The 144,179-nt window shown below is 39.4% G+C and overlaps 3 protein-coding genes across 3 annotated transcripts; all 3 read left to right on the top strand.

Annotated features, from left to right (window-relative positions):
* Positions 1–25,582: 25,582 nt before the first annotated feature.
* On the top strand, positions 25,583–29,702 carry LOC110959633 (uncharacterized). The gene is made up of 3 exons (XM_022206574.2): positions 25,583–25,781; positions 27,485–27,760; positions 28,845–29,702. Exons 1-3 carry the CDS (start codon positions 25,589–25,591, stop codon positions 29,519–29,521), a joined length of 1,146 nt encoding a protein of 381 aa, XP_022062266.1. The 5' UTR covers positions 25,583–25,588; the 3' UTR covers positions 29,522–29,702.
* A 643-nt stretch (positions 29,703–30,345) lies between these two features.
* pex7 (peroxisomal biogenesis factor 7) lies at positions 30,346–106,664 on the top strand. The gene is made up of 11 exons (XM_022206565.2): positions 30,346–30,501; positions 31,993–32,137; positions 33,911–33,968; positions 34,403–34,553; positions 34,629–34,706; positions 34,798–34,906; positions 64,355–64,461; positions 65,521–65,634; positions 69,012–69,067; positions 87,950–88,049; positions 106,360–106,664. Exons 2-11 carry the CDS (start codon positions 32,026–32,028, stop codon positions 106,441–106,443), a joined length of 969 nt encoding a protein of 322 aa, XP_022062257.2. The 5' UTR covers positions 30,346–30,501; positions 31,993–32,025; the 3' UTR covers positions 106,444–106,664.
* Positions 106,665–114,343: 7,679 nt separating this feature from the next.
* LOC110959625 (solute carrier family 35 member D3) lies at positions 114,344–130,237 on the top strand. Its single transcript, XM_022206564.2, has 4 exons — positions 114,344–115,386; positions 118,526–118,736; positions 128,483–128,640; positions 128,754–130,237. Exons 1-4 carry the CDS (start codon positions 115,162–115,164, stop codon positions 129,495–129,497), a joined length of 1,338 nt encoding a protein of 445 aa, XP_022062256.1. The 5' UTR covers positions 114,344–115,161; the 3' UTR covers positions 129,498–130,237.
* Positions 130,238–144,179: the final 13,942 nt, after the last annotated feature.

The following is a 144,179-nucleotide window of genomic DNA, read 5'->3' as shown; positions in this document are numbered from 1 at the left end:
AGGAATACTTAAATAACTGGTCAAAGCCTCTGATATTAATGAAATGGAACATTGTTGCAGGACAAGAAGCTGCTGCCAGCGTTCCTACAACTTCATTTCTGTTCTGTGTGTGTGTGTGTGTGTGTGTGTGTGTGTGCGTATGTGTGTCACTATTGGTGATATCAGAGGTTTATTGGTGTCAGGGGTCATGCAGGACAAGCAGGGCCATCCTATAGCAGGAAACCCCGAGTGTCGAGGGAGGAATATCTGTGTGTGTGGAGGCTAATATCTCAGGGAACGCTGGGCCGGAGCACCAGCCGTGAGTCGGAAATCCTTCTGGAACAAGAGAACATGACTGGAAGCTGTGTGTGTGTGTGTGTGTGTGTGTGTGTGTGTGGAGAGAGAGAATGGGAGGAAGTGGTGTATTATTCTCAGTTAGACGGTGCTCACCGCCCGTCCGTCGCTACGACGCCTCGGACCTCACACCGCTCAACCCCTTGTTCCCACAGGATATATACCTCACACAAACACACACCACCCACACACACATCCAAAAATCCTTCCACTGTCACATTATGCTTATATTATACTTACATACAGTGCATAGTTGAATCAGATTAAGATATACTGGCAAGATAAAATTAAAACACTGACATTACAGAAATGTCGCAAAAAATATTTCTTTCATGAGATGCATGGGCTGAAAGTGAAGGACATCTTTTCAAAAATGGACTTCTTCAGGTTTGAAGTTCACTTTGGAAACATCAAATTTGATCTAATTAGACCATAAAAGCAAGGAAGTTAAAACTAATGAAATAACCATTCAAACAGAGCAGGCAGCTAAATAAAAACATTGAAGTCTGAGCAGGTAATTTCTGAACCCTGGTTCACATTCATGTCGTGTTTGTCAGTGAGAAAGCGTTGTAGCAGCTGATTAAACTCTATGTCCATGTCACCTAATTGCTCCATTTACATTTTAGGAGGAACTCTCAAACTCCTTGTGCTGCAGATAGTTGCTGTTTGTCGCCATGATCCATTTTAGGCTCAACTGTGCAAAGTTAAGTTTAAAATTTAAAAATAAGTGAATTGTAAGAGCCAACCAACATGTGACTATGTTCATGACTGCAGAAACCCAGCAGATATAAGATTATATAAATAAATTGCATACTTGCTTGGATGATATTTTGTCCTTTATGGATGGTTTGATTCCATTTATCATAGATGATAATAAGACGATTAATTCCTCTTGGTAACAAGGAATAACTAAGAAAACTAGTTTCTCAGTGAACACACACGTTAAATGATTGATGGTTGAGGATAAAGGTATTTTTATGAGCAGCTTCCTGTGACCTTCTTTGTTAGTGCAAACCGCAACACATCCTGTCCAGATAACATCGATGAAGCATCCCTGTCTCCTAATTCTGTTTATATACAGATAATCTGCAACAGCAGATATGTTTTCAGTGAATGTTTATGTTGATGATGTCTTCTGTGAGTTTTTGCAGAGTCCCATATTGATACTGAATGTATCAGTAAAATATTTACTGATGGGGAGTTCAGTTACAAGCAAGTCCAGCATTACGTCCAGCAATAACCAGCCTTTAGTTGCCTACTGCCACCTACCAGCTACGTACAACAAAATCCAGTCGTTGGTCCACCGTAATGTATATTTAGATTCAATACATTGTCACAGATGTCACGTCGTGTGACACAGTTTGCTGACTTTCATTGACTATTGGCTATTCACTGTTTAGTCGTCCTCAAGGACTGCTGAAATTCAAGGACGCTTCCAAAAATGATAAACTCTAAATTTGAGCGGTCTGGCATTACAAGCTCATTGGTTGCAACAGTTTTTAATTTGGTTCTGATTATATCTGACAAATGACTAACGACTCTAAGTGTTTCAAATGGCTTTAACAATAACATTTATAAACCAGAGGCATATCCCTTTACTTTTATATAGATATCTAAGTCTGATGTCAGTTCGAATGTTTGTTTCCTCTGGCTGCAAAAACTACCCCCTGCAGAACCTCTTCCATAGCTATTTTCTGGAGAGATTAAAGCACCAACTTCGGGCTGTGCATGGATCAGTGCTGATTGGTTAAACACGGAGAGAACAAGGTTGATTGAACTAAATTGGAGAAAGTGTCATTTTCTCTACATCTCATCTGTCCTTTTGAATTGCCATCTTTAGTTTAATACTCACCATACAGGCTAACATAGCAAAAATTCAATTCTTCTCTTCCCTGCATGTCCACAGAACTGAAGTTATGTCCAGTAAATGCTGTTTGCCATTTTTCTGGTCCATTAGGAGTTGACATTGTGATCGAAGCTGTTAGATCTTTGACCACAATGGGAAAGGAAAGGCTGACAGGGTCAAAAAGACAACAGTTGAGATCAGCTGTGGACGGCTGTAGCATCATTGCTAAATGAGACGTGAACTGCAATGTGAAGTATAAATAACCAATCTCAGCTCACATCATGACAACAGAATGACTTTCATATATTGGTCAAATAATGAGAGTTGTAGAGTGGCGGCATTTAATGTGAGGTTAGCATCAGTGCTTAACCAACAGGGAAGCTAACAAAAGTAGCTCTGTGCTACAGCTCTAAATACGGGCTTTATACCAGGAGATTGAGGATTTTTGCTGGAATGAAAAGGCTTTTTGACTGTCTGAAAAATCACACCAGCAGTAACACTACGAGTCTTCAACATAAAAACGTGTTATTGGCACCTGTAAAGGAGGTCAGTGTGTGTTTGTAGGTGAAGAGAAATTCATCACCAGGCTTTAATGCACTCCGACAGACTGCATGAATGTCTGTTGTTTCAGGATATAATAGTCTATTGTTGTGATGAAGGAAACCTGCACACACGTCCTCTGGGAGCGTCATACTACCAACCTGCAGGTGCAGCACTACTCCACTTCCTTCCTATCATCTGACCCACGTTTCCCATCAGGACTCAATGCAGAAGGAGGTGTGTGTGGTTTGTGTTATGACATTTAAATCGCCCTCAAAGTGTAAAAATCTGGAAGCAAAATCTGCCCCGATATAGGTAAAAACATTTTTAAAAATTTAAATCTCAAAATCCTTTTTCTGTTTTAATGAGCAGTTGATAATAAATAATAAATAATACTAAGAGTATTTGGAGGGTGACCAAGAGACAAACACTGCAGGTTATCCACATGTTGAGTCATTTTAACACACACTCAACCTCTGACCTTTCCTCCACCTCTCCTCTAAATAAAGGTTAAGTTAAACAGCAGTCGTCTTATCCAGAACTGATAGAGAAGGAGAGCTGTAACACTCTTGAGAACAATGGCTGAATAAAAGACCAGGAAATGATTCTTTCAGCTTACAGGACAGTGGAAAGTCTTCTAAAGAAACTTGTGCCGTTCAAAATAGCTGGAGATATTTCTCATTACTTTGCAAAGGGCACTTTACAGTTTCATACAAATTGGCAATGATACAAATTTGTCTTTTACTATGTTGCATGAATTTAATTAGGATGTTTCCCTTTTGAAAATCCCCTCAGGCTCACAGCTAAATGTTATATCAGTTCACATGAAACCTGTAAAACATGTGGGAATTCAGTGAAAGGAAACTAATGTTTATTCTAAGAAAGAAAATCTTTTTCAAAAGAATTATGCATTCATTGTCCAATAATTTCGTAGAAGTAAACAATTTGTATTTGTAAATCTAGTAGCACAAGTGTCTCGACCTAATCAACTTCAGTAAATTAATTAATCTAAATCAACTAAACTAAGAGAAGGCTTTAAGTTTCCTAAAATTTTCAGGCATATCTATCACTCATAACAATAAATTTTATATTATAGTGTTGTGTTTTACACTAGAGGTTTGATAAATAGTCTAATTCAGCCACATAAACATGATACCAGGCTGTTGTTGCCTTACTTTGAATTATTATTGTATTAGCAGACCCTGTCACCTCAGTGAACAACCCTTTATTTTATCAGAGGAGAAGGAGAACAGAGCAAATAAGAAGAGGAGTTCCCAGCAGTGAGCGAGGTGCGGGAGTGTTGGAGAGGCTTAAGGCTCTAATCTGCAAACACGTCAACACACACTTAGGAGCTCAGAGGAACCCTCAGAAATCTGCATTATATGTGAGAGAGATGTGAATGTTAAAAACCAGATTGAAAAATGCCTGTCATCAGCTTCACCACCTCCGCCACACCCTGGCATCATACATTCCTATAGTACCAAATGGGGACTCAGGTTACACAGAGGTTTAATGGGGTCGGACCGCCAGTCAGCATCAGTGAGAAACTCTCCTCCTCCCTACATCCATCTTCAACAATGCACAAAATTCTTAATTATTCAAACACTGAGAACAATCTGTTTTTACAACCCGGAGCTAGTTTAAGCTATAGGTAGAAAACATTCTACTTCATAACTGAATATGAATTAGTTTGATTTTCTGCTTAAACAACATATGTGTCGATCTTTGCTAAATACTATTTAGCAAAAGGACTAGCTGATATAACAGCTGTTACAGTACGATAGCTAACAAGCTCAAGTTAAACCGCTGAGCTGGTATGAAGAGAATAACAGAGAAACTGGAAGGTCACCATGGCCATCTACTTCAAGTAGTTGGAGTGAGGTTAAAGAAGGGGAAAAAGAGTGGCAGAAACAGCATGACAACAAGCAAGAGATCGCAAACAGTGGAGAAACTGGTGGGATTTTTCTCATCATGTGATTTACATCAATTATCTTCAATACTTTGGAGTCCAGTTTGAAATGGTTGTTTGAGTAACTTTACAGTATTAATTGTAACTTTATCACAAATGGACGTGGTAAACAGTGAGGATCTTTATTTTTGAGGTTAATGTTTTTATTTACAGTGTGATCAATTATCAAGGACAAAAATAAGAGAGAGAGAGAGAGAGAGAGAGAGAGAGAGAGAGAGAGAGGTGGTGTGGATTTCTTCCATTCTTTTCTTATCTCTCTCGCCCACAGTCGTCCTCCTTACTGATATGTTCAGTCTGGTTTTGACTTTATCAGGGCCAACACCCAGTCTGGAAATTCACACAGACTTAAGAGCTTTTATTAGGTCTTTATTTGCCTATAGGAGGGCCTCTGAGTGTGTGTTTCATACTGGCATCAGTTATTTTCTATCCTCATGAGCTGTAAGAGGAATAAAAGAGCAGCTGTGACATTTACTGCTTCTTACTGCCTGTTAGGACATAAATGTCTTTCATAGTCATTTATTTTAGTTGATTTGACATAACTTATGAATCTATGAGTCTTTTCTGTCCACATGTGACCTCTGTATTCTTTATTTTCTAGCCCAGTAATTCTGAAATGGGGTGTTTTTTATTCGAGGAGATATTTGGAAAACAGGAAAAGAAATATGACGAAATTGAAATTTTAATCAAGGAAATGTGCTCTTATGCTGAATCATCTGAACACTGCAGCAAGCCAGTTGAAAAGCAAAATAAATATGTAAACAAAACAACAAAACAATGCTGTAAAAGTGAGACTCAAACTGTAGAAAAAGCATGACAGGAATGGATAAACTGCTGTGAGTCCGTGTATTATAAGCAGCAGAAATATTTAAACTTCATGGATATATGGTTTAAATGGTCAAAGTAATGCATGAAATAGTAAGTTAAAGGCAAAGGGTAAATGGTTAATATTTTGATTATTTAAAAATGAGGTACACTAGCTATAGCTGACTAATGGATAAATGGTTGGAAAACCTCTTGTGATATATTAAATAGTTAACTGGTATACACGTCTCAAAGAAATTGATAAACTCTTGAAACAGAATGCTAATTTTAATTGATAACTGACTAAATGTGGAGCAACAGCGTATGTGTCCATGTACATCCTAGTTAGTTGAATAGTTTGCTGCGACCTGAGGAGGCACAAATGTGTCGAAATTATTCATATTCAATGCCAGAAATAATTTTCCCTGCCACTGTTTTCTCTGCCTAGTTTTACATTTAGAGTCCTTCTCCTTCTACTGGCCGTGGTTCTCTTGAGTCGTAACTAAAAAAAAGAAGCACAGTACCATGTTGTTCATCATCTTCACCACCTGTCATTGAAACAAAAATCCCCTCTCTTCATGTCAGTATGTGTGAGAGTCGATGTTTGCAGTGAGAGCGCCTGTGTTCTCTCAGACGCCCTGTTCAGCATTAGTCTCACCTTAGGACGCTCGAACACTTATATCAGATCGACACAACGCACACATTCCTACTACTTATATAAGAATGCACACACACACACACACACACGGTGTGGAGAATTTCATGAGTGGTCAGCAGCACCTTTGTCAGATAAATCAAGCTGATGAAACAAATCTGGAAAAACATTTCAGGGATTTTATGACACGAGTGTATTTAGGTTTAACACACTCATTTTTGTGTGTCGATCAGTGTGTGAGACATACACCGGACACTTTGATAGAAGTAGGAGTCAATAATAGTAATAATAATCTTCATTTATGGAGAACTTTTTCAAATCCACAGTGCAAAGTTCTTCACAAGTCCACTAAATTAAAGAGACAAAATTCCTAAAGTCATGAAGAAATTCAGATCAGTTCAAACAAAATTTAAACTCAAGTTGAATCAGGAAACGCTCTCCGGCAAAAGCATGCTTCATAAAAGAATTTCAAAGGTGTCACTGACTCAGCTGGCTTTGTATCTTCAGGCACATAACTCCAGAGCCTTGGGGACCTGACTGCAAAGCTGAGCTCTGGATATCTAGAGTCAATCGGTTTTTGGTTCTGGCAGGTAAAAAGGCTGTTGCAGTAATTCAGGAGTGATGAGATGAAATGATGTGTCTGTGTGAACTTTAAGATAGATTATATTTTTTTAAGTATTTCAAAGATGCTACAACCATGAAGGGCTACTTAAAACTTAGATTACTATCAAACCAGGTGGCAAGTTCCCCTGCAACAGGCGTGACATGATCCAGCAAACCAGCTGATGGTCAAATGTGTTTTCCTGCGAAGCAAAAACATGAATCTCAGCTGAAGGTACAGAAGCCAGGATGTCCTGATGTGGGACTCTTATTCTGTGGCATTAACTGCAGACTTTGATTTACATAGACATTACAAAACTATGTAATTTCATTTTGTGTAGGAAAGAAAACAACTATTGTTGCAGCTGGCTTACAAAGTTTGAATAATGAAGCTTTGTGCTTTCAAACAATGTGTAATTTGATTTAGAAATATGCACATAAAATTCAAAATACAGCAGCAGGATTTTCACACGGTGTGTATCAGAATTAATGACTGGTAAATATGTACATTTTTTTAAAAAACTGTCAGATCCCACCAGTTTTAACCAAAATGTGTGGATATGACTACCTTAAATGAGTGAGATGAGTCAGGTGTCTTCTGAAAACTAGGTTTATACACTGTGTGGGTCTTATCAATTTGACTGATAAGTACTTTATACTGAAAATACAGACAAGTACTTGGTGTTTCGTCATTGCTTACACTGGAGTCTGTGTGTTTCAAATACAAACAGATCCTGAACCAGAAGCATGAGTACTTCATTTTAATTTATTTATGTGTGTTAGTAAGTACACCTAAGACAAAATGGTTGAGTGAGCGCAAACCAAATTCTGAATGCATGTGATGCATACATAGCATGTGTCTGTCTGTTGTCTATTTTTGCAACTTTTGAGTACTTGACATTGCAAGAGGTCACTTTCAGTTTCAGTCCAGCAAGCAATTTGTTTCCTGAGTAGTACTTGAAATTTGGTTTGCTCATTTTCAAATGTTTCATATAACAGATAAGTAAGCCAGTTAAAAAGTAACTAAAATTTATTTATACAGCAGCTTTCACAGATAGAATCACAATGTGCTTTACAACTAAAATAAAACAAGGTAAAAGCAAAACCAATAGTGTGATATTGTGATATATAAGAGTTCACCCTTTCATCATCGTACCTGGTATGTCTATGCATTTGTTACACTATTGCTACACCGACAGTGTCTCATAATGAATGGAAAAGGCTGCATTTCCTCAGAAACACAATCAATTTTATTGCCAAGTAGGTTTTCACATACAAACAATTTGGTGTTTTGATGCATTACATTCACCAGGATGAAGTCAGTCCAAATAGGGTCTTGATTGACTCGCAGCATTTTCAGCAGTAGTGACAACATGGGAACGGAGCTGCAGACCTCAGACCAGCTCCTCGGTCTCCTGGTTCAGCTGCCTGCAGACATTCTCCTCCTGAAGAACGTGACCCGGCCCATTGTGGCCTCCCGACCCCACACGTTCCACTGATGGGGGCCGCAGTCTGTGTGTGCGTTTGTGTGTGTGTTGACATTTGTGGCACTTTCTAAAGACAGAAAGTGGGTGTGGGAAAGACCTGCTCGCCCATCTCAGACGGTCCACGACACACACTGTCACACACGGTCAGCTGATCCCCGACTCCCCCAACTCTCCCAGCACTTAGTGTGTCTTAGTGTGTATCTTAGTGTGTGTGTGTGTGTGTGTGTGTGTGTGTGTGTGTGTGTGTGTGTGTGTGTGTGTGTGTGTGTGTGTGTGTGTGTGTGTGTGTGTGTTGTATGAGAGCAGAGCTGCTGGGAAAGTCCCTCCAGCTTCAATAATTTTTTACTGCGACCAGAACTCAGATTCTCAGAAACATCATCCACCGCTACAACTTATGTTTTATATTAAAATTAGCATTCTTCATGGTAACTTAAGACAGCTCTTAACGTTTTGGCAGCTGCAGTCTGACTGAAGAGGGTACGATTAGAGCTATTTTAATTACAAATGGGTTGGGTAGTTGTGAAATCTATATGGGTTAAGTTACACTTGATTTAGATGAATGAATATGTACAGTAATATGCATATGTGTGTTCAGATTTCCAAATATAATGACAATATTTTAAATGATCAGATGGAGGCCCCCTGAACAAAGCAGCCCATGTGTGACAGCAAGAAGTGTTAACAAGGATGAAGAGGAGCGGGATGTGTTGTGTTGTGTTGTGTTGTGTTCGTGTTGTGTTTATGCAAAAAGTGGGGCAACTACATCATTCAAGTGGCCTCCAGCTGATGATATCTGTTGGTAAATGTTGTGTCCCCATCCCAGCTACAGCTACTCTAAGGAGGGGGATGGTGACACAAACAACACAAACTTGACATTTGGACTAATAGACACTAAAGATTTGATTTGCAAATAAATACAATGTAAATCCACTGAGGAATGATGACTCTTGTGCAATGTTTTCTTCTGTTACTTTTAGTACCACTGATTTCCTGTTTTCTTATAATACACATATAATGACAGTATATATAAAACTATGCACACCAGTTTTTGTGATCCTATGAATTAGTCCGTGTCATCATTTTGGCATTTGAAAACATCAATTTGGTTATGTAAGATGCCTCAAAAATTTGTGAAATGTCAACAACAGCTGGTATTTTTAATAGGAAATGTGAACACACCCGTACATCATTTTTAAGGACTAATAAATACAAATTTAGCTGGACCCATTCAGTCATTTCAGTCTGAAATGAACTGTAAACAGTTTTGCATGTGATCCCACCAACTTTCATGGCTGTGGGAGATACATTTCGGGAGATACTGAACACTTGAAATGGTTTCTTTGGTAAGCTGTTCTATTGAAGGTGAAAATACAAAGAATTCACAGGTCTGAAAACATAAGAAATTCAAAAAATGTTGCCAAATATTTTGCATTTAACTGCTAAAAAATCTCGGACTGTGGAGCAACACATCTATCTGCAATGACACAGACTTACCCTTTGATTGCAAACATATGAATTTGTTACATCACTGGGTCGTCCATATAAAAAGTATATCTCTGTAAAGAATGCAAATGAATGCTACTGAAGAGGGAATTAAGCAGCTCTTAGCATTAGCTGAGTCTGAACTTATTTGATTATTGTCTGTTTTACACTTTCCAGTTCCCAGTTTTTAGGGATTTTTCCTGTCCTTCCATGTAGTAGAGATATTTCACCAGTAAAACTTTTTATTAGTTTTTGATACTGGGAACACAGCCGCCTTAACTTCAACAAAGGAATGTCTGTACTTTGCTGCTGATGGGAAGAACGGCTAATGTTGGGAAATCTCATGAAAACTGCTTGGTCTTTAACATCATGGCTCTTTAACTTTGTGATACACTGAGTCTCTGAACATTTCTGATGACCTGAAAGACAGAAGAACCTCAGACATACTTTCAGGACATGGCATTTTTGTGAATGATGGTTGATAGCTTGTCTATTGCAAGAACATTTAAAGTTCGGTGGCTTTGGGTTGACCAGTGGTCGATCTGGGAAAAGGCCTCTGAGAAACACAAAAATGAGCTTTTACAGTACAAAAGTCCCATTTCTTCCTTTCCCATCAATTTCTATTTTTACAGATCACGAGAAGAGCTTTGATGGTGTTTAACACTCATAAAGTGAGTAAAGGGGACTTCTTTGTGGAAAACACTGTGCGTTTAAAGTGGATTAACATCTTGACCGATATAAGAAAGAAAGGAAGACTAAGAGAGTTTGAGGCAGAGAATGTGGTGGATGAAGGGAGAAAAGGATAATTGTGTGTTCCTGCAGTGAAAGATGTTATTCTTTGGTGCTGCTGAGAGGCGGTCATTGTTTAGCAGAGTTTACCAGTGGGACCGGTCATCAGAGATCACACATCTCGATAGTCGCCTTCAGACCTGATCTCCACAAGCTGCCGGAGGAGGCTTACCCAAGATTATCTCCTTGATTTACCACAAAACTGCTGAGATAACAGGGCCTTCTTATTTTTCACTTGTCACGTGTGAAATCTCAAAACATTGTAATCAGTATTGTAGAAAATTGCATCTCACCACTGTCTCCTGTTTAACTCTGATGCAGAAAATGGAATCCATAACATTAAAGCCGTTTTCTTGAAAAGAGGCATGTGATTTTTGCGATAAGATGCACTGAAACTGTGCAGAAGTTCTTGGAAAACTGATTTAGATTAGAAAACAAAGACTAAAGAAATTTATCCTCAAAGCCAGCTGCAACAGGTTTTCAGGTTTGTCAGTTCGGTTTACGAGAATACAAATTTGACCAAAGAAACAAATCCTCATGTTCGTGTTTTCGTTAAGGTGCAGCATGACTGAGACAAGAAGATTTCAATATGAGGTTCGAAGCAAAAATGATTGCAGAAACAAGCAAGAAAGAAATGAATTTCAAAAGCACACAACTGAAAAAGTCTGCTCCTTCCCCTCAGGTCCCTAAAACCACTCCTCCGTAACACATGAACGTATGCGATCTGACTAATCCAATAGAGCGTTGGGGAGGAAAAGAGTGCAGAGAAGAGTCTACTAGCTGATGAGCTACATCAACACGTTTGCAATAAATCCCATTAAAACAGATGAACACAGGAAAAGATGCCAAAAAACATTTTAACTACACAAGGCTGCAACTACAGGTATACATTAATGAAACCAGAGTAGGATGGAGACCACAAAGTGCACTTGCAGACTCACAAATACATAAATGAATGTGATCATCTGCCATGTTTAAAAGTGCATGATGTTGCAGATTTAAGTAGACTTGTAAGATGTGGCTAAATTCTAGCTGCAAATCTTCTGCCATCTGCTTGCTGAACAGGTAAGCAGACCATCCAGTCATCTCAGGTTGACCCAATGCAATGATTGGATGGGCTTTTTACAGGTCTGTGACAGTTAAAATTTGTTTTATTTTTATGATCAACACACATGATTTAGCTGTCAGAATGTAAGGAGACTTTCAGCAACCATAACATAAAAATGCTAACCTATCCTAATGCTACTGTGACTTTACAGCTTTACATTTTTTGTTGAACCCGTTCATGCAGTGCTGCCTGGTGTCGATGATTTCTTCACGTTTGAAACAGGCTGGCCATTAACCAAAACTAGGCAGTGTGTGCATATCAACACCTCAGTGCTTTTACAAGTCAACATGAAATTTGATATTCTAGAGGACAAGGGTCGTAATAATGTAAAATTTGAAGTTTTAAAATTCCTATTTGCCTTACAACACTTTATCGAGGCAGATCTCAAAGGGGAGGTATTTCTTCCCACTGTCCGCAAAAAATTCTCTCAAAGGGGAATCTTTGGATTTTTTGGTTTCTCTTGATAATAATGTATGATTAAATCTAGACAATATTATGGGAAGTTCTGCAAGATGTTCATATGTTGTGAATTGCCGCTATATAAACAGAACTGAACTGAATTTAATATTTTAAAAGGTTCACTGTAAGATAAACAAAAAAAATAAAAGAAATGGTTCATTCAATACCCTACATTTTTACTGGGATGAATAAGGCCATTTATACTTTTAAATGTATTGGTACAAGTGCCCTCTTTAATCTAAATCATGTTGGTCATGCAGCTTTTGTCATTTTTAATAATACATACATTACATATTTTATATAGATCTCATAAGGACTGATGTTAATATTCTTTTCCATACATCTCATTTTTTCTTCGTCTTTTTTCCAGAACTTTTGATGTCTCAGAAAAACCAAAGAGACTTGAAACTTGTTGTTTATTACCGCAAACAGAAACTGACAGTAAAGTTTAGGCCACCTTAACATGTCATAGTGTGTTCAGGTTCACAAAAAGGCAGCAAATATGCAATTCTTCATCTAAGAATCTCGGCTTTTGGAAACATTCCCACTGATTCAGACTTTGTGATGTGACTGGTGTGTTCTTCAGGTTGTCCTCGTCGGCATGCTCGTCCCCTCTCTGCTCCTCCATCACCCCCTCCCTGCCCATGTTCCCATGGTTTTCCCAGGCTAGCTCTCCCAGGGTGTTTGACCTGACTTTATGCCCCTCTCTGCCCTCTTTCTGCCCCTCTTGGTGCTTCCTGCCCCCTGCTGCAGCCACACAGGCTCTTATTGTAGCAGAGCCTACGCCTGTCACCACCCATCACACACAAACACACACAGTCACACACGAAATGTATGCACAGCGCCAAGACAAATGTGGGTACACGTACAATACTTCAACTAATGCAGATGCACACATGCATGATACAGACGCACATGCATACAGCAGGCAGACAAATGCAAAGACTGAAAGTTCATTTAATCAGGAACTAACTGCATGTTATTGTCATTCCTGGTTTCTTTGGAATAGATACTTATTGTGTTTGATTTTTTTTGGAATAAATGAATAAAAAATCAACAATAAAGTAACTGCTGAATGACTTAAGTTTTTGCTAAAAAAGTTACATTGTTGGGGTCTGGGAGACAAAAAATGTGAACCAGCGAAAGGAAGGAAGTTGTGACAATCACCAGCTGAGTCTTCATATTGCATCTATCAACATTCTACTTTATGAGGAACACCTGTACACCTTCTTATGCAAGCTGTGATCCAATCAGTCAATCATGTGGCAGCAGAGCAGATTCAGGTCTGGAGCTTCAGTTCATGTTCACATCAAATATCAGAATGAAGAACTGAGCTCAGGCTGGTTTTGGCATTTCTGGATTTTCAACACAATAGTCTCTAGAGCTACTTAAGATAATGCCAAACTAAAAGCATCCAGTGAGCGTTGGTTCTGCAGACAGAAACGCTTGTTGAGAAAGGTCGGAGGTCAGACTGGCTAGAGCTACACTGACTCTGATAAGCACACTTCACAGTTCTGTACCAACAATAATACTCTGAATGCCAGTCTGTCTGAGTGTTGTTGCTGACTATGTGCATCCCTTCATGCCGGCCTTCTTTAGGCTGGTCCCAGCAAGACGATGCACCAAGCCAGAAAACAAATGTCAAACTGGTTTCAGGGAAATGACTGAGTTCAGTGGACTTATGACTCCAGTACAACACCTTTGTGGCAGAACAGGACAATTCTGCAGAAGTGATGTGATGAATCATGGCGACATGGAGCAAAACCTCAGAGAAAGGTTTCCAGCATCCCATCGACAGTGAAAGGAAGCATGACTCAGTGGTGGCAAACACTTTGCCTGCAACAAACCAAACAAATGAGCGCACAGCAAGGCACAGCACAAGACGACCCTTCACCAGGAAATACCAATACACACAATGCAACTTTCAGACTTTAACATAAAATCAACTTTCCAAATGCTTTATGAGACTTCTTCTAAACTCAAAACCTACAACTTGTCCTCTCGATCCAATACCCACCAGCATCCTGCAGACCATCTTGCCCACAATCAAACCTGCAGTCACGCACATTGTCAACTCCTCCCTGGAAACTGGCATTTTACCTGCTACTTTTAAACAAGCTCGCGTCACCCCACTGCTCAAAAAGCCTCATCTCAACCCAACCCAGGTTGAAAACTACAGGTCAGTCTCACTTCTACCATTCCTGTCAAAAATACTAGAGCGCTCAGTATTTAACCAAGTCTCTGAACATCTGTGGAACAACCAACTTGACCCCTTTCAGTCAGGCTTCAGGTGCAACCACTCAACTGAGACGGCACTCCTATCAGTCACAGAATCTCTGCGGCTGGCGAGAGCTGCTGGTCAGTCCTCTGTCCTACTGCTGCTGGACTTGTCTGCTGCCTTTGACACCATGAACCATCAAATCCTCCTCTCCACACTCTCTGAGCTCGGCATCTCAGGTTCTGTCTTGTTGTGGTTCAAGTCCTACCTCACAGGCAGATCCTTTAGAGTGTCATGGCGAGGGGAGGTGTCAAGGTCACATGACCTATCAACAGGAGTCCCTCAGGGCTCAGTGCTTGGTCCCTTACTCTTCTCTCTGTACACCACCTCACTTGGTGCAGTGATCCGCTCCCATGGCTTCTCCTACCACTGTTATGCTGACGACACTCAGCTTTTCCTCTCTTTTCCACTTGACGACACAACAGTTTCAGTTCAGATATCAGCATGTCTGGCTGATATCTCCACATGGATGAAGGAACGGCACCTTCAGCTGAATCTGTCTAAGACTGAACTCATGGTCTTTCCAGCTTGTCCATCTGTTCAGCCTCAGATCAGTGTCCAACTTCACTCGAGCCTACTTGTGCCCACAAACTCAGCCAGAAACCTGGGTGTCATGATTGATGACCAGCTGACCTTTAAGGTTCACGTGGCCTCAGTTTCTCGATCTTGTCGTTATGCCCTCTACAACATCAGGAAGATCAGACCCTTCCTGACCCAACAGGCCACACAACTTCTGGTTCAGGCTCTTGTGATATCACACATTGACTACTGCAACTCTCTTCTGGCAGGTCTCCCTGCATGTACAGTCAAACCTCTACAGATGATCCTGAATGCGGCAGCACGTCTGGTCTTCAACCAGCCCAAAAGAGCTCATGTCACTCCCCTGTTCATCTCCCTTCACTGTCTTCCAGTTGCAGCCAGAATCAAATTCAAAACTCTCCTCCCGGCTTACAAAACATTTACAAGAACGGCCCCAGCCTACCTGGATTCCCTGATCCAGGTCTACTCCCCTTCCCGCCCACTTCGCTCTGACTGTGAGAGACGCCTGGTGCTTCCAGCCCAGCACGGCTCGCAATCTCTAGCCAGACTCTTCTCCTCTGTTGTTCCCAAATGGTGGAACAAACTACCAAACTCTGTGCATTCTGCTGAGTCCCTTTCTACTTTTAAGAGACAATTGAAGACTCAGTTGTTCAGAGAACACCTAGGCACTTAATCCGACTCCACCTTAGGGGTACAATAAGTCAGGTGGTCCAAAACCCAGCACTTATTTAGCACTGACAAAGTTGAAAAAAAAGGGGTGGGGGGGGGTGGTGGTGGGGGGTGGTAGTGGTGGTGGTTAGCAATTCTTCTGCAACTTGATGGCAACACCTTTGACCAATCGCACTTGAAGCACTTTTGCACTTACTACAGGTTTTTCCTGATATCTGAATTCTTGCTTGTGTTGTGCGTCGCTTTGGACAAAAGGGTCTGCTAAATGAAATTGTAGAATTGTAGAATATGCATTCAGTGCGTCTATGGAGAATACAACGTATGCAACATTGCTATGGAAATGCAGTTTGTAAGAGACTGAGTAACCAAAATAGAGGATAGGATGATATGACAGAAAAAAGTGAGATAGAAAATTCAGGCACATGGATGTCTTGTGTTATTAAGCACACACACTGAAGGTGACACGAGTGGCGTCCAGGTCATATGACATCCAGTATATTAACATGTACGTGTAGGCAATGGGTTACACGCTACATTCTTATTCTGCCCTTGTAAGATTAGCTTGGATTTGAACGATCAAGTACTTGTGTGCACGTTTAGACACGCACACGCAACATTAGAACTACAATGGCCTTTGCTCTGAACCACTTCCCTTTGTTGTTGGAGGCGATGGCCACAGCGATATGCCACACACACAAACACACACACTGCAGAGAGCACAGATATGGCTCAGCTCCTCCACCCATGTTTAACACTATCAAGATCAGGAAGCATTGCCGTGTTTCCCACCAACACACACTCACACACGCTTATACACACAAACACACACATCCTCGACAGTCTGCAGACACTGGTACACCCCCCACCCCCCCACCCCCTTCACACACACAGTCACACTCACACATGTATAAGATACATATACAAAGCAGGGACACACACCCTTCCTTCCCTTCGTGCCTCTGCGGTGACTGAAGGGGAAAACCAGCCAAACAGAGTCACACACTGTTTTCATGTTTTTATGCTGAACTGACTCAGCACACACACACACAAATGATCTAACACATGCACACCTGAGTCACAAACGGTTACACAAAGTATCCGACCTCTCATGAATCTCTGTGTAAAAGTAGTTGATACACATCTAACAGGTATTAATCATTTCGTTTGATCAATCAGCGACATTGAGCATCAATGACAGTCAGGATCGTGGCGTTCAAGCTCAAGGGCTGTTTGTCTCCACCACCTGCTCACTACAGAAAAGACTCTGCTAGCAAATGACTGGGTAGGGGAAGACTGCAGTTCCTGGTTCCGATATATTTTGGTGTCACTTATCCACTGGGAGAAGTTGTGGTGACCCGTCATCTGTCTTTATACAGAGTCTGTACATGTATCCTGGTAGCTGGTTCAAAATGCAACAGTGAGTCTCTTTTAGGACTAGACAAACTTCAGGATGGATTCTGTGAGGTTGCAGTTTAGTTTTGAACCCAATTGAGGAATATGGACGGGAGTATCGTAAAAAGGGCGATTTATTATTTTACAAAGGTTTCAAAAAGAACAGTGTGGAGTGACCAAGGTAGATCTGAGCTAGTAGCAGGGTAGCGAGGTGTACATGAAGATCTACACAGGAGAACACAAGTCAGGAAAGTAGGAATCTCAAAGCTACTAGAGGTAAAACACTTAATCAAAGAGGCAGAATGATCTGGCACCGTAGGGGAGGAAACATTTTCTGGAGGAGTTAATGATGTGGAATGAGCTACAGGTGTACAGACCTGTTCCACAGAAAGCATGGTAGAAGGAAAGTCCCTTTGTTGGTTGTTCTAGGTGTTGATTTCACTCTCTTGCAGACTCCCACATATGCGCAAGTGTATTTATACCACTTTTCAAGTCCTCAGAAGTCTATTTAGACGACTTCATTGCATACAAACACAGAAGGTCACATCTACATATTCCATGCATACACATTACTGCCACACTATTGCCCATGTAGCATAGTTAAGAAGGTGTTAGTGCTGACTTTCATGGACTTCGGAAGATGATGAAATTTAAATCACAAGGACCCTTGAGGACCTTCAGGTACTACAGACATGAAAAGTATAACTTCAAACCTATAAAAATCAAAAATGATTACTGATGCGTGTGGCATCTTAATGAAAACTGGCACAAGGATGGGAAGAATAGTACAAAATATAATGCTAAGCAAAAAGATTAGCCCAGTAGTTGAGTGGTTAGGGTTCATACCAAAAGGTGTTAGGATTATGGTGCCAATACCATCAGCAGTGCATGTCCTTTACTGCTTGTCACAGAAAACCTAAATTGGCCTTCAGTAGTACCACCGAAATTGACTTTAAGGCCAAGGAAACTTTCAATTCCTACCTATTAAGCCTCCCTAAATTAAATCACAGACCTGCAATTCTGAGGCCAAACCAAACAACCTTAAGCTCCATGGATAAGAACCACATTGAATAATTTGTATCTCTATCAACATGTCAGAGTGAAAAGTGAAATGTTCACTATCAAAATGTACTCAAAAAGGATCTATAAATTCTCATAGCAACTCTACCAGACTGGATGCAAAACAACTGAAGATGCATCCATTTGAGAAGTATACATATAGTATAAGACAGTATTTGTATTGACACTACCATCTATAATGTTTTCAGTTGTTGTTCATTCGAAAATACTTCTACTCTTTATTCCTTTCTCCGGAAATCATATAAAAAATCACTTCTCTGAAGAGGACAGTCTCCTACAATCTTCTCCTTTATTTGGCTTAGTCATTTTGACTTTGCTTTAGCTGAATCTGGGGTGTCACACTGTGCCAAACTGCATGAATCCTGCTCTGGATAATGAAATTTGGAGAAAAACAAGTTCAACGGCAGTGAATGAGCAATTCTCCAGTTCATTCTAGAACAATGAGCGAAGGAGGAGGAGGAGGGCCATCTGAAATACCACAGGAGAAGGAGGGAAGTCGGAGAAAAGGAGGAAGAGAGTGAAGGACCCGTAGAAAGAAAGACTGGCCGTCGAGTTGTGACTGCTGGTGATTTATTGGTAATTAATCAATAGAGAGAGAGAGAGAGAGAGAGAGAGAGAGAGGGAGAGCGGGGAGTCTGTGGAAGAGAAGTGAAGAGAGAGAGCTGTGAGTGAGAGCAGTGCAGGGATGTTGGAGCAACAGAATGTGAGGAAGCAGCGCACGACGGCTGGAGTGTGTGTGTGTGTGTGTGTTCATGTGTTGCTGTTGGTGTGTTTGTTGACTCAGGCGGCGAGCGGCACGACAGTGATTGTTTGGTTACAGTCCCTGAAGTCAGATTCTCAGGCTCAGAGCCCCGAAGAGCTTTAAATACACTTTGACTGACTGCTTCACTGAAATGACTGGTAAATAACTGGCTTTCTTACTGGATTACTGATCAGATTTTAATAGATGTGGTTAAATGGACATAAATATTATTATGATCAAGCTGAGTATTCTACATTTGTGTAAAGTTCATAAATGGATTCCAACTGGATCATGTCAAATAAACCTGTGCGTAAACATTGGATCCAGGTTTCTGAATGCTGCACCGTGCACTGCCACAGCCAAGTAAGGTAAAAGAAACATAAACTTCCATCCTTTATTATTGGAACACTGGGCTACCACAGGGGTCAACAAAACTGCACTTATCTGGTTTATAGCCAATCTGACTGAAACAGATTGGAAAATAACATTTGGTCAGAGTTGGCCACAGTTACTGAGGGAGTTCCTCAGGGATCAGTGTTGGGGCCACTTTTATCTATTCATTATCTTCATTAACCATCATTGTGGTTTTATTTCTACACCGATGACATCTAGCTTTACATCTGTACAAAGCCAGACGCCTACTTTCCCCTCCTCATCAGACGTTTTTAGCCTGTCAGCATTTGGATGTCAAAACTTTCTTAAAACTTCTTATTGACTCACTTTGCAAGTCCACTTCCACATAAGTCAAGTCCAGGTGTCATTATCACCACTTTTCTTTGGTATTATACGTAGGGTCTGCTTCACCTACTAAATATTTCCAATATTTGCCCATATTTCATAGGAGGAATGGCGGATACGTGGAACTTGTTTTCTTGTTTCCATCTATTATGATCCCTATTATGACCAAAACCAGGACAAACCTCAAAGTTTGGACACTTACTCACTGATTCCTGGTTGTTTAAAGCATACATTGTAGGTTGGGAATCTGGTAAAATAATGTGATTACAGACTGAATTACTTACTGGATGAATTGCTTTTGGAAAGCTTTTATAATACAAATGACCAAATGTGAAATAAATGTAGGAGATTCAGACACCTTAAATTTTTGCACCCTGTATTAAGCTGTAGATCGAAGAAACCTTCACTCAACAACTCAAAATGAAAACACACTTTCAGAATCTTTTGTACATTGTGAATCTAAATGTTGAGAATACAAAATCTGAAATCTGTCCTGATGTTTCATGACATTTCTGTTTTACTCTGCGTGCACATACACACTCTATCTCCCTCACACATGCACAGGCACATAGAGGTTGACATATCCACTGTAAACTGTCACCTGCCACATTCTCAGCGTTCCTGACCTTCCCTCCTGTTAATCTCTATGGGACAGTCATGTGGACACCTGACTGTGTGTGGGAGTGTGTGTTCTACCACTGGAGGTGTGTGTATCATGTGTGTATCATGTGCTTCATGTCCATTTTGATGTCTTTCATTAATTCTGGGGCCTGTATTATATAAGAGGATGTTTTATGCAAGCATAGCTGCTCCACACACACACACAAACAGTTGTGCGTGCTTGTGTGTGTGTGTGTGTGTGTGTGTGTGTGGATATGTGTGTGTGTGTGTAAATATGTTTGTATGCATCATCTTCAGTATGTCAGTCCTAGGACACTTTGTTGCAGAAAGGGGACTTTTGCCTGTTAACTTTGCTGATAATACTTTTGAATCCAGGACTTTCACTTGAAACTGTGGATCTTTAAAATGTTGAACTAAGAAAATCTTGTAAATTGAGAAAATAATGCAAAAAGAGAGCAACTGTGTGTGTGTCCAAACAGCAGGGAGGAATGTGTGCAATTCTATCTCTTGCGGCAACACTGACCCATTTCTCAGCCTCGTCTGGGATTGTGTCTGCATCGACACTGTGTGTGTCTGTGTTTGTGTGTATGGGCTTGTATAACATATGTTGTAGGTACATAAGCATGTTTGTAAAGTCACAGGTGTGAGGATTTGCCTCCTCTCTGTGGACCAAAAGCAAATTCCTGTTGGTAAAAGTACGACATTAATAGGAAAACTGGGTTCAGGGTTCAGAGTGAGTCTCCAGGGAATCAACGCAACACCAAACACAACTGTATGCGTTTGTGCGTCTGCTCTCACATCCTTGTCACCACATTTTCAGGACACTAAATCTACAAACACACATTTGTACTTCTGTCTTTGTGAGGACCATCTTTGACATACTAGTAAATTCTGGAGCCCCAAACTTGATTCTAACCAGAACCCTAAAGCCAGCCTGAGCTGTAAACATCCCTCTGAAAAGGTCAGTCTCACAGTCAAACTCAGTCCTTTGGAAATTATGTTTCCATGTAACTAAACTGCAACTCCAAGTATAAATTCAAGAAAATGCAATTTTGAATACAAAAGTGTTCTTCCTGCGCAATTGTAGAGCTGCTTTTTATTAGTTTAATAAGAGCTTTGATTTGCTGCACTTGACTTTTTACATTTGCTCTTTATCTGACTTGCAAAACATACTTTAAAATAATCCTTCTTTACATTTACTTCTTGTCTGTGTTTCCGGTTATGCACCAAGTCAAATTCCTTGAATGTAAAACTCTACTCGACAAAAACAAGGATTCTGATTTTGAATACGTTTTTTGTAATCATATCATGATCATACTCTGTCACCTACTTAAAAGAAAGAGAGATCGAGGAAACGAAGGAATAGAGGGGAAGAAAGTAAGAATGAAACACTACAAAGAGAGAAATGGGTGATACAAACAAAGAATAAACTTAGAAATAAAAACATGAAAGATTAAATAAAATAAGTTGAGGCGGGCAACTGCTTTTTATTTCCCTTTTCTAAACACAATAAGCTTTGGTGCTGATATCTGTATTGTTACTGGAGATACCAGTTTGAGCTTTACTTGTTATCACACATCACTAGTTGTCAGTGGATGCATTACTGATACCTTCATTAACCCTAGCCCTATCTCCAACTTGGGGGAAAAAATGATGACACTGAATCATAACGTCAGAGACTGTCTTGGTCAACATTACATTTCTCCTATAACACAGTTAATGATGCAAATTAGTTGGATATACGTGGAATTTCTGCAGATTTGATGATACTTCTCAGTGATTTACTTCCTTTTTGAATGCAAACAACTATCTATTTGTGCAGCTTTCAGTACATATTACAGCTCACAGGTTTGGTCAGTTGGCCTGTATGTTTGACTGACAGCTGTCCTGCCTCTCAATAACATGCTTTTGTTGCTTTTTTGTTGTTCCTCCTCTGCCCTGTGAGCACAAATTGTTGCTCAGTGATGTCTCTTACTCTACATCATGTGTTTGTGTTTTTAGAGATTTCCTGCTGCTGCCCAGTTTGCCTCTGTGACCCCTGGAGACTATTTTTAGACCCTTCATGACCTTTAACCCCTGACTGCTTTATTTAGGCTAGTGAACGGTCTGGGAAACTCGCAGGGATTTCCCCAACTTTGTGCCTGTACTTCAGTGTTCTGAGCACGTATTTTGATGGACATTTTCTATCAGTGCTAAGTGTGAGCTTCTCATGGGAAACTGATGCCGTCCCACGCGCACACATACAAATACTGAAGCTGTAATTCAGTTTCTGGGTGACTAAAATGATAAAACTAGCACAAAAATCCATCGCTGCTATCTAAAGCGAATAAAAAAAGGTGCATATTTCCACCTGTGTAGCCTCAGTAACAAACTCTCAGATGTTTAAATGAGAAACACTATGATATATTACAATATTATAATATTATATTTGTTTACATTAAATAAATATTATATTCAGCAGGTCAACATTGAATACACTAATATCTGTATGTAGCAACAGGGAAAACCTTCTCTTCACAAATGCAGACAATGAAATGAGAAAAAATACCGTTGAGTCTTTTTAAAATTAGATATTCAGACTTTTTAAAATTTTCAGTTTTGCAATGGACTTTTTCAAAGGACCTCAGTGAGAAATTTTCCCAAACATAATTTGAATAAATATGCACAGTCTAGAGTTTTGTGGGGGCAGTAAGCCATGCTTGCAATCTTTCAAAATGAAAGTAGGCAAAAAAAAAAAAATAAAATAAAGAAATGCAAGTGTATTATACAGAACTTATATCCTTGAATATGCAGTCCATGCATCCATTATCCATACACCCCTTAACCCTCATTAGGGTCACGGGGGAACTGGAGCCTATTCCAGCTGATACAGGATGAAGGCAGAAAACTCAGGGCTACATAGAGAGACAAACAATCACATTCATATCCACATCTATCCATCCATCCATCCAATATCCATCCAATATCTATACACCGCTTTATCCTCATTAGGGTCATGGGGTTGGTGCTGGAGCCTATCCCAGCTGACTTAGGGCGGAGGCAGGAGACACCCTGGACAGGTCGCCAGTCTGTCGCAATGCTACATATAAAGACAAACAATCACACTTGCATTCACACCTACCGGAAATTTAGAATTATTAATTAACCTCAGCTTGCTTTTGGAGTGGGAGGAAGCTGGAGAACCCAGAGAAAACCCACGCATGCACAAGGAGAGCATTCAAACTCCATGCAGAAAGACCCCATGCCTAGGCCAGGACACAAACTGGGGATCTTCTAGCTGCAAGGCAACAGTACTAACCACTGAGCCTGTGCAGCCCCCCTGAATATGAAGTAATCTTTAAATTTATAAAGTGATTCAATCCCCAGTAGCTCATCACTGACAGCATACAAGGAAATCCTGCACATGTCTGAACATCTTGACTCCCATGACGATAGATTAGATCTGGGTGCAGTTCAAGATTGTGGTTTGGAGAGATGTTGCCTCCTAGAGGCACACTGTCAGAGTTACAACAATGATGAAAATCTTTTCCATGTTGGCAGGTGAATTAAGCACAAAAGCATTTAGGAGGTTACAAATAACTGTGCTGCTCTGTGTGGATATAACACTGACTGATTCAGTGTAGCAGGGGTCCATGACTGGAGTAAAATAACATCCTGTTTTGAGTCTAGACCAATGCTCACAGCCACTCTGCATCGTTTTGCATCTCTAATGCATCTCTTTCCACCGAAAAGATGTCCTGCTGCTTCTTGTGTCTTTGCAGCTGCGAACAGAAGAGTTATGCAAATGTGCTGCAGCACTGAGCCACACCTCAGATGAAACAGCACAAGAATAAAAGCTCACAACTGCCCATCAGAGCTGAATATGTAAATAACAATGCCAGGCTGCAGACATGTCTGACACACACTGTCTCTTTGTATCTCCTGGATCTTTAAAGGATCTGTTTACCATGGTAACAGCAGGAGGACTCCGGTTTATCTGCAGAAATGGAAAAAAATAACTGAAATCTTTGGTCAGATTAAATAGGAGCACTGGGTGTGAATTGAATCCATTTGCCGAAAACTATTCTTTCACTTCAGTGCTTTTTTATGTACTAGCCTTGGAATATTGAGCTTTAAATATTGTAATAATTTTAGGAAAACAGCAGCTTGATTGAAATGCAATACAAAAGCCCTTTCCAGATAAGCTTTGTGTTCCATAGCTTATCTGGAAGGGGCCACTCAATGTGTCGACATCATGTCTGGATGAACTCCCCGCTCACTTTTCTATTAAAGTGGTGACAAAAATCTTACGATGTCAGACATATGTATCATTTACACGTCACCTTCACTGCGGCACAAGTCTGACATAGATGCAGTGTTTGTATGGATATGTACATAGAAACACTGGCTCTTTGAGTTGAGAAAAGGAATTTGGAATTAATAATGCTTTTTTCCACATTTCTGCACCACTATTGTGTTGTTTTTTTTTTCCTTTTGGAATAAACCTTACCAGAAGCTGAAGTTTAGTTTGTTGCCTGCAGCTGTTTTTAGGAGTCTTTCCTCAAAGTTTATTAAACACCTGCAGCATTAGACAGCAGTGTGATCCATATGAGGGTCTCTAATTCAAGAGAACTGTATGCATTTATGTACAACAGCAGTGATTTAATTCATTAGTCACAATTATAAGATATCCCAGACATGGGCACTGGAAGGATCACAATCAAGCAGCAAGACCCACTATCATGACTTGCTATTAATCCCACAGTTTCACAGTATATCAGATGCAGTTTAATCATTTGTAACAAGTTGAATCCTGAGCTCCATCACAGTTGTCTGGATAATATTTTTTAGGTTATTATTTTACTGTGCAAAAGTAGTAATTAGATTAGAATCACAGATTTTTCAGTAATTAAAGAATTCATAAATAACCTAGGTTGCCACTTATTTAGTCTTAAAAAACTTGCTATTAGTTTAGATTTAGGCTTAAGTTTAGTTTAGATTCAATAAACAAAAGACTAAATTTAAGCTAACAGCAAGTTTATCAAGTCTAATCACAACGATCCTTGCAAATATTAGACTTGATAAAAGTGCTATTAGTTTAGATTTATTCTTTTGTTTATTAGTGCATTATAGTGTGCTATATGTTACTTGATGTACTGTTCAGTGTCGCCAGTAAGACAAATGTTGCAAGGAGGAACAGTGTAAAAGTAAATGACAGCCTGTCATCAAGTGAAGCAGTAATGTTCTTTATCCCAATGAAAAGAGCTTCATTGAAACCATTTTTTAATCAATAAAATATATAAAATTAAAATAGTTTATTATCAGTGTGTCACATAGTATAGACAAATAACAACATAACATCAAATTTAATGTGACTTAATTTGAAATAAATGTTAAATATTTGTTTTAACCTATGCAAATAAGCGATGACGTGTCGGAACCGGATGTACCTTTTTTTCTTCGTTTTTTTTTTTTTTTTAATGTTCTCTCTCGTCTCCCTCCGCTCGCTCGAGCAGCCAGGCTCAGGAGTTTTCAGACCAAAAATGGAGTATAAACTAATCATGGCAGTCTCCGGCTTCCCGAGTCTCTACGACACAAACTCTCTGACCTACCGGGACCTGACTATGAGGAGCGACGCGTGGCGACAGGTCGCAGAGATCGTCGGGGTCCCTGGTGAGTACTGCAAGTTTTCCCCCGTTAAAAAACAAACAACCACAGCGGCGCCGCTAACGTGCCGTAATGCCTGTTTATAGCCCAAACCGACACACACCGAGTAGTTATACTGTGGGTGGAAAGAAAGGCTCCATAAAACCGTATTTTTTTATAATTTACATCAAAGAAAAAGATCAAAACAATACGCGTCCGTCCCTTATTATGCTCCGATGGTCTGTGGTTTTTTTGTGCCAAGCCCATTGGTTCCTGTTACAGACGTAAATCTTTAAAAGTCACACATTAAATCACAGGTCTTACTGCTGTCATAATATAGTATTAATATAGGAGTTAATAGATTGTAGTGAAAGTTACCTAAACAAGAAGAAGTAGTGTGTTTGTTTCAGCTTCTGATGGAAAAAACATATTTATTGTCACCCAATTCCACTGATGTCCTCTTATGTTATTCCAATTTTGCTTTTCCTACTAATCTAAAATCTACTTAAACTGACCCTTTAGATATAGATTTTAATTCATGGCCAAGTACCTCAGATGTAAATGATCTGTGTTTAAACGAGCGTTTTTAGTTTTATAAAGGGATTTAAAAATTTTCGTAAAACTATTTTTTGGAATAATTATGTTAGTTTTTATAAAATGATGGCCAAATCTATTAAGAATCTGGTGGATTTTATTGATTTTGATGGGTTTCTTTTTGTATGCTTACATGTCAAACAACCTTAAATCATAATAATAATATAATAAGACTCTTCTGACTATGAGATAGGATATGCGATTCACAAACACAACATAAAAGGGGGGAAAAAATGCACCGTGGTTGCAGAAATGCAAAGAAAATAACTGACAGTCTAAAGCGCATGAAATGAATAGGTGGCCGGTATTAAAGCACCAACAAAGGAAAGGGGACATTTACCAAAAAATGAATCTGCTAATTAAATTAGATTTTTTTTAAAAGCAAGAAAAACGCATATTTTTGTGTGAATATTTGATACATACGTACATAATCTACTGGAAAGTTCAAGCCTCCATAAAAATGGTGACAATCTTACACAAACTGCAGATTTTTTTGTCTGTTATGTATTCAGATTATTAGCAACCATCATTGACAATATTTTTACTGATATTTTTTCATTATTTAACCACTGAAACTGTGTGTGTCGATAAAGGCACATACCAAGTGTTCACAAGTCACAACCAGATGTCCTCGTTTGAATTCTATTTGAGTCATTGGTAATGTTTTATACAGTTTTGAGGCCTTGTTCAGTATGAAGCTGTGCGAAGGAACTCTGTGTTTTCTCAATAACTGATTAAAGTTGTATGATTTTCTGTCTTTTCTTCATTTACAAGTGGCAAAATTAAAGAATATCGTGAACGACTAATTTAAACTTTTATTCCACGTAAATTTACAAATTCTTGAAAGATAAAATGACCTGATCTGCTTCCCATTTTTGGCAGTACAAAAAACAGAAATAAATAAACACTGAATACATATGAAGGCTAGTTTTACTTTCACAGCTTAAAATAGAAAAATAAACTAGTGTGCCAGTTGTTTGAATAAAGGAACATGTCAGCCAGGATGACAGTGTGGCTCACTGATGTGTTTTTATTGGAGCTCAGAAGCACAAAGAATAAGATATACAAGACTTTGAACACAACAGAATGAGTTTTTTATGGGACAAATGACAAATAAATGTTCTGTCATTCACCAGAATCGGAGTGCAGAAGGAAGTGGAAGACGCTGAGAGACCAGCACAGGAGGGAAAGGCAGCGTGAGAAGGAGAGACGAGAAAGTGGAGTCGGGCTCTTCAACTACAGGCCGTGGAGATACTCGTCCATTTTGTCATTTTTAAATCCATTTATTGATGCCAGGGCTGCTGGCACCAACGGCTGGGCTCTGGACCCGCAGTCGTCTCAGATCCAGGTGTCTGAAATGGTGGGCTGCAGTACGACAACGGAGACGCGGAGCGACGACGACGAGACTTACGGTTTGTAACTGACGATGCAGAATGTGAGACTGATAGAGGCTGCTCACATTATGTTCTCCGTCACAGAACATAAAGGTTTTCAACTGATTTATAGCTTTAAGCAACAGAGAAACATGGCTGTAGTTAACCAAAGAAAATGTTTGTTGACTGAAATCATGATTGGCTCATCATAAGGACTATTGAGGAACTGTTTTGAGTGAATCTGCCATGTTTGTTGTGTGAGCTGTGATTAGTTTGCACTTGAAATTTTGTCTGGTTGTTTTAACTAAATGCAGCCACATCGATGACTTCTTTGACAAATAGGACCTTCTTCTTCTTTAATAAGTAGAACCTAGCGATTCAATTCAATTCTATTTATATAGCACCAATAACAGGTCAAATTGTCTCAAAACACTTTACAGGACCCATATGCCTGAACCCCCAGAGCAAGCCCAAAGGCGACAGTGACAAGAAAACCTCCTCTCAGTCTTTATTAGGTTGAGCAAGTTCAAAATTGTGAAAACACGGGGGTGTTCACGTGTAGTCTGTGACTTCCTGCTGCAAAAAATGTGAAACGAATCCTCAGAATCTAGCGATGCAGCGCTTCTCTCCTTAACAAAGTAACACCGCTGATTGTCTGACCAATGGGAATTTGGTCAGATGAGAGCAAATCGACCAACCAGTCAACTTGCAACCGCACAAAGAAAAGCATTAAAGCTCCACATCCAAATTTTTGCCAAATATTTCCTGATTATTTTTCTGTTGATGAACAAACAGCAGCCGGTCAACAGCTGGTCAGCAAAGGCAACTTAAATAATAATGATCAATATATTTGTTTCTCCAAAGTGATCAACAAAAACTCACCATTTTCTCACCTAATGTTAGGATTATAGCAGCTCCCCGTTCACTCCATCTCTGTTTAGTCATTATTTTTTGATGAAAAGCAAGAGTCATAGTTCTTGTTTCAAAATAGAACAGTTTATTTACTTCTAGTTTAATTTTTGTTGTTAAAAATGAGTTATCAACAGATATGTTTCTCATAATTTGACAGTTCTTGTGACGTCCTTTGTTACTGAGCATGTGATGGTTTTATCTGTGTTTTTAGGCTTCGCTGTAGCAGACGCCACAACAACATCATCATCATCGTCCTCAGACTTCATCCAGAGGAAGCGACTCTCTTCTACCAACTACGACGCCATCAGACTCAAAGAGGCGAAGATTGAGGCGAACTCGGGCGCTGCTGTTACAGAGGACGGCGTGCCAACACAACAGCACGCTAACATGAAGGAGCTGTTTGAGATGATGATGCAGTCAGTCACGTCTCTGGCCACAACTTTAGCACAGTCTTCCTCGCAGTCCTCTGATCAGACGATGCCTCCTGCGCAGTCCTCAGTGCTGCAGCCTGACGCGCAGACTCATCGCAGCCCGACATCCTGGGCCCCGTCCAGGCTGAACCAGCTGAAGACGGAGGAGCAGGAGGCCGAGGTGGACGAGCTGTTAGTCCAGAGTGACGATGACGAGGACTGTCGCCCAGTGTCTCCCAGGCCGACCCGGACCAAGAGGAAGAACACCGACGTTTTGCTGGAGGAGTTCCTGAGGAGGATGGAGGTCAGGGAGGCCCAGAGAGACCGCGACGTGGATCAGAGAGACGATGTTACGCTGTTTCTGCTGAGCTTGGCTCCTGCCATGAGGAGACTCACTGCAGAAAAGCAGTCGAGGGTCAGAACCAAGATGCAGCAGTTTCTGCATGAGGCTGAGTTTGGTGCTACAAGTTTTCAGTGATCCAGAAACATTTCATAGTATACATTTTTATAAATTCTGTGTGGATCGCATATTAAGAAGACTTGGATAACCTTTATTTCACTCCTGAGGAAGTTCATATATTTACATTTTTATAAACATGTAGCTGAATTTATCCTTCCGTGTTTCATGTGCTGTTTTTTAATAAAATCCTCTTGTCACAGTAAGTTGTACGTAAGTTACTTCACTTTTAAGTTTCAGTTGGTGCAGGTCAAACCACAATAAAGCAAAAAGCAGGAATTTTGATGATTTTTTGTTCCAATGTAAAGAAATGTTTTATCTTCTAGAAATGTTGCCTTCATAATATTTCTTTACTTTTTTTTAGAACTTACAATTAGTAAATAAAACCCTTTGTGCAAATATGAAAACACCGATAGCATATATTTGCAGAGCTAGAAGATGGAACATTAAAAAGAAAAAATGATGTACAAAAGTTTGGCCACTCTTGAACCTGTTCAATTGTATAGAGCCATAAAACAAGTCAAGAGTTTCTATTATGAATTAAGAACTAATTAAAATATGAAACATATATAGAACAATTTAAGTTGTAAGGCATTTTCCCCGTTATTCTTTATAAATAGAATGCTAAACTAACAATTTGGCGAAATACAGTTTTATGTGATTCATCTTTAGGCACATCTGAGAAAATATTCCAAAACTGTAGACTCCTAAAAATGCTTTTTTTCTTCCCTGAGCAGGTCAGGTGTTGTTTTTATTTCGGAGAAACGTCGCCATCTGGCGCCATCTTGTGAGATCACAAGTAAAACCAATTACATCCGGGTTCCTGAGTCACATGACAAAAACACGGAAGTGGGTCCAGTTGTGAAGTAACAGTGGACTCAGTGGACAGCATGAGCAGAAAAGAAGAAGAAATATCGCGTTTTATGGATTTATGAAACGTTTGCTTTCTCTTTTAACGCCTCGACGTGACGCTGAAATATCAGACTAGTCGTATTTTATCAGTGAGTAAAGTGTCAAAACAGTGTTACCTCGTTTTTTTCTTAGTTTTTCTCTGCTACTGTGCTCATTTGGTCGTTTTCCGAGTTATACATTTATTTTAATAATAGTGTATTCACTATTGTAATTTTCAAATATCTTAAAGACTCCTAGATTTGTCGGTAAATTAATATATAAAGCTTTCTGTGTGAATGTTGAGAACATGCTTGTCCAGTATTCAGCACATTTTGAGCCATAGGAGGGTAAATATTGTATTTTAAAAACATCTAATGGAACTTAAATGACAGAACCGAGCAACAGTGTTCTATATTGTTGTGAGAAGTTATTTGCATTCGTGAAAAGACACATAAAAAGGCAGCCCTGACTTCACCAGACCAAATCCAAATCAAAAACCACAACACTTAGACCTGGACTAGAATATCAGTGAGGGTATAACAATTCAAGTTACTCCTACGACAGACCTTGTCAGACCGTGTTCAGATCAAAACTAACAAACTCACATTTGTTGGTTGAGGGCCACATTGTTCCAGAAAAGCAGACTCCTTTTTAAACCTTGTATTTATGAAAAGACAAAAAAAAGATGACTTCACTTTTGTCACATTTGAACCACATCAGACCATGTTTAGACCAGAAACCATTGAGAAATGAGAAAAAAAGTCTCTTTTAGCAGTCATTTCACTTTTTTCTAGAGTAAATTGCATGAGATCAGATCCAATCCAAAATCTACTACACTTTAACTTGTCAAATCTCCAAGAAAAGATTTGCAAAATACTTATTCTGTTTGTGAAAACACACAAAAAAAGAAATGATTTCAGTGCTTTTATCCCAGGACAGATTAAGACGTGTCGAATCTCTATTAAATTAGTAGGCAATGGTTAGAAAACTAAAGTCTAACTTAAATATTGTCATGTTTTGGTCACTGAAGGTACAATCCATCCCACAGTGACATATTAGGCAACGACAGTAATCCCAACCTATTTTTTTTTAAACCTGAATGTGAATAATCTGCAGTCTTTCACCCTCATTTTCTCAAAATGTGTCCCTTTTCAGAATAATGATAATATAAGGTGAAACTGAGTTTAGTTTTGTTACAAAAAGCCTCTGCGGCAACTTTATAACTGGAAATCTACTTATTCATTGTGATAACTAAATCCTAGTAGTGCATTCAGGAGTTCCTTTTTAAAACTCCTTGGAAAGCAGCAAATGGGGCTCTATATTAATGAAAAAAATAACAGTTTTTTTTAATGAAGTTTTGACTTAATATCAAACATTTAAACTTAAGGTTGTCTAGCAACTCTCTCTTGTGTTGTTCTCAGCCCACACAGCACAGCTGTAGATTTATAAAGTATAGCTAGTGGCTTATCTGTGTGAAATGATTCCCTGTGACTTTATTACTCGAATGCCTCGGAGAAATAAATTAGCTTTGCAGTCAATTTCACTGGAAGAAAAGAGCCAAGATTTTTTCACCCTCTTTTCTAATCATTTGTTCTCCTCAGCTGGTGGCCCAGCAGGGCTGCAGTTAGCTGCTGATGATGACGAAGGTGTTTCGCAGTCCGGCCCGTCACGGCTACGCTGTGGAAGTGTCTCCATTCATCCCCAACAGAGTGGCCTGCACTGCCTCCCAGTACTATGGAATAGCTGGTCAGTACAGTACGGTGATCACAGGTCCGATGTATAGTGTAGGACGTTCTCAACAACAAATGTTCTGATGATGCTTCCATATAGACATAGATGGATTAAATGAGACTCCCCAAACACTTCAAATCAGTTTCATTACTGATGCTGATTTACACTCAACAAAAATATAAACGCAACACTTTTGTTTTTGCTCCCATTTTTTATGAGATGAACTCAAAGATGTAAAACTTTTTCCACATACACAATATCACCATTTCTCTCAAATATTGTTCACAAATCTGTCTAAATCTGTGATAGTGAGCACTTCTCCTTTGCTGAGATGATCCATCCCACCTCACAGGTGTGCCATATCAAGATGCTGATTAGACACCATGATTAGTGCACAGGTGTGCCTTAGACTGCCCACAATAAAAGGCCACTCTGAAAAGTGCAGGGTTTTTTTTTTTGGGGGGGGGGGGGGGGGGGGGGGGGGGATGGGATGGGATGGGATGGGATGGGATGGGATGGGGTCCCACTCCTCTTCAGTGGCTGTGCGAAGTTGCTGGATGTGGGCGGGAACTGGTACACGCTGTCGTATACGCAGATCCAGAGCATCCCAAACATGCTCAATGGGTGACATGTCCGAGTATGCTGGCCATGCAAGAACTGGGACGTTTTCAGCTTTTTTTTGGGGGGGGGGGGGTCCATTCCTATATTTTTGAGTGTAAGTGGGAACAAGTCAGTTAATCGGTTAACTCTTTGAATCCCATTCAGTTTGCATCTTTGCTCTTGTCGCTTTCTTATTCACTCTGGGTTCATTTTTCACTGCAGTATAAATTCCTGGCCCTCTATTGAAACAACAACCCTAACTAGACGTACAGAGATCTCAAACCTGTGCTCTGTGCCGTACGACACAGGATTAATGCCATAAATAAAAAAAGAAAGTCATACGTCTTTGATTATTTCTTTAAGGAAAAAAAAATGCAATCAACGTGCAACATTTTTGTGTTACCAATATCAGAGATTTTACTGAATTTTTTTTTACAACCTATACAAGCATTACAGCGTTTTCCACACTACTTGGCACATCAACTCTAGAGCGATATTTCACCATGAATGTATCTGCCACCAATTTACTGGCATTTTGTCCTGTGAACCATTTTTAAACAATTCTACATTTTGTTTTATTGTGAAAATCTTTCCAATTTGTTTCTGTACCTCTGTCTCTGATCTGCTCCGTGTAAGCGCAGCCTGCAGTTCAGCTGAAGTCCTTGAATTTTTGTCATTCGACTGCTAGTTACACGCAGAATTGTTTTTTTATGGAACTTACAGAAAAGGTTTGTTGTGGCAAATTTTAAGTGAGGCATGTTGAATAGCAGTATTTCAATGAAATTCTTAAATGTGGTTAATTTTCCACACAGAACTACGTATAACACGTGATTAGCTTGAAGGCTGTTAAGTTAAAAATCTGAAGAATTTTCCAGTTTTACATTTTCTGGTTCTGATAAACGGTGCAATTTTGGCGATTTTTGTAAAGCTCACATAACATTACAGAGGTCCTGAATGATGACAGCTGTGATTGGTTCTGGGCAATGTAAAGTCTGTTTTGTTTTGGTTGTAATCATGTGTGACAGTGAGCGTCTTATTAGACAAAATTTTGTTTAATCTGAAAAGAATTTAGGACAAGGAGCGCTGAAATCGTTTTCAGCACCAAACCTCATTTATCACGTGTTGGTGAAACATTTTTGGCGAAAACGATAAACTGACTTTACCAAAGCAACCTCTTTGGTTTTGTAGGTTGTGGCACACTGTTGGTCCTGGATGAGACAGAGACTGGGGTTGCTTTAGTGAGAAGGTAAATTTTTTTTCCCTCTTGTTCTGTCTTCATTACTTTGTCTCATTGTCTCTCTCTGGCAGCTTTCACTGTGTGTACTTCAATATGTTGTTTTTTGATTGTAGTTTTCCATTTCTTCCGGGTGATGCTTTTAAGTGAACATTTTGCACATTTACAGCTTATGTGAGAGAGCCTAAATGTTTATTAAATCAACACAAAACAATTTACAAGCAAAACAGATCTGGGCAAATACAATAGCAAGTCATTGTAAACTAAATAGTAAAAATTAAATTAAAAAAAAAAAGGCCAGAAGTCTCTGCTGCAAAGCCAGACTTGGGGCCCGAGGCCACCTTTTTCCTGCCACTGGTGCAGCTGCAGCATCTTTTATGTGATTATTTTTAAGTGTTTCTGTGTTTGTGAGTGGATGTAGTGACACAGGTGTGTGTTTGTGTCAGCTGGGAGTGGAGTGACGGTCTGTTCGATGTGACGTGGAGCGAAGCTAATGAACATGTCCTGGTGGCCGGCGGAGGAGACGGCAGCCTGCAGCTGTGGGACACAAACAATCCGAGCGCCCCGCTAAGGGTGGCCAAAGAACACACACAGGAGGTATAACGCACACACTCATGCACTTATTTATTTCTTTGCTGGGGATGGTGTGTTTACTGTAACCCGTGTGTGAAGGTGTACGCTGTGGACTGGAGTCAGACCAGAGGGGAGAACCTCATCGTCTCTGGATCGTGGGATCAAACTGCTAAAGTGGTGAGATTTGTTTTTATTCTCTTTTGTTGTTTCTGTTTCTTTTCTGTCTGCTAACAGTATTGTGTGTTTGTTTGTTTTTTTCCCCTTTCAGTGGGATCCTGCTCTCAGCCGATCACTGACGACACTCAGAGGTCATGAAGGGGTCATCTACAGCACCATCTGGTCTCCCCACATCCCAGGATGCTTTGCGTCTGCCTCAGGTGAGAACACATGAGCGGGAATAAATAAACAACTAGATTCAGAGGAATACACTGTACGATGGCTGATATCATTTCTGGTTGTGTGTTATGATATGAATGATCTGTAGCTTGATCAGCACCATCAAAAACTCTCAGTATTTGAGTTTTTAGTGTTTAATTTTTAGATTTAATTGGTTTAGATTTGTTTAAGACCTGCTTGATCAGTCTCATGCAGCTGCTGTGCTCCCATCACAAGGTGGCGCTGTTGCAGTGTTATTGTGTTGTGCGTGAGTTGCTGGTTTGCATTCATTTCAGATCTCTGTTTGCCCCGGTATGCTTGGTTTCAGCTTTTATTACTTGAAGTACAGGTTCAGTTCCACAAAAAAAAAAAACATTTTGATTTTATTTTCTGAGGAGGCAGATAAAAATGAAGCTTCCTGTGAAGGACGGATGTTTTACAACAAGAATCAGTTGCCCGTATGAGCACTGAAGCAGGTTTAGTTCACTGTAATTATTCCTGCGGTTTATAGCAGCCATTAAATGATCTTCTCTTAATGTGCTTTCAGTGTAAGTGATAAGGGACCTGATCTACAGCCTTCACTCTGTGCAAATGTTTAACTGAAGCTCACACAAGGCTGCATGTAAAAAAATGTCTGAAATTGACTTGATCTCTTCCAAAGTTTTTTTTTTTTGCCTTTTTAGTGCAAAATCTTCTCTGTTTTGTTATTAACCCTCCACTGCACATCTTCAAAGAAACTCAGAGGGAAACTTCCCCTTACACATAAATGTAGAAGATACGGACTGAGGATTTTTTCCGTCATCAGGAGGAACAATTGCTGCAAGTCAAACCTGTGTCAGTACTTATATGGACGCCTGACTGTTGTTTTAAGACAAATGGCGAAACTATTATTTCATCCGAACCCGAAGCTTTCACTTCAGAATTGTTTTACAAATTGAATAAATTCCACCTTCACATCCATTGTGTATTATGTAGGGAAACCAGGCTCAGTATTTAAATGGAGAAGACACCATAAACAGTCACAATAACATACAGTCAAGCCCGAAATTATTCATTCCTCTAGAAAATTTTAACTTAAAGCTACTTTTAAATGTAAATAAAAGCTGAGAAATTATTTTTTCCACAATGATGCCTCTTGTATATCTTCTTAGCTTTTGGGAAACGCCTGTCATTTCTAGTAAAAAACAAACAAACTTCTGGTGGAATAAAAGTAACTTTAAGTCAAAATTTGCATATAAAAATTGCAATAATTTTGGGCTTGACTGTACATTCATTTATGTAACATATTGTAAAGGAGCCTCTTTGCGAGGGATTTGCATTACAGTTTAATATAATTTTCAAAGTGGAAACAGTATATTAAACACACTATGTAAATTCCCAACATTTTGTTATATTTATATCTGCACATGTGAGGAAATGCGTGCGTGCATTATTCATGCACTTGCAATGATGGGGTTGTGGTGACCTAATAAGGGCTTTTTGGCCATTTAGTTTGATGTTACTACTGTAGAGTGGACACAGACCACAAATCAATCAGGTCAGATGTGTCAGTCCTCATTATATACTTCATTACAAATTACAGCTCTATGCTGTTCATTGGGAACCTGGACTAGTTGACTTTACTTAGTAAATGTAATTAAAATGAATCTGTTGAAATCTGTTTCATCAAATTAACAATAGATTGAAAGTAACAATCTTAAGTTCAGTATATTTTTTTAAAGAGCTATTAAACTCAGCATTTTAAATTAATAGAACTTATTTTTTTGTTTCATGTTTTTGTTCTTTTCTTCAAAATGAAACCTTATTTTCAGTAATTTTTACAGTTTGCCAGTAAAGACCTATTTTAGTACATGTATGAATAATTGTGAAAAGGTTTAAAAGCAAATTGAGCCGCGTTTGTCTAATTAACATAGAAAAAAATTCAACAGAGAAGAAAATGGAAGTGTTTTTGAGTGTCAACAACTTATCCGCCGCCAAACAAAAGATTTCTGCAGTCAAGCCGTGAAGAAAACATGATGTTTGTTTACTTTGTCTTGAAATAAACCCGAATCTTGCACAGATAAGTTCAGAAAATCAAAGCTGACAACATGCTGCAGTGATGATTAGATGGTGAGGTTCTGGATGGAAGAAAAACAGCTTTAGTCTGATCAAGTCAAAGACATTGGTGAAAACAATGATGCCTTTAGTGGTTTTACAAATATTCTGTAATCCGTAACATTAATATTAGCTGTTTTGGGAGAAACAAATTCCTGATTAGCACTGAGCTGGAGATGTGCAGTGTGTTGAGTAAATGTGTTGTGCTACTGACTCCAGAAATCTACATAAACTTGACGTAACGGACATACACACGTGGACAAAATTGTTGGTACCCCTCAGTTAAAGAAGGAAAAACCCACAATTCTCACTGAAATCACTTGAAACTCACAAAAGTAACAATAAATAAAAATTTATTGAAAATTAAATAATCAAAATCAGCCATCACTTTTGAATTGTTGATTAACATAATTATTTAAAAAAACAAACTAATGAAATAGGGCTGGACAAAAATGATGGTAACCATAACTTAATATTTTGTTGCACAACCTTTTGAGGCAATCACTGCAATTAAACGATTTCTGTATTTGTCAATGAGCGTTCTGCAGCTGTCAACAGGTATTTTGGCCCACTCCTCATGAGCAAACAGCTCCAGTTGTCTCAGGTTTGATGGGTGTCTTCTCCAAATGGCATGTTTCAGCTCCTTCCACATATGTTCAATGGGATTCAGATCTGGGCTCATAGAAGGCCACTTTAGAATAGTCCAACGCTTTTCTCTCAGCCATTCTTGGGTGTTTTTGGCTGTGTGTTTTGGATCGTTGTCCTGTTGGAAGACCCATGACCTGCGACTGAGACCAAGCTTTCTGACACTAGGCAGCACATTTCTCTCCAGAATGCCTTGATAGCCTTCAGATTTCATCGTACCTTGCACACTTTCAAGACACCCTGTGCCAGATGCAGCAAAGCAGCCCCAAAACATTACTGAGCCTCCTCCATGTTTCACCGTAGGGACAGTGTTCTTTTCTTCGTATGCTTGGTTTTTGAGTCTATGAACATAGAGTTGATGTGCCTTACCAAAAAGCTCCAGTTTGGTCTCATCTGTCCAAAGGACATTCTCCCAGAAGCTTTGTGGCTTGTCAACATGCATTTTTGCAAATTCCAGTCTGGCTTTTTTATGAGTTTTTTTCAGCAGTGGTGTCCTCCTTGGTCGTCTCCCATGAAGTCCACTTTGGCTCAAACAACGACGAATGGTGCGATCTGACACTGATGTACCTTGGCCTTGGAGTTCACCTTTAATTTCTTTGGAGGTTGCTCTGGGCTCTTTGGATACAATTCCAACGATCCGTCTCTTCAATTTGTCATCAATTTTCCTCTTGCGTTCACGTCCAGGGAGGTTGGCTACTGTCCCGTGGGACTTGAACTTCTGAATAATATGAGCCACTGTTGTCACAGGAACTTCAAGCTGTTTAGAGATGGTCTTATAGCCTTTACCTTTAAGATGTTTGTCTATAATTTTTTTTCGGATGTCCTGGGACAATTCTCTCCTTCGCTTTCTGTTGTCCATGTTCAGTGTGGTGCACACCTTTTCACCAAACAGCAGGGTGACTACTTGTCTCCCTTTAAATAGGCAGACTGACTGATTATGAGTTTGGAAACACCTGTGATGTCAATTAAATGATACACCTGAGTTAATCATGTCACTCTGGTCAAATAGTTTTCAATCTTTTATAGAGGTACCATCATTTTTGTCCAGGCCTGTTTCATTAGTTTGTTTTTTTAAATAATTATGTTAATCAACAATTCAAAAGTAATGGCTGTTTTTGATTATTTAATTTTCAATAAATTTTTATTTATTGTTACTTTTGTGAGTTTCAAGTGATTTCAGTGAGAATTGTGGGTTTTTCCTTCTTTAACTGAGGGGTACCAACAATTTTGTCCACGTGTGTAAATCCAGCGCTCCTTAAGTTGACATTTCGGTTTTCAAAATAGTTCTCATCTATGACGCCAGACTTGACTGTAAAGACGGTGTAGCAGCACCTTGGTAATAAGATCATAGTAAAGAAGTGTTCCTCCTCTGCTCTCACTCTATTAAGGAAGAGTTTTAGAAATCGGCTTCATTCACAAGACAATTAAGTCAGTGAATTTTTGCCCAGAGGGAGAGCTCGGATTATCTTATCCGTTTGTGTGGGAGCGTATTTTAACTTTATCAGAGGGGTGGAGCCGCGCTGGTGATGGATGCGCGCTTCGTCAGAGCTGCTGATCAGATTGTGGACCAGCTGGAATCAAATCTGCTGCAGCTGCTTTCAGCTCAGGATCAGTTTGTGAAGCGCACTCAAACAAGTTGGCTAATGAGTTTGGCTTAATTGGTTTGCGAGAGTGAGCGGAAATCTCTGATGAGATTTTAGAACGGGAAGACGTTAAGCTCCTGTTGCTCGCATGGGTATTTTTGGTTCAGCGATGTGACCTTTACGGTTTAATCTTCATATTCATGCAAAAATAGAAAATTAAGTCAATGCAGAACTCACAGGTGAGATGAACCCGGACGGTCATCTGGCTTTTGAGTTGTGTTTTTGTGTTCCCGTTATTGCATTTTATGGTAAGCTTTACTTTTAGCCATTAGACGTATGCCAGATTAGCTGTTGGTGGTTTCTGTTTGCACGGTAGCATTTAGAGATAACTAGATTACTGTGACTATGAAGAGAACTTAAAAACACTGATTTTCATGCAGGTCAGCTGTTAAAAAGTGACTCCTCTTTCTGTTCTTTCCAAGTGTATGCATGAATATTTGATCACAATGAATCTATTTGAAACCTTTAACATTTCAAGTCATCGTGCTAAGATTTGTCTTTAGAAAGGGTTGCGTCTCTAATAACTATTACCTAGCTGTGATTTTTGTTCAATCTGCTTTGATTCTTGAATTAAACAGTTAAACCTTCTGTTTTGTCTCCCCTCTCTGGCACTGGGAGTAATTACTCAAACTCTGTCCATGTGTGCTTATGGCGTATACCTCACTTTCTTTTTTGGACTGTGATCCTTTCTCTGATTCTTTCCCTTTTTTTGTTAGCTAGCAGCAGGCCACCAAGACAGACACTTCTCATGCAATCAGTAGTTTGCAGGTAGCTCCACATTTGACAAGTCAAACCTTTCTCTGTTAGAGCAACAATTCAGATGCTGATTGGCTCAAAGAATGTCTGCTGTACTTGTACAGCCTGATGTTTGTGTGCACTTGGAACAAGCATAGCTTTTTGATTGCACCTTATACATGTCCAGCCAACAGTCTAAAAACAAAAGATATTCAGTTTAAAATAATTTAATACTAAGAGATGCAGCAAATACTCACATTTGAGAAAGCAGAAGCAGAATATTTCAAATTTTGTGTTATAAATAACAGAAATGACTAATGTCTCTAATGTAATGATGCTTGATACTTTCTGTGTCATGACGTATAAAGAAATGTTGATTTGAAATAAGAATAATTTAGCTGTAGAGGTGAGAGGCCAAGTATTACCTGTTGAGCTTCACATCAGTTACAGAGTTCATTAGATCTGTGTGCAAACTGAGTTCAGATCAGATATCCGTGGCTCTGGAGCTCTGCAGTTACATGATTCACTGAGCGCTGACCTCCATAATAAAACCATTACTGTGGACTGACTGTCCATGTCGTGCACTTGCAGCTGCTTACCTCCACGTTCGTACGATGCATCAAACTGCAGCAGCTCACCCAAACACTGCTGCCCCAAAACCCCCATCACTGGATTTCAACAAACCTCAGATCCTGTCAGCACACCCACACTGTCTTGTTTTATTTTAATTTAATTATTATTTAAATTCATTTAAATGACTGTACACTCAACTAAACCTTAAAATGAGATCAGATTCACTTTAATTCATCCGGAAAAATATATGCATGCCAAAAATGCGTAGTACACAGAGAGGTAAGAATAAAACGCACAGTAGAAGAATACATGCAGTGTTGGCAAAATATACTGGCACATTGAAATCTGGCACACCAGATTCTAAAGGCTCAGAATTATTACACATGACATGACATGAATAAAACTTTATCCATACATTCTCTGAAACTGATGTCAAGTGCTGTAGGAGAGAAGCTGGCTTGCTGTGTTTGATTTGTTGGAACTACAGAAACTCGATTCACAGTGGTGCTACAGACTGAAATTTCTTTCATTACAAATAATCTTTGGCTGAGGACAGATACCACCATTCCGAGAGCACACAAACAGCTAGGTTTAATTTTAGCCTGTTTTTGAATTACTCACATAGTTTTTGCTAACGAGCAACAGCTGATGTTGCCTGTGATTGTTTAAACTGGTAAAAGTGACATCAGTTCTGGAGAAGCAGCTGCCTGAATGCTACATACGGTGTGGTTTGCTAAGGAGGAGAGCATTTGAGGGGACCAATTCAAATTTAGCACTAGGTTCAAAGAGTCTGAAGTTGATGATGCACAATCAGTTCATGGTTCACAATAGTTCCTGTGCCTCCCAAACCTGGTTTTGTCAAAGCTTTTTTTTTTAAAGATGCCCAGTTGATGGGTGGCTCACTGCTGCAGCCCCAGGTGAAGGTCTGGAGCTCCTCTCTGCTTTCTGACCTGCAGCAGCGAAGATACAACAGCAGAACAAATTACCCTCTGTGGTTATCTCTGTGTGTGTCTCTGCCACCTGCTTCAAGTTAGTGCAATTCAGCTGAATCCAGGTTTCTCTGTATCTATTGCCCCTGTTTTCTGCTCTTTTTTTTTGCCCCCTTTTCTCTCCCCTAAAGGCTCACTCACCCTTTACTTCGCACCAACAAAATCCTCCTGCAATCAGGATGTGAAATGGCAGGTCAGATGAGAGTAATCAGGAAATACGGAGCAGAGCTTTGCTGCCATTTGTAGACTTTGTATAGTTATGTGATAAAATGGGGACTCTGCTCAAACGAGTGATTCTCTTACAAAGTAAAGCAGAAAAGTCGAATGAAGTTAAGCCACTGAAAGGAGATGAAGTGTCATTTTTAAATGTAAACCATGATCAAGGGAACTGAGAGTTTAAGTTCTAGTAAAGTTCTCAAAGAGTCAAACACAAATAAAAAAAACACATTTTAGTGTTCAGTGCAGGGAGGGGGGAAATGGCTGAAGTGTTAGTAATAAGAAAGAAGAAACAAAAATTAACATTGTAGAAGTTTAAAGCATGGCAAATTTAAGTTAACTTCAATGTGTCAGTGTTCAGTAATGTTATTAGCTTAAGTGCTAAGTGAGATGTGAGAAAAGGAGTGGAAATGGAAGCACTCTGTTAGACGTCTGCCACGAACTGCATTGTTTTTCAGTTAATCTAAACTATTAATTTTTCTCCAAAATACGCAAAATGATCGTTTCATTTAGGTTCACTATATTTTGATAAACTGTATGCCGTTGTGTAAAGCAGCACAATGTGAAATATAAACAAAGGTTCACATATTAAAGCACAAAACTCCAACATGATTTTTAAAAATGGCCTTTAATATTTGAGTCAGTAGTGCAACTCCAAAAGAAATCCAAGTTTCTTTCAAATGTCTTGAAGTGGAAAAGTTCAGTTTGTATTTTAAACAAAGTGCAACCTGGATCGGGTGGATATATTTTTACAAGCATGGAGCAGCTAATGCACTTCCTTGTCTCCCTATTGGGTAATCCTGTGAAAATCCCCGTTACAATAGTTGTCTGTATTGTGTGTGGTCAGTTTGTCAGATGATGTCAGAGTTGTAAAACTAGAAAAACACTCAGAGCACAGTACTGTGCCAAGGCTGGTCCGACGAAGTCTTTAAAAAATTTGTGGTCTGTAACAGTCGATTTTCAGTAGGATTGCAATCATGTGATCATCAACAAGCAGCTGACATAGTGTTCACTTGTAGTCATAGTTACAGTGATGCCGTGCCGCTGTCTCACAATGATGCAGAAATTTTTAACAAATCCACTGATCCAGGCTATAAGCTGCATCACTGACAAAATCTAATCAGTTGATCCTTGAGTCATTTCTGACCTTCCCTGAAAGTTTCATCCAAATTCGTTGGTCCGTTTTTGAGTAACGTTGCTAGCAGACAAACACACGGACAGAGAAAACCAATGCCGGTCGTCATATAACTCTGCTGCGTTCCATGGCGGTATAATAAGGATTTCAGTTGCATGGAGTGGCAGCAGCTTGGAAATGACTGCTGGTTAACATGTAGTCTTGAAGAGCTACGTTTCTGTAACGCTTTCGTTCTCATTCCATTGTCTGACAAAAGGGACAGAAAAATTGCATAAATGAGAAAAGCTTAATTGGGATTTGGGTTCTATTAAAGAACAGTACATGTGAGCACAAAGAGCAGGAGAGAAGCATATAGATTTACAGTGCGTTTGTGGCAAATAGCACCTATGTTTTTATCTTCAGATGTTTAATTCTTCTCAATTCTTTTGTTCTGTGATTACTTGAAATACTCAGACTTTCAACGCTTTGGGCCTTTGGAAACTTTTACTTTCAACCCAGTTGTATATTATGGCTGCCACTGTTGTCTAAACTGTAACGCTGGCTGCAACTGAGCAAGACTTGAGCCAAGAACAACCAATGACGAGATGCAACAAACACATAATGATACTTCAACAGCAAAACATTTGGTGAAATGAGCTGAAGTATTAAAAAAAAGGCGATTTTATGCCGATTTTGATACATTTCTCGTGTTGCCATCACCCAACATGCTGATTACTGATTATGGCAGCTTTATTAAGTAAGTCCAGCTAAAAGCAGTTGAAGAGTACGAGATAACTGTTTCAGTGTGAGTGCTAAGTGCAGTTGAAGGATCAGAAAGCAGTTGCATTAAGGCGTCAAAAATTTAAAACACAGCTGTGTGAAAAAGGTTTGCCTGTCCTTAGTTTGTGGAGAGCTCTGTCCACAATGGAAGATCAGCAAAATCTTTCTTTTTGTCACGAAATGTCTTGTTCAAAAAGCTGTATATCAGGGACAGCAACCTCAAGCTCCCTGAAGCAAAGTGTCTTTGAATGTTTGATTCAGGGAGTCATTAGCAGTTAGCGTGACCCATGGAGACAATGCTCACATTATTTGGAAATACGGCTGGTTTATTGCTGACTTCCTCTCATCAGAGGTTCAGACATGGAAAGGACTGGAAGTAGAAGCACCGAAAGAAACAGAAACACAAGTTGAGGTTAAGTTGTTGAAGAAGTTGAATATAAACCTGAAAGCAGATGTCAGCTGATGGCCAAGCTGAAGGCTGAAATGTTGAAGAGATGAATAAAGAGGCATTTAAGTGTTCCTAAAGTAATCAGACTAGTGTTTGAACTAATAAACCTGCATCAATGATTTTGAATCAGTGTGCCGCTGAGCCTGAATGTTGTCTATCTGCCCTCCCAGTGACAGCCCTGTGTTTGTGTGTTTTTCTAATATGAACTGCTCAGCAGCCAAGGGATGTTTACGGGACACCAAAACACACACCTCTGTTGAATATACGTGCTTGTCTGTGTTTGTTCCACGGTAGCAGATAGTGTCTGGTTAAATAATTGATAGCAGCCGTACATCAGAGACAAAGGTTCACCGCCACACACACTTCTGTTGCTGCTCACCTCACTGAGTGTTGCTGCTGGTGTGTTTTGCGGTTTGGCCTCAGGGAAACTTTGGCATAACATGAACTGTAGGTCTGCTCTCTCTGCTTCCAGACACGACTCGCAAACACCAGAGTTCATGGCTTCCGGGTGAACACAGCTAAAACTAAAGGTTGCAAAACGGAGTTGACCTGCAACAGTAACCCAACCAAAAACACTTCTTCTTCTTTAGCCATAAACAAACAGAAAAAACCCTTAGTTTCAGGCTCCCTCGGGTTTTGTTTCACCTCCAGATAAAGTGGTTTAGATCAGACTTGCAATAATCACAACAGACTAATACTTGGAGTCATTTTCAACAAACTGCTGAGAGTTCTCAAGATCTTACCTCCTCAATTGAAATGATTGACTTCTTCTGACAGTTTTGTGACCGTAAACAGAATAGATCACACTTTTACACCGCTGGTCAGACAAAACAAGCAATCTGAAGAAATTTCCCCGAGCTTCAGATAACTGTGATGGCCAGTTTCTGACAAAACAGTCAGTCAACTAGTTGTGCTGTCGTAGATATCTAACTAAATTGTTTGGTTTTAGTTACGGTATTTTTTTTAACCTGTCTGACTTTATTGTGGCATTTATTGCATTTATTTGTTATTTTACATTTCACATTTAAAAATGTGCCAAAAAAGAAATGTGTGCATTAACTAGAATCTGAAAAAGACCAAAAATTCTGTGCTTTTTAGTTCAACCGAGAAGCCATTAGTGACTCATTCATGACCAACATTTATGTGACAAAAAATCAGAAAGTTTCCGCTGAATTGCGTACTGCCTTATACAAAGCAGAGAGAAGTATGAAAACGAATTAAAAATGTACATAATAGCATTTCTATAGTATGCATAGCTACCATTTTCCAGTGTTGGTAACCACGGTGAGCACTTAAAATAATTTTGTACATATTGATTCCATTTTTTTCCCAGGTGCATGCTCATTACAAAGGAATAATTGTCTCGCTCAAATTTACTTACGCCATCATTGTTTGCAAAAATCTCCTTTTTACACGTCCAAATGGATACACGCAAACAGCAGTTTTTAAAAATCTGCCCTTTAGAAACCGTTTGGGGGGGGGGGGAACTGCACCATTTGACCGACCCTAAAGCACTGTTTGTGTGCGGATCAAAGGTCCAAACGTCACAGAAAACATTAATTTTGCATTAAAAAGAATAGTCAGACACGGGACCTTCTGGGTGAAAATCATGTGGTTTGTCATGTCTCCATCCCTTCAGCCTGCTGATATGATCGCTGGACTTTGTTGTTATTTTTAAGTGCCAAACAGAAAAAAATTTAAGGCACGGGACAGGAAACTTTTAAATCACATGATGTGGATTTAGACCAACAGAAAAGAACGAACCAAAAAAAAAAATGCATGCGTCTCACAATTTTACTGCTTTTATTGTGGAACTAATAAATTCAGCCATGTGGACGAGTTGGTGTGAGACTGTGTTAGACAGACGCATAAAGAAAAGGACAGATACGAGAAAAATAACCAATTTCCCTCGAGTCCTCTTTCCGTCATGCTCGCACACACTTTCACACTGTCTGAGGCTATGAAGCACCACTTTAAGGGCTATGAGCTGTGATGGCACACACAAACAGGAAGGCCTCTCTCTGTAGGGCTGGTGTTGATAGAGGGGTCCTGTCTCGCATCAGAGCGCTCTGCTGCAGGCCTGGTCAGGGCTGTAATGAGAAGACAGCCAGCGATCAATAGAGAGAGTGACGACAAGAAAGAGCTTCCCGTGATTGCACAGCTTCAGTTTTTCTGAATCAGTAAGCCGTGATGATGCTAACTCACATGTGTTGAATGCATCTTCTCTCCATAGCCGTTTCACTTCAGGTGAGAAAAAAAGAGAAGAGGTACACTCACTATTTATTGTGAATTTTGCAGCTTTTCCGAACATTAGTTTGTCTTGTTCCGCTAAATGACACAGACGGCAGCAGTAAACATTACTGACCAGATGTTTGCCATTTATTGATCCCTGAAAAAGTGGATTGTAACCAATTAGACAAAGCGCTCGTTTTCTGTGTTTTTACGTACAGCATAAAAATTTACCATTTGGTGCAGCATTACCATATTTTTAGTTGTCCATCTAATGTCTAATGGAATAGCGACATTCCTATTTTAATCATCAAGCTATCTTTTTAATCATCAATCTGTCTTTTTATGACTGTGTGAAGTTAGTGATTTTGATGTCTTAGAATGATTGTAAAATGCCATATTTTGTTTGTTAAAACTTAGTAGGGGTAGACTGATATTTTTTTTTTGTTTTGAGGGTTGATATTGATGCAGCTTATTTTGATCAACAAAGACTGATGGCTGATATTTTGAACAGATATAAAATCAATGTAATATTTTGACAGTATATGATAGCAGAGAACCCGTCATTCATAACTGCGCTTCTTCATTAATAAGAGTGACTATAACAGATTATTTAAAATGGGAATAGGAGTGATTCAAATAGAATGTGCTGTTCTGTGTATGTGAGTTCGACTGAGATTGATCAGTTTGTCTCGTGCAGTTCTGTCTGCTGTTCTTCTTTCTTAATTTTTTTTCTGTTCTATCACTTTTATTGCCTATTAAGATCCGGATCATAAGGCCTTATTTATGATTGACTTGTGTTTCTTGTTCAGTTTTTGCAGTTTCTGCTTTAGAGACATTTCTGGGACAACAGAGCAACTACCGACAGAGAGAGAGAGGGGTGGATGCATCAGAGCTGAAGTAGCGCATTTAATTTATCAGTAAAAATACTGATGCAGATAAACGAAAAAATGCAACAAAAAATATCAGCCTTGGTAATCAGCCAGGCTATAAGTCTGTCTATCCCTATTAACAAACAGCTACAATCAGAAGGTTCAAAGCAGTAAGATTTTAATAAACGGCGTGTTCTGCCAATAAATGCAGGGTCACTAATGACATGTGCTTTTGACTGTTAATTGATGCTTCCCTTTTCGTTTTGACAGTTCCATGGTCTTAGTCAGCACTTAGTGGCCTTGCTGGGACACTTAAATGGAACTGCACTGTCATTAATGTTCTTTCTACTCGGGCTTTTCCTGCCTGGACATATGCCTGATGTTAAGAAAGGTCTGTATATTGTGTGGTGTTATGTGAATTTTTCTTTTCTTGTCATTATTTAAACGATGCACTCAACCAGAGGGAGAATCAGTAAATACCACACACATGCAAAGAGATGGCGCCTGAGATGGGAATACAACAAAGTTGATTTGAAGCAGTTTGTGGTGTTGTGAGTCGTTGTTGTTTTAGACATAAAAATGTACTTAAAAGGTCATCATCATGTTTGCACATATAGAAGCACATGTAAGTCTGGTTCTGTGATGAAACCATGAATTGATCATTAGTAAATAAAATCAATAGGTTTTGGTGTTTTATTCATCAGCAAGTTTTTTCCAGTTGTCAACAGTCCACAAACTAGTCATTAAACTTCAATAAGCATAGGTGTGATAGATGGAGCCCTAAAGGTTACTTGCTACTTGCAGCTTCTCTAAATGTGAGAGCATGAGTGCGATGTCAGACTGAATGAGGAGGTGAAATGAAGTGGCAGTTCAGCCTGATTATCAAGGCGTGGGTGAGAAAAAATGCGATCGCAGTGGCGCTGAGGTACTGGACGTTAAAGGCAGATGAATGGATGTCTGCATGACAGCTGAATTATCGAGTGTAATGGTGTAGTTCTAAAGCGGGTCCCGGTGGTGTTGTTTAGTGCCCACTGAGCGGGTGATCTGGAGAGGAAGTTGACCTTTCGTTATTCTGTCTTGAAATTGCTTTGTTCCCTGTAATGTCAGCTATCTCAGTCGAGCCTCGAAAAACCCGTAGAGGTCTGTGGTTTTACTGAAGTGATAAAAGTGAAGTCGGGCAGAGCTGAAGAGAAGTTGGAGTTCAGTCAGAACTTTCTCAGCTTAAAAAAAAAAATCTAAATATCCTCTGATGCTTGTCAGACTGTGGGTTGCAACGTGTCACTGTATAGATACATACATGTATGGAGCAAAACTAACTGTAATGATCAGACATCAACTGATTCAGTTTTAGTTTGCAGGAATCTTTAAAAAGCATTACAGATATGAACTAAATTTGGAGGAAAATTACTCAAATGAAAGCTCATGTACAAATTTTTGCATCAAGTGCAGATTCATCCTTATTCATACTGCATGCAAAATAGAAACAAAATCATACATTTTTTTTAACTGAAAATAAAATCAACAGAACTGCTTTCAGTTTCACTTTGTGTAGTTTCTTTAAAGTTATATTTTGGGCCTGTATGATGGAGGACAGTGGAGAGAAAGACAAGTAATGTGGGGAGAAGAATGGGGGGGGGGGGGGGGGGGAGCATGCAGCGAATGACCATGTGTTGGACTTCAATCCGTGGTCGGTGCGTAGGGGACTGTAGCCCTTGTGTATGGGTCGCCAGCACCCCAGTGAGGTAACTTTACCAATATTGTTGGGACTTTTAACAAGTGAAAGTTTATGACAATGAACTCTGTGCTCATCCAAATGAGTAGCAACGAGGCAAAGCCCTGTATCTCGAAACGCATTGCAATGCTAACAGCATTCATTTCACAACTGCTTACATAGACAATGAATGGGAAGCAAGGAGCAACTGATCCAGTGGATAATTACCGTTACTCTTTGCCTTCTGTTCCCTAGAACCTTGCCTGTCTTCTGTCTGTTGTATTTTACTATTATTCTCTGGACTGGAAGCACTTGATTCAATATGCAGCAGAGTTATCTATGAGCAAAACCTACTCTTCAATTTTGTAGTCAATCATGTCCATTTAATTCCTGGAATGATGGGGAGTTAATATTTGATTTATAGAGCAGCCCTACTCCAATCAGCAGCTTTCATTTGAATGAACGTTATGCCATTTTTGAACACAGTATCTAATTTGCTAATTATAATTGTGCACTAAATCCTAAAATGATTGCTTGATCAATTAATCAACTGAAATAGATTGTTTTGGTGCTTGAGTAATCAGTCAAGTCATTTGTTTGTCAAGGAAGCCATTCATTCTCTCATTCATTCTCTGGTTCTCACTCAGAAAATAAGAGGACGCTGCTTTTTTCGGTATCTTTGTTTTGGAATGTTGTTCGCACAAAATACGAAATTGTTTTTGGAGACTTTTTGATTTATTTTTTTTATATTCATAGATGTTATCACACCAAGTTGCTCAGGGGAAGAAGCGTGTAGCTTTAAAGAAGGGGAAAGATGTCAGGGGTCATGTTGTTGAGCATTTTAACCTTTACGTAAAAATATAATCCTACTTGAAAACAAAAGGTCACAATCCTAACTTCATTTTCTTCACTTTCGAGTACAACAAAAGTGGCAGTCAAGAGGCCAAAAGCAAGGAGTGGAACATAGAACAGAAGGAAAATAGAAACATAAATCCATGAGGAACTTCAGTTGATACTCACTTTTTGCCTGACATCATCCTTTCAACAACACAAGAGAGCTATGCACTAACCAAATACCTCAAACACACTATTGTGGGCATAAGCAAGAGGCATGACGTGATCCTACAAGTGCTGCTCCTCAGGTTTTGTACAGTCCCAGCTGGAGGGTCATTGATCTAACCAATAGGGAGTTATTGCAACTGAACCTGCCAGCGCCTATGGATCAAAACAATCTTAAGTATTTTCATATCAGGCTTGCATGCAATTATAAATTGATGGAACAGGCAAAAATATGAACTGAATATTCATAAGTGTCAGTCTCAACATTACTAGCATCTCATAATATATAAAATCAAAGGTTGTAAGTGGAATTTATTGGTTTGTAATGAACAGTGTGCATTATTTTTACATTGTTGGCCATGCAAAGACATTTTAAATTTGTATTTTCTTTACCCACAATTTAAACTATTTTCTGCAAATACAAAACTAACAGCTTGCATGGTAAATATGTCATTGAAATGTTTAGAATAATAATTTATGCGTATATTAAAAGGTAAGTTTAGCTGTAACACAATTATAGTGCCCATAGAAAGTATACTCCCTTTTATCCCTTTTATTGCCTTTCAATAATAAATCACGGTTGATATAACTGGATTTTTGGACAAGAATTCACAATAATCAAAGCAAATCTTTCATTTCAAAGTGAAACAATTGGCAATTAATCAGAAATATAAAATGGAAAATAAGTGATGGCCCTTTTAAAGAGTCTTACCTAATTCAATGCAGGTGCGACTAATGGCGCTACAAGTCACACAGTTTGTGTTGTTGGCCAATAGAATAGACGCTATGTTTGGCCGACACGAAACACTGCTTGTTTTATAAACACACCGTCCCCTCTATGAAGCATGGTGGTGGCAGCATAATTATGTGAGTGCGCTTCTCAGCAGGAAGCATTACAAGGCTTGTAAGATGGAGGTTAAAATTAATGTAGCAAAGTATGTGGAAATTCTGATGCAGTCTGGAAGAGAACTGTGACTTAAGAACACCAAGACAATGAGCTGAAACATGGAGACGAAGTTACACAGAAATGGTTAAAGACAACAATTTGAATGTTGTGGAGTGGCTGAGTCGCAGCCCAGACCTCAGTCCAATTTAGAATTTGTGTCTGGACTTGAAGAGAGCTGTTAACTCGTGATCCCCGCGTAACCTGACAGAGCTTCAGCTGTTTGGCAAAGAATAATGGGGTAAATTGCAGTGTTTAGATGTGCATAGATATCCACAAAGGCTCAACACTGTCATTGCACTGTCATTGCACTGTCACCCCTTTCAAATCACCCCTGATTTGAAAGGGGTGAATGATTAGGCAGTGACTTATTTTATGTTTACATTTCTAATTATTTGACATAATTTTGCCAAGTTATATCGGCTTTGATTTAATGTTGAAAAGCAAGAATAGCGAAAACCTTCAAAGTGTTGAATACATATTATATTGGCAGTGTATGTGTTGGTGTGATATTTACGTACAGCTTTTGCTATTGTAGCACTGCTCCTGTTGTTAGGTTCCTGACCTCCTCCTCCTATAAAACTCTTGTAGTGCATTTACACACGTGGACAAAATTGTTGGTACCCCTCAGTTAAAGAAGGAAAAACCCACAATTCTCACTGAAATCACTTGAAACTCACAAAAGTAACAATAAATAAAAAATTTATTGAAAATTAAATAATCAAAAACAGCCATTACTTTTGAATTGTTGATTAACATAATTATTTAAAAAAACAAACTAATGAAACAGGCCTGGACAAAAATGATGGTACCTCTATAAAAGATTGAAAACTATTTGACCAGAGTGACATGATTAACTCAGGTGTGTCATTTAATTGACATCACAGGTGTTTCCAAACTCATAATCAGTCAGTCTGCCTATTTAAAGGGAGACAAGTAGTCACCCTGCTGTTTGGTGAAAAGGTGTGTACCACACTGAACATGGACAACAGAAAGCGAAGGAGAGAATTGTCCCAGGACATCCGAAAAAAAATTATAGACAAACATCTTAAAGGTAAAGGCTATAAGACCATCTCTAAACAGCTTGAAGTTCCTGTGACAACAGTGGCTCATATTATTCAGAAGTTCAAGACCCACGGGACAGTAGCCAACCTCCCTGGACGTGGCCGCAAGAGGAAAATTGATGACAAATTGAAGAGACGGATCGTTGGAATTGTATCCAAAGAGCCCAGAGCAACCTCCAAAGAAATTAAAGGTGAACTCCAAGGCCAAGGTACATCAGTGTCAGATCGCACCATTCGTCGTTGTTTGAGCCAAAGTGGACTTCATGGGAGACGACCAAGGATGACACCACTGCTGAAAAAAACTCATAAAAAAGCGAGACTGGAATTTGCAAAAATGCATGTTGACAAGCCACAAAGCTTCTGGGAGAATGTCCTTTGGACAGATGAGACCAAACTGGAGCTTTTTGGTAAGGCACATCAACTCTATGTTCATAGACTCAAAAACCAAGCATACGAAGAAAAGAACACTGTCCCTACGGTGAAACATGGAGGAGGCTCAGTAATGTTTTGGGGCTGCTTTGCTGCATCTGGCACAGGGTGTCTTGAAAGTGTGCAAGGTACGATGAAATCTGAAGACTATCAAGGCATTCTGGAGAGAAATGTGCTGCCTAGTGTCAGAAAGCTTGGTCTCAGTCGCAGGTCATGGGTCTTCCAACAGGACAACGATCCAAAACACACAGCCAAAAACACCCAAGAATGGCTGAGAGAAAAGCGTTGGACTATTCTAAAGTGGCCTTCTATAAGCCCAGATCTGAATCCCATTGAACATATGTAGAAGGAGCTGAAACATGCCATTTGGAGAAGACACCCATCAAACCTGAGACAACTGGAGCTGTTTGCTCATGAGGAGTGGGCCAAAATACCTGTTGACAGCTGCAGAACGCTCATTGACAAATACAGAAATCGTTTAATTGCAGTGATTGCCTCAAAAGGTTGTGCAACAAAATATTAAGTTATGGGTACCATCATTTTTGTCCAGCCCTATTTCATTAGTTTGTTTTTTTTAATAATTATGTTAATCAACAATTCAAAAGTAATGGCTGATTTTGATTATTTAATTTTCAATAAATTTTTATTTATTGTTACTTTTGTGAGTTTCAAGTGATTTCAGTGAGAATTGTGGGTTTTTCCTTCTTTAACTGAGGGGTACCAACAATTTTGTCCACGTGTGTATGTTCTCTTGGTAGTTGATTATCTTCTCTGTTCACAGCTAAAATGGGGATAAAATTGGTTTCGTGCTTGTGAATATTGTTTTGTATAAACTGAGTGTTTCATCACGCAAGCTTCATGTATGTTACATGACTTTGCCCTCTATAGTTTTTCTTTTCCTTTGAAGCACTCCAGTGTTAAAAGCTCCAACATAAATGAGATTTGACATTGCACAATTACCATTGCTTCTGGTAAGGCCTCTGGGTATTATACATAAGAACATAAAAAGCCTACAAGCTGGGAACAGTCGGTAGACCACTAGAGACAGTCGACCTCACAAAAATCAAGTTGTTTTACTTGGAAAAACTGTCGCTAAGTAAAGCATGACATGTTCAATACTTGGCACACAGCGATGTGATGGGACTTAAAGATGGATGGATGATAATGAGCTGTCAAACACTACTTGCTAGCATTAGTGCACAGTGGAAAATTGCTCCCTTATCTCTGTGTGAGAGCTTCCCCTCTGGTGGCATTTAGCGGGTTAGCTTGAGAGGCTACTGCCAGTTGAGACTTTGAAGAGGGAGAAAAGTGAGAAACCGAGAGAGGGAAAGAGGAAAACGGAGATATGGGGAAAGCAGAGGGCAGATGGCGTCTCATTCTGATAAGCTTATCGGGGTTTCCCATGCTCCTCGTTGCCTTTCTTTCTTACATCTTCTCATGTTCCTCCTTCGCGTCATCCCTCTCTTCTTTCCACTCACCCAATTTGGTTCAGGGCCACACAAGATCCTCCACCTCCAGTATCAGCGGGAGTCTGTCGGTTTTGTGTGTTTGTTTGTGTCACGCTTCAATCTGCCCTCCAGATCTCCTCCTGTGTCATTTATGGTGTCCGTTAGAGTTGCTCTCAGCTCTGCAACAGATTAGAGCTTCAGTAAAGAGCAGCAAGACTCTTTCCAGTTTTATTCCCAAAGTCATCCACATGCTTGTATTTCCAACTCTATTTAAGTGTTTATCCGCCATATTGCTGAGCTTCAGTTAATTATTTTCTGCTTTTGATCCATATTTCGATGTAAGAATTCTATTTAAGGTCATGTTTTTTTTTTAATCACATTTGTGCATTTAAAAAAAAAAAAAGTTTCTCTTTGTGTTTTGCATTTGGTTACAAGTTGGTAAAATACCTTGAATCGAGAAGCTCAGACCCTGATAACTGCAGGGGTCTTACATGTTTCCACAGTGTTTGGCAGTAGCGTCACTACATTTAATGATGTCATTTCTTTAACTACATTTTTTAGAAGTGTGGTGCAAATGGCGCTGCTTTCTGAATCTCGCAGCTCTTCGATAGCAAAGTTCTTGTAATGATTAAGTAATGCAGTATGCTTGAGTACTTTTGAAGCAACGAGGACAACTGTGCTTTGAAATCTGCAGACACCAGCTAGCAGCTTGTCAACAGTGTCTGTGTGTTTTTTACTGTCCATAGGTAGCAGAGAAATTAAATTAAACAAATAAGTAAATGTAGCTTCTCACGAAGTTTTGCTATGCCAGTGTAACTTAGCTTGCTGTATTTCACTGGGTCTAGCCTCAGTGTAATGAAGCTTCATTTAATGCTGTGCAACTGCCAGCTTAGCTCCCTACTCTTTCCAAGTAACTTGCTCAACACTGTGTTTACACCTAGCCGCATGTGTCTTTGCTGCCATATCCCAAATCTGATTGCATTTGTCTTGGTTTTGCAGGGTTACATGCAAAATGGAAGTAGTGTAACTTTTGTACTGTAGCGGTTTTCCTGTAAAAACAGATCAGCTTGCTAGCTACTGTAACTCAGTCAGTGAGAAACTGATGGTTGGGCAAAGACACAAATTCAGTCAGACTTTATCAATGTTGGACCCAACACAAGCATTATCCATTGAATTTAACTGATTTTGTTTTGCAGTTACTGGCTGCACAGTGGAGTAGTGGTTAGCACTTTCGCCTTGCAGCAAGAAGATCCCCGGTTCAAATCCTGGGGTGAGCCTGGGATCTTTCTGCATGGAGTTTGCATGTTCTCCCTGTGCATGCGTGGGTTTTCTCCGGGCACTCCGGCTTCCTCCCACAGTCCAAAAATATGCTGAGGTTAATTGATGATTCTAAATTGCCCGTAGGTGTGAATATGAGAGTGATTGTATATGCAGCCCTGCGACAGACTGGCGACCTGTCCAGGGTGTCCCCTGCCTTCGCCCGAGTCAGCTGGGATAGGCTCCAGCACCCCCCGCGACCCTAGTGAGGATAAAGCGGTGTATAGAGGATGGATGGGTGGATGTTTTGCAGTTTTATTTTGCACCAAGCAGCAACTTCCAAGTCTGAACAATAGACACAATGCAGAAGTGCCAAACAGTGCAGTTCCTTGATTGGCCTCATGAGGCTCCAAAAGAGGAAAAATACCCATAGTTAAAATGACTGACTTTAGAGTGGAAATAAATCTGTTTACGGCCTGACAAAAGAAAAAATAAAGTATTAAAGTTGACTGCACAAGGACATTGTTTGTACAACTCATGAGTTTAAATTTTAACAAGGTTTAACTTTATGCACAATGAAGGGCACATTCTCTTTGAGTGACAGGTGGGTTCTGACGTAGGACAGTTCATGGCCCTGAGATGTTTGCATGGCCGCCTCAGCTCCACTGTCGCTCTACCTCTTTGCTCATTTTTGGATCAGCCAGGAGTTAGAAAGAGTTAGGTACTGTAAAGAAAGCTATGCCTGGAGGATTTATCCATCTTTTAATGCTGGGAAAGTGGCATTTGAACATGTGAGAGGCTTGCAAGAGGCTGAAAAAGGGCAGTTCATGGTCTGGAATAGCTTCAAAATTTCAAAGATGCCCCCAAAAATTTGAGGGCCAGTTATAAATGTCCAAAATGCTTGATGAATGACCTGAAAACTTTGATTACCAGCTTGGTCTGGTACCCCGTTATGATATAAACATGATGTTAGGGTATCAACTATGGCTAAAAGTGAAGTTTTTATATATTTAAATCTTCAGAAAAGATATTTTGGACAGCTCTTCCTTGTTGCATTTAGTGTGCATCTGCCTGTCATTTGCCTTCTCACTCCTTTGCTTGCTTTCTGTCACCATTCACAGAATCCGATGCAAACAAGCAGAGCTGCAATGAAATGTAATCTCATAATAAAAAAAGGCCAATGTCTTTCGTCTGCATGTAATTCCTCAGCTTGCTTCTGTCTCACGACGTTGCTGCTCTGCCAGCTTGCCTTGATGGAGGACACAATCAAGCTGTATGTGTGCCTGTGATACTGTAGCAGTGGTATTATAGATAAGCTCTGGAGGTGGCCGATCACAGCTCCATCAACCAATGAAAACAATCATGTAAATCTTTGTGTATGGAGCTCTGTGGCTTTCCATTTGAACCCTTTTGCTACAGTCACCCACACAGTCGCTGTGATCATATTCAGTCTTGACTCTGGAAATGTAGTCAAACGAGAAAAATGTTTTTTAAATGCCAATAGCGATGCACTTAGAGAGAGGAAGGTCCCCCCCCCATCCAGAGAAGGAGTCACTGGAAGAGATGCCATCGGCAACAAGAGCTAGTTTGACATTCAACAAGGAATCGGACGGTTTTCTGTGAACCACAAGAACATCTGTAGGGACCTTTTACCGAACCTGAATTCAAGAGTTGCTTGAACGTTTGCCTTTTTGAATAGCACTTCTAAATAATAAGTACAGTGATTTGGTGCATTTTTTGACACACTGTAGCCAGTAACCATCTCTGTGCTGCTGTTGTAAGTTACAGTCCAATATTTATAACATATTCATAACATTGTAAGGTCTTGACCTCACTATATAAGGTGCCCTGAGATTATATGATTTGGCGATATGTACATAAGATTGAATTGAATCAAATTAGATGATGGTTGCATCCCTTAGTTGGTCAGAAGGGATCAATGGGAGCCAATCTGCTTAGTTGACAGTTTTAATCATAGGAAATGCTGGAAATTTTTTTTATGACGATGTTGCTGGGTTGTTTAGAAACCTTAGTTTCATGGTTTGATAGCATATTTATAATATAATTCTCAAATTAGTCTACAAATTGAATAAAAATCCTTTTTTTGAATCTCTCAGGATGTGTAAATGTGAAATTGCTCATTGAATCCTGTTAGTTACTTATCAAATCTAAATTTTGTGGTGGGATGTTTGCAACCAAAGGTAGAAATTTCTGATCACTCTTTGTTGCCAGAAAGGACATAAACAGACTGTATCTTCAACTTCAAGGTGAGATAAACGTGATAGAATTGTTGATGGGCAAGTGAAGCATGTCCTTCATTATTTGAGATCTTTTTAAGTGTGGCGTTTTTGATTGTGGACACACTTTCAAACCGTCAGCTTTTCAAAGTCTCGGCTTCTCCGCTTTTCTGAAGCTGTGGCAACAGTAACTGAAGGCAGAGGTCTGTCAGATCTTCTTGCTTTACAAGCTGGAAATGCATCTTGAAAATTACTCCTGTGTTTTTAAGAAAAGTCATGGCAGCTGAGGGAACTAGCTTTACTGCTGTCTCATTCAGAGCTCATAGTGATGCATTTGTGAATTTTTTTCTGTGATGTGCTTCATGACTTCATGTTACAACATCTTAATTCTTAGCCTCAGGTACACCTGCCTGAAGAGCTGTCATCAAAACGGTTTTAGAAAATTCTGTTCTGCAATTAACATGATGCGAAGTTACTGCATCATCCTTACTTCTAGGTAGAAAATACAACAATGCTCACTATCATTTGCATTAGCTTCATTTGAAAAAATTGAATAATCTGCATTTTTTTTTTTTTGATCTTTAATCATTATTAGAAACAAATTCTTGAGGAATACCAGGAAGGTGACTGGCAACAAAAAATGAAATAAAAGAATTGCATGGAGTGAGTAACACTCCAAGGTGGAAGGTGTTGTCAGAACTGATTGTTTCTCAGACGAGGAAGAACTAGTTTTTTAGTTTTTGGTAAAATGTCAACATTTAGTCCTGATCAATGTTGTATAGTCATGTGTAAGGGATTATAGTTTAATATTCTGAGGGGCTTCATATGACTCTACAGTTGGGTTGTGCTGGGGATGAATAGGTTTATCTCTCTTTTTTTGTAAAATAATGGGGGAAAAAAAACATTAAGAAATAGGATTTGACCTTTACAGATATTTACAGTTATTCTCAATATAAATGGGGGAAATAAATAATGTGCAGTGGAGTAGTACAAGTGGCTGCACAGGCATACGCTTGTGGTTCTAAATCAGTAATTTCAAAACTGTACTAAGGAATCGCAAAGGAGAAGATGGGGAAAAGAATTTCACGGTACAATAATCTCAGCATCAGCCCAAAGATTGATTGATTGAAGGTTGTGAAAATATCTGAAAAATCCCACAGAAAATTCTTGGGCTGCATTTGCATCTGTGTCACTTCATTTGGGTGATCTGCCAGGACTGACAGGGAAATGAGGAAAAAATTGAAATTGTTTATGGCAGTAATATAAAAAAAGCAATCATTCGCAAATGGTTAAAGGCCACCTGCAGCAGAAAACTGACTCAAAGTTAGTGAAGAGACATAGAAAGATTGCATTTTATGTTAACATTTAAAAGATTTTTAAAATTACAAAATGGCAAAAGCGGAATATGTTTTTATTTGGAACAGGAGTGCAGCAGGCAGGTTTAGAGAGACTGTAATACTTAGATGCCACAGCAGCATAGTTGCAGCTCTAGTCCCCATCAGGATTATTTAGGTGGATACAGTACATTGTTATTATTTTACAATAGGACTGCATGGTATTGGGGAATACGAGCAATGCAATACTTTCTTATTTTGCAATGTAAAAATAACTTTCTTTGAAAGGGAACCTTCATAGAATGGATTAGCACCGAAAATAGTCTTTTGCTTTAGATGATATTTGATGGTATTCCTGCCAATGTACAAATGTTTGCGCAAGAATCAGACTCTTTACCTGAATTCAGTGCATCGTTTCAAAGCAGACTACCCAGATCGGTTCATTTGCCGAATATCTGCTTGTTAATAGACTCTAAAATGCACTTATTTTTTCCTGAACACCTCATGCAGACATGTGTATGACCAAAAATTACTTTTAAATGTTGAAAATAAAGTAAGATTTACCCCATTTAAAACCAAGTAGTTTGATCCACATGGTCTGTTTTCCATGAGCAGAGTTTCCTATGATGGAACATTTTAACGTCAATGTCACAGTCGATAATGTGGATTTAATTATGGGAAGCCATGATCATGATCATGATTTATTTTTCTTTTCTTTAAAAAAAAAAATCGCTTAATTTGCTATACAGATGTGGAGCCTGCATATCAAAGTCTCTATCTAGTTTAAAAAAAAAAACACCTCATGGTATCCAAGATTCCTTAAATTGGAGTAAATTACGTTCTGTCATGCAGTCTTCTTGTAGCTTCGTCATGGAAGGTGCAAGTTTTCTTTTTCTATCAAGCAACAGAGATAACTATGCACAGAATTGTATTACAAAACTTTATTTCCAGTGCAGATGTTACGACGTTAATGCAACTGAGATAATTATGAATATCAGGCGCATAACTGTGCAGCAACTTTACATCCAAGTAGTGTCTGCAATGTACCAACAGCTGTCTGCCACGATCCCATAGAACAAACGCTATACAGTAGGTGAGCGAACTAGTGGATAATGCAAATGCTGCCACAGTCTTGGACAGTGTCCCTGCTTACCTCAGTGAACACTCGGCCAACACGGGAGGGTCGCCAGCTGATTCAATTCACCTGGACCTTCCAGGTTGTAAATGCTGGCTCATGTGCTCACTGTGTTTCTCTCTTCCATCCAACTGGCATCAATCTTCTTTATGCACCTTCAACGGTTTCACAGCCCACATGACAGACATTCTCTGCTTTTGTTGCTGACATTGCTGACTTTCACACCGCATTGTTGTTCCGTGGTAAATTTAGCTTGATTGAAGTAAATGTTTTTCATGGACGTTGTTTTAGTTCTTTGAGCCAGATTGGGACACTGTTTGGCAATTATAATGCCAAGACATTAAAATATACCTGATGGAGATGCCATGAGTATAGTAATATGCAATTGATTAGTGTTCCATTAACTGACCCAGCAATGGTACTAAGAGGAAGTAACAACACAAGATGTAATGTGGAAAATACACACAAGAACAAAAGTGAAACGATAAAAATACAGAACTTTAATTACAACTTCAATCTACCAGGTACTTATAATACTGTACTTATAATACTGTATTGACCAGATTTTGAACTTGTTTGCATTGGAGATGTTGTGTAGCATTTCGTGTAGCCATTCCTACTTTGTTGAGATTAATTCATGCAGTCTAGTAGTGTGATAACAACACCTTAACATCGAACAGCTACTACAAGGATTAGCATAGTTAGCAACAGCAAATGAAAAATCAAAAAATGACTGAATCATTTCTTTTTTTAAAAACTGGAGTCTTCTTGACATGTCGGGATTTTTTCACTGGCATCAGGTGTGCGTGTTTGTGTGTGCTGAACAATTGCACAATTTAAGACTTATCGGTAAGGAGCTTAAAAGTGGCTGGATGTGGAAGAGTTTTGTGTGTGTTTGCTGAACCTGCTGATACAGCAGAGATACAGCAGGTGTAATAGAGCGAGACCCTTTTACACAAGTCAGAAGCTAATGCACTACACACATACACACACACACACACACGTCCTTGTACATTTACATGCAGAGCCAGATGCTCTTTGCTGCTGTTACTGCAAATAACACAACGTTGAAGTGTTTGTTTGTGCTGTAAATGGCGACACACACACCGGCTCTTACACTATCAAACACACACACACGCTCAGTTTAGCTGGCATGTTTCCTAGCTCGCGATGCCAAAGGAGTTTCCACACATAGCTGAGTGTCTGAATGGGACCAGAGAAGAAGAGGATGATTGACAGTGAGGGAAGAAGGGCGTGAAGGGTTAAAACAGTTCTAAAGGAATCGATAAAGAGCAGGAGGATGTGGTCTGATGCTAAGAGGGAGGTTTACATCCATCGTTGAGATTAAAAGGAAGTGCAGGGAGCGAAGAGGATGAGGAGGAAATGGCGAGCGGGAGGAGAGGAAGCATGTTGACGGGAGGGGAGGATTAATGTGCTGGTCAGCAAACATGAGGTGAAGCCAGGAAGAAGCTCCCTCACTGTGCTCTTTAATCTCTTCCCACAGTCAGGAGCTCATTATTCAAATTTTGTGGGCAACAAGTTCAAATTCAGAAATTTCCCTGCTAGTCTGGCTCTCCCTTTCGCCTCCAAGGGACTTCAGGTGGCGTTGTTTCTGAAAAGCCAGGCGCCTAATCCTATTAAGTAAATTTACTTAGTTTGTGGCTCCCAGATGGTGGCCACAACTTTTATCCCCATTCCTTGTTCTTTGGGTCACGCAAACATCATGAAAAAGTTCCAATAAAACCCTGAGCTTTGCCAAAACAAAATGCTTTCACTGTAACTTCTGCTCTCTGGTGGAAAGCAATACGATCCAGTTGCTGGTTTATGTTGGTACATGTGAGTAAAACCAAAATGCAACACAGAGATAAACTTTCTCTTAATGAAGAATTTAAGCATGATTGGTTCAGTATTATATTAGGGCGTTCATAGAAGCCAACATGAAGGTTGTAATATGGTGTTGAAAATGTCTAACCCAAGTTTGATTCCTCTATTGGTCGGATTTTAGTTTGTGCTGCTCTTCGCTGGTATTTTTTTGAGAGGTGTTTCTAACATTAATCTATCCATAGATTAAATCTAGGACTGTGAACCAAATACTTAATGGTATGAAAAAGACTGTCACATACTAGAGGCTGAATTTTATTCAAATAATGTCTTTTTTGATTTAAAAAATATTTTAGTCATGGTTTTGTCTGGCAGCTTCATTGGATGTTTAAATCACACACTTCACATATGCTTTGTTGCATTTTACTTCTATGAGTGCATCAACTTTTCCCCGTTGGCTCACTGCGATACTTCACTTTTACGATTTTTGAATTTTTGGCAATTCTACCATATATAGATGAATGATACAAAAGTTGCCTGTAGCTAGGTGTGAGGCCACCTTTTGGTTTGCTTTGGAACCTAATGTTGCATTGTATCATCAGTCTACTTTGTTTGGAGCCTAGACCTTTGAAATAAGGAGTGAGTGTAAGGAAACACGCCAACTTCCTGGAAACGGATGAATCCACGCAAGGAGAAACTTTAGCTGCACTGGATTAGGCCTTAGCAATAAAACAATAGCACTGTGTGTTGAAGATAGATCTGTCATTGATAGCAAGAAAAATGTTTGCTAAAATGTTTTTTAGTTTCATTTGCATGTATTAAATTAAAACGCTATGAAAACACATCGAAAATCCACAGTCAAGCTGCATGAACAAACTTCAAGTGTGCTCTCTCCTCTGACTCATTAACAGACCTTCATACCTTCATAATGGAGCCCCTTCACCTCCATTTGCTCTCCTTAATTCAAAGTACAGTGGTTAAATTCAAATATGCTGTTTTCTTCTGGTCTTATTAAATAGTAGTTCACTAAACACTATCAATAATTGTCAGTATTGATTGAAATGACGCTTTCTATCACGCTAGATTTTTTTTTCAGCTCGAGAGTTCAGCTCTGCTTTAGATGCGTCAGACTTACCTAATTGCTCCGTGACAGCATCCAGTGAGGGTCTTCTTCCTGTTGTCTTCTGAACAACAAACTCAGTAGAACTATGAGTCAGGACAAAAATCACTGTTTACTCTTTACACCATTTTTGAAAAATGACTCATTGAAAAATGATTTTTGAAAGGGAATCTGTTGGAGTTTTTTTTTTTTTTGGCACAGTTAGTGGTGTTGTACTTTGACATACGTCGACTTAAGCCTCAAACTGTGGCGGTTGTTGCTTATTTTTAACTCTGTTTTTTTTATTACTCAAATTGCAAATCTGCACCAAAACAGGTGGATGAAAATGGGCTGTCTGCTGGCAGGTTTTGCGCCTTCGGTTTCAAGCATAGTGAGGCTTTCACTGCAGAAACTGCAGAGTTTGAATAAACCTCTGAGAACCTGCTGGCTGTGAAATGACTGAAGAGGAGGAGGAAGAGGGAGGAGTGTAAAGGTTCTGCTTGATGATTGTCGCAGTGTGTTGGCAGACCCTCAACCTCTGCCCAGAAACACACACGAATTTCTACTTCCATCTTTGTGAGGACTGGCATAATACATCTCCAGTCCACGCCGCTAAATTCCCAACCTGAACCCTGAAACAATTCTGAATCCAATAACATCACTTTGACGGTGATGAGAGCCACATTATCCTCATGTTCCACAAATGTCCTCAAGTTCTTAAAATGGGCACACTGTTGGGTTGATGACATAATAAAGTGGTCCCTGAAATGAGTACCATGGTTCACAAGAGTCTACTGACACAATCACACTGAAACAAAACTTGAGCTCACAACACCAGCAGCTGTACTCCCCTCAATTAACCTCTGTTTCTCTCTCTCCACTTATATTTCTCTGTACATCTTCTCTGTTGCTGTCTTCCTCTGCCTGTCTGACTCTTCATGTCTGTCTCCAGCAGTTCATTTCACTTCATAGCTGCTCAGTTGGGATGTCGGAAGCAACACTTCAGTTGTGGAAGTCGGGTGTATTTTAAATTTGGGACCAACATTTACCAAATATTAAATGCAGCCGTTGCTTGTACATAGATAACCTTGACTATGAGGTGACCCCAATCACCCACCACCCTGCATTTCAGACATCGATCTTGAGAATAGGACACTTTAATAGTCCTCCTGTTTGGAAGTGTTTTCCTGAGACCCCATTAATTCAAGGAGAAGATGTTTGTCATCACTAAAGGCTCTCCCCCCCCCCCCCCCCCCCCCCCCCCCCCATATATGTGAAACCCACATTAATATATTTTACCCATCAGTCACACACTCTTTATCTCCTCTCAACCTCTTGAAGTGTTACATTTTTTTCTCATTTTTAAAATCCAAGTAGGATCCAATCCAAAATGTGGTCAAGCTGAACAGAATCTCCTAGTGGAAGAACACCTCTGCAGTTTGATGCTCTGTTAATCAGTCTTATTTGGCAGTTAAAGTGCCAGTGAGCAGGGCAATGCAGCTGCTCACAGGCCACCCGTATAAGATGTGCATGTGCTGGGCATGCTGGGTAAACCTCTGCTGTTTCTGCTCTCAGGTGACGGGACACTCAGAGTTTGGGATGTGAAAGGCGCAGTGTGTCGATTGGCCATCCCGGCACACAAGGCTGAGATCCTCAGCTGTGATTGGTGCAAATATGACCAGGTACCTGCCAAACTTCAGCTGTATTTATTGTGGTGTTACCCTCAACAAATCAAGTGGAACTAAGAGCAGTTTAAGCAGTAATAAATCTATAGGAGGAGCACATAACTGAAAATTTGTTTAGGCAGTTTTGTCAGTTGAAAATTTATTTCAGCAAGAATACTCATATTTAAATTGAATTTATGCTGTCTTGTTTTAATTGAAGCTACAGTCTAGTTAGCAGAATTTTCAACTTTATTTATTTAGATTTTAAGCTTTATTTGATATGCTAAATTAAGTTGTTTTTTTTTTTTTTTTTTTAAAGAACATAATGCAGAAAAAGATCCATTCATTTCCTATACACCACTTAATCCTCATTAGGGTTGCAGGGGGGCTGGAGTCCATACATCTACATGGGGATACAGAGGAACATTTCCTGCAACCATCACTCCTGTGTTTCTCATGGTTCATTGCGCTAGCTAATCCTGTTGAAAGACTCTTTGATGATTAGAAAACCCTTGTGTAATTATGTTAGCACATGAATTAAAATGAGTTTTCATGGAAAACTGGAAATTGCCTGGGTGACCCCAAACTTTTGAATAGTTGTGTATAAAATAAAGACTACAGTGAAAGAATATAATAAAATATCTGTTAAGAATATATTGATATTGAAATTTTCTACTTTGTAAAAAATGGTAAAAATCCATTGTTGGTTGGGCTCTAAAAAACAATTTATACCTAAAAAAAACAGAAAAAAATTAAAAATTATGCTTGGATTTGGTTTGATTTTATTAATTCTTGATAAAACTGCAAGAATTTGGAAATGATTTAGAGTAAAAAAAACTTTTAACCATGAGTCGTATGATTTAAAATGCAGTTAAACACAGTTTTCTTAAATAAAAATACATTTCACAAGCTCTGTTTGATACATTATATCTGGATATAGAGAAATGTCTTTATTTTAAATGAGTTTCAGCACCTTTATTCAATATTAGACACATTTTCACAAGCAGTTATGAACATATAACTGCATTTACGTGAACGGTTATAAGTCTGTAATGGTGAATTATTGTCTGTCTTCAGAATGTTGTGGCCACAGGCTCTGTAGACAGCACAGTGTGTGTGTGGGACCTGAGGAACGTCCGACAGCCTGTCAATCAAATGCCTGGACACACCTACGCCATCCGTAGAGTCAAGGTATACACACATATCTTCACCTCTGTCTTTGAGGACCCTCAGTGACAGAACACCTCGCTTTGCTCCACAACCAAACATAAACCTGATTCTGACTTGAAACCAAGTCTGAACCTTTAAACTGCCCTTTGTAAGTCTGACCCAAGTCAGGACCAGACTAAAAGGTCCAGAAATGTCCTGAAATGAAAGGTCTAAAACTTTAATTAATATCCCAAACGATAGACACACAAGTACATGCAGCCTGGTTTCTGTTCCCTACCACATGCTTTGCCATATGTCTTGTAACAACGTGTTCTCAGCACTAGCAGCCTGTGTGTGTGCATGTGTGTGTTGGCAGAGGTGCAGCGTGAGGTCTGACAGCATCAAAACACCCACTTAAATGGACCTAATAGGAACACACACGCACACACGGACGCTGAGAACAGACAGCTGCGGAGGAGTCCCCAAACACAACTCAGATTAGTCACCACACGCGTCACTTCACACACATACAGACGTCATGAATACACACAGATTTACACACACAAACACATCCCCACATTCACAGGATATTACATTTCTTAGAGACTAAACATAACCTCAGCTACAACGTGGCTAAACTGACCCTCAAGCATAAAATTCATTAGGTTACATTTTGGAGACTTGTCCCCAAAAGAGAGGTGTTTTCCAAATAAGCTGATTCATGTACCCACAACATGAGAACACAAACACACAACTGCAAACAGAGACTAAACTATCCAGCAGCTCAGACGCAGTTTTTCAGGACAGGTGTCACCAATCGATGGAGAGGACTCACTCCAAAACTGTTTGTCAGCGTTTGCAAATCTGTCGGCTTGTATTGATTGACTGGAAAAAGCAGAAATGAGGTGACCAGCAGCCTGACAGAAAAGAGATAAAAATAAACTGATAAACAGGAACGAGCTGAGACTCTGTCCAGCTGTCAGATGAGTTTGAAAGGCCCAGCTCATTGTGATTTTAAACAAAACTGGGTGAAAGTGTTTGTGGATATTAAAAATCTTGAATTTTCAGTATATCAAAGGCACACAGCAGAGCAAACTATTGACTTTATTGTTTAGTATTTCCTTAACCAGTTCTTAACCTGCATGACTGGTTAACTTTGATCTCACAGTGAAGAGTGTAAACCCGTCCAACAAACAACTTTGACCTGCTGTGCTTACTGTAGTTATGTAGTTTTCCTGCACAGTGAATGATTTTGATCTACTTTTCACCTCCAAATTAGAATATTCTCACTAAATTGGCTTAGATAATTTGAATGAACTGAATTTAAAGATTGTTAGACTGATGTGGAATAACGTTACTGATGTTGGTTTTGAAGTTGGTGCTGAGAGTTTATCTTAGCCAACAGGAATGATAAACAAAGCTGTAAAAAGATGTGACCAGGCAGGACAAGTAAAGGGAACCCAAGTTTATGAGATGTGAAGACTATTTTTGTACATTCTCTCACTACCTAGCATCTCTGTCAATGATGGCATTGCAGGAGACCCTGATACTATCTTACTGATCTCACCTGGGCTATCCCAGATGTGGCTGGTAGACTTTAAATTTACAGTAAAGCAGCGTTACACACTGAAGGTGTGGTGTAAGATACAGTGCCTTGGTGAAAAGCCCAATCTGGCCTGATTGATCATCTGATTCGATGAAAACGAGGGAGCTGGTTAAGTACTGTAGATCTATAGGGATGCAGCATTTGCAGAAACATCTCCAATTAGGAAATAATGGTGGACTGTGAGGAGCCTGTTCTTTGTTTGAGCTGAGGCTGTGCTAAAGTAGCTGCTAGGATGACATTATGCAAATCTCTTACATGGTGATGTAGACAAGTAACTAAAGTAACTCAATAGTATGGAATTAAGATGAGGCGATGAGTTTTCTGTGGGAGAGATGACTCCTTTTGGTGTGGACTTTGGGCTGTGTGACTGTACAGACTTTTTACATGCACAAAAAATGGCTGTATGTCGCATATTTAAGGAGACAAAACTGAATTTGAGCTGTTTAAAAACCTAGTTCTAGCCTCAAATATCCAATGTTAATCCGGCTAATGATCAAAGATAAAATCCTTCTGCAGATCAAATTTTAAAAAAAAAGTTTTTCTATGTTTATTCAATTATAATACTTTAAAAGTTTTTAGATCAGAAAGGGATACAGAAGAGGGCTTTACAACTTAGAGGAAATATACAGAAAATAAAATCTGTGTTGAAGCTGCTGTTCCAGTGGTTATCAGAAAATGCAGCTATGCAACTTGATAAGTTTGTGCTGCGTATTCACGTCTGCTGAGTTGTTATATTTGTTGTTTTTGCTTCGTCAACAATTGACTTTGGCAATAAAGCAGCTATGAATTGAAATGAAGGACAGAAAAAAAAGCAGCAGTTGAGAGAAAGGTGCTAAATGAGGAAGAGACTCCTGATAAGAAAGGTGAAACTGTCAGAAGCAGAGAGAGGGAACAAAAGAGCGAATAATTTGAGAGCGCTTAGCCGACGGTCGGTGAAATGGCTCTCTGTGGACTCTTTCAGGATCTCTGTCTCTGCACAGTTGTGTAACTGCTGAGCGGAAAAAAAGCTGCAAACTCTGCTCGACCTGCCTGAAGCCATTTTTTACTTTGATGGGAAAAAGTCACGTTTTTTTTTTTTTTTAAGCATTCACGCATTTTTTAGAAGAAGAGGGACAAACTCCAGCTCAACAGGGGACTCCAGTACAACATCAAAAAAGCTCAGACAGATGAAAATGTATTATTCAGCAGGTCCCCGAGGATCTAAAAGAAATGTCATTTTTCTGTTTAACAGAACAAGCTGTAAACAGAACTGCAAGTCCTCTGCTTTGTGAAGGACGACAGCTGTGTCCTGTCAGTTACAAATCTTTCTCTGCACTGTTTTGTTTGCTTCCCTTTTATACGACCACACACGGGTAGTTATTCTTAGATATTAGATACGGACAGTTACACATTTTTATCATTGTAAAATATAATTTTAGCATATTTATCTCGTAATAGCTACGTACATAAATCTTTGTTGAGGGAAACACTGAGGGGTTCTTACACTTGTGTTTTTTTTTCCCTAATTTAAGTTATTAAATTATACACAAAGACACACATACAGTCAAATCCAAAAGTACAAAAACACAATCAAAACACAAAAAGACAAAAGTGTCTGTATTTATATTAGAGGATCAATACGACTTGAACTGTCAGAGAAAGCAGATTTTCTTGGGATTAACACCTTCAATTTAAAGTTAACGTGATATTCTCTGTTTCTTTTTTCTTATTTCTTTATGATTTACACTGATAAAATTACTTGAAATTTGGAAACATTTAACCATATATCGGGTATCATTTTCCTCATTTTGAATTGCTTTTATTCCTCCTGCAGTTCTCTCCGTTCAGTAAGACGATATTGGCGTCCTGCTCGTATGACTTCACTGTCAGGTAAGATCAGCTCTGCCTCTTTTCATGTGTTTTTAAAAACAATTATTTATTTTATGAATCAGTTTGTGTGAACTTTGCTAAATTTAAGATTTTAAAATGGACTTCGGCCTGTTGGTGAATGTCGCCGTAAAACATCAGGACACAAAATGCAAATGTGTCGAACTCATTTCGTATTAATGATCCATAGAAATGAAACGGGCTGCACAAGTTGAAATTTAATGTATTTGCACAAAGAAATATAGAGTAAACACTGGAAGGGAAAGACAAGCTGTGGCTGAGACAAAACCCCTGCTGAGCTAATTCAAACCTTCGTCATTTGTACCCGTATCAAACTCAAACGTTGTGTTTGGTGGAACCTTATGGCTTTAGCAGTTCGGAACTGAGCTGCGGTGCTGCTGCAGCGCACCCTGCTGATAATACGTGGTATTTATCACCTGTCACACAGCCGTTCACATTCAGTCTGGCATTAGCCGCTATTGATTTTAAAGGGAACAGCATGGCAATGTCTCTTCAAGGTCCAGATGCTCACGATAATGTGGTGATTCTCGGATAAAATCACAAGTATTTTCTTACTGCCAAATCTGATTGCAAAGAACAGTTTGATTAGGTCGTCCACTGCAGGCCTAATATTTAGCAAGTAGCTGTGTCTGCTGTGTCTGTGGTGTGATGAGGTGGATCCAACTTTGCAAAGCAAAGTGAAAACAAACTTCACAAGTTTTTCCACTGAATTTGACCCTCTCCCCTGACTGTCGTACTAAAAGGGACAGCAATACCTATCTGTAGCTGACACTACAGGCGTTTAATGAATTTCTGCAGGGTTTCACTCTTCTGAAGGTTTTTGAATTGTTTAGTCGCCATATTGCTTCACTTATATGCCTGCATACTGGTTTTAACGTGTATGGAGAGTAGCTCAGTTAATTCTGACTTCTGTCATTTTCAGATGCAATTTAAAATGCACACTGAACTAATAATACAGTTGAAGGAAAAGCAGCTCTTCTGGAAAAATGCAAATCAACGATCTGGTTTAAAACATGGAGACAGGACAGTAGATGGTATTTAAACTGCACAAGCACCAGTGAATTCACTTTAAAGCAGTAAGCCATAGCTACTGCAAGTATGTCTGGACTTAGGGTGTGAAATTACCCACATTAGTGCACCAGGCAAGAATTATACACCATCACTGATAACATTGAACTCTCCCCACATCCTCTGCAGAAATATGTCTAGTCTGAATGTGGCTTCATAGGTGTGATCTCATATTCAACTTTGACTCTTTAAAAGAAACTTTTCCAGAGGTTAAAAAACTGAAGCGTATGGATGGAGTGGTATTGCTGCTCCTTTTCTTTCAATTACCCACCAAAGTGCATGGATGGTGTCATCCTCCAAGAAGTAATGAGTAAGGACAGTGAGTGATAACGTGTGCTAAAGTTAACTGGTGTGTGAGATGGAGAGAGAGAGGGACAAAAACAAGATGGAGACAAGATGAGTCGTTCCTTTATTGAGCTGCAGAGACCAAGTTAATAAAATCTGTAATTTCAAGGTAGACCGCCTCTGTGTTTCTTACGAGAATATCCTGCTTCTTAATCGTGTCACCGCTTTCTCTGTCTCTTTTCTCTCTATCTACTTGGGTGGTAGTATTCATGAGTTTCTGCAGCCTAAGGTTTAACATAAAATCTGCTCTGATGAACTGCTGATGAATCGACTTCTCTGCCTGTCTGTCAGTTTCAATGGTTCAAATGATGAATAAAGGAATCTATAGATACTATACCGGCCTATACCAACTGAATAATCAATTAATCATCATCAGAAAATTAATCTAGAGTTATTTAACAGTCTGTTAGTCATTTCAGTCATGGAGCAGTTGAAAAAAAAACGGACATTAGAAACTGAATGTTTTTGGATAACTGATTTGACAAATTGTGATTCTGGATGTTTTATAATCATTTCTCAGTAAGTGTTTATATAAAAAGCAGTTTCTTAACATGACGAAGACGCTGCCGAAAAGTCCAAAAATTCACGTAAAGAGGAAAACGGTTCCATGCTGTTGCTGTCTAACACAAAGGATGCATATAAACTTCTAAGCACCTAGCTGGAATGAAGAAACTGGTGAAGGACAGAAAGGTGAATTTGTGTTCAAAATAAGGCTGAATGCTGAACATAAAGGCTTTGTGAAGCATCAGTAGCTTCACCATTTTCTACCTGGAGTTTGCTACATTGCGTGATCTAAATATGTAGGGGGTGGTGGGAATTAAAAAACACTCGAATTTAATTTGTTGTTTCTTGTATGATTTCCAATGCATAAATCACGGTCAATTTGTGATAGGGTGGCAATCATGTGATCATTGGCAGGCAACTGACAAAGCATTCACTTGTTGTCATAGTTACGGTGACGCTGTGCCTGCCGCTATATCTCCCAATGGGAGATCCAAATCCGTGGATCCAGATTATGAGCCACATCACTGCCAAAATCTAAAGAGGTGGTCCTTGTGTCATTTCTGACCTTCCCTGAAAATTTCATCCGAATCCGTTGTTCCGTTTTTGAGTGGTGTTGCACACGGACAGACAGACACAGATTCACAGACATACGCCGATCGTCTCACAACTCCGCCGCGTTCCTTGGTGGAGCAAAGATTGGTGTTTACTCAGCAGACAGATCAGGGACAATTTTATAATTTCCCCATCTATCTGTGATCAATCCGAGGGTATTCATTTTTACTACATAAAGAAAGTAAACTTGTTTCTGACAGTCAGATTAGATTTGTCTGTCAGAACCCTGGAGAGCTTTAGAAGAGCAGAGAGGAAAAACTCTATTAAGCTATTACCACCTGAACAGCGAAATATCGCACAGAAAAATGAAAAGATCACCACTTAGTGAGAGATTTAGCACTGTTATTGGCTTCATTATAATATCATTTTACAACTAATTTGTCACTGCGTGGGAAAATTGCTACAGGAAGGTACATCCAGTCTGTTTGGAAATCTTGTCTTTATGACTGACAAAGAAGAAACCTGCATCATAAAGTTGCGTGCTGAACGACAGTGAATATTTAGTGTTAATGTGCAGCAGAAACAATAAAACTGTGAATGAAATTAATATTCTGTAAAGGTGGAGCTTCAGTTGAAAACAGCAGATCTGATACCAAATCTACCAACAATAATCACTTATGTGCACAAGGCACCACATTAGATAATTATATACCTTATCAGTCATATTATACACATAGAAAATAAAGTATAATCAAAAACCAATCGCACACAAAATTATTCAACATCATGGATTTATTTTCAGTCTTCGCAGCATTAGAAATGTTAAGTTATCAATTTTGACATCACTAGACTTGAAATGCAGTTTCTTCTGTACAGTCTAACTTGGCTTCCTTGTAATTATAACACCACCCAGAGATATTAAAGGTATAAGAAGCGTATTAGTATCAAGTATCTTAAAAAATCTGTCATAATGTACGTTGTTGCATTCGAAATAAACCCATCATCGTCTATCTATTTTGATTTGGTACATGACTCAATTCAGCTTTTATTGTGACTAAAGAGACACTAAAGGAAAAAATGAAAGAATGACTGGTGATCAGCTAAGAGAGGTGATGCTGCAATATATGGCAGCTCTTAGATATGTCAAATGATCAGTGGAATACCAAAGGAAAAGAAGGAACACTGAAAGATAAATGGAGTAAATGCTGGTTCTGTGTCAACCCCTGTGTTTTATTGTTTCATTGATCCCAGCTTTCATTGGCTCAAGTACTCCATGCAGAGTACTGATTACATTACATTCTGCCCTGACACAATCTCACTCTCACTCTCACACACACTTTTGACTGTAACTCTGAAGCTTGTCTTCAGCATTTGCAGTAATAATGCACAGAAAGGAAGGCGAAATGCACTAAACATTTTTGTTTTCATGAAGATGCCTGGAGGCTGTAAACAAAGTAGCAAGATTGCTGGCATAAACCTAATGCATCGAAATCATTCATGGCAATAAATTCTTGAAATCCTTTATTTATGTGAGGGAGGTTTGCTGAACGCAGATGCTCTGTAACACCTGTTACCTGTTCAATACTTTCTAAACTTTAGGCTAAGATCTTAGAATCAAACCTCAAGACGCAAAGCTGGATTTTTAACCTCAAACCACAGATACCTCAATTAAGTCTACACTTCATCTGATACATAGTATAAAAATCTATAGATGTCGCAACATACAGTACTGTGTAAAAAAAAAAAAAATGTGCCCAAACATTCAACCAGACTGATAAAGAGCTACTTCATCGATCAGAAGAACCACTGTCCTGCAGTAGATGGTCTGAACCCCACATAGTCCTGATCTTAAAGCTGCTGTCCGGAGTTTGAATCGCAGCGTCTCCCAAAACACTGTTGGTCCCACCGTCCCTCCCTCTGATTTCGCCCCTTTATTTGTGCACGCGCGCAGTACATGAGAGAAGTGCCCGGAGTGCTGCAGCATCTCGCCTGTTTTGCTGTTTTCCCCTCTTCTGCATTTAGTACATTTAGTAAATAATAAAGGAATTACGTTAGAATGCTGTATTGAGTCTAACTTGTCCTAATACCAAAATAACATGAATCTGCTAGGACTAACGAGTAAAGTTTCAATATGTGATGACACTTGTGTATCCCTCTCGATGACGTTGTTTATCAAACTTAGTGCATTTACACGTGTATACGTGTTAGATTGTTTATTTATTTCTATCTAGAGTTCAGAATTGCATGACTCCTCTGACGAAGAGTATGTCCCAGACGCCCCAACATCTTCCTCCAGAGGTCGGGCATCTAAACGAAGCCGTCAGGCGGGCTATGGAGGCCGTGGTCGGGGAGCGAGGCGAGCACCCCGACCACGGCATATAAACGAAGCCGTCAGGCGGGCTATGGAGGCCGTGGTCGGAGAGCGACGCGAGCACCCCGAGCCAAAAAACGTCCTGCAGTCTCTTGGCCTGACAAGCCGTGGGATTGGTAACTTTTCTGGAAGTTGCTGATCCCTGATGCTCTCTCCTCCACAAGCAAAACAAATGTGCGCGCGGTTGCGTAGTGCGTAGCTCGCCCACCTCTGCATGGGCTTGCTTGCTGTGCGCGTAACCGTTGATTGACAGCATGACAAAGCTGAAGCTCGAACTTGATTGGTCGGCAGCAACCGGCGCTTTTTGGAATAACATGGGGGTCTGTGAGAGGAAGGCGGAGCTCAGGAATAAATTTTCATATCGCGTTATACTAACTTTATATTATAGTATCGAACTAGACTAACACATTTAAGCTTTGTTAAAAAATGATAAATAAATTGAAAACAAACGGAAACTCCGCACAGCAGCTTTAACATCACCGAGGCATTCTGGGGGACATGAAACACTGAATCCACCTAAGAATTGTGGCAAGTTCTCCAACAACCCAGCTCAAAATCAAGACCAAAGCTAGTCCACAACTGGTATAAAACCTGTCCAAAATGAAGACTGAAACTTATCTAACACCACTTTAAAACAAGTCCAAAAACAGCCTAAAAGCATTTCAAAAGCCAAACAAAACTTTTACCCGTTTATAATGTAATAATTATAATTACAATAAGATATGATTGTATGAGACCAAAACCAGTCTAAAGCCATTCCAGAGCAACCAATCCAAAATAAAGACTAATACTAGTCTAAAAGCAGACCTAATTAGTCGATAATTAGTCTAAAACCATTCCAAAATCTGCGTAAAACCAGTCAGGTTAAAAGCAGTGTTAGACCAATTCAAAATTAAGATCAAATCCATTCTGAAATCAAGAACAAAATAAGTCCAAAACCTGTCTAAAACTATTCCAAAATCAAGAGTACAGCCCATCTAAAACAGTAATGTCACAATCAGTCTAAACCTAGTCCAAAATTAAGACAAATAACAGTCAAAAACATGGAGTTCAGTCAGTCTGAAACCAGTGCAGATTCTAGACCAAAACCAGTATGAAATCAGTCCAAAACCAGTCTGAGGCCAGTCAAAAGTCATGACTAAAACAAACTTTAAACCAGTCCCAAATCATGACTGAAACCTTTCCAAGCACAAGACAGAAAAGCAGATCAAAATCAGCCTAAAACTACAGTATTCCAAAATCAGAAGGAAAGCCAGATAAACTGGAGCTGAAATGCCAGAAAACCCCCATCCTCTTGAGGTATTCTTCTGGACCATACAGATGCTGTATCCTTAATTTAATCTACTCACTCTTCTCCTTTAATAACTCACTTACTGTCCATTCTTGGAAATATTCCTTAATCCATTCATTACTGCTGTGATAACAGGCTTTCAGTGGGTTTACTTCATCTGATGTTATCTTGTATTAAAACATTGTGGTTGTAGCAAGCGGTACAAATTACCAACTAGCTGTGTGCATGTGTGTGTGTGTGCGTCCGTAGCAACGTCATGTGTGTTTGTTTTGTGTTGAACAATACAAACCCATAGTGTATAGGATAATGATCACCTATTCTTAAGTTATGTCCTGATGGTGATACTATGTGAAGTTTTGTGTCTATGTATCTTTTTTTTTTTTTTTTTTTTAAAAAAGGTCTAAACCCTGTAAGCATTGATTACAAGTGAAAAAAGGAGGCTCTAATCACCTCATTAACGGGAGATGCATTTCTTTACTTTGTACACCATTAGCCTCATCCTCATCTCTCTGCAGCCGCATTGCAGTTTTTTACCTCCGCCAAGGAGGTTATGTGACACCCGACGTTTGTTTGTCCGTCTGTCTGTCAGTCTGTCTGTCTGTCTGTTAGCAAGATAACTCAAAAACGCCTGGGCAGATTCACATGAAATTTTGAAGGGATGTACACTATGGTAAGAGGAAGAGCTAATTTAATTTTGGCGGCAATCCGGAAAGGATTCTGGATTTTTGATCACTTTGAATTTTTTAGTATGTTTTAGTATGTGGTCCACAATATGACAAAAACATCATAGGTTAGTATGTCGTCCAACAAATTGGAGCAAGGTGTCCAGGTAGCTCAACTGGTTAAGAAGGTGATTCATAAACAGAACTGTGTCAGAGACGCAGGTTCGATTCCAGCTCATGATCCTTTACTGCATGGCTTTCCTGTTTTCCTCCATCCGTGGCGGAGGTCTGCACTCTCTGTGTGCTTTTCTAGTTAACCTTTGCTGACTGTGTTAGCACTTGTAAAAATCTGTATCGCTTATCGTGTAAATAAAATGGATGGCATTTTTGGGCATGCTTTGCAAATTTTTTGATGCAGGATTGTATAGTTTAGATACAGATTTATTGTTTCTAAAACCAGCACAAAATCAAAACTAATTTAAAACCAGGAAAAAATCAAAACCAAAACAAATCTGAAACTAGTTCAAAACTAGTCTATAATCAACGCCAAAACCAGTTCAAAATGATGACAAACCAAGTCCAAAAATATTGTAAAATCAGTGTGAAAACAAGTGTGAAACCAGTTGAAATCCCATCCAAACTCAAACCAAAACTAGTCCACAGCTCAGCTACAACCTGTCCAAAATCAAGACTAAAACACATCTGAAACCATGCAAAAATGAAGGCCAAAATCTGTCTGAAACCAGTTGAAGACAAGTCAAAACCACTTGAAAATGACCATCCATGCCAACATCATTAAAACATCCAGCTCTATGCTACGACTAATATGATTTCTTTCCAAGACAAATACACTACAGCATGCTGCCAGTTAGCTTACCACAGACACTGGAAACAGGGGAAACAGCTTGGCTCCATGCAGTGCTTACACTTACCAACACTTCTAACACATTATACAGTGCCTTGTGAAAGTATTCAGCCCCCTTGAACTTTTCAACCTTTCGCCACTTTTCAGGCTTCAAACATAAAGATATAAAATTTTAATTTTTTGTCAAGAATCAGCAACAAGTGGGACACAATCGTGAAGTGGAACGAAATTTATTGGATATTTTATACTTTTTTAACAAATAAAAACCTGAAAAGTGGGGTGTGCAATATTATTCGGCCCCTTTACTTTCAGTGCAACAAACTCACTCCAGAAGTTCAGTGAGGATCTCTGAATGATCCAATGTTGTCCTAAATGACTGATGATGATAAATAGAATCCACCTGTGTGTAATCAAGTCTCCGTATAAATGCACCTGCTCTGTGATAGTCTCAGGGTTCTGTTTAAAGTGCAGAGAGCATCATGAAGACCAAGGAACACACCAGGCAGGTCCGAGATACTGTTGTGGAGAAGTTTAAAGCCGGATTTGGATACAAAAAGATTTCCCAAGCTTTAAACATCTCAAGGAGCACTGTGCAAGCAATCATATTGAAATGGAAGGAGTATCAGACCACTGCAAATCTACCAAGACCTGGCCGTCCCTCTAAACTTTCACCTGGAACAAGGAGAAGACTGATCAGAGATGCAGCCAAGAGGCCCATGATCACTCTGGATGAACTGCAGAGATCTACAGCTGAGGTGGGAGAGTCTGTCCATAGGACAACAATCAGTCATACACTGCACAAATCTGGCCTTTATGGAAGAGTGGCAAGAAGAAAGCCATTTCTCAAAGATATCCATAAAAAGTCTGGTTTGAAGTTTGCCACAGGCCACCTGGGAGACACAAACATGTGGAAGAAGGTGCTCTGGTCAGATGAAACCAAAATGGAACTTTTTGGCCACAATGCAAAACGATACGTTTGGCATAAAAGCAACACAGCTCATCACCCTGAACACACCATCCCCACTGTCAAACATGGTGGTGGCAGCCTCATGGTTTGGGCCTGCTTTTCTTCAGCAGGGACAGGGAAGATGGTTAAAATTGATGGGAAGATGAATGGAGCCAAATACAGGACCATTCTGGAAGAAAACCTGTTGGAGTCTGCAAAAGACCTGAGACTGGGACGGAGATTTATCTTCCAACAGGACAATGATCCAAAACATAAAGCCAAATCTACAATGGAATGGTTCACAAATAAACGTATCCAGGTGTTAGAATGGCCAAGTCAAAGTCCAGACCTGAATCCAATGGAGAATCTGTGGGCAGAGCTGAAGACTGCTGTTCACAAACGCTCTCCATCCAACCTCACTGAGCTCCAGCTGTTTTGCAAGGAAGAATGGACAAGAATTTCAGTCTCTCGATGTGCAAAACTGATAGAGACATACCCCAAGCGACTTGCAGCTGTAATTGCAGCAAAAGGTGGCGCTACAAAGTATTAATGCAAGGGGGCCGAATAATACTGCACGCCCCACTTTTCAGGTTTTTATTTGTTAAAGTTTAAAATATCCAATAAATTTCATTCCACTTCACGATTGTGTCCCACTTGTTGTTGATTCTTGACAAAAAATTAGAATTTTATATCTTTATGTTTGAAGCCTAAAATGTGGCGAAAGGTTGAAAAGTTCAAGGGGGCCGAATACTTTCGCAAGGCACTGTATCTTCAAGTGGAATCTGCACTAAAAATACAGTGTAAAGATAACTTTTTTTTTTCAGTCTTACTGGTAAGCTAAGTTACCCTGCTGCTGGCTATAGCTTCATAGGTAACATTCATACATGACTCTTATCTAAGTCTTCAAGTTTGATAAATCAAATATATGTACTCATCAGAATGTTTAACTATTCTTTGGACCCTTAGCAACAACAGGAGTAGAGGTGGTATTTTTTAAACACAAATTGACATTTTTTAGTCAAAACTACTTGTGCAATTGTATCTGAACACTGCTAAACCACGTTGAAAACATCCAGCAGTTGTCAGTCATCCAGAGTGTTAAATGTTATATCTTAGCGCTGTTGCTGTCTTCAGCTCGTTACACCTTCTGCTCTGCAAACACACCTGCTTCTATAGGCCTTCCTGTGTGCTCAGACGCTGATTGAAACACGTACAAACACTAATCTAATCCACTTGCACACACAAAGAACACATGAATGCACATGTGGTACACTCATATGTAAATACATCGGCGCACACACTTCTCTATTATATATATATTCACATGTGCACACAGAGTTCGTTCAGTCCTATTTCATCCTGTGTTTCCGCTCACCGCCTCCATCCCTTTAACCCTCCTGTCGGTTTAGTCGTAGTCTTGGTGATCTCAGGTTGGACCAGAGCTTTTAGAAACTCCTGCCAGTTAAACTTGATGACCAACTTTAAGAACTCTGAAAAACTCCCAATACACAGACTCCAAATCCCATGGATCAGGTTTAGATATATGCTGATGATACAGTCGTACATGTATCTCATTAAACTGACAATCCATAGCAGTATTGTTTTAAAAAAAAAACTCGTGTCTTTCTCTTAAGATTAAGAAAACAGTCAAAGTTTGCCTTTCTCCCAGGGCTCGGCCCCTAACACAGGCTAATGATTTAAATCCAAAGATTAATAGACAATGCACTTAGCAGGACTCGGAGGGAAAATATCTCGGGTATACAGTATGTTAGGTAGGCAAACTTACGCAGACTCATTAAAAGCCATTTAGTGCTGCAAATACTGTTTAAAGCACTGCACATTTTGAACAGGATGGCAGTACAATCACAGCACTGCCACTGCTTCTTATGTTCATCTTTAAAAGCCTAAACAATCAGGCCCCTGAGGTATTTAGTGAACTCCTGGTTCCTTGCATGGTTTCTGGCTCATTAATATGATGAAGGGCCAGTGACAACTGTAAGATGTCTGATCTGTACTGTCTGATGTGCTTATGCAAATCCTCAATAGGCCAAACAGCCCTTTTTGTCCTGAGAACTCCTGAGTTTGATTTATGGAAGGATCAGTCATGTGGCCATGCTCTGCGGTTTTATATATTATGATGCTTTTGTTGTATCACTGCCTCTGTGGCTGTATTTTCTTGTGCTTGTTGTTTTTTATGTCCGTTTATGATGTAGATTGTGTGTTCTGTAATGTCCCTTATGTGTCTTTTTTCTTTTTTTAAGAGCTGCAACGGCTCACAAAACCATGACAAATTTGAGTCAGTTGGGTCACTTTTCCATTTATTGATAATCAAGAAAACTGATATTTGGAACCATTATACTTTAAATGTAATGTTTTACCAGCGTGTAATATCATCAAATCAAACTTTATTTATATAGCACTTTTTATACAAGAAATTGCAATACAAAGTGCTTTACACAGTAATATCAGGGAACCTGTTATTCATAACTGGACTTATTCGTTAATAAGTGTGACAATAACTGAATATGTAAAATAGCAATAGGAGAGATTAAACAAGGACACTGTCCTTTGTTTAAGTGGGATCGACTGAGTTTGACTCCTGCAATTCTTCTCTGTTGTCTTAGTCTCTCACTGTTCTATAATTTTTGTTACCAACTAAGGTCCATATCTTAAAGCTTTGTTGTTTATTGTTTTCCATGCTGTTTCAGGGTAATTTGTGGCTACCTTTTAACTTAGCTGCTTGTCGTTAGCGTAGCTCTGGTCACTGTGAGAGTAGCAAATTTCCAGATTTGCGACAACAGCTTGTGTTTCTTATTTCGTTTTTGCAGTCTCTGCTTGATACACATTTCTGAGACCACGGCCAAAGAGAGGAGGCTGCATCAGACCTTAAGTAGCACATTTAATCTGTCAATAATTGCTCAATAAAAATACCAATATCAATAATCTGAAAAATGTCAAGCATTGGCCACAGTAATTGGCCGGGTTGATAATAGGTCCATGCCTATTTTTCATTTCAGCAATAAAAAAGAGAGAAAAAATATTGTCATGACTGTTACTGTCAACTGCTGTTGACATGCTCCTTTCACGTAACACACAACTGCTTTTTATCAATGCAACTGCACTGAGATTTAGTGACTTAATCCTATTCGCCAAAGTTGAGGTATGTTTTTAGTGTCATTTGTCTGTTGGTCACTAGCTGTCAGAGGTGGAACAAGTCAGATTTTGGTTCAGATCTAAATCACTTTCTTAAAGATTGCACAATGGAGTGCTGGCCTTGATGGAGGACTGCGTTTTATAAATGCCCTTCTAGTATTCTATGCAGATTCTCAGTCATCCAGGGTCAGCCCTAACCCTACAGTCATCCAGGTCATGATAATCTTAGGAACCTCGGTTAAAAAGCAACTCGACTACTCGTTCAGGTTCTTGAAACTCTCATGCAAGAAGCTGCTTCAGCTCGGAATTGAAGAAGCCATTTGAACGAGATGTAACGACTTTAAGAACCCAAAGAAACCATTTAGATAACCCTTCTATGTACTTTAAAACTAACAGTAGCAGTTAAACCACCAGTTTTTAAGGCCCATTTCAGGATGGGCAATTTCTTGGTTTATGCTTTATGTTTGTCCTGATACAAATAAACAAAATTAAAAACTCGCTAGCTTAGCAACATCAAGGGTACAGACAACCCATAATGCAACACTCTCTTTAGAAGACTTTTGGTCTCTCTGCTCAGAAACATTATGTGAATGTATAATTATCTCCTCTTCAGAACCAAGACTGCTGTCTTAATTTCAAGACTAATTTCTAGAAAACATCATCTTACATTCCGGCCAATAAGACATTTAAAAGCCTGTAGCAAGTATTTTAATGATTAATATGCTCATTCTCTTTCTGGTTTTTTAATATCTCTCTTGTTTTTTATACATTTTCTTGACCTCTGATAACGCTGCAGTCGGATATAAAATATTTATTAAAGCATTCTTTGTATGTCACTCTTTCACTGTGGAACAACTGGCATTAGTATTTACTTGGAAATTGAGATCATGTTTTCCTTTTTTTAGCGTCTCGTGTTTGTTTAAGATAACGTGTTCTGCCGTGCGTGTGTGCTTGTATGACTCTTAACATTAATTTCCTGTCGAAATTAAAAACCTCCGGTGACATCACATCTTTCTCTTTGCATTTCTGTCTTCCTTTCTGTCATCTTGTGTCACTTCATTCCCCCATCTTAACTATTTCTGCATGCCCTCTGTCATATTTTCTCAGTCTTTGGCTTGTATTGTTGTCCTTGTAGCCTCTTTTTTTCTCCTCTCTGCTGTGACTTAATGAGTTTCATAGTAATGCACAAAGCTGACAGGTGAATGGACGGTTCTACTGAATGAAATACAAAAGAAGCTAAATAATTACCTACCATGGAAACTGGGGACAAAAGACTGCGCAAGCCTCATTTATACAAATAACATGGTGTGTTTGTCTAGCTGGGACAGTCATCTGGTCCCACATATACCCACACACATTCACGTCATTTCAACCTGAATCTGAATTACACATGACACTGCATCTCACACATGCTTTTGTACAAAATATGTCCTAGCACGGATCATACTTCCTCTTCCTCACAGTTGATTTTGTTTTAGTTTAGGGCTACAGTTTATATATATATATATATATATATATATATATATATATATATATATATATATATATATATATATCAATTCATTAAACCTGTATTTAAATTTTAAAAATTGTGATCTAAATATTAAAAAGAAAATTTGTGAAATGATTCATCCATTAAGCACAAATAGAGAAATTTCAATTGATTGGTCCATATAAATATCCTAATTACTCCGCCAAGGAATGCGACGGAGTTATGTGACAATTGCCATATGTTTCTCCTTCTGTTAGTCTGTCTGTGAGCAACATTACTCAAAAACAGAATAACAGATTTGGATGAAATTTTCAGGAAAGGTCAGAAATGACACAAGAACCACCTCATTAGATTTGGGAAGTGATGCGGCATATAGTCTGGATCTACGGATTTGTGAAAGATTTCTGTATCATTGCGAGAGAGTGGTGTGGCGTCACTGTAACTATGACAACAAGTGAACACTACATCATCTTCCTGCTGACGATAACATGATTGCGATTCTACTACAAATTGACCGCTGCAGACTTACCGTGACGTATCTGTTGGAAATGGTACGACCGAGCAACCTTAGCAGAGTACTGCACTCTCTGAGTGATTTTCTAGGGAAGTTTTTTGATGTCCTAATCATAAGCCAAGATTGTTTGTACTGAGTACTGCTAATGCATAGTGTGATATAAAATTGTGTAGATAGAATTATGTGACTGGTACATTGAAGTAACAGCTGAAGCCTACAAAATATATTCTTTAGAAGCTACTGGGTCTAAGTACTGATTTCAAAAATATAAAGTTTGTAAATTTGGTTTTCTTCTAAACATCATTTTACCAATGGCTTATACTGTGAAGGGTGCATGCCTGTTTTGAATTTGCCGAATCCTGTCCTTGTGCAGCAACACAGCACTCCCAGCATTCCTGCTACATTTGGAATGCTCCCCAGTGGTCCCGTTCTGACCACCGACAGGTGTACGTTTGAGATTTTAGAGACTTTAGAGAGATTTCAAACTTGCACAGAAAATAAATGTCAAATTCTGTGTCTGACCTACCCATCATATTGAGAATCATTACTGGTGACAAGAGGTGCACCTGTGACTACAACCCACAGACCAACCAGCATTATTCATGAGTAGAACCACAGTTTCCAAGACACGCACATAATCTAGATACAGACGACTGTGGTTCTGTGGGTAACGTGAACTAGTGAATGTGTCGCTCTTTCGGATTTATTGGGCTTTGGATCTTTGCAGATTACACTGTAGTGTCACAGAGTGGAGATTGTTCCGTCACGGATGATCTTTGACTGAGCACAGACAGCACAGGAACGTGGTAACAGTCCAGTTTAGTTTCAGCCCACTGTCAAATTACTTGTGGAATTTACAATAATTGTTACAGCTGTTATGATGTGCTGCCTTTTGTCAGCTCAACCACCCAAAAGTGAAAGCTCCAGCGAGACATTCTCCCAGTTTGATGCTCTTTACTAATGAGGACAATAGAGTTAAAGCTGGAGGTTACTGTGGTTTTTCCAAACTCAGTCAGAATTCATAATTCCAAAAGGATTTTTCACATTTATGCACTTTATGATATGCAGCTAAATACTTACTACACTGTCGGCCAAGGTGAAAATATATGGTTTTGATTTGTTTATTTTCCCCCAATAGGTCTTGACTGACAAATTTCTCTACTCATCTGCTAATCGGTTATTCAATGATTCCATCCTTACTTTCAGCTGTGGAAAAAAAAAAAAAACAAACTAATTTTGCCGTGACTTCTGCCATTTCTGTTTTTGCAGCTGCATTTTGCAGTGCTGAGATCTAAAAGGCCTACAGTCATTACTGTCACCAGTAAATCACTGCTGTTGCTCATTTTATGAGGCTAATCAAGGCAACAGTGGCTCTTAGCTGCAGGATTATTACTCCTGCCTCTTAATGCACAGAGTGGAGCCTCCGTGACAGAAATGCATTCATATCAGCTCAGATTTTTTATTGCCACTGCACTTAATTATGTTTTAGACATATTGCACTGCACTATGGTGATAAATATGCTGGACTGTTTGAGTGAACACATACAATATATCCCCTTCACTGTGGTAATGCATACTTTACAAAATTACATATGGATATCGGTAATATAGTGAAGTTGAAAGGAGGCATTTCTAGAGACTTCTTTGTTAAATGACATAACCTGGTGTTGGAGGCCAAAGTAGTGCCATCCAGAGTAACTACACCGATCAGATCACATTATGACCACCTGCCTAACATGTGTTAGTCCCCCTTTTGCTGTATTGTACAGCCATATTTCCAAAGGAAACCTGTATGAAGTGAAAATTATTTGGTCTAACAAAGACCCTGTGGAACTCCGTAGCTAATTCTTGTGAGTGGAAGATTCATACTGGAATATATCTGATTACTGTGATTTAAACCAGCCCAGTCTGACTCCTTTGATCCCAATACATGTTTCAGTCTCTGTAAGAATATTTAATCAATTGTATCAAATGCATCACTGTGATTCAACAAGACAAGCAAAGAGACGAGTCTGTTGTCTGAGGCTGTGAGAAAAATCTGTGGGATTCATTCTGTGGAGACAACAAAGAGACACACATAATAGCTCTGCTGTATGATTCATTTGTAAGAGTGTGTTACAGAAAGCTTTATTCACCAAACCTCTGCAAAGACCAAAGATCTACATCAAAAGAATCAAGTCTGAAAAAAAAAAAACAGTCACAGAGAATTGATTCACTCAGATTCACTTGGATGAATCGGTAAGCTCTTAGATGTGGATACCCAAACTGTACTAACAAATGGGGAATGAAGCTCCATTTACCAGCTTTTAACTAATTGACTGCATCTCACAGTTTTCCTCAGATACTGAGTTTGTGAAGTTACCAAAGAACCATTATTGAGTAACATTATGACAACTGAGTAACTCCATTTTATGGGGAAGGCTGATGATTTCAATTTTATTTCTGTTTTACTGCACAACTTATAAACCATACACACGCAGTAAAGCTTTATTTACCAGCAGTCCTGATATGCCTCTTTAGATTTATCTGCCTGTAATGTATGAGGGAGTATTGGGGTCCTTGTAGATAATAAAAATAGATAAAAAGTCAGGAGTCCAGGTGTTGAGCAATGTTTTTAGAAAAATAAACTCTGAATTTGAAAGTAAAGTGTTGAAGTGGTGAATTTGCAAATTATAAATGTTGATATTCTCTGAAATTTAATTCACCAGTTAGGTAAATGTACGTGATGAAGCCATGTTCCATACTTTTGAACCTCCTCATGAACTGTGTTGTGATGATCCTGCCTTGCAAAGTGAGGTAATGTGGTTCCTTGACAAAAATACACACACAGAAAAATCCTTTTCTCAATGATTTTCTGACTTGAAGCTCAGTCTTTTTTTTCAGCATTTTACCCTTTTACTGTTGTAGTAATGTTAATGCAAAATTATACTTCTTGGAAAATTAAAAACACTTATTTGAATAAAAATAAAATGAAGCGCAATTCCACTGTTGGTTTTGTTTGATAGTTTAGATGAATTTGACATCATTTTCGAAAGGAATTCTTGAAGATTAAAAGGCAAATGCTAGTTACTGATATGTTTGACCAGTTAGGTGTAGAAAAGTACACTGCTGCTCTTAGACAATGTGAGAAAATTGGACTTTCTTGCTGAGATAAAGTTTTATCACTTCCAAATGCTGCTGCAATTTGCCTCACAGAAGCTCCTCTTCTCCTTTCTGATGCATCTCTAAGCTGAGCGACCATCATTTGTTAAACTCTCTGAGAGAAAGTTTGTTTTCTTTCTTTGTGCACTTTAAGCCATCAATCAGACCAGAAACAAACGGCTCATTTGGAATGAACCAGTCAGCACTGCAGCATTGCAACGAACACACACACAGATGTATATGGTCACACAGGACACTGAGTGTGAGCTGTGATTTACACTAACAACTCACTCACTCAATATGTAATATCACTCAATGCCCGACTCTCCCCAGACACCCATCACTCATTGTGTGAGTGTGTGTGCAAGTGTGTGTTGCACTTGCAGTATTAATACAGGCCTAATGGAGCACAATAGGAGCTGCAGTGTTCCCTCTGAAAATGATTTAATTACATTTGCAAAGTGGATGAGTCTGGAGGGAGTGTTTGCTGCGTCAGGGCTTACACACACACACAGACACACTCACACAAACGCCGCTCCGTCAAGACCAGGAAGAGAAACAGTCTTTCAATTAGTCTGATTGGCTGCTGCTGCCCGAGGTCTGGACTCCGTGTTTCATTGGCCCTCTCTCGCCCTCTTTTACTTCTTTATTTTTCATAACCTCATTTTCTAGATTGCCGTCTCCCTCGCATCCCTTCCTCTTTATGTCTTTAAAGCAACGTCTCTCCTTCCTTTTCTCTTACTCATCATCCTCCCAGTATAATCGGATTTGGAATCGTGGACTGTAATGATGACGCGAACATTTTGTTGGTTTTACAGAGGGAGTTATAAGCAGATGTGATTCTCCTCTCTTTGCACCACATGCAGTCAGGCAACTATCACACCTAAAATGATATATTTAACATCTGGTTTCTTGGTTTTATATTGTTTTGCATTTTTCAACCTCAAAAGGCTACACTGTTGCCACTACAGTAGTACAGAAAAGGCATCATAAAAATGAGAACATTTCTTTCTCTTTGTAGGATGAACACACTTAGCAAACCCTCCTAACTTGAAAGAGACAATTATGTTGTGTATTTTTGCAGCCCTTCTGCATCTCTGTGGTTGATGTGCACATGCTTGTTGTTTGTTTTTTTTCTGAATGTTTTATTTTGTCTCATTTTGCTTGTTTTTGTTGCGTCTCCTAAAAACCATTTTAACGTGGGCTGCTACTTCAGAGTCGTAGATTTGAATCATCAGTGGGAAGAACTCTAATTGACCTAAAACATCCAAAGTTGGAACGAGCTTGTAATATTTTCCCACAGCATGAAACGACTAATCAAGTAGAAGTTCACAGAATTATAGAAGGGAAGAACTCGTATGTGTCTTGCTGTGTTTGAAGTCGGCATCGGTTTTCATTTTGATTTCGGGGAATATAATGTCTTTCTCTATTGGAGCCTAATTTGTATTCATTTTACTATGTTTTGCACTTTTTGTATTAGTTCAAGATGAGCCATAGTGACTCTTTCTGACAGCAAAAAAGACACCTCATTAACATGTTTACTGGGACATAAATAAATGAAAAGCTTGTTTGAATAAAAATCATTTTTAATAGACAAACAGCTGACTAATTACCACATTGCATATTATGTCAAAATTAATCAGTTTAACTTAACTCTTGGACGTTTAAATAAGAGTTTTGTTTGTTATAGGAACAGAAGTGATCAATGCTACTGGCTACGGCAGAAATAGATGTAGGGCTGAACTATGCATGAACTTCCAGCATATAAAGTCGATGGTTCAATCCAAGGTGTACTGACTCAAAGTTGACCCTGAAAATCCTGATATTAGGACTTCCCTAATTAACTTCTTCTATTCAGCAGTTTTAAGTTGCATTGATCGATTTGATAGAAGGGAAACCTTTTCCATGCCATGTGTTTGATTCTTTGGAAACGGCATTGTGTCTGTGTTTGTGTGTTTAGGTTTTGGGATTACAGCAGAAACCAGCCTCTCCTGGACACTGTGGAACATCATTCAGAGTTTGTCTGTGGATTAGACTTCAACCTGCATATCCCCAACCAGGTAGCACACAAAAATGCATGTTCTTATAATACTGTTTGTATCTTTCAACCAGTTAATCTATTGGTAGAATTGAGTTAATATGGTTCTGAAAGTTAGCACTTTGTTGAAACAATGTGACCCTGCTTCATTCAGTAAGGCTAGGCTCACAATAGAGGAGTTTTAAATTCTAGCAGATTTGAAAATCGAATTAAAAAAATCCACTCCCACTCATGAAGAGAAACTTATCACTATTATCAAGTGCCAAAATCAGGGAGCCGTGCGCCACTTCTTGTGATCTCATAGGGAAATAGATGTAAGCAAAATGGAGACCGTAGATCCCAGACCACAGCTCTTCTCTGATTGTTCAGAGAGTTGAAACGGCGATAAATAGTCCCAAAAGTCCTGTGCCGTGAGCCCAACATAAAGATGAGGTGTTCACTGAAGGGGGGACAGGATAGTTTTGCAGTCAAGACCATATAAACCAAGAGGAAGTCCTGCCCAAAGACAAAGAGGTGATAAGACTAAAGGTAAGGCTTGTAATTTACCTTATTTACAGTCCAGCCATCACCTAATGTCTTGAACTCTGGGTTTTGACTAAATACAAGGTACCCTCACAAGTTGGTCCCCATAGAACACGATTACCAAAGAGATATTTATTATCTGTGTCTAATGTGCGTGTAGAAAGGCCCCAGAATAGACCAACAAAGTCTTCTTTTGGCCAGAGAAACTATCTTCAGGCTTAGAACAGATGGACTCAGTTCTGTAGTGAAACCAGAAAGCTTAATGTGAAACTAGGAAACTTGATCCATCATTGTAGACATAGTTAATAAGTTTACCAGATGTAAACAGCAAGAGACCTTCAGCCTGTGGAGATTATGCTTCGCTAAGTACATCGGAGAAAAAAAATGAGATGCATAGACTGCTGCACACTGTGAGCCAAACCTGAAGGTAGTAAATTGTGGTTGATGGGTTAGAGAAATATACATTGAAGTGAAAATGTCACAGAATACAATGAAATAGCCTTTTTGTATTGTACCCTAGTGGTATTTTATTTCCATCACACTCATTCAAAAATGTATTTATTAGATTTGAGAACATCTCTTCTTCCCTGTTCTTGCCTCACTATGTCCACGCTTGGTTTCTATCTGTGTGCTGTTGAAATGGCACCATCCATCAATCTGTCTTCACGTGAGCAGCCTGAAGTTAACGTACACACAGTACCACGCACCATCACTAGGCTGTCAGCGAGCTGTGTGCTCAGATCTGTCAGGGTAAAGAAGCATTGAATCGAAAAGGCCACTGGTGTCAAATTCAGTTTTCCAGCTAATTTAGACAAGGGCTGTCTCTGTTGCAAGTAAAGTCGAGGGATAAAAATGACATCCAGCAGAGTTCAGCTGGAAGGCAAGGGGATGCATGCGTGGGAAATACTGACAAAAACTATATTGGGCTCTGTGTTGATGGTGAAACTAGTGTTGAAATCAGTGGCAGACAGAAAAAGGGAAGAGCGAACTGAGGTTGTCTCTCCTACTTCAGTGCGTCATCCTGAAAGTGTTCAAGGAAAGTAGGCTTTGTTTTTTGGTGTTGTATATTTTATTCTGATCATACACCTTAAAAGAACATGCATGTTTTAGCCCATTAACTACAGTTCTGAAACACATCATTAGTTCTGAGACTGATTCCCTGCCTTGAGTGTAGCCGGCCGAATTCGATTCATTTCAGTAATGCTTTGAGAGTCAACCCACAAAGGCAAACTTGAGTATCGACATTGTGAGGCAAATCTAATCTTTTTCAATTGGAAGAAGTATTATTCATATTATCTTTTCTACATAACCTTTAAGGTTGGTATTTGTCTTATTTAGGCTTGGAACTAAATATTTACTGGAAATACAACTGTTTGCTTTTGGGATACTTCTATTGAGACAAAGGTGATTGTCAAACAGACATTTTGACTTGATGGCAGTGCCAATGGAAAGCTGTGAATGTTCCCTTTCAAATTTATTGGCATCCAGCTGAAATTAGCATCCTTCGGTCCAGGCTGATTAGGCAGTTCCAGTCTCTGCAGATTGATCTTCATGTCATACTAAAAGCTACCGAAACCAGTGACTGACTGGAAGATAGGACTTAGACCTTATACTTCTGTTGACACAAAGCTGCAAGTAACATCAAGTTAACCTAAAGGTATGCAAGATAGTTAATGTGATAATATGCTGCCCAGAAATTAGCCATTCACACTGTCTGAGGAGGGAAGATCAGTCTTTAAATAAACTGCTCACAGACGCACGGAATTAGTGAGGAACAAGCAGGTGCTTTGCTTGATATGATCACAGGCCAAATATGTTGAGAATCACTGTTACAGATGAGTTAAAACTTCCAAAATTGCTGGTATGATCTTTACATAATAGTTCAGGGCTTCTGTGCTGCACAGTCTTGAATGCATCTTACCTTGGATGAAGATTGCTTTGGAAATCACAGTTCAAATTGCTGCAATTTGTGCCTTAGCAAAATACCAACCAATAAATGGCTAGCAGTTATAAAGCTGCTCTTCTAGCTGTGAATAGGTCATAGTTTTGATTTTTATTATTGTCAGCTAATCCCATAAAAAGACCAAAATGAACAATTTCCTCCTCCTACCAGGTACTGTGTGTGTATCAGCGGCTGACATATTGTATTCCTCTGTGCCACACAGCTGAAGTATTGCTTGAAACCTATAAAAACACATTGAGCCATACTGTTGTACTGAGTGACATGTCCGTGCATTACCATGAACACAAATGCTATACTTTATTTTGATTCAACTTTCCCCACACACATCCTGCTGTCATAAACACTCGATAGCAAATACTCGCTATCACTAGAAATAATTCTCAAGAAATTTCTACATTTCAACAATGTTTGCTAAAAACTACAATCACCATTTGCTGTAGGAAATCACTGATGCATTTTTTGCTGTCTGTAAATTATCCTGTTGGAGTCTTCTTGTATTTGAGGACTAGACGATTGCATGTTTACAATATGGTGTATTTTTTGCCTGCAGAGTACACCAATCTAACACAGTCTTCTATGGAAACAGCTGAATTATGGACTGTTTGTAGCTACCGAGTGTTTTTATTCTGTGGAAATGAAGCAGGAGACGTTCTGTCAAGCAGCCAAGATTTACAGCAGTCCCAGGAGATGAGCTTGAAAAGACAAATGCTAACAGCCTGACAGGAGAGAGTGAGTCTGAATGACAGAAAAGATACTCTAATGCAAGCTTTGTGCATTACTGTATTTCATGTTTCACTTCTACAAAAGAAGTCTCGAGTGATGAGGACTATCTTCTCTTTGGATTAGTGGTATTTCAGGAATACTTTGGAAGAAAAATGGGTTTGCACCTCTCATACAACAATTTTTTTTAGATGTTTAACCAAAAGAGAAACATCTTCACAGAAAGAAAGAACTCCACATACTACTTTGGCTCCTTCAGGATTGTAATATTAGTCACTGCGGACTGGACTGCATAAGTGGCTCGAATTGAATTTTTATGCCCCTGTGCATAAAATAAATGAAACAGACAGGTAGACTTCAGTGGCCTCCGTGATTACTTTTGTATTTTCTTCTTTTGTGTATCTAAAATTGTCCACATTAAAAAAAAGTCAATGACCCAATAAAAAAGTTGCACTTCAGCAAACCGTCTCATCAAATCAACACCCCCCAAAAACAAAAGTTAAACATTTGAAATACATTAAAATAAAAGTGACATAAAACTAGAGAGATTAAAAAAGGAAGAATCCTCAAGTGAGCGAGCAGAATGACCATCAGTGTTGCTAATCCTCAAAGCTGTATTGTTACAGAGCCCACTGTAAAGTTTTTGTTTCCCAGCGTGCCACTACTGCAGCAGGTCTTCGGGTGAACACGATGCTTCTCAAACTGTAGACATAAAGGAGAGACTCAACACCAAAAGAATCCTGAGTAGAATCCTGTGTGAGAATTCTGGCTGACGTACTGCCCCTTCTTGCAAAACGCCAGTTGTCTGCCTTTTAACAGCTGAACCAGCATTACCAATACGGCTGCCAAGAGGACAGCATTCACTATGAGGACTTTGACCCTACTTGCATTTGCAACACTTAACCCTTGTGTGGTCCCATCAGCTGGCAAAAGTCCCACAATCCCCAGCATTTGGCCGGGTGGGCATCGGCAGTGACTGTCGCCCAAAGAGGACACAGGTTGATCTTGCCACTAGCATATGATTGTCTCGACGGTTACTTCATGCAAGTCTGAGTACACTGAGGCGGTACCCTCAATGACTCATTAAAACATTTGTGGTACTTTTTGCTCATACTTGGACTGTGATAATTCTAGAGCTAATATATGCAAACATGTGCTGAACAATTGCTGCAGGCAGTTAACACACCCAAAACCCATGCAGAGGATCCCTTATTATGTGATTCTAGATAGAAGCCTATGCAGCGGCTACCAGATCTGAGGAGGACAGCAAATTACCCATGGCAGGCTTGGGCAGGTAGTGATGAAAAATGGCAATACAGCATTCTTTCAAGGCTTTGTTCTCTAGTTGCTCCAAGACCATTGTTGGTTTTCTCTCTATAACACTGTAAGATCTTGACCTTATGAGTTGAAGCACCCCGAGATAATGAAATTATGCCGTGAATGTTTTGATATACACTACCAGTCAAAAGTTTGGATACACCTTCTCATTCAATGGTATGGTGTTACTTAATTATTTTGTACATTGTAGATCAATACTGAAGACATCTAAACTATAAAAGAAATTCTATAGTAAACAAAAAAGTGTTAATCTACAATGTAGAAAATAATACAAGTAAATAAAAAGCATTGAATTAGGAGGTGCGTCCAAACTTGTGGCTGGTAGTGTACGTAATCTAAAACTTTAATTTAGAATTTTATATTTGTTAGGTGTGTTTAATAATTTACATTTAGTTGGAGATTCAAACTAAAGGTGGCAGAAACAGACTCGCTTGATGTTAGTTGACAATGAAAATTTGTATCAACAAAATTGTCTTTACATTCACCTCTTTGACTCCACAACACACGACTTCATTTTCTCAGCATGCAGCATCATCAGTTTTTACTTGGGGCCAGAAATAACTCGCTGGAAAATCAGACTGAACAGAACACAAACAGTGACGAGGTGGAAACGCGTACGTGATAACTCCTCACGAGCCCGGGCTTGAAAACGTCACCTCAAACAGCCAAGTTTCCCACGGCAACCAATCTAAGAGGGCGAGCTGTCCTGAACCTAGAATCCGAGTGCGGTCTGATCGACAGTGAGCTGTGTGTGTGTGTGTGTGTGTGTGTGTGTGTGTGTGTGTGTGTGTGTGTGTGTGTGTGTGTGTGTGTGTGTGTGTGTGTGTGTGTGTGTGTGTGTGTGTGTGTGTGTGTGTGTGTGTGTGTGTGTGTGTGTGTAAGCAATGCAGTAATGAGCTTTATTGTCAGTGTTTGAAAATGTGTGTGTGTGTGTGGGAGGAGGCAACAACAGTAATGAGCTGTATTGTTAGCTGTGTTGTTATCAGACACGTCATATGGGGAAGCAAGCTGTAAAACACCACACACACACACCTACACACACACACACACACAGCTGTGACGGTGTGGAGGACACACAGAATGACGTCACAGATAAGACCTACCCCCTCGTTTTCAGTGCTTCTGTCTCGAGTAGCTCTCCTCAGGGAATCTCTTCTTTTGAATCATGTCAAAAAGTAGGAACAAAAATCCATTTTTAGGGTTTAAAAGTAAAACTGAATTACCGTGATGCTTTGCCAGAGAGCACTTATATAATTTTGTACCAATATCATGCGTTGTTGTTGGTAAAAATTCGAATTTGGAATTTTGATTGATCTGTTGTCCTGTTTTGTTATACTTCTTTTCAGAAAATATTATTGTACACAAATTAAATTGTATGTGTTTGTACATGAGCACAATTGCGCTTCGTACTCAATATTTGTCAGGATCATGGAACAAACCACGCGCTTCCTAAATGTCTGAGTGCAGCTGCAGTCCAGCTCATATGTGACCCTGACAGCTATGATCTACTGTTCCTTCCTCATCACTGTGATTGGCTGAGTCAGCTCTTTGTTCTCCATGGAGGATAGACTAAAACATCCATTCCTCTGTGAGTGGTTGCAGACACAGACTTCCAGATTGTAAATGCTATTGAACACTTTTTGTCTTCTCGTGCAACGGGTGTTCGGTAAAATTCTCCCCTGAGGATAATTGCTCAGCATCTTACATTAGTACATTAGAAAGAAGTGATTCAGTGCTCAGGCGTATTAAATATTAAAGTCTGCATTCTTGAAAGAGACCAATCAAGAGGACGAAATGGCCTCACAAGAATAAAAGATGATCAAAATAATGTAATTTATTTCAATAAAACGTTTGATACATATCATTAAGGAGCAGCATTAGAAGTGAACTGACTTTATAACTGAATGTGGGATTGAGTTGCCAGTGCAGCCTGATATCCTGTAAATGCATTTATACTGAGCCACTTTTTATGGTTGTAAGCTAAAAAAAATCAATTTATACAGAAATCCATCCAATTTGTCACTCCTGAAATGAATAAAAACCACAAAAAGCAATGAAACTGAAATGTATTTTCCTAAAAGATCATTTCAGTTTATTTCTACCTGCCATGTTCCCATTTCTGTGTCTATTGTGTCTCTATAGGTCATACAAACTTTGCAGACTCCACCTCCATTGTAGGGAATTGGAGTTGAACTGAATTAAACATTAAAAAAGATTCTACTTCAGGCAGCTTGTGCTTTTTGCTCCAATATACAGCAATTTGTGCAAGTCGTCATGTGAAAAAGATATTTCTTTGGTACATGTTCAGGTGTTTCACCGTAAGCAGAGTTCTCCACAAATCAACCAGGAAATGCAAACCTTTTTTCACTCAAATACAGTATTTTAAAATGTAAATAATATAATTTAGCTGTTTTTGAATTGTTTCGGAATCATATCCTTTCAATCTGATTAAAAGTAAACAGAAATTAGCTGTCTGGAATGGACATTTTATTTAGCCCATTAGGGATATTTCCATCTGAGGATAACCGCTGTCTGACTGAATAATGTGCATATTCATCCACCAGTCTGTTTCCATGTATGGTGCTGTGGACAGCTTTCTGTTTAGTGAATGCTGGTGCTGCAGATGTCGTACAAACCAAATATCCAACCCATAAAAATAACTTTTCCTTGTTGTGACAGATTTACTGATTGTATGGAAAGCTGAGCGTTCGGTACATCTGCTCTTTTCTTCCAGCTGATGCTGGGGAGGATGTTTTGTCAAAGCTGCAGATTTATTAATTGTAGCTCCACAAATAGAATTTCTGTCATCCGAGGACACATGGCGATTTTCCCAGTCTGCCATCGACAGGTATCACTTTTTGAAGCAACGCTTTTCCTCCACAGTCGGGAGCAGACCGGTGAGCGCTGGAACACCACCAGTTTCCCTGAAGTACGTTGTCCTTATGCCTCTGCAACCATCTTTCAAGGCATATTCTTCCATTTAATTTACCTATATGTATTTTTAGTAGAAGAAATACTGTGACGACTTGCCAAGGCTATCACAGAATCCGTTCCCTGCTCAAAGGGGCAGAGTTTCCTAACTGTTGACTTTTGTCAGTTCGTCCACTTAACAGACATCAGTGACTGAAACAGCTGTCTATCAATGTTCACCCACCAGTGCTATCACCATTCCTGCTTCCCAGGTGGATCTTCGCGTAGCCCTACACGGGTGGCAGGTGGGGGCTATATCTTGCCAAAGGGCAACCCACAATTTGGTCTGGGACTGCTATTTGCAACTAACCCTCATATCCGAGGACCGTTCATCCATCTGTCACCTGAAGACCCAGTTGAATGGGAATTGTCCTCTCCACATCACAAAAATGACAACCTAAATGACAGTATTCTAGGCATCGGTGGAATCCATCTTGCTTTATGGATCTGATACTCTCAAAAAGAATTGATGGGACTTATACCAGAATGTTATGGATGGTACAAAACATCTCCTGGAAATCGTACCTCACCAACAAGTCGCTATATGGCTCACATTCAACCATTACTAGACAGCGTAGACTAACCATGGCTGGACATCTGGTGAGACACAACGAATCGGCTGGTTGAGTACTGCTATGGAAACCTGATACTCTCAGAAGGGCTGTCAGGCCAAGCACAACATTCAGGATAGTTCTAGAAGAAGACACTGGTCTGGAAGGTAAAGAACTTTTGACTGTCACACTGAAATGACCTGCAGTCATCTTCATAATGCACTGTTACATTTAGCTGCAGAGTTTCTAGAACATCAGAAATCTCTAACCAGTTAGTAACATGACAATAGTATTTTTTTTGTATTTTTTTGGAGAGCTGAATGGTGCTCACACTGGTTCCCCATTATACTATGTTATTTTGTATGACTCCTCATTTCCTTGAACTTCTACAACCAACTTGAAGAGTGCAATGTTAGCATGACCCATAGAGGCACGATAGACACAAAAATGGGAAACGCAACTGACTGAAATAAAGCAGAATTATCCATAAGAGCTGGAGCAACAGAAAAAATAGAAGATGCTTTGTGATATGGAGTCCAGCTCTACAACACAGTGATTTGGTGGAACTGTTGTGCTGCGTTAGATTTTTGTTGTAAGACCTCAGAATGAACTCGCATATCATTTCCATAAATATGGCTGCCCAGTCTGGTAATCTTGACATTGGACTAATCTACAGGAAAACCGACAACGCTCCATTATCTGTCCAATATGAGATATCCAGCCCCTCTTTATTTATTTATTTTTTTTACTTTTCCATCTTTCTATCTCACCTCAGTTGCTAAATTTTTTCCTGATCTGTTCTTGTTCAAACCATTAGATTATTTCTGCTTCTGGGTTTTCATTTCTTCCTCAGATAAAAGTGCTACCTTTCTCTTATTGCTTCTCTTTTTAATCACTTTTTGTTTTAATCACTTGCTGTTTTCTTTGACTCTCTCTCTCTTTCCGGCTCCCTCTCTCACTGCTGTGGTCTTATCCGGGCGTGTCTGATGGATCACCCTCTTTACAGCATCGCAAGCTAAACCGCACACACTCGCTCACAAACCAGGCATGAAGACCTTTGTGCTTTGTGGGTGGGTATTAAGTGTGTGTGTGTTAGAAAGCGATAGGGTAAGGCGATAGATCATACAGGAATGCAGGGTGACAGCCATTCACAGGTCTGTAGGTTGGTCATTTCATTATAAAAATGCTTCTTGTAATTGCCACACTTACAGCGGTACCAGTACAAGAAAGCATGATTCATTTTCATGTCCCTTCAAGGTGTTGTTGTTATTAAAAGGCAAAACTAGCATGATGATCGACCATCTCCTGATACCTTCTGACCTCTACTTTCTGAGTTCTTCTTTTGTGTAGTTGAAAATATTAAGTGCAATTGTTGTAGATTATTTTCAGTAACGGATTAATCCAGTGCTGTAGTGTTTTTGGGACAGTGGGACAATGTGTTTTCAGTCATTTTTGGACAGCAGTGCAGCAAATTGTAATGCCGAAATGAAGACATTTGCATTATCTTGTAGCAGCTGTGCTTATTGAGGTCCGGTATACGTGGGAGGTTAAGAGAACCTTCAGTTAATCCTTTCATTCTCATAGTTGGTGTGTTGGAGACATAGGCAGGTGTCTGGTCTGGAGCATGTGTGGGGCTCCTGGAGAGCAGTGATAAATATTTCTGTCAGTGATCTGAGGAGAGGCCAATCAGGAACCACTGACCGGGTGTTTGAGGATGTGCTCAGTGAAGTCTGGTCCTCACCTGCTCCAACTTTTAACTTAACCAGACTTAAAAGCTCTGCTGCCAGCATCTTGGTGGTCACTTCAAAGATCTTCCAGGTCCAGAGTCAAGATCTCAGGAGGTTAGGGGCTCTTTTTGGGACAAATGCAGGACCAACCACACATTAGGAAGGCGTGATTGCAATGTTTTGGCTCATCAGTGTACTCATCAGGTCTGGGATGTAATGTACAGATGCACGGCTGCAGTGCAGCATTTAATTTGAACCTTATTTTTTTTGTCTACAATAAGACAAGCTCGGAAAGCTTAATGGCAGCGTAGCAACATCTCTTAACATCCCCCATCAGCCACACTCAAACATCAGCACTTCAGACCCAGTCAACAGTAAAATGAGAGCACATTTTCTTGTAAATAGACATTTATAGTCTATGAACATACATGAGAGTTTCACAGGTGCGCATGTAACCTGTAACCTGAGACAGTTTAACTAGACACTGACATATTTTAACTATAAACAAGATTCAAATTTCAGACAGCTTGTATTATCTTGTCATTCTGTGGTATGTTTCTTCCAAATTTGTGATTTGTCAGTTGTTCCAACCCTAACCTATGGTCATGACCTCTGGGTAGTGACAAGAGACCATGGATAAAAGCAGCTGAAATGGGTTTATTCCATAGAGTGGATGGGCTCAGCCATAGAGATAGAGTGAAGACATGGGAGATCTGAAGGGAACGCTGTACAGAGTTGCTGCTCCTTTGTATGGAGTCAGCTGAGGAAGTTCAGGCATCTGATTCAGATCCCTTGTGGTCACCTTCCTGTGGAGGTAGACCAGCTGAATGACATGCCTCTGAGGGGACGTAGACCCAGACCTTGCTGGAGGGATTACATATCTGGGCTGGGAACACATTGAGATCCATCAGGAGGAGGGGAGAGGGATGTCTGGAGTGCACTGCTTAGACTGTTGCCACCACATTTAAAGTGCGACACCGAGGATGCTAAGATGTTTGAGATATGATTTGCGCAGGTCTGCGCCTCTCTTCTTTCTACCCAAGTTATTTGTCACCTCAGGTGAAATGATTAAATGAACAGGAAAAAAATGCTTCTAACTAAAAACTGCAAACCAACAGGTCTAAATATTTCTGATAACCTTTTTAAATGCCTTTATAAAAATTAAATACCAGTGTTAGTCAACTGAAAAGGAAAATTTAGGGCTGCAGTTAACATTTATCTGTGGTCTGTTGTCATGACTGGCTTAATAAATGATCAAAAATAGTGAAAAATGTAGTAATAGTGAAAAATGGTAACCGTCTGGATATCCAGTCCTAGGATTACCACAAACTGGATGACAGAGAATCTAAACAGACAAATAAAAACAACAAAAAATTAAATCGTTGACTTTCTGGCCATTTAGTGGCAAGTAATATCCCTACAGCAACAAACGTTTAGGTGTGTTTGCATGTCAGATCTGTGAGTTAAAACTGATTTTACTTCTTTTTACAAAGCCAGTTAGCTTTCAGTTTTGTTGGTACTATTTCACCGAGCTGAAATAAAATATTTTACTTTGAGAATTTGATGAAATTTTCACTCAGAAATTTGCTTCTTAAATGTGAGGACTTGCTGTTTTTTTGTAAATTAAATTTTAAGCTGAATATCTGTATGTTCTGCACTGAATTTTCCTGCTTTGTGACCAAAAAACTAATTGATTAATTAAAATAATAAATGGCAGCATCCTCGTCCTATGTGGTGCTAGTGTTTTCAAAACAAAAGCATCACTCAAACGTGGTTACTGTGACAATTCAACAGTGATAGCGTGGATTGCACTGCGTAAACGCTGTGCGACTTTCCCTGAGAGAACATGTCTGCTATAAGCTTATTAGTGTTTTAATTACTGTTTCTTCATTCATCTTTTTCTCATTATTCAAAATAAAAAGACTTTAAGTAGACCTTAAACAGTCCTCAGACTTTGAACTTTTATTACCTTTATATTCCCTTTAGTCTTAAGGCTTTTTTCTTCTTTCTGCCTCCTTTCATTACATATCACGTCTTTGGCTCTCCCTCTCACTCTCCCTTCTTTTGCTTTGCTGCAGTCTTGGCAGCCATTCCAGTGCGAGTGGTTGTTAAAGTTAATTAAAGAAGGGCATTCCTCTTCTCAATGGCTGAGTCACTGCACGACCACTTTGCTTACTCATTGCCCTGAATGGATGTTCAGCTTGTTAACTCACTGATTCAAAGATTTGATGGAGCAGGAGGGAAGTCCGATTGTCAGGAGGGAGCACGGTTCGACCTCTCAACTTGCGTTTGGTCAATACTCAGTGCCTGTGACCACAGTCTAGCCAGCAGAAAGAGAGTTTGGATTTGAAAGCGTTAGACCATACATCAGTTTTTAAAGCCCCTTACAGGCTGGGAAGTTCTGCTGTGGCTCAGCAGTAGCACAGAAGGAGGACTGCAGTTGGCTGCGACGTGACACTCGTGCTATAGTTTGACATATTTTAGACATTTGCTGCTTACCACTGTGTGACTCTGGGACCTGTTTAACGGAAGCAATTTCTAAAAGCTGCTCACACAGAGAGAATAGTACAGCACCCTATTTTACAAATGATGGTCACTTACAAATTTCATATACATTTGCTAATTCTACAGTCCCCTCCTATGCTGATCCTTCACTTCCGGCTATGGAGTTTCTTTCCATTAGTGGAGTGTCAAAACTTACACGAGAGAAGATGAAAGGCACAGCTTGGATGTTGAATCAGATCATGTACCACTGACAAACACACATACCTTTTCTTGTTTGTTTTATTCCTTTTTTTCTTGTTAGTGGTGATAGGTGTGATAGGTAGTTCAGAGTGAACCATCTCAGCATGGCTTGTCATGAAATTAGCTTGAGGCTTTCCTGTTCCCCTCAGGAACAATGGTGCTGATGAGATCAAACACTTAAATGCCATTTCCAAGTCAAAAATTGATGGTTTAATATTTTTTAATCTAATAACATTCTTATCACCCTCAGCTGTACCTTATAAAATAATGCACGCTACCACACTCAACTAAAAGCCTGTTTTTGCTTCTGCACTAACATTTAATTCTCTTCAGTTGTTTCACTGTAAGAATCAATGCTTCCAAGCCTTTAGTCTATTTTATAAAATAAAAAGGGGGTGAAACCAAGTTTAAGGGCTCCACTGTGTCCCTCATGAACTGCATGCATAAGCTTAGAGGTTTTTCTGTTATGTACTTTGTAGTTAATATGAACTTGGTTTACAATTTAACTCCACTTCAGGGCTACAGCATTGATGTAAGCTATGTTAATGATTAACTGCTAATTGATTAATTTTGGTCAATGTTTAAACCAATTTAAAAACATGCTAACTGATAAGGCATGCATGCCAGAAAATGTATTATACATTTGCTGTAGTGCCTGGTACTGCCACAAGGTTGAACCTCTTACTGTTTAACTCTGTAGCAACTTGAAGAGGTGGTTTTTCAGACTACAGGCAACTAAGTGTTGGCAAGCAAAGGGCTTTGTGGGGGTTTCACTAGCAATGGCCCACCATGACAGAGACTTCTGTGGTGGTTAATGGCTTCCAGCCAGACCTCATTACTTAAAGACAAGACATATTTTTGTAGTACAAAATCTCTATAATTGAGAGGCTAATGTAACTGAGCTACCATTGCCGCAAATCTTACATGTCTATGACTAAACATTACTTTACAGTTGTTGTATGATTTTCGACGGATAAGTCCCGATAAGTCCACAGCAGTGGATTTGTAGTAGGATTGCAATCATGTGATCGTCAGCAGGCAGCTGACGTAGTGTTCACTTGTTGTCATAGTTACAGTGACACCGTGGCGCTAACTCGCAATGATACAGAAGTCTTTAACAAATCCATGGCTCCAGACTATAAGCCATATCACTGCCAAAATCTAATCAGGTGGTCATTGTGCCATTTCTGACCTTCCTTGAAAATTTCATTGAAAGCCATTATTACATTTTTGTGTAATGCTGCCCACAGATGAACAGACAGACGGACAAACGTACACCGATCCTCATAACTTCGCCGCGTTCCTTGGCGGAGTAAAAATATCCACAGTACTTCATTTGTTGCTCAATTATTGATTGATGATGTCATTGACTATCTGTAAGAGAAAATTGTTTAAAAATTTAGTCCCTCAAATCGAAGTCTAAAAGTTGATTATGGATTGTGATTACCTTGCAGGCATTTCCTGCCTCAAAACATTCACTTTTCTCACCGACAATCTCCTCCTTCGACACTGTTGCCTTCAATTCTTTAGCAATCCAAAGACAAAGTACAGTTAAACTCTTCTTCTAACCTGTGTCATTTTTAATATTACTTTATATAAACACCATTTGATTGTGTGCATGTCATTAGTGACTGTTGAACTTGACTAAGTGAGACTGCCCCTCTTGTATGGCAGGGCTGATATGTCTTTGAACTGGGAGAGTCAGTAATGAAATATAAATCACGTTTCACTCACTTTCAATTCATTTTATGATTTAAGTTTTGTTTCACTCGTGGTTTGGTTAAGTTTAGAAAAATATCAGTTTGAGTTAAAATACATTCTTTCATAACATTTAACACGGGTATTTGTCAAACTTCTAGTTTGTGACCAAACCAGCAGAGATTATTTAGCTGCAGTCTCATGGCATCTGTTTCTGGAAGTTTCATAGGTCTATCCAACTACTCTGCATCTTACAATTCATACGAAAGGACATCTAGTTTGTTCAAATGTAATGTGACACCAAGGGGTCCTGACAAAGCAGTTGGATGCGACAAATTTGGACTCGTTTTCATGGCCGTCAAATTTAAATCTTAAATTGAGCCACTTCAGTTGAGTAAAATAACCCCCATTGACTATCAAAACTGTATAAACTTATCTTACAAACAGAAACTGGAGTGCCGGACCTTGCTTCAAGAAAAGGAAAATGTGTAGCAGATGTTCAGATTTTTAAACCCACAGAGCCAAGTTGTTAAATTTTTTACTACTGAGTGCTGGATTCAGAGTCACTAAGCAAGTGCACAAAGTAACCGCAGCACAGCAAAGAGAGCTACCATATGACTTTCAACATTTTTGTTGAGCACAACTATCGTGTGTAGACTCATAGTGTCGTGGGCATGGAGGCTTTTATTATTTGTATGTACAAAACAACTTTGCAACACCAGCAAGTAAAGGGCCGGTAACAAAACTAAACAAAACCATAATCGACTTAAAGTCACCTGTCTGTCACCGTAACAGATTATAATTAGTAATACCACAGACCCTGACCCTGATTGTCTGAGCTGACTACAAACTTTTAGGTTCTTTACACCCAAAATACAACAAACTGAGAAGGGAAACCTGCAGCACATGGTACAGAGCAGGATTTCTTCCATCAGTCGTGCGTTTATACCCTCACCTCCTCACCCAGCAGGCTGCTGCTTCCCCCCTCATCTTCTTCTTCTTTGCTGTTTTATCAAACACAAAGTCAGCTCTAAGGACCGTGACGACATGAATGGTGAAGAGTGGTGAAAGGGTTGTCCTTTGAAAGTGGAGCTCATCAGTCGGTCTGTGTTCTGCAGCCAGGAGAGATGACAGAGAGGCAGTGTGTCATTCAGATGATAGCCACGTCCCCTCAGAGGCATGTCATTCAGCTGATAGCCGTGTCCCGACTGATTATCCAGTCAAGAGGGGGAAGTGGATACACTGCTGTATTCTCTTCTCCACGGCATCCCCTGAGAAGTCTGGTTAAAAAGCGAAGAGATTCACACTGTCAGGATCATTTACGTGTGAGCTTTACCTGATAAGCAAGTTAATTGTTTCAACAAAGTTCAGTCTGAGAGCTTTTACTGGATGCTTTAAGTTGATCTGTTTGAAATTTTACTAAACTTTTCTCCAAAAAATTCTACCTTATTATATCATTGGTTTGTAATTTGATGCCTTGTGAAAAAAACCCTTTTCAAATCAAAAAGGTTAAAGGACAGTATATGAATTTGAACAGGAGTTGATGTTGGAAAGGAACAGCGGAACAAGAAAGAATTTGAAACCAATAAATGCACCAAGCAAACATGGATTTAGCATAAATAAGCTCTAGGCTCTGAAAGTAAAATGAGGACACTTTTAAAAGTAATAGTTTTATTCATAAGTTGATTTCATACAAAGCGCAGGGAAGTGAAAAAGATAACTAAACTGCTGAGAGGTTTATGCGTATTTTTAAAAGTTAGTAAGCAACCACAATGGAAGTCAGACAAACTAAAGTTACCTTGTTTTTTTTTTTTCTGTTTCGTGAGATTTTATGCCTGCAGCCTCTTTTGTTATCTCGTTGTGGCTTATTTGTGGTCTGAGCGATAAGCCCGAACCCAAACTTTTGTGATTTCCGAACAAACCCTTGTCTTCCCGTGTGTGCACACTGATAGGCCTGTGGGGAACACTTACACTCAGAAACTAAAGGTAAACACACCAGAACCGAGAGAGAAGCTTCAGGAACGTGTGGACTAAAGGTTCCCTGCAGGCAGTTGAACATAAAAACCCTTCTTTCTGCTTTTTTTATTGATAGTCTGACTAAAACAGTTTCCATCAGTGAAAACATGATTAAAGGTTTCAGTCAATCTGCGTGTCTTTGCCTGTGAATCAGCAGAGAATGATGAAAGCAAGAGGATGAATTACACTGGATGAGGGATGTCTGTCTGATGCAAATGCAAACTATCTTTTAAGAAAACACAGCCAAGAGTATGGTCTGTGTTTTTGTGGACACCGCTGGAAAGAAAAGGCAAAAAACAGACAGAAAAAGACAGATTTTACTCCATAGAGTGAAGACCTGCAGCCATCTCTCCAAACGCCCTTGTTCCAGACCTGATAATGGACATTTATTCAAGGGGAACGCTTTGATGTAATGTGTCTGAGAGGAGACTGAGAACTGATCGTCTTGTTCTTTGTGAGTGTCCACGCTTCACCTGCAGCAGCGAGACAATTCAGGAATTCAGGGTATTTCAGCTCAAAGCTCCACTTAAGTGTATTTTCATCCACCTCCCATCTGCCCAGAGACTTTTTGTTCTCCTGCAGCAGCAAACATTCGGTCCATTTCGTTGTAAAGCACAATTTCAGTGAATTCCGGTGTCTTTATCTCTAATTGAAGTCCACACGCCCACAGGTACAAGCACTGGAAGATGAAGCAGTTAGGTTTTCTGTCTGTATCTCTGCAACACACAAATGATGCCGAGTTTGAAGGTGACAGGGAGAGAAGTGGGCGGGGAGCAGACAACATCTGACACGTTAACAGGTGGAGTTGGGGTTGCAATGTTCCCTTTCGTTCCTGGTGATTTATCTCAACATTCAAGACAGGATTTTTATTGAAATTCACTTGTTTTCAGTTGCAAGTTGTTAAAAATGTGGAAAATCCTGGGGGAAAAAACGCTTGTGTTTCTGACCAAACAGCAACATTCGGTACTGAAAACCCCACCTCAAAAGTTTCAGATCCTTCAGAAAGCACTTTGAAATGTATGTAAAAGGTGTACATAGCCATTTTTTAAACATCAAGTTTCTTTTGTTCCATCACCATGTTAGTCTTTTTCACCTGGACACGAGTGGTTGATCTGACTGGAGAACCTGAAGACACTGTAATATGGTAGCATCCTATAATATCGGACTTCTTTTTACAACTCAGAAGAGTCGCCCCCTGCTGGCGTTTAAAATGAAGAAAGACACTTATGCTTTGGCTTCACTTTTCAAACCCACAGGCTACTTTTGTTTTATATGCAGTCTTCATTTAGACCAAGATTTGTGATGGATTAGTCCTTTTGTGGGAAGGTTTCTATCTGAGTGATATGACCCAGATGTATCTAAGTGATGTCCGTGATATGATGCTGAACACATTATTTAAATACTGAGGAAAGGTACTTTTGTGCCAACCCATAATTGACACCGTCCGTTGTATGACTATGTAGCTTAGTGGAAGTGATTCTCTTTACGCTGCCGTTGTTTTTGTTTTATTTTTGTTATCACAGATTCTCCTTCACATCTTTGCTTAACCTTATGACACTTTCCGTCAAGGTTAAGTAAAGCTGTTTCGTAAAAGATAATGGAGAACGATGAGATGGAGTTTGTGGACTCTTCAACTGCAACCCAAGGTTCCCCTGGTGGGGTTGTAGTTGGGGTAATTAAGTTGCTACAACACTGTAGCAGGACAGGTGATGATGAATGAAGGTGGCGATAATTGACTGGTTACCTCTGTACTCAACTAATGATGTATTTCCACATCATGTAAAGCACCAGTACTGCTTCCATTTTTAACAATAGCAAAATGATTTGTTTCTGTTTATCAGTTCATTGAATAATAATTTGATCTATATGATGCTCACACTGACAAATGGACAAACTGTTCTAAAGCACCGTGTGCCATCAGATGAAATATTCCAGATGTCTTTTTTGTTGTGTGTGTTTGAATAAGGGTTAAATGCAGTGTTTTAAAAAGTAGTAATTTGTTAAAGATGCTCTTGAGCCAGGTGCTGAACCCTGCAGCCCTCACATGTGTCTCACAGCATGGGTTTGGTTGTTTGCCTACAGGTGGTTGACTGTTCCTGGGATGAGACGGTGAAGATCTACACACCTGCCTGCCTGTCTGCTGCAGCACACAGTACAACACCTTAAGACACACAAATTTGCACTGCTGTACTTCAGAGGACATTGTATTTAATGAGTGTACCATACCTGGTACCTACCTAACCCCTGCGCTTACCATTACATTTGATAATGACATCATTCTATTTCTCGCCGGAAAATTTAAACCAAGTCTTGGAAAACCTTGGTAGCTGGACAGTTATGGCTCATGATAGGGATGTCATGAGAACCAGCACTAATAAATGGCAACACGGTCTCACGGGGATTCGTGAAACTGTCACGTCAGTTTTTGTTTCGGTTTCGTGCGCACCAACACGATGTCGTCATGTTTTTCGTGCCGCTCACCACGAGCGAAACCCGCTGTGGTAATCACATCTGAAAGTGGTTTATACCGGCGGATTTATGACGATCTAAGCTGTCCATCGGTGTTTGCGGCCGCCGCTTCGGCCGCCGCACATTCTTTAAATTCCTATGCAAATTCGGCGGATTCATGACGATCTAAGCTGTCCATCGGCGTTTGCGGCCGCCGCTGCGGCCACAACAGCGGCCGGATCACATCTGAAAGTGGTTTATACCGGCGGATTCATGACGATTTAAGCTGTCCATTGGCGTTTGCGGCCGCCGCCGCGGCCGCTGCTGCAACCGGATGTCTGGCGGCTGCAATGGCTGCTGCGGTGGCAGCCGCAAACGCCGATGGACAGCTTAAATCGTCATGAATCCACCGAATTTGCATAGGAATTTAAAGAATGTCCGGCGGCCGAAGTGGCGGCCGCGGCGGCGGCCGCAAACGCCGATAGACAGCTTAGATCGTCATGAATCCGCCGGTATAAACCACTTTCAGATGTGATTACCACAGTGGGTTTCGCTCGTGGTGAGCAGCACGAAAAACATGACGACATCGTGTTGGTGCGCACGAAACTGAAACAAAAACTGACCTGACAGTTTCACGAATCCCCGTGAGACCGGGCTGTAAATGGAATCATAAAAACATGGCATAATTTCATATGTTTCCATGGTAACATAGATAGTGATTATGATGCTGTACAATAACAGCAGCTTGTGAAACGACAATGCTAACATAGTGGCTAACATGATCGTGTTTAGGCCAATGTTGTTGCAAATGTTGCAGCTAATGTTTTCTCTTTAGGCAAACACTGAGCCTAAAAATGCCTTGTTTAGGTTACCATCGAAGCTAGCTGTATGTAGTTTATGCTAATGCAGCTGCTAATGTTATCTTGCTTAGAAAATTGTAGTAGTTAACATCTTGTTTAGGGAAGTTAAATTACTTCTGACTTCAAGTCATGAAGCAAAGGTCCCCTTTGGTATGGAAGTACCTTGGGGTCATACAAATAAATTTATCCTAAGACACAAGTGAGATCACACTTTGGCGGCCATTTTTTTAAAAATGTGTTTATTCCCAATACAATGTGTGATCTCACTTGTGTCTTAGGATAAATTTATTTGTATGACCCTGAGGTACTTCCATACCAAAGAGGACCTTTGCATCATGACTTGAACTCAAAGGCCTACTTTTTGGGCTTATCCTCTCTACTGTAATGCAGCGGCTAATGTTATCTTGTTTGTGCCTATATAGTGGCTAACGTTATCCTATTTAGGCTAACATAGCAGCTGTTGTTTTCTTCTTTAAGCTAACATAGCAGTAGCTCATAACATGAGCTGGTTCTGCTCATAATTTAACAAGCTAACTAACCATTTTGTCGGTATAGTATTGAAGTGCTACATTAGTCTGAATACTTATGAGATTATTTTTGTTTTGAATTTAGTATTGAAAACAATGTAATTTAAAATGTTTTTCTACTGACCACCACATTTCTGGTACCATGACATCCCTAAATGTTCAAACTTTTTCTGTGGGAATTCAGATGAGGATCTTTGCTGCGTCACAGTCCTTCTTTCTCCTCCTGTTTCCCAGCTACCTCCTCACCGCAAATACCAAAAAAGAGCAAAACAACATTTTCCCTGTTATTACCAGATACAGTATGCGCACACAGATAATTATCAGCTGCTCTTAGAGTGCACTTCCATGTAACTTTCATAGTGAAACGAGTTGAATAACAAACCCTGAGGATCCAAACACATGTTTGCAGTGTGGAGATAAAATGAGCTTGTTATCAGATTTAAAACCTGGCACCAGTGTGACGCAGAATATAAATTCTTCGATTATCTAATGACATTGGTTTTGTAATTCTGATGAATAGGAGATAAGAGAATTTACTGTAAGACTTGGAGGTGATTGTGATGTATGAGACGAGTCTACAGCACTGACATTATTGTTTATAATTCAAACTGTGATGCTCTGAATCAGGATGTTTTACAGTCAGTGTGATGACCGTGTAATTACGCATTTCTGTTTATCTCCGTGATATTCAGGTTATCTTAAGAGCAAATGTCAATTGTGACTAATTTCAGTTATTACTTGGTACCAATGTAGATATGCCTCTCCATGATGATGAACACAAACTGTATGTGCAGTGCCTTCAATAAAGCAGCAAATGTCAGAGTTACCTTCAAAATGTAAAACAAATTAAATTAAATGTAAATGCAGCCCTCCTCCGTATAAATCTGCAGCATCTTTTAGTCCTTTTACATTTTCGGCAAGTTTCATTGACAGAAGATGTACAAGGGATGTCTTGCAGAGCCTCTGGGTAATGTAGTCCTTTGAATGTTTCATGATATTTTAATTGTTCTGTTTTCGATAATTTATTAGTTATCATTAGAACTAAACTGCTCAGAAAAAAGAACAAAATCGAGCATACGTATTTACAGCATACAGACCAGCTGAATATTCCAGCATGCTTGACGGTGTCACATGCTGATTACACTTTTGCACACATTGCACTGACTTGATGTTACACGTTTCCTCGTTCATTCACCACGATTGTGTGCAACTTATTAATTTGGAAATCCATATTGACAATAGATTCAGGCCTGCTCCATTTCGTGTTTTCAATCAAATTACTCGGCCTAATCTATATTACCTATAGTTTGTGGAATAATGGATGCATACATTCGGGGGGGTTTTCCCTTCCCTCCCTCTCTGCAGAGCGAGAAAAGACTTGGTCTAAATCCTCGGCCTGGTCTTAATCTCCCCACATTTAAAAGCATTTTCCTCCGTCTCTGCGTGTTAATTGGAAGCTAATGGTCTGCGCTCGATAAGGGAAGATCTCCCTCCCTAATGGCCTGGAAACTGATTTTCTGATGAATTATTTCAATTAGAATATTGTCCAAGTCATTTCCACGCCTGTTATGACTGATGGTGATGTCTCTGTTTTTGATAAGGAGGAGGCTCACAGAAGTAAAAATAAAAGATGTGTACTTCTCCAGCATTGTGGCAAACATCCAAACATTCCTATCTGCAGAGAGAAAAGCTGCAGAGGTTTTCTTCTGAAGAGAAATCTTAATTCTCCAGCTGACAGCAATCACTTAGACAATATTTTTCTTCCACGAAGAAATGGCTTCCTCAGTTTGGAGTGGAACAACTTTACCAACCTGTACAGGAGCCTGAACTCGGCAGCTTTGGGACAAGTCACAACTGATGGGATTGAATCTCTGCAACTGCATCAACATCTGCTGGAAAGACTGAAGCATTGTGACATTCTGTGATGTTTAGGAGCTCTTCATGGAAATCGAAATGTCTAGACTTCATCACATTGGGACACATTCAGCATCTGAGTTCTGGAAGCTGTCCAAATCCACTATTTATCAAATCCATGAGGGGACTATGCAGAGAGTCTGCTTCGGATGCAGACTCCACCAGAACTTGTGGCTTAAATCGTCCGAAATCACCCATGATAATAAATTTAGAATCTGCAGTACAACAGGGAAATGGTGCGTTGCATTTATGGTTTATAGTTGATAAAGCTCATGCAATAACATTTTACTGCATGTTCTGTCCAGATTTGTTCTAGCTACTTGGGCAGTTAGCATTAGTTTCCACCGTTTATAGATCAGCAACTTGAGTCCAGGCTGCTCGCACACTTGATGAAAGCGATCATGTCACTGAATGCATAATTTGGGCATTTGGATTCAGGTTTAGGAAACACTTCTGCAACGACAAGACTCTGGACCAAGTGCCAGTCTACAGGGCTAAAAAAAAAAAAAAAAAGAAGAAGGAAAGACGGCGTGGAAGTTCTAAAACCTGCAGTTCTTCAAATGCCCACTTGAGGCCAGCTCCAAAGTGAGTCAATTCTCATAGACCGCCATGTTGAAATGTCCAACTTTACAGCAGAAATAAACAAGTTTACATTCTGGTATGAACATGTTTTTTTTTTCTCTTTAGCTAATATTCCCATATATGAAAACTACAAAGGTTGAATTTTTATATAAATCACGTTTGGATTGTATTGAAGTTTAAATTTCTGTATAATTAAGGGTGTTTCTACTTTGAGTGACAGATGGGTACCGCTATAGGACAGTCTACGACCCAGAAACATTTACATGGACCTCCTCAGCTCCAGTCCTGTTCTACTTCTTTGTTCATTTTTGGATTATCCAGGAGGTAGTAGGAGTCAGGCACTACCAAGTTGACGATGGCCGAGCCCTTACACTGAGCTTCAAAACTGCTCTACAGTAAACCTTTTAGGTGACATCACCAGAATATATAGCAGCCAAAGCAGAACACATCAAACAAAACTGTATTGTTGTACTGATGCCAACATGGTGTCAAGAAATTGTGTGCATGTGCAGCAGAAGTTTAACTGAGGCGGAAAATTCTTTTTAAACTCTTATTCAGAGTCACTAAACTTATTTTGTATGTTTTTATAAGATTTGTCTGGCGACTGGTGACCATTGAAAATGCAGTTATGGTTGTCTTCGCATTCATTCAGATGGGGACTGGTTTTGTTAGCACAAAATAACTGCATGAACGTGTTACTAAGACAGCAGCAGTAAAATTACGAGATACGTCGCGGAGGGTTCCTCCACCTTTATATAAAGTACATGATTTACACATAACCATATTAAAGCAAGTTGTCCCAAACAAACCAGTTCCTTTATAGGGATTCCGCTAATCTAGCATAGCCAGACCATTCTACAGCATGTGAAATGTGCGGCTAGTGGCAGGCTTATATCCACAGTCGACATCTGGTGAGTCAGATTAGTCCTATACCAACTGTCTGGATAAAATGACTGCATAGCTCCTGCAAAAATGATAATGTGCTTTATTTGAAGACCTTAGCAAGTAATTAAAGACAAACATATTCCATTAGCAGGTAAAACAAAACAGGCTAAACAGATGGATCTTTATAGTGGCATAGAGTTATTGATCCCACAGGTAACACTAAGTTAAACATTGTAATTGCTTATTTGCTGATGTTTTCTGATTGCTGCAGATATTACTTAGTAACTAGTTATCACATCACTGAAGGTGTTACCAGTTAAGTCATCTTACCTTTGACCAGCATTTGAAACAAACTAGCATTTACTGCACCCAACACATACAAATGTAAGGTAGGAGTAGGCCAGGCCTGGTGTCTACATATTTTTTGCCATACAGCATTGGTCACGTTTGGTGAATTGCTGGATAATGTTTCAACAGAAAGGGCCTAAAATCTTAGTAATACTCAGTGGACATGAAGCTTATGACCATTGAGTGAACTGACAGAAGATTAAATGACAACTAATTTATTCCTCATTAAAGTGATTTATCTGGTTTCTGAAATGTGGATTTTCAGTTTGCCTTTGTTTCACACTGGGGTAAACTGAGGATTTGTTTGTTGGATCTGCAGATCGCCTCATCTTTGAAAAACTGACATTTTCTAATTTCCCAATTTTTAGAGATTAACTAATAAACGATAAAACATTGACAGAATTTTAAAAATCATTAGTATATGTTCCTCCTGCTCAGTTGACGGTGTGAACTGATTTCACTTGTACTGAGCTGCTGCTTCTTATTAACATGATTTTGCACTTAATATCTGTAAAATCTGCTGATTATTTAATCCTGCTTCCATCCTGTACACTTCTCTTTGAATAAGCTCTGGCAACATATAAATCCTTTTATCTGTCACGCCAATAAAGCAGATTTAAACTGAACTGAAATGAACTGAGAGAAAAGAGTGGGAGGCACTGACAGTTACAGATGTCCGTGTTTCTGCAGACTTTGTATCATCAGAACCAGCAGCAGCTGTCATCCAACCTGTTTTCAACCTCCATCCAACTGGTAGTATGATTATTGATATTTTTTCCTTCAAATACAACTTATGGCCGAGTGACACCAGGGGAACCAAAATGCATCATATCATCTGGAAGTTCGAGTTTGTGCCTCATATCTTGTAAACTTGAAAATTTTGTCTCTCCAAGTTGTACTAAGGGTTTCGTTAAGATTTATATTGTACTTTAAGGTCTTTTTCAGCTAATCAAACCTGCAAAATACATTTACAATGACAATATTTGCAAAAGGGGCATGTGTAATATAATTATGACGAATTCTTCTTTAATACTTTTAATCAAAATAACAAAACTGAATTTGTGTTCAGGACTAAATTTCCCAAACCTATCTAGCTGTTTTGCATCTCTTTGTGGTTGATGGAAAAAGGCACCTTGTTTATCTCTGTCAATTGTTCTTTTGTCTCTCAATTTTCATAGAACTCTTGAGTTGTTTTGCATCTTTGTAATTTTCTTTGCATCTGCATAGTTTGTGTCTCTTTGTAGTCATTTTGTGCCTCTTTGTAGATTTGCGCCTATTTGTTGTTGTTTTGCGCATCTTTGTAGTTTTGCTTGTCTTTGCAGTCGTGCTGCATTTCTGTGTAGTTTGTTGTACTAGAGTTGTGTGGCTTTGTTGTCCTCTCACACTTCTTTGTAGTTTTGCATTTCATTGTTGTTGTTGTGTCAAGCCTCTTTGTAGTTTTGTTTGTCTCTATGTAGTTGTTGCGCACATCTTTTTGTCTCTTTGCAGTACCAGTGAAAAAGGGGAACCTTGTTTTTCTTGTCACCTTGTTTGGCTCTTAATTGTGTAGCTGATATTTACTCAACTAAGAATCCTCAGTTGCTACATCTGGTCAATATGGATGCGAAACGTGGACAGTATCAAACAATATGCAGAAGAGACTCCAGGCAACGGAAGTGTGGTTCCTACAAAGAATGCTATAGATATCGTGGGTAGAAAGAATAACCAGTGAAGAGGTGCTTACGAGAGCAAATGTGAAAAGAACAATACTGGCAACCCTCAAATTGAGAAAAATTAAATTCCCAGGGTGTGATGAAGAGGAATAGTGTAGAGAATCTTGCAATATCAGGCAAAATAGAAGCGAAGAAAGCAGAAGAAAACAAGAGAATTACATCTATTGGCAACATCAAAGATTGGACAAAGACATTGAATGCCAGCACTGTACTACATGCAACATATGGCAGAGAAAAGTGGAAAGGCATGGTTGTCAACGCGATTACACGAGACGCCGAAGAAGACGAATGGTTTTGAACTGTGGGAGGAAGCTGGAGAAAACCCATGCATGCACAGGGAGAACATGCAAACTCTATGTAGAAAGGTCAACCGGGGATCTTCTGGCTGCATGGCAAAAGTGCTAAAGACCAATCCACTGTGCAGCCAAGTTTCAAATATACGAGAACAGAAAATTCTGACTAGCCATTTGAGATATCAAACTGTTCTGTAAATCTGTTTTTGGACTTGGGGTCAGTAAGCCTTATAAAGCCTGGTCACACTTTTGAGAGCTAGATCCATCAGCCATACTGTAAATTTGTAAATACAATTCTTGGGTTCAAAATAATCGGATCAAGGATTAGATCCTTCACTTATGTCAACAGATGGGTGACTTTACATATACTCTGATAGTAGCCTGTATGAGAGACGTTAACATATGAGAAAATGATCAGAATGAACGAGCCCAAACAAAAAGAAAAGCATCAATGGGAAGAGAGACTGTATGTCCACCTAGAGGCCAGCATCATCAACGTGCCTTCCTTCCTTCAATGACTTCAATGATATCGCAAATAAAGAACCGCCTCCCAACACACAAACACACCTCCCTCCCTCCCCTCCCCTCTCCTCCCCCTCTCTCTCCCTCTCGGGTCCTCAGCCAAGAGGCGCTGCGGCAAAATGTCATATTTCACTGGCTGTGCTCTCAGAGGACGACCTCCCCTCTACTGTACACCTCCTGCACATCTGCTGCTGCGCTTCTACTGTACTCCACCGCAGCTCCCCTTCCTGCTGAGGGGTCACTACTACTTCTTCTTCCTCCTCCTCTGCTGCTGCTGCTCCTCTGCGTCCCTCTGAGAGCCCCAGCGCAAGGAGAGGAAAAAAGTCACTCATGAAGATCTCCTGCAGGTGATAGTGACTGAGAGGAGACTGGAGGCAGAGATGACAGAGTTTTTGAAGGTTTTTGCTCCATGCAGCACAGAAAAGTGAGTCTGAGCTGCAGTTTTAACTAAGACGACAAGCGAAGGGTCAGCACAACCGAACCAAGGATCTCCACCCCTCATCTCGTTTCATTTTTTTAAAATTATTTTTGCATTTTTTTACTGTAAGCTCCTGAATGCAGGTTCCTTTTCCATCACTCACGGTGCCAGCGTGGGCTCTTCACAGCCTCACGTCCTTCCTTTCCCCCCGTTTCTCCCGTTTCTCCGTCCAGCAGCAGTGCGTCTCGGCTGTGCGTAAAAGCCAAACCTTCCAAATTCATCCGAAACCTCTCCGAACCAGGCTGTGAGTGGGATCAGCGTCACCAAAAGTACTTTCTATCCACTCTCTGGCTTTCTCTAAAGCAGCCCAGCACCATGGATGTGTTTAAGAGCCGGCTGTTGGGGATCTCTGTGGCCGTTGCGCACGGCATTTTCTCCGGTTCTCTGAACATCCTGCTGAAGTTCCTCATCACTAATTATCACTTCAGCTTCCTGACGCTCATCCAGTTCCTGACCAGCAGCACAGCGGCGCTCACATTGGAGACCCTGAGGCGTCTGGGAAAGGTCCAGATCCCTCCGTTCAGCACGCAGCTCTCCAAGGTAAAAAGAAAAAAAAAGTGACAAAAATGACCTTTCAGTGGCGCATTTTGGTGACTCTCCAACAGAAATCTCAAGACTTCTAGTGCAGCCTGTTCTATTTTAAAGGGTAAATCATGCTTCTAGCTTGGAAATTGGTAAAATGAGGCTCAAAATATACACCAATATTTTAAAAAAGCACAGAAATATAAAGGAAACAAATCAGATATGAAGTTCTGACTGTGCACCATGTCTATATCTTAAAAATATACATTGAAATACCTTTGTTTTATTACTATGTAAGTATTTCTACTTTACTATATAAAATAAAAATATATAACAGGCAAATAAACTGTGCAATAGTGTAATTTCTTTTGTATAAGTTTAAAATAAAAGTAAAAACAGTGTTTCGAACCCTCTGATATTAAAGTTCTTATTTCATGTTTTGAATGTGTAGCAGTAAAATTTGACCACAAATGCTGTCAGTGTTGTGATTTTAGATAAACTGTTGGAGATTTAAAAAATAAAAATAAAAATAAAAACAAGAGAGAAAGAATTCTTCATCATTAAAATGTCACTATGTGCAGCTAAAATGTAACTTTGAAAGCCCCAAAGTCATTTCTGGCATCAACACTGACCTGATGAACCCCATCTACCTTCTCCCAGTACTGCTAAACTGCCTGTTTGCATTTGATTGGCTGATTGACTGACTGATTGACTGACTGGATAATGGACCGGCTGGCAAATCAGCAGAGTAGCTGATTGACTGATAGGATTCATTAACATTATTGGCAGGACTGTTTTCCAAAATCACTGCACCCAAAATGATGCACGTCACAATCTGCACCTGACCGGAAGAGGGCAGAAAGTTATGTCATGAATTCATTAGAGCCGAGCACATTTTTGAAATTCACTGAATCATTTTTAAAGAACATTTTCAGCATGTTTGGTGTTGAGTTTGGTAGTTTCAGAATGCTAAGTTTGATTTGTTTCTCTGCAGTGACAGCAGCACTGACTGGTGCAGTCTCTGTGTAATTTGAGCACTAAAACAGCAATTCATTTCAGTTCAAACAACCACAGGTCCAGCCCTTCAGCCTAACAATAAAATCTAATTAATACAACAGCAATAAAAACATAATTAGTACAAACAGACAGTGTTCAATGGGTGAAGTTTCTGGTCAATATATTGAGTACTAAATGAACTGGGATCCTGCCAAATCTAAAGAGGATAGATGGAGTAAAAATACTTTTAGCTGAATGAGATCAGTGTTTTTAAAATTTCATGTAAAAATGGATTCTTTTATCTTTTTAATCACTAAAATTTTATCCTTCCAGATATGAGATTATCGCTTTAAGATAAGAGAGACCTCTGATCTACCACATGAAAGATCAGTCATCCCTTCTGCATGAGCAGAAGACACTCAGAGAGATACAGTTTGACATTTCTCTCTCATAATTTATGAGTCACATTGTGGTCATTTTGTATCTCTTTGATGTGGTTTTATAACTTGTAGTTGTATGTTTTGTCTCTGAAACTAAAATCAATGGTGACGGTGACTCCACACTAAGCAGAGGCTCTGAACCAGGAGCCCTCTCACACCTAACTCTCCTGTACTGGTTCCATTAGCCCAGTTCTGTAATCCATCCATACTTGTAGAAGAGAAAACAAATATTTCTGGAATAAAATACACATATCGGTTCAGTATCTTAACACAAATTGAAGTTCTGCTGCGATTAGACAAGGATGTACTGTAATGTAGCTAAAGTACTGCACTACAGTAGAAATTTGAGATATTTTGCTAGAATATTTCCATGTTATGAGACTATCTACTTCTGCTGCGCTACATTTTAGAGGGAAAATTTGTTTTTATTTTTGGCACGGATGAAATAGTTTACCAAATGTTAATCACCAATAAGGTGAATATTTATCTCTTTGTGCTAGCAGTTGGTTTGGGGTTAGATTTATGCTAAGACAAGTAGTCAGTGGTTGTTTATATGAACATGTTTTTGGTGTATCCCTTTTTTTCCCTCCTTGTGATTAATCAATATGGTTCTGATTTCAGAAACTTGGAAGCACATGCAGTGACAAGAAACACTATTCTAACCTAAGTGATATGCAGCTAACAACATTAGCATTGTTGCTAAGTGATGCTATTTAGTTGAGCGCCACCCGGAGTTTTAAATACTACACATATCAACATAAAGCCAAAGGCCTCAGTGTTTCTGCTGTAATGTAAATCCAACTTCATCCAGATTTCTGAATGCTGCATTTCCTGGCTGCACAGGTTCGACAAAAGCTGAGTGACGTAACAGAAAAACAATAATGACTGTATAAATGTCACTTTTACAGTGACGAAGAAACTGAATTTTCGGTCACAAAACAATTAAATATAATTTTCATGGGAGAAAGAATAGAATTGCTGGTCTATTCAAGTCTGTACAATAGTCTCCATAGACTGTACAAAAAGGTGGGTGCAGCCACTGTTATGTCACCCATTGGTTTGTGGAGTAACATTTGAGGCCTTGAGTTTGGCATTTGCCCATTGCCATCTTGGTCTTGGTCAGCTGACAGATAAGAATCCTAAGCAGACAAAGACAGCAGTCTCACTCTAAAGTACACTCTGTTTTGTCATCTATTTCCCTCTAAACTGGACCATAATTTACAAAATGACCATCATGCTTCATTAATAGAGACTTGAAACTATCGACTGATATCACAAACTTACCATAAACTAAGTTAACAAATTATTGTGGAAGTCGGATCATTTTCTCAATCACTTCTATACAGTTGGACTTACAGGAGTTGTCCCCTGCTGGCTGTTAGAAGAATGCAAGTTTAGGTCACTTTTGCATCGCTTCACTTTCAAATGTCGAGGCTGCAGCCATCTCTTCTGTGCAGTTTGAGTCTGTAGTAACCATTACAAAACTTTATTCTTGGAGGCATCACATGCATCTACCCACAAAACACAGATGCTAGTAACATATGAGAAAGCAGATTACTGTGTTCCATCTAAATATCTCATTTCCAGTGTGATCAAAACCAGCACACGCATGTAGATAAACACACACTGTGGTTGGTCTGAAACAAGCACGTTATTCTCTAATCAGTGAAGATAAGTTAAAGCAATGCTCTCTTAAGTGATATGTGCATCTGTCTGTGCAGGAGTTTGCCTCGGTGTGTATCCTCTCCACGCTGCAGTCCACTCTCACTCTGTGGTCTCTGCGAGGCCTCAGCCTGCCCATGTACGTCGTGTTCAAGCGTTGCCTGCCGCTCTTCACGCTCAGCATCGGAGTGTGTGTGCTGAGGAACGGCGTGCCGTCTGTGGGCGTGGTGATCGCCGTGCTCATCACCACCGGTGGAGCTGCACTGGCCGGTAAACACAGATCTTCAGCACACAGAACACACACTCACATCACTCAAGAGCTGCAGTACCAAATGACTTAATTCACAGCAACTTTCCAAAATTCCAGGGTGGGATGATTGCTGAGAACCCATTACATGTATGTTGGGATGTGAGTTTGACGTCTTTGAGTGTCTCGAAACATCCATCCATCCATTCTCTATACACCGCTTTATCCTCATTAGGGTCGCGGGGGGTGCTGGAGCCTATCCCAGCTGACTCGGGCGAAGGCAGGGGACACACCGGACAGGTCGCCAGTCTGTCGTCACGAAACATGTTTTATTATTATTAGTATTATTTTATTATATGCAACTCTCTTTTTTGCATTTCATATGTGACCTCACTTTTATTTTTAACTCTGCCAGCCAAAATATGTACCAGCTTAGGCTATCTATCATTTTATATATACATTTTATAAATATTTCAGAAAGAAACTGTAGCTAGTAGCAATTATTGTAATGCTCAGACAGACCATATAAGGTTTGTGCCACAAGAAACTGCCTGAATGTGAGTGTATAGTAACATTCATGTATGTTAGCATGAGAAAACTAATGGTAGCATCAGTGGAGGTGTGCGTATCTTATGTAGGGTCTTGTGTACGGTCACATAATAACCCCTATTGTCCTGTTCTCATGTGCTTATACAGGGCAGTTGCCTGCATAAGCAAATGATGGCAGTAAGTGCACAAAAAAAAGATTATTTGGCCTGCAGCAATCTGCTGAAAATAATAACAATGAGACATTGTGCCATCCTAGTGTCCTAGTGCGAGTATTAATCTTAGCCTAGACACTCTCATAAAACCTATCTGCCTGCACCCCTGGCTACTATTAAAAAACTATCACTAGAACGCCTGACTCTATGGAAATCCTGGACTTTCTTCCAAATGTTGAAGAAACGGTATTTCGAACAATGTGTCACTTTCGCCATTCAAAGCAGCCAGTCTGCTTCTCTGTCAGTTTTCATCTATTCCCAAACCGAATTCTGTAACTGCTTAACACTGAGCTCAGAAGCGTTTGCAGTATTCATGAAACAGCCATAAACACACAGTGAAATCCCCCTGTCCACCCATGTGGTCATCTCAAATGTAAGACACAGGTGGTTGTTCACTGAAAGTCTCGTTTTCCAAGTTTCATTGAATGCAGCTGTGTTTATCTGAGTCAAAGTCAATAGATGGTGTAACACAGTCAGCTGCACAGAGTGCTGCCGGGTCACAATCTGCGTCATGGCAAGGTTGGCAATTCTCACACTATTGGCATGAGACACCACTTTTAGACTGTCTCATGCGCTCGCCCCGCCCTATCAGATCTCACTGCAGATGAAAGGAATTCTTAAAGTTCTTCTTTTTTTAAAAAAAAGAAAGTGTAAAGGTCAAGTTTTTCCCTCATTTCAGCATCAAAACTGCTCCATAAAATTCACATAGTGACCAGATGACAAAGTTTGTGCTACTTTAGTTGAAAAGGGTGCACAAACAGACCTCTCCAAAATTCACAAAACACCTTTCATGCATGTTGAATCTTGCCTGTTTTACTGATCCTGTACTCTCCAATAATGAGTTTGATGAAATGTTAACAGGAGCTGAAATTTAATTTGTTGCCTCCAGCTGTTTGTACGAGTCTTTCCTCTGGGTAGATTAAATGCCTGCAGCATCAAACAGCAGCAGGATCAATATGAGCGTCTTCAAAGAGAGGGAAATTTGTTTATGTGGCACAACACAGCAATAACTTCATTAAATGCATAAAACTGTAAATAATCCCCGACATGGAGACAGGATAGGTCAGCATCTAACAGGAAAGGATCCTGTGTATTTTTCTTCACCCCAGACAGGTAAAAAGCAGCAGTTAAATCATTTTTTAAACTGTTGAATCCTGAACTCCATCTTAGTTGTTTGGATATTTTCCAGTAAAATCAATCGGATCTGTTAGCTAAAGTCAAAATATTTTCTTTTTTTAAAAATTATTAGTAGTAGTTAGATTAGTGTGTGCATGGACTACTACTTATAGAACATGAGCCTTCTAATCATTAAAATAACTACCAAAATATGGCTACAAAGGACAATAAAAACATCAATTTCACAAAAAGCAGCTGTAGTTAGTTAGATTATGCCAAATGGACAGAGTTGCAGTTTTTAAAATTAAAGATAAATTCTGGATTTCTTACCTATGGTTGAAGTTTTTCCTCCTCGGATACTCGCAGCATCTCTTCTTTTGATCGATTTGAATGACAGTCACCTAAATGTTGCTTGTACCTCCGTTAGTCAACACACATCAGAATGCTTTTAACACTTTAAAAGCCACTCATTGAGATACTTTGAAATTCAAAATTTCAACCCTAGAGTGTTATTAAAGGATATAGGATGTTTTTACTTTTGTGACATTTTTCAAAATCTTTGATTTTCATGTTCAAATTCAACATCAGTGAAGTTACCATATATGGTTCCTTAGTGGTTAAAAAAAAAAAAACATTCCAAGAAATGTATATGTCATCACTTAGCAGCACAACTAATCAACCATGAAATGTGTGAGTTTCCTCAACTAACCATGTTTAGTTTTGACGTTTCAACTGAATACGTGGAAGAGGACCGAGTTGCAAGTCCGTCTTTTTCCAACTTGGGGGGGAAAAAAGAAAGTTTGGTATGTTGCAGGCCTCTGCTGATTGGTCAAATGCCACCATGTAGTCTTCTGTAATGTAAAGTGATCTTGGAAGATTGGCTGAGTGAAAACCACCTGCTTCTCGACCTCACTGAGAAGGCAGATATTTAATGTGTGTGGAAGTTACCAAATAAGACCACTTGCCCCATAAAGGGTTAATATAAACTGCGAACAACCAAAGTATTTGATTCCTTTAATTTCATATTCACATGCATCAAGCTTATATAAGCTACAACAGTATGTCAAGATTCCTGGAATTCACTTACAGCTTTTAGTTTTCGTGCACCATGCACTCCAAGAGTTTTGGTAACCCCATCTGGTTGCTGTTATGAAACATTTCTGAAGACATCACTGGCATTCAGAACTAGAATATATTAATGTAGTGTCATTTTAAAACCAACAGCAGCCATCACATGATCCAGAGCTTTGAGCAGATCACTGAGCTAGCAGTTGTTTCTACTCTCTGAGCAAAGAGACACGCTTCCTTTCTTTGGAAAAATGAACATTTTACTCTCGTCACTTATGAGATTGGTGCACTTTAATGTAGTCTGTCATTTTCCAGTCTCCATCTGTGGTCATACATCACCGTATGCATAAGTTAGCATCTACCAACAAGCTCCATCAAGCAGTCAGCAACAGTAAAAACGCTTGACAAGAGCAGCTTATTGTCTGGGGGCAAGTGCTGCCTGAGAAGACATGCTTTAAGGGAAAAATCCCTAAAATTTAAGTTGCAAAAAAGTCTGTTTGACAAGACTGGGGGTGGATTTTTATGTGCTTCCCAAACAGCGATTGAGATAATCAGAGAAAGCTAAGGTGATTGTTAGATTTGAATCCAAGTGTCCTTAAATATTGTTGAGATTCATAAAATGTATATTATTTGGATATCAGGACTCCAAATGCTATAGTTTTTAGAGCCTGCACTCCTTTGCCATCTCAATCTAATTTCCATTAGCCAAAGAAAATACAAAAGCAGATCCCTAATAACATTAATCTCCTATAAAAGTCCCAGTTTAGCCATTACATTAATTTCTACATATTATACAGATCATCTCTCCCAGGAGTAATCTTTGTTCTTCCATTACTGGTAATGATCCTAAAGTCATAAACAATGAAAAAAAAAAAAAAAAACTACAGATGTTTAATTTCCTGAATCAGTCTCCTCTGCTGATGCTGCTCGGTGTTTCTCAGTCAGGAGGAGGGTGTTTGAACCATGGACTGTGAAATGTGTCGAATATGAATCTAATGGACAGATCCATCATTCTGGGTTCAAATTTGGCAATGATTGCTCATTCTCTTGAGAAAATAAAGGAGTATTCTAATCTTTCAGATTTTGTTCATGGAAGAATCACATGAGATAATGTCACTTAGTCAACATTCTGTATGTGCGTTAGTTAAAAGTGGACCACAATTACCTGTTTTACAGCGTTGACAAATGACAAAATAATCCTCTTTATGTTGGGGGAAATGGGGGTAAAATATTTCCTGTGGTCCCTTCTAATTTAGCTTATCAAACCAGAGGGGATTTTAAAACTTGATGAAATCAGAGGATCTGATCTTTATTAGGCACCAACACTGAGCAGGACAAAGTAAAATAAGAAGTCCAGAAATCTGCTCTGATATCACAGAAAAGGGATCAAAACCAGCCTGAAAATGATCAACTTTGAAAAATGTCTTCATTATCACAGTAAATCTCCTGATTATTGTTGGTATATCCATGAATGTATTACATACAGGAGTTCCTAATAGAGAATTCAGCATCCTAAATGGCACCAATTTGACCTCATGTTAACAAATAGAAGCTGAAGAAGAGGTTCCAAGAGTATATTAGTCTGTATATGTGCAACACATTAATGAGCTTATGGAGTCCATCTCTCCTGATGACTTTAATTTATTCCATCCACATATTTCCATCAGATTATCAGAAACACTTTCTCAGTTTTCACATAGAAGCTGGATTTTACGCTGAGCTCATAAATTGCATGAGAGGCTGAAAAAAACCCAGATTCACTTCAAAATACAAGGACTTAAACAGCAGCCGGCTTTCAGCTACAAGGAGGGTGTGAAGAATTGCTCATATTGGCTCTAGACTGGATTAAAATCAAAGAGCTGGGCAGGTAACATTAAAATTACCCCACCTTCCCTACAGAAATAAATCCTGTACGAATGAGGCTTTAGAGATGCAAATCCTTCAAATAGTAGCTGTAAATTGCCTCTCCAAAGATGAAAGCTCTGCTGCACCATCAGCAGCTGTGAAAAATGCCTTGAACAGTCTATGTAAGAAGTTCTTTTAACCAAAACCACCATCCTTCTTGGACCAAACTGTTGTCTTTCCCTACGTCTTATCAAATCAAGTCAGTTTGGTATGTGTCTTCTCAGGAGCCTTTACACTCTGTGCAATATTTAGCACTTTCTAAGATTCATCTTCAAGTACAGACAGTCATGAAACAGGCGTTGTAGGCTTTATATATAAACCAAAGCAACTTCAAAAGGTATATTTGGCTGTAATCTATAAATGTTCTACCATCAACACACCAGTTAATCTGTTCATCTGTTTCTCAACTCTGTGACTAAACTGCCAGCCTTAAGCCTGCTCCTTTCTGTGTAAAACATCTTAAGACCCATCATTTCCATTCATTTCATGTAAAGTCCTCATCGGGTTACACCTAGAGATCTGGAATTTCATACAGTTGACAAGATGTACTGTAGGTTGTGATTTGCATAGTTCTGACACAAAGCATGTCCTAGTTATTGCTACTGAAATTTGATTTATAGACAATCTGGCTTACACAGTGGGACATTTTTATAAACTAGAAGATGCTACTTTTCAAATTAGGTCTTAAAGATGTAATTTTGCTCAAGAGTTCTGCCTTTAAAACCTTTTTCTATATTGTCACTGCAATTTCATTAAAAGGTGTGGATGTTAAGAGTTCAGCAAGATGTTAATCTTTAGTTTACATTGCTAAATAATTTAGTTCGTAGCAAATGTTACTCAAACAGGAGGAAAGTATTCTGCAGTTGTTGGGGACTGTAATAGTGCTGGACTAATGGGGAGTATTTGAGGTATCAGGGCAGTTTATGTTGTTTCCACATAGCTCTGTGTAAGAATATGAGTCAAACAAAGTTCATTCATTCCTATGACAGTCTCCCTTGATCTCTGAAGTGTTTCTGAAACCCCTGATTTAATCTGTTTTTTAATTGGATTGTAATTTGAAAGTGAAACTTCTGTGATAGATTTCAGAGAGGCCACGCTGTATCCTTGGAATAAAAGCAATAATTTGTCAGCTAACATGCTATTCTATTGTTTGACCATGCTGAGTCAAACTGTGTAGCTATACTTTTAGTAATTTAGTAGTTTATCATGTGCTAGCTGTACAATGTACAGACTTCACACACTGTAAACACTAAATTGGCTGTACACACGGCTGAACAACCGCTTATTTCTCACCATTCATAGCTGGTCCTGTTTTTTTCCTCACAGTATTGTGACGTGCATTTCCCTTGAAACAAGACAGGAGAAATTGATAAAATCAGCCTCTCACGCATGTCTGTGGTAAAGTTTTCAACCATTTATAAAGAAATTTTCTTGTGTTGAACACTTGCACACAGTTTCTGTATATTATATGGAACCACAAACACCAAACAAAGTACCACCTCATTTCAAAAGAGCTCCGTGTATGTGTATGAGATGAACAAAACTGCATTTATTTCCATTGAAACCACAAAGAGACCCAGCTATTAAATCAGACCAACAGATTAGCTAATAGGCTAACAGGCTGACTATGCTGACAGTCAAACTGTGTACCTGTGTAATTGTAAAGAAATTAGCTTAGCGATTTGAACACATGCTAGCTGTGTAAAATATGGAGTGCATTCACGGCGGTTCATACATCTTTAAACAAAATATTTTACAAAGTGGCTTCACACTTGGCAGGAACTCAATTCTCACCATATACTGTATTATTGGTCCTTTCTCGTTGAGGTAACGTTCACATGTGAGTATTTTCATAAACCTGAACTAGCCTCTCCCTCATGTTTTCATTAATTCATAAAAAAATGCATATCCCTGCATTAAACACCAGGAGGTGGCAACTGTAAAGTGTACAGAGTTACAGGCATCAAACAAAGCTGGAAACAAGGGATTACTGTCTTACTGGACCTAAAAATCCCAGTGGCACTTTCAACCAAGTTTTATCGCTAAAAGTTTGTAAGATATACAATAAGGCTTTTCAAAGTGTGTGAATTGAAGATTCGATTAATGTTTTTTCTGTTTTCACAGCAGCTGTCTTTAAAGTCATAAATGAATTGCTTCTTGTGTGTTTGCTGCATTTAAATAATTTCTTTATGGGAGTTGTCATGACAGATGCTGGTCTTTTATTACAACATGAGCCAGAGAGTGTCTTCATCCTTATATTTATTGTATGACTGATTTCTCATGATGGCTCGTGTTTGAGAAGCCATTAAAATGATTGATCCTGATTGATTTTAAAGCAACAGCTGGATCAGAGTCCAGATAAAAGATGGTCCACCAGCTTTTATGGCCCATTCAGTGATATTTGCTGAGTTAATACAACTATTAAATCATTTTCATTTGATAAACATTACATTTTAAAAAATTCAAACAGAAGTGCAGATCTGATCCTCAGCCCCAGTGGAGGCAACAGTTCAAATTGTGCATTTTTACTGTGAGTGTGTGTGTGTTTGTTGGATTTGTCACAGTCTTCGTGAAATTTCCAGCCCACATGCGCACTCAGTACAGCATTAATTCTCCATCTATCCTGCTTCATCTTCCAAATATCATCTGTCTGATCACCACATTCAAATTTCTACACTCTTCCTCCACAACACATCAAATATAGAAGCAGGGACTACCTACAAATATACTTGATTATCTGGAGCTCATCAGGATAGATGCTTGAGAAAGGTCATCTCTAAGCTTTTAAAAGAGCACACCTGTAGTCTTTCATGGAAGAACACGTGGTAACAAACAATGATTATCCGGTCACAGAGGTTGCTTTTGTGTAGTATAAAGTCAAATCTTTTGAATGTTGTTAAAGAAAATAACATTTTAGTTACATTTCCATTAAATAATGAACTATATGGCTAACTAAGCAGAAACTTTTTGGAGTCGAGAAAATACATAATTTGGGGGTTTTCTGTAGCACCTTGAAAAATTGTCCCCATGAACCCCCAAAATAAGGCAACTGTCACCACGCTCATAAAAACATACAACACTGTATTTGTAACCACTGAACAGCATATTACAGAACAGTTCTAGACTGTAAATATCTATTTTTACTCTTTATACAAACAAATGTAGCCAGTAAATTTGGGTATTGCTGAACGCTCCTGAATAAGTGCTGAGCAGGGAGGTCTTGTTGTGGCTGGTGAAACTAGGAGAGGACAACAATGATGTGCCTCACTTTTCCTGTTTCTCGACGTCCATGTTGAGTAGCATTCTGTTCCACTCAAATATCACCATTTGCAATGTAAAATTTGCCATACCTGCTAACACAAGTGTCCATTGTTCTATTTTCTACGTACTCTTAGAAATGAATGTATGTCCTTGTCATGACTGACCTGCCCTGAGCACGCCAACCCTAAAGCCACCTACAGAGTTTTGTTTTACCCCTTACAGTATTTTCCAAATGGAATTTTTTTTTTTTAAATTGTGCCATATGATGTTTGTCAGTCTAAACATTATCAACACTAATATGACTGCTACCGTGGTTTCTGAGTAGGTTGTAGTGAGGAAAAGTGTCACTTATGCAGCTTTCTTATTACACATTTTCAGTCTTATGCTTACAGCTTTAAAATAAACTTTCTTATCTTGCAAAATTGTCTTTTAAATGGGCAAATATTGCTTAAGCCATGGCACTATTCAAACAGGATGAACAAATAATTTGTCTAGTGATAGATTACTATATGTAATTGTTTCTGAGATAAGGTCTCACAGGACAAACTGCGAGAGGCGGGTCTTCATCTCTATAAAATATGGTGCCATAATTGGGTCAAAAGTCACGCGCACGTAACTTGCTACATTTCAGATCATCCAGCAAGTGAAAAAAATCAGTGTGCTTTTTGGCTTAATATTCTATTTGTTTCCATAGTATACCCCTAATTATAGAATCACTCTTAAACTCCCTGTCAGAATCACTGGAGTAGACACGCTGGGCTTCTGGGCCGATTCCGGTCAGTCCACCTGGGTAACTGCCGTTAGCAATGGAGCTAACTAACGTCTAACCGCTGTACTAAAGGCTGACAGCCCCGCAATGGAGCACTGAGACCTCCCGTTTAGAGCCAGAAATACGTGGAGACACTCACCCACCGGCAGTTGGAGATCCGGGCTCGGTTCTGTGTGTGTTCGGCGGAGCTGCAGTCCATAGGCACAGCAGAACAGCGGCAGCAGCATCAAAGGGGCTCCAGCGGACTGTGTTAGTTCCTCTCTTGTATACAGTGGCATCCCACGTGGTGGGTGAGTTCTTGCAGTCGCAGACAGCCAATCATAGGGAGGTTGTGGCGAGCACTGGTATCCGCCCACAAAGGGTCAAAAGTGTTCTCCCCGCACGCGTAGGTCAGAGCTCCACGCACGCAGGAGGACAGTTTCGTGAGACACTGGACGCACGGAGCTTGGTCTGCACACGCGTAGCAATGTCTCCGCGCATGTAGGAGGCTCCTCGCGTGCGGAGTCATTGCTACGCGCGCGCAGAGTGTTTTTTGCGCCCGTGGAGACTTTTTCCCGCTCGCGCGGGGTACGTGTTTCGCGCGCGCGAGAGTGTTACGTGCGCACGAGAGAGAGTTACGTGCACGTGACTTTTGACCCAATTATGGCACCATAATAAAACGACAGTATTGCCTCTCCTGAGAGGCTAATTATTAGCTCTCAAAAACATTCTCCTTTTGTAGATCGGTGTAGTTCACAAGGGACATGGACAAATACATGATACATCGAAGATTCCACAAGTACAGCATGTGACAAAAACCACAGCTGTAGGAATCAAAAAAGCAGACAATTTTCAGAAGTGATGAATGAGAAAGAAATCCATTATTTTTATCTTTACGTTTTTCCTCCAGGTGCTGGTGATCTCACTGGTGACCCCTTCGGTTACGTCACTGGTGTTTTGGCTGTGATCATCCACGCCTCCTACCTGGTTCTGATCCAAAAAACCAGCCATGACAGTGAATACGGGCCACTTACTGCGCAGTACGCCATCGCCATCATGGCCTCACCGGTACAGACTCTCTTTTGTATCTTTGTGGTGTTTATTTGCCTCTGCTACCATCTTTTATATATTCTCTATTCTTAATTATTCATTATCTGTTCTTGTTTTCTTCTTTTTCTCAGGTGCTGCTGGTTTGCTCCGTCATCTCCATGGATGCAGTCAACATGTGGTCCTACGAGGGCTGGAATGACCCTCACATCACCGTCATCTTCGTCTTCTGCATCTTCATCGGCTGTGCCATGAACTTCACCACGCTGCACTGCACCTACATCAACTCAGCCGTCACCACCAGCTTCGTCGGCGTGGTAAAGAGCATCGCCACCATCACCGTCGGCATGCTGGCGTTCACCGACGTCGCACCAACCGGACTGTTCATCGGCGGCGTGGTGGTGAACACCGTCGGCTCAATCACCTACTGTGTGGTGAAATACTTTGAGACAAAGAAGAAGAGCTTGTACGAGGACCTGGAGGAGGCTGGGAAGGATGGCACGCTGCCTGGGGAGCCTTACCAAGAGAAACCGCCGCTTAATGGCACCGGGCCTGCCCCCGGATTTGATCCAGGACAATCTGAGATAGAGGGAGTGTTGAGCAGTGATGGGAAGGAGGAGACGGCGACGGCACATTTGACTAACGGAGAGGTGTGGGCGGGAGACGGTGGACAAACAGACGGAGAAGGAGGCGTCAATTCTCGTGTCATGACGGAACAAGAGGTGCTGGAGATGCAGCGGGAGCACCTCCACAAGGAGAGCACCGCTCCCGGTCAGTCGCTCAGTGACAGCTATGTCGGGGTGTGGAGGTCCATCAGGCACCTGCAGTTCATGAAGAAAGAGCCTTTAATCGATAACATGGAACAACAGAGTCCGTAGAGTGGGACAGAGACCTCAACAGACTCTAGAGAAGAACACAGGAAATAAAGTCTGCTGAAGAAACCAGCAGAGAAGAAAACGATAGACTGAACCTCCACTGTTCGTCCACCAGGAACCTCTTTTATTAGCTTCAGCGGTGCTTAACAAATGCTTGTTGGTCATGCTGTTGCTGTGATACCTCAATGACAGTTTTTTGTGCTTCAATGCTCAATTTCATCACCCAGGACTGAAGAACAGGCAGTTAAAAGTAAGAAGCAGAAAGTAATTTTCTTTGCTCATGATGAGAGTGAAAAGAGGTTCCCGGCGGAGAGAAGTGGATGAAGAGTTTTGGGAGAAGCTGCCTGTCAGTGATAAATTCTGCCTCTCGTCTCCTTCAGCTCTGCGACGTGCAGCGGGGACCACACAGGCCACGGCTAGCATGATTCGGTTTGCGTCCCCGCTGATTAGCCAGCTAGCCAAACAACAGCAGGTCTTGTGCAAAACTTGTGCAAAACTCAAATATCATCTCCAATCAGGGAAGAGCTGAAGACACCTGAAAGTTTGCGTTTTGTGTATGGTATCGGTGAATTTTAACTGGCTGTGGGTGTGCAAGTAAATAGTTTATGGCTGTGTTCACTCTGGGTTTGTTTGTTTGACTCTGGAATTTGACCATTTGTGTGTTTTCCAATGATCATAAACACCGAACTGTCTGCACCCATTGTGATGGAAAAAGGAATGAAAATAACAATAATGTGGCATCACATTGGACTTCAGTGTCATTTTCTGTTTAAACATCTGTGAAGTAATTTAACTTTACCATTTTATTTCAAGTACTGCAGTCATGAAACTGAGGTAAAATTTTGACCTTTTGTAGTTCTACGGCCACAACAATCCGGATTTGTTTGCTTATTTTAAACTGAACTAAGCTTATTTGGCGGCTTTAGTTTCTTTGCAGTTACATATACATATATTACTTTTAGTTTCTAAGCAGTATGTCATCTACTAAAATCAATTTACACAAAATTACCAGCCATTTTAATAATTGTTTTTAAAAAAAGTATGCAAAAAAGACAAAAAATTGTATGGTTTCAGCTTTACAGATGTGAGTATTTCCTGATTGTCTGTTCAGTTTTTTAAATCATGTTCACTGTTTATAATGATTTTTAGCTTCAGAATGTTGGCTGGGCAAAACAGTGTTCATGAAGGCCAAACTGCTTTCAGAGAAAACTATCATTGGCTGCAACCATTAGATAAAATTGATAAAATAAGCTCCTCCGCAACAGTGCTTACACTGCTTGCAATTCAATTCACACTTTATTACAGACACAGCTCATGGTGGTCCATTAACAACAACAAAAATTACATACAAAGAAACTGGGCAGAGTTTCTTGATTTTACTTGATTTAACTTAATACATAATATTACTTTGTGTATAATGTAAAATTATGATTGTTGAACCTTTAATTGTGTTGGAGTAATTGCACAGTGCAGGACTCCTACTTTTATTGAAATAATAGCTTCATATTTCACTCAACACCCACCCGCTGTTACATTACAACTGATGACGTTAGCTGATAACATGCCAGCCAGCCTGGAGCATGCCAGTTACCCACAGAGGTTGTCAAACCAAGAGCTTACTTTCAGTCAAGCTGTGTCACATATGAGTACATGATGGTCTGCATGATGTAAATTTTGTTTAAACCAAGTGTTTGAGAGTCTGCAAAGACCCCCTCCCATGTTTGTGTGCAGTCCAAAATTTGAGTGGACTATGTTACCACGTCACTAGTGCCATTTGGAGGTAGTGTGCACGTGCTGAATACATAGATATGACCTTCGTTTTGCATACTGTAGTTAAATATTGTGCTATTTTTCTACTCTGCTTGATCAACTCTGTTGCATATTTGCGCACTGAGTTGTATTCACATAGTCTGAATAAGAACACTATTGCCCCCGCACCATGGTCGCTACAGGTGCTCTCTGCCAAGATGCAAATTTTGGGACACAGCAGATATCCAAGGAGGGATCTCTGGCAGATTTGGGGAAAGGACAAAATTATATCACATGAGAACTAACTCACAAATTATCTAACACTGTCCTTTTAGCAACAACTGCATGTCCGAGTGCACGAGATTATAATCACGGCAAAAGTTGCAAAAGCTAGTTAGCCTACTACCTCAGCTTGGTTAATAACAGGGGAATAATTTAACAGCATTGAAGTGACTTATCTGTTCCATTTCACTTCAGCACAGCTAATGCCAGTCTGTCTAGAGCGTATGCCAGCATGTCACGTAGCTGTCCAAACTAGCTACCTTACAGTGTGTAAGTAACAATAGCTAAGTAGCTTTCTAATGATAGGGAGAAAGCTAGTCAGCTTGCTTGCTTACATGAAAATAATTCAATGGTTTTGAAAGCATGCCTTAATTGTGCTGCAGGTTTTGTCCTGGCAGATAGCATGCAACATATAGCAATGTTAACAAAGGCGACAAAGGTAGCTACCTTGGATGTGAACAGGAATAATGGAACACTGAGACTCATTTGTCGGATTCCCCCCTGGCTAGTAAAACTGTAAATTAATTCCTCATTTATGAAGCAGTCATTTTGCCCACAGAACTGTGTAGAGGTGGATGGTTCAACAGAGATTGCATGATGTAATAGCTAATCTTGTTCTCCACTCTCAACAAGATGTTGGTAGATTTTGGTCCACAGCACAGATTCATGTGTCAGACCTTCATTTAAAGAGAAAAAATACCTTGTCCAGTTTTTGGATTTAGTCACAAAATTAAGCAATTTTAATTGGTGTGACTTGGCCTTTACAGTACAAATTACATTCTGACATCAGTGCAAAAAAATCGCAGCACCAGCACCACATCTTTCCAGAAGGTCTTGATTACTATGACTGCCCACAGCGCTCACTGTGAACAGTTAGTGCTATTTTTTACCTTCAGTTGAAAATATTTGCTAATAATTCCTGCCCACAGTGAGGTCTGTGGGAGGCATCCAACACAAAGCCGTGAGTGGTTGTTTCCTTGATATGCATTTGAATTATCTGAAGCAACAACTGGCTAGTTCAGCCTAAGAAAAGCAGCGATAGAGATTACAGACAGCCTAAGGAAAGGTACGAGTGAGTGGTAGACGGAAAGGTGGCTTCAGGATCATCTGTTATTTATGCAGAATGGTTTGATTTTGGAGCCATCTTGTCGAGAAAGGCGTTAACAACCGATAAATGATTTTGAGATCTACAGTTGTTGGCTTAGTTTTGAGTATCGACCAACTTCTTCCACACATAAAGACATTGAAGACGTCCAGACACTACAGGAAGCAGCAGGAACAAATGAAATAAGTGGAGGAAATATCAGGAATTACTTGCTTTTCTTACTATGGGATACCATACATGCTTGAGTCATGATGTCATTAGCCTAGCTTAGCATAAAGACGGGAAGCAGGGAGAAACATCTGGCATCGCATTTCTTAATCAAAATTCAATGTTAAAAAACGTTTCATTTGATTATACAAGCTGTGACTATGTCTTCCCCATTGACCTTATGATGACAAAAGAACCCTAGAAAGTAGTTAAAACCACAGATACAACATTGGTCAAACCTGCACTAAAAAGGTATAGAAAACAGCTTTCCACATTACACCAGGCCACTGTTGTCTGGCTAATGAGGCTCTCTGCCCACCTCCAGGCGATTCAGCGACAGTTTCTAATGAAATCAGTCAAAATCAGGCTCTCTGAGGGAGATGTGTGGGCTGGCCGGCCAAACGTCTAAAACGATTATTCACATCAGCCAATTGGAGTCAAGACTCCCTCACATGTGGGCTGAACCGTCATGGAAAGACATTTTAAATTAGGCCTCGGTGCTAATGACCACATCTGTTCCGCTGAATTGGACAGCAGAAGTCAGACTTGAGATGATCCTACATCATCTTTGTAACTGTTGTTTCATGAAAGTGACAGCTAATTCACTTGTAAAAATATGGAAACACGACCTTGTTTAAGGAAGTGTTAAATGTCTTTAAAGGAGTCTTTCAACATTTTGGAAAATACTTACTTTCTTCGATACTGACCTCAAGTCTCAAGCGCAAAACTCGAGCCAGGAGACGATTAGCTTAGCCTAGCAATAAGGACAAGAAAACATATGAGGATCCTAGCCTGGCTCTGTCCAATTATGGTTGAAAAATACACACGTGGACAAAATTGTTGGTACCCCTCAGTTAAAGAAGGAAAAACCCACAATTCTCACTGAAATCACTTGAAACTCACAAAAGTAACAATAAATAAAAATTTATTGAAAATTAAATAATCAAAATCAGCCATCACTTTTGAATTGTTGATTAACATAATTATTTAAAAAAACAAACTAATGAAATAGGGCTGGACAAAAATGATGGTACCCATAACTTAATATTTTGTTGCACAACCTTTTGAGGCAATCACTGCAATTAAACGATTTCTGTATTTGTCAATGAGCGTTCTGCAGCTGTCAACAGGTATTTTGGCCCACTCCTCATGAGCAAACAGCTCCAGTTGTCTCAGGTTTGATGGGTGTCTTCTCCAAATGGCATGTTTCAGCTCCTTCCACATATGTTCAATGGGATTCAGATCTGGGCTCATAGAAGGCCACTTTAGAATAGTCCAACGCTTTTCTCTCAGCCATTCTTGGGTGTTTTTGGCTGTGTGTTTTGGATCGTTGTCCTGTTGGAAGACCCATGACCTGCGACTGAGACCAAGCTTTCTGACACTAGGCAGCACATTTCTCTCCAGAATGCCTTGATAGTCTTCAGATTTCATCGTACCTTGCACACTGTCAAGACACCCTGTGCCAGATGCAGCAAAGCAGCCCCAAAACATTACTGAGCCTCCTCCATGTTTCACCGTAGGGACAGTGTTCTTTTCTTCGTATGCTTGGTTTTTGAGTCTATGAACATAGAGTTGATGTGCCTTACCAAAAAGCTCCAGTTTGGTCTCATCTGTCCAAAGGACATTCTCCCAGAAGCTTTGTGGCTTGTCAACATGCATTTTTGCAAATTCCAGTCTGGCTTTTTTATGAGTTTTTTTCAGCAGTGGTGTCCTCCTTGGTCGTCTCCCATGAAGTCCACTTTGGCTCAAACAACGACGAATGGTGCGATCTGACACTGATGTACCTTGGCCTTGGAGTTCACCTTTAATTTCTTTGGAGGTTGCTCTGGGCTCTTTGGATACAATTCCAACGATCCGTCTCTTCAATTTGTCATCAATTTTCCTCTTGCGGCCACGTCCAGGGAGGTTGGCTCCTGTCCCGTGGGTCTTGAACTTCTGAATAATATGAGCCACTGTTGTCACAGGAACTTCAAGCTGTTTAGAGATGGTCTTATAGCCTTTACCTTTAAGATGTTTGTCTATAATTTTTTTTCGGATGTCCTGGGACAATTCTCTCCTTCGCTTTCTGTTGTCCATGTTCAGTGTGGTACACACCTTTTCACCAAACAGCAGGGTGACTACTTGTCTCCCTTTAAATAGGCAGACTGACTGATTATGAGTTTGGAAACACCTGTGATGTCAATTAAATGACACACCTGAGTTAATCATGTCACTCTGGTCAAATAGTTTTCAATCTTTTATAGAGGTACCATCATTTTTGTCCAGGCCTGTTTCATTAGTTTGTTTTTTTAAATAATTATGTTAATCAACAATTCAAAAGTAATGGCTGTTTTTGATTATTTAATTTTCAATAAATTTTTATTTATTGTTACTTTTGTGAGTTTCAAGTGATTTCAGTGAGAATTGTGGGTTTTTCCTTCTTTAACTGAGGGGTACCAACAATTTTGTCCACGTGTGTATATCCACCAACACTTGTAAAGCTTGCTAGCATGTTTTAGCATGCATCTGTGGTTTTAGAGGAAGTTATGTGGTCTAAGTCTTCACATCATTACTGTTGCCAAGAAATAGTTCCTGCACATAATGCCCCATAAAACCGACAACTTCTCATTTTACATCATTGCATCAGCTATGAAAATGCCAGAAAACTAAAGAAATTCCATAATAATTTCCTTAAACCCTTGAGGTGTTTTATTTGGACCCACAGAGAGTCAGAAACTCTAATGCGGCCATAAAATGTTTTGCTGAAAAAGTGACTTAAGCTGTTATTTTTCCTTCAGTCGACTACCTGATGAATCCACTGATTGTTTCAGCTTCGAGCGAAATGTGTTGATTTTTTTGGCCTTATGGTTCTGAATATAGAGTAATAAAGCATTCAGCTAAGATCATTAGTTCATGAGATCATAATTGTGGCATTCAGACTTTTAAAGTAACCTTTTAAAAAGCTTCTGAATCCTCAGAAAACTGTGTTAAACTACACCAAATTTGATTTAATGAGGTGAGAGTTTACCTGAAGAAGATTCCCTGACAACACAGAAACAAATGAGACATTATGTTCCTGGTAAAGATGGCTTAAAAGCTTAGTTGCAGCAATCCAATCAGGGGAATGAATTGTAATAAAACTTCTGCTTGTAGCTCTGGAATTTTGCTTGTACATCCCCAACAATGGCAAAATGAGACCTAAATCACAGTGAATAAAAGAATGTGGAAATAAAATACATCATAAAATTGAATTACCGTTACCAACATGTAAAAATACCTGCACACGCCAAAACATCACCTAGTGTTGAAAAGCCCATGCTGATCTTTGCACATATCTTTGCCTGTTTGCATCACACAATTTGACAATTACATTATTGTTTTGGACAAAATTTGCTGGTTTGACAGCCACAGTTTCCTCTAACGCCCAATCGAACAAACATACTGTACTTGACAGTGAGTCCTGACCGGTATTTAAAGGTAACCTGTGACGTTAGAATTAATTACACGCATGAATAGTTGAGCTAAAGCTGCCAAATAAGAAATCTTTAGTTCCATAATGTCAGATTTAAGTTATACTAGTTACTTATGACAAATCAAATCAAACTAACACCCACAAAAGTGCGACATTTATACATCACAGCGGTAGCTAAAACACTTTAGTGTAGGGTACACCTGTTTCCTCGCTCCAGACTTCTCCCACTTTGCCATCTTCAGGTGCATTTAAGAAATTAGAAGATCCTCCATGATGTTGGAGGGGGAATTATTTCCAGAAAACTGGAGGAGAGTGGGCATAAGGAAGCACAAGTTAGCACGATAAAAGGCAAACCTTGAATCCTATATTGCTGAGTAGCAAGCACTCTTCTTTTCTGTTTCCTGCTGCATTACCACCACCGGTTGACCACTGGTAGGAGTGTGTGTCATATTATCTGGATTCTTGTGCTCACGACAAACAAAACAGACCCAACAATGGAAAACCTGCTCCATAGCACTACCAGATGTCAAGAAGTCCACCTTTAACAGCATAGGTGCACCATCCACATTGTGATCACCACGTAGTTTCTAACCTGAATCCTCCTTGCAGATAGCATTTATCTTCCCTTCTCCAAACATAGTCTCTTTCACAATGAAAAAAGCTTCAGGCATCTTGACTTGTGTGGAGAGAAAAAGCTGTCAACCTCTGATATTGATTAGTATTGATTTTTCTTCTCACACTCCCCAAACTTCATTAAACGGTAGATGAGATGTGGTGTCGCTTCAGGCCGCAGAGAGCAGAGTGGTGGCTGGTAGATGTTTTGTTCACGATTTACACTTGAAAAAATGAGAAATGTAGTTGTTATAGCATGACGTGTGAATCCTTAGGTGTTTCAGAGGTGTTCTGGGGTGATAATGAGTCAGTGGGCAATACTGTGGTAAACACTTGATATGCTGCTATTGACTGTGGTTCAGAGGTTGGACATTGTGACTGATGTGGAGCCTCCTCGGAGGGAAAATATGAGTAATTATAGATACTTTAATTGGTGTGTTTGATTGACAGATGCCATGAGTGCATGAATGTATTTGAAATGTTGGGTTTAACCTTTATATATTTAAATCTAAAGGCTGTGAAACCTGCTTTAAAGGCTGGGATATTGACAAAAGCAGAATATTCAGACTTATTTCACTCAGTAGGAGGCAATTGATATTACATTTTCTCAATTTCTCCTGTTAATTAATTGGCCTGTATTTGTTCTGCATATTGCATAACATTTCTTTCTTACATAATTAAATAAATTAGAGCCAGATTAGTTGATTGCACATCACATCATTCACATCACCAGCATTTTGTTAAATCTACCAAAACAATGCCTGAAAACATAAGAAGTTAAAACAACTTTCTAATAATTCTGACAATTTCCTGGTGAGTTTGCTGGAAAGAAACCGTGTAATTTGATGCTAATTTTAGGGGAAATTGGGTTTTCACTTGGTACACTTTCAATTAATTCCAATTAACTGCTGCCATAACCTCCCTCTCTGTGAGTGTTTTAATCAGTGCACAGCAGGTCAGCTGAAGAAAAAAGACTAAATTAGTCTGAAGACAATTGAGCATATGTGGAAATTAAAGTTTCCAATAATCACTGAATAATGAAAATGTATTAATGATCATTAACGGAGCAGTAAAGAACAGAACATGTCTATGTACCCTATAATTAGCGATGCAGTTCTTTCCTGGAAACTTAATAATCATAGAAACTGGAAACAAGTCGATGCTGTAAAATGTAGAACACGCACAGCTGGAACACCTGTTTGTTTGCTTGTTTTTTGTCTGTATATTTGCTTTATTGTCCTTTAAAGTTATCTAACCTCCAGTGAATGTACTGTATGCAAACTGTCACAGTCATGGAAGCATCCCCAGGCAGACCCACTGGGCTCAGATCCCTTCATCCCTTCATCCTTCTGGCAAGAATGTCTGCATAAAGTGAATGAAAGTCATAGAGCACTGAAAGACACCAAATGACAAAAAAGATACTAAAAATGCCCAAAAGAAACATACAATAAGACCCACAAAACAACTACAGAGACATTTGACACGACCACAAAGACACAAATAACAGCAACTGCAAAAATACAACAATAGAGACATATATTGACAAAATCAAAAAGATAAAATGACCATAAACAACCGCATGTAGACCCAGTGTGACCACAGACACAGAGCTAGTACATAGAGAGACAAAATTACAGAAAATGACACAAACATCTAAGGAGACATAAAATGACCACAAAGACATTTAAAACAACCACACAAACACATATCTACTAGATAGAGACACAAAACTAAACAAAATTACCACAATGACATGCAAAAAGACAAATAACTGAGGAAAGAAGACATTCAGTGACAAAAAAGAGACACAAAGTAGTCAAAAAGAGACAAACAATACCAAAAATACTCAAAATAACTATAGAGACACAAGAAGACCAAATAGACACAAAATGACCATGAAGACAAACAGAACAACCCCAAATGACTATAAAGACATACAAAATGACCACACATATTTAAAAAAAAACAGCCACACAGCACTCAAAATAGCGACAGAGACTCACAAATTGGCAAAAAACAAACAAAGAATGACCATAAAAGGTTTGTAACAACCGTACAGATGCCTAGAATGACCACAAAAAGACACAACATTACCACCGACACAGAAACTAAGCATAATATTGTAAATGTGTGTGCTTTGTGTCTTTCAGTCAGTCTCATTTCCTGTATAAGACAGACAGCAGTCTTTCATTGGTCTGTGCCTGGGGGTCTGTTTTCTCATCACTCAACCATTCAGAGTCTTAGTTACAAACCACAGCGTGTTTGAGAAACTGATCATTAGTTGTAGAGCTGAATGCAGCAGCATGTTGGAAGAGTGACAGGAAGCAAATACACAGCCTGGTGTCATGAAACTGTGAACTGCAGATGTCTTAAAATTCACATGACGTGTTGTGCATGAAAAAGGAGACACATTTTCTCTCTTTCTACAAAAAGTTGTCATGTTTTTGTTGACCAAAATAAAGCTGGTACAATATTTGAAAAAACTACGTTGCCACACTCTCTGCACATTGACATCACACAACACAGCACACTGGCAGCTTTCTGTGTGGTAAGCTACAGTTACCAGCTACAGTAAAACGTAGTCGATTCGTTGATTTGTGTATTTTTTTAAATCAATATTTAATCATTAAGCTTATTCTTGGTGGAGCAGCTCGTCAAAAACCACATTTCCCTTTGGTGAAACCTGCAGGAATGTTAATGTGACATCGTGGTTTTTGGTTTTCACAAAGGTTAAGTGTCTTCTTTTGAACAGTCAGCTTATAAACTGTGCATGCACACCACCGAGTCCCACACACACTAACTTGCACTGTACCAATGAGGACCATCATTGACATGACAGTAAAGATTTGCATAGAATTTTTACAACAAAGTTTAAACCTGCATAATTTAAAATCAAATATATTGCTATTAAAAAGGGGATCCATCAAATTTCAAATCTCTGAAAAGAAAGCCCCAGATATAATCTGATGATAAATTAAACAAGAAAAGCACTCAGAGAGTGCAGTACTTCACCAAGGCTGTTCAGTTGTTGTATCATTTCCGATGAATGAAATCTTTAATAAAAAATGACCTTGTGCTAAGTACAGGCGTGTGTTATGCATGTGTATGTTATGTACGGATAGCAAATCGTCGGACCTAAATATGTAGCGGGCAGTGGGAATTGGTGGGACTTGAATAACAGAAAGCTTTTTTTTAAAGAAAAAGATGGATTTTATTAACTTAACTAGTAAAAATTATTATGTTTAATTGGGTAATCTAATCAATAGTAACGCACTTTTGATAAACTTTCCTGTTTTACGCAAAAATATTTTTCTGAAATCCAATGCTGTCACCAAAACATAAAAGTACAATATTCAATCTTAAATTCATCTATTTATTCAATGTTTGTTTAAACTGCGATGAGGTATGTTGACGTCGTTTACCATGTAGCTGACTAAGAACATAAAAAAGATAAAGGAACACAATGAAACAGAGAAAGCAGGGTTGGTAAAAACAATAAAAACATTAACTACAACATTTGCATTTTAAAAGCAAATCTGATTGGCCCAAAGGAGTCAATCTTTACATGATTCTGCATGTTAATCCAGGCTGCAGGTGCACTGTGGGAAGAATTACACTTTCCATGCTCAGTAATAACAGTAGGCACCTGCAGCATAACCCAGTTATTTGAGCATGTTCAGCAGGGGCCGAATTAAAAGACAGCACTGAGGTAATGTAGCAGGATAAGAAAACCAATGAGGGCCTAATAAATAAACCCAGTGTCTGTCACGTCCTACACAGAGGGACGGCTACTCAACCTTAGCATCAGCTCAAGGTGATAAATATCATAATTACCACCAGAAAAGTATCTTAATGTAGAATGATCAACGATGGTCATGGGCTTAGGAGTTTGCTGCTGATGCATGCACGTACAAAATGTCACCATAATCCAATATTTACAGACTAGTTGCCTCAATAAGCGTTTTTGTATATGCAGGGGGAAACAGGATTAATTTCTGTAAAAGAACATGTTTTTTTGTGCATAGTTTAGTAAAAAGGATGTACACATGATGCTTAAAAGTCAGTTTCCTAATGATCCAGATTCCCAAATATTTGTACCATGTAACTCTCTCAATATTGGTCCCATCCAGAATACACACACTCAATGTTTTATGGCTCTGGTTAAAATCATATATTTGGTTTTATCAGCATTGAGAGCTAATATGTGTTCACTGAGTGCAACTTGTAAATGAGCAAAGCAGTGCTGACAGCAGAATGTACAGTATCAACACCACGGTACAAAATGGTGTCATCAGCATAGAGATGTACATTACACTTGAATACAGAGAAGACAGAGTCATCTGTATAAAGGGTGAACCGCACAGGCCCTATGATTAAGCCTGGTGGGACACCTTGTGCAGCTGAACTGAGTTCTGATTTAGTAATTCTGATCACCACACACTGCTGTCTGTCCGTGAGGTAGGTGTTGGACCATCTTAAGCTATTTTCGCTAAAACTTATGCTGCAAAGTCTTTCTTAAAAACAGGGTATAATTGACTTTATTTTAATGTTTGTTTTTTTCTGTCAAGAGTTGTAGTAAAATGATGTAAGAGTGGCAGCGGTAATAGTGCTGTGCTTTTCTGTAAAACCTGAGATATATACTTAAAACAGTATTGTAGGGACAAGTAAAAGTTGTACTTGTTGTACTACAGTGACAGGTAACAGGCTTTAAGTAATAAGAAAGTAGAGATCAACTAACTGTATGCTTAATTATATATAAGAAGGCAATTTAATTTTATTCTGGTAGGTGAGTGTGTCACCGTTGATTATCTTTCCCATTTATTTTCTTCTAGAGTTGAAACAGATCCAATTTAATTTACATCAGAATCCCCTCTATAAGGAAGTTAGGTTAAGGAGTTTGATCCTAATGATGGCATTCTCTTAAAGTATAATTATTACCAGTTTACAACAGTGAACACATAAACAAGTGCATGTAGGTTATAAAAAGGTTATAAATGGAAAAAAAAAGCCCTGACCTTACACCTAACTTAGCGCTAGCACTGATGATTCATTTAAAGAAAGCTGAGTCTAAAGCTGAGTTTTTAGCCTGGAAATAGCCTGTGAAGAAATGTCCTCACTTCTTACAACTGGTCCCCGTAAATATAGGAGAGCAACAGTAGACACATAGACAGAGACAGTGCATACTGGATGTCAAGTTATTCTCCAGAGTGTTTTAAGGCACTCAAAGAAGAACGCGAGCTCAGGAACAGGATGAGTTTTTATTTGCACAATAATGTTTTACATTATTTTTTATTAGTTCCTGGTGAGCTGATCCACTGGCGATTCAATCTAAAAACTAAATTGAAAATATTTTTTTTCGACACAAACCACCTTCTCCAATGGAATGCTGACTGTGGTGTTGTTTGTTGGGGGAGGAAACCCTATTTACAGAGGTGTCTCCATGGCGATTATGATGGGATTTCCATCAGGAGGCGCCAGTGACGGACGAGGTTCACTGCACTGTATACAAATGGGAAGATTCTTCCTGGAGGCTTGAAGACATGATTAGATTATTGTATTTATGATGTTGTTCATTATGTCACATGAGGTGCTGTGCTGAGATGTGTGTGTGCGAAGAAGAGGAATCTATGAAGCTAAACCATTATGGCATTAGAGATCATTATCATCCTCCAGGGGAAAAAACAAACAAGCATTTCAGTCTTGTTTTTTGCAACCTTTGTTTGAACCAACCCCCAGTTAAAGCTTTATTTCTCCAACCTGTCTGAATTGTGAGAATAAATCTCGACAAAAGATTGGATATAATCCATGGCTGTGATGAATAATCCTCTTAAATTGTGGCATAGAAGCAAAAACCTGAGCTGATAAAGGAAACAGTGACACTGAAATATATGTTACAAGCATTAAGAAATCAGTTTTCAGCTGCGCATTGCTTGGTCATGAACTTTCCGGCTTACTATCATTTTTCACTTGATGTATTTCTGAAGTTCTTGAGTGCTTTACGGTCTTGAAATTGGAGAGGAATTTTTGAGTGGTGGAGCTAAAGACGGTGCAATTCTGTAGAATCTGTACCTTTGCAATGGCGGCCGTTAGTTCAGATGTTCTGGTCCGGCAGAGCTGCACATCGTGCTTTCCAAACCCAACAACTCATCTACCTGCACTGAGTCCTGCTGCACTGCGGTGTGAGGCTGCTGAATAATTTGCATCAGCACATTTTTTAAGACCTTGTGCAGCAGCAGTAACCCTGACTTCTACCTTTAAGAGACTCTGACTCTATTCGCACGGGATTAGTATTACCTGAGGACTTCTAGTAATTTGTAATAATTGCAGAGGTCATCGTAGCCATGTCTCTTTGATTTTAGGTAGGATTTTTTTTTAGCAAGGTTTTTTGTCTTCCCTTCCCTTCTTTTTGCCTCTTTGCATCCTAAGAATTATGGCGGCTACATTGGCAAATATTGAAGAAAGTTCGACCAGCATTCTGGGTGCAACAGCATAAACAGCCATTCACATAAAGCTGGAATCATGATTAGATGGATGACATGACAGCATGTGGGGAGATACATTTTACTGTTATTATCTGGGGGCCTTTTAATATCATCCTATCTAATGTCATTAAATTCAGGTGGCGCACTGACTTTGCTTATCCTATGTGAATGCAGCAAAAAACGCCTATAGAGGAGGTAATTTCTCCATTACATGAAGTCCCCAGGTGATCGTAGCCCCATGTGAATAGGGCTTTAGCTACTACAAAATGTTCCGGCCGACCTCTGCTAAACCTGCATACCGTTATTAAAGGGTAATTCCGTTTTTTTTTTACACCTGACATATTTCCTATTAATGGGTTGATTTGATTTAGCTGCTCATCTGTGGACTCTGCTTCCAATAAATATGGCTGATCATCAAATTGAAATGATCTGTGACCATCATAATGGTCAGTGAGGTGATCCCCCATTACATTTAGCTGCTGAGTTTCCAGAAAGTCTGACTAACGCTGATGATTATGTCAGTGATTAGGTCGGGTGGCAGGTTTCCCTGGACGGAAATCCTTATGCAGTTAGAAAAATGATCATCCCAAGTGGCTCATTTCTGTGTTTCCTTAGTTCGTCAGGTTGAAAACAAATGTCTAAAATAATGGTGGGACACAGTTAAACAAAAAAAAGACTCTAGTTAATTACAGGCTTTGTTAGTACTTAATAACATCATATTTGACACAATAAGCAAAGTCTTCAATTCAAATACATTTTGGTTGACGACTGAATCAAAGAATAGACATACACGTAAA

Source organism: Acanthochromis polyacanthus, chromosome 16, assembly GCF_021347895.1.
Source record: "Acanthochromis polyacanthus isolate Apoly-LR-REF ecotype Palm Island chromosome 16, KAUST_Apoly_ChrSc, whole genome shotgun sequence".
Classification (NCBI taxonomy): domain Eukaryota; kingdom Metazoa; phylum Chordata; class Actinopteri; family Pomacentridae; genus Acanthochromis; species Acanthochromis polyacanthus.
This window is presented reverse-complemented; position numbering and strand designations above follow the sequence as displayed.

What these genes read in the sequence shown, in the direction of transcription:
- pex7 (XM_022206565.2), top strand. Translation starts at nt 32,026, where the DNA reads ATGATGACGAAGGTGTTTCGCAGTCCGGCCCGTCACGGCTACGCTGTG. An exon ending in ATGCTTTGCGTCTGCCTCAG is followed by an intron (nt 34,907 to 64,354) that starts GTGAGAACACAT and finishes TTCTGCTCTCAG; the next exon opens with GTGACGGGACACTCAGAGTT. An exon ending in TCGTATGACTTCACTGTCAG is followed by an intron (nt 69,068 to 87,949) that starts GTAAGATCAGCT and finishes TTGTGTGTTTAG; the next exon opens with GTTTTGGGATTACAGCAGAA.
- LOC110959633 (XM_022206574.2), top strand. Translation starts at nt 25,589, where the DNA reads ATGTTCTCTCTCGTCTCCCTCCGCTCGCTCGAGCAGCCAGGCTCAGGA. An exon ending in AGAGATCGTCGGGGTCCCTG is followed by an intron (nt 25,782 to 27,484) that starts GTGAGTACTGCA and finishes GTCATTCACCAG; the next exon opens with AATCGGAGTGCAGAAGGAAG. An exon ending in CGACGACGACGAGACTTACG is followed by an intron (nt 27,761 to 28,844) that starts GTTTGTAACTGA and finishes CTGTGTTTTTAG; the next exon opens with GCTTCGCTGTAGCAGACGCC.
- LOC110959625 (XM_022206564.2), top strand. Translation starts at nt 115,162, where the DNA reads ATGGATGTGTTTAAGAGCCGGCTGTTGGGGATCTCTGTGGCCGTTGCG. An exon ending in TCAGCACGCAGCTCTCCAAG is followed by an intron (nt 115,387 to 118,525) that starts GTAAAAAGAAAA and finishes CTGTCTGTGCAG; the next exon opens with GAGTTTGCCTCGGTGTGTAT. An exon ending in TCGCCATCATGGCCTCACCG is followed by an intron (nt 128,641 to 128,753) that starts GTACAGACTCTC and finishes TCTTTTTCTCAG; the next exon opens with GTGCTGCTGGTTTGCTCCGT.